The 117,046-nt window shown below is 53.2% G+C and overlaps 3 protein-coding genes across 9 annotated transcripts; 2 read left to right on the top strand and 1 right to left on the bottom strand.

The window, feature by feature from the left end:
• The first annotated feature begins 22,327 nt into the window (after positions 1-22,327).
• On the top strand, positions 22,328-50,649 carry MTCL2 (microtubule crosslinking factor 2). Of its 5 annotated transcripts, none has more exons than XR_011338723.1 (16): positions 22,328-23,017; positions 31,924-32,148; positions 34,034-34,192; positions 37,175-37,237; positions 40,524-41,756; positions 42,722-42,841; positions 43,137-43,262; positions 43,633-43,863; positions 44,032-44,139; positions 44,427-44,597; positions 46,319-46,570; positions 46,709-46,780; positions 47,164-47,234; positions 47,468-48,911; positions 49,000-49,596; positions 49,669-50,647. XR_011338723.1 is itself a non-coding variant. In XM_069872020.1 (16 exons), exons 1-16 carry the CDS (start codon positions 22,385-22,387, stop codon positions 50,248-50,250), a joined length of 5,076 nt encoding a protein of 1,691 aa, XP_069728121.1. In that variant the 5' UTR covers positions 22,328-22,384; the 3' UTR covers positions 50,251-50,649. The 5 variants fall into 5 exon arrangements, 3 of the variants coding, with proteins under 3 accessions (XP_069728121.1, XP_069728119.1, XP_069728120.1); XR_011338724.1 differs by having other exon boundaries at positions 44,430-44,597; positions 49,669-50,646; XM_069872020.1 differs by having other exon boundaries at positions 42,725-42,841; positions 49,000-49,141; positions 50,222-50,649.
• Positions 50,650-62,713: 12,064 nt separating this feature from the next.
• ACSS2 (acyl-CoA synthetase short chain family member 2) lies at positions 62,714-98,045 on the top strand. 2 transcript variants are annotated; one of them, XM_069871749.1, is made up of 19 exons: positions 62,714-62,868; positions 63,945-64,140; positions 82,799-82,890; positions 83,373-83,476; positions 83,771-83,843; positions 84,652-84,727; positions 86,051-86,165; positions 87,671-87,709; positions 89,989-90,126; positions 90,366-90,536; positions 91,433-91,566; positions 92,084-92,216; positions 92,670-92,726; positions 93,025-93,105; positions 93,594-93,702; positions 93,847-93,915; positions 95,111-95,287; positions 96,029-96,103; positions 96,289-98,045. In XM_069871749.1, the coding sequence occupies exons 1-19, from the start codon at positions 62,745-62,747 to the stop codon at positions 96,414-96,416; spliced, it is 2,091 nt and encodes a 696-aa protein (XP_069727850.1). In that variant the 5' UTR covers positions 62,714-62,744; the 3' UTR covers positions 96,417-98,045. The 2 variants fall into 2 exon arrangements, with proteins under 2 accessions (XP_069727850.1, XP_069727851.1); XM_069871750.1 differs by lacking the exon at positions 87,671-87,709.
• A 713-nt stretch (positions 98,046-98,758) lies between these two features.
• On the bottom strand, positions 98,759-112,305 carry GSS (glutathione synthetase). Of its 2 annotated transcripts, none has more exons than XM_069871765.1 (13): positions 112,281-112,305; positions 110,390-110,540; positions 108,636-108,781; positions 106,748-106,823; positions 106,054-106,193; positions 105,784-105,900; positions 105,271-105,351; positions 104,028-104,105; positions 102,646-102,712; positions 101,788-101,982; positions 101,530-101,611; positions 101,061-101,250; positions 98,759-100,366 (listed from the first exon to the last, which is right to left on the bottom strand). In XM_069871765.1, the coding sequence occupies exons 2-13, from the start codon at positions 110,516-110,518 to the stop codon at positions 100,243-100,245; spliced, it is 1,425 nt and encodes a 474-aa protein (XP_069727866.1). In that variant the 5' UTR covers positions 110,519-110,540; positions 112,281-112,305; the 3' UTR covers positions 98,759-100,242. The 2 variants fall into 2 exon arrangements, with proteins under 2 accessions (XP_069727866.1, XP_069727868.1); XM_069871767.1 differs by having other exon boundaries at positions 110,390-110,526; positions 112,281-112,298.
• Positions 112,306-117,046: the final 4,741 nt, after the last annotated feature.

Raw genomic sequence — 117,046 nt, forward strand, 5'->3', positions numbered from 1 at the left:
AGACAGAGCCTATCTTCTTGCAGGGGAACACTGCAGAGACAGCGATGAAACCTCTGATACTGCTTCTAATTGTAGCCTTTGCCCCTGGGAGCCACAGTCTTTATTAATGCAATTATGATGTAGCCAAAGGCAGCGAATGCTTCTGCTGACCTTGGTAGGGGAACAGAAGCCTTTAGTCACCACAGGAAATTACTTCCTCCCCTGGCAAATGGCACATAACCCAGTATGTTCTTGTTCCTGCAGATGCACCATCTTGTAATTCGACTAGCAAATATGTAAATTTCTGTTTGATGCCACCTCCCTCACCCTCACAGATCAGAAATAAAATCCCAAGGTTTTCAAGTTAGTCTTTAGGTAAACAAAAATCAACAAATAAACCTCCTTATACTAAAAGTACACTCTCATATCTTGATTTGCAAACCCTTAAAGAGTTCTATTTACGACCATTATTGAGCTCAGAGTTAATTATAATGTGATGCTTCAGTTCAATCAGCCTAAAGGCATTCAACTAGAGGCCTGGTCTCAAAAAAACTGTTTCCATAAACTGAAATTTTGTATCATTTCAAGAAGCTGCCATCAACAATAACAATACAGTGTTTGAGGGAATGTCTTAATCATCCAATAATGAGATATCTGACCACATGCTACAGCCTTATAACCAAAGCAGATTCCAACCTCAGAGCATCATCTACTCTTATGCAAAATAGCATTTTGTAAGGTTACCATGTATGCTTTGTATATACAAATCTGGAAGAGGATTACCAGTTGTGCTTGGATTTTAAAGGACTAAAAGACATCTTCACCAGGCATTAGTCCCAACACTTTATTCCCAGTAGCTCTAAAATTGACTGACTACTGCGAAGTTCTGAGTTTCCCCATGTAATAGATCCATCAAAGAAAGAAGAACATCCTGGGATTGAACATCTTGATTTGACTTCTCAAGGCAGAGGGCTGAAGAACTGAGAACTGTAACTATACATAAAAAGGTATTGAAACCTGGAGGAGTTGGATCATTTGGCCAAGGTCGTTGAGGATATCAATAACACAATTATTGAACAACCTGTTGGCACTGGACCTACATTTTCTGGTGCTGACTGTGGAATTCTGGAGGTGGTTCCAGGACAGCCTGTGCACCAACCACATACTATTTGGGTGGGCTTTACTACAGAAGAAAATAAAGCCTCCACCTTCAACATTTTTCATCCCCGAAGACTTTGTTGGGGGAAGCGGGCAGGTTTGAAATGTCGTAGAATCTTAGAATGATTTGGGTCAGAAGGGACTTTAAAGATCCACTTCCAAAACCCCTGCCATGGGCAGGACACCTTCCACTAGATCAGGTTGCTCAAAGCCTCATCCAACCCGGCCTTGTACACCTCTCCTTGTCTTATAAGTCAAGGAGACTTGCAAGATCTTTTTTCAAAGTACCTGTGAAAAGTACAAAAATACCTTTTACAAAAGAGAGGATTGAGAATTAAGAAAAACAACTGAAAGCATGCAGAGGCATGGTAGGCAAGCTGGGCAAGCTGCTCACCTTCCCTGAGGACATTTTCCTTGACAGGTCCTGTGACAAGGCTCTGGGGAATCATGTGTCACCAGCTAAAGACCCAGAGTGTGAGGGAGTAAGACATGTATGGATGCTTTTAGTAAGATGACTCATCTTCAAGAAGCCTAAACACCAGAGTTTTAAAAGACATTATAATGCATTAGTCAACCTTAACGTAAAGGCTTCTGTGGACCTCAGTATCTTAAAATAAGTTTGCCTTTGAGATTTGCCCAAGGTTGCACAGAAACTCTGTCAGTGCAGGGAAACAACGGTGTTCTTACAACTCCAGAGCACCAAGCTGCTCTTACTTGGTGCAATCACAAATGCCCATTAACGAGCAAAAGAGGATTTGCATGAATTTTACTGTGCTGCTCTCAGCTCATGATAGCTTTCCATTTTGCATGATGCTAGAGTTTAGACTCCTACTGTTAAGCGTGAAAAATTGCCATAAAGCAACAGCTGGTGCAAGCAATATCTGCTCAGTCCCTAACACCACCCAGCATGTACTAGTACTGAATATTGATGAAACTCAAATCTTATTACAGTGTAGCACAATATGTTCCTTGTCTTTCCTTTTCCTTTCATTCCCTTTACATAAAATTTTCTCCATACAAAAAATCTGAGATGCAAAATGAGGATTCAGCTCAGGTCCAGGTTCAAAAAAAAACACTCAATCCAAGGTTTTTGGAAAGTCCCATAGGTCTTTCTTGGCTCTAGGAGGGAATGCTTCCTACTGCCAAAGTGTAACCCAGCTGCTGACTGAACCCAAAGCCAGGTCTTGATCCATCTCTGCTTAAGAACACACTTTGTTGCACCTGGGGACATGTTTTAGTCGGCGTGGTGGGTTTGGACTGACAGCTGGAATGAATGAGCTTAGAGTTCTTTTCCAACCCCAATGATTCTATGAATCTGATGTCATATGTCCTGAAGACAACGGCAAATTAACCACTACAGACCAGCAGGAGTTTCCATGCACAGCAGATTTTATTCTCTCTGTAGAATCCAAAATTTAAATCCCTGTTTACCAAATTCAGGTTTACGTTTTGATGCCTTTTCCAAGTCCAAAGCTGGAAAAAAAAAAAATGTTACGAGCTCTATCAGTTCAGAGATAGAATCACAATTGTAAATTGTAAGACAATGCTATGCCAGATATAGAGAAATTTTGGAGGAGTTTTACTTTTGGGAATTTAGTGAACTTAGAGGATCTACGCATTATTGATTCATTCTTTGCTAGTAGTCCAAATTACATAAGATCCATATTATTAACTTCTGTAGCTGATACAACACGTTATGAATTCCCATATTCACCCCCTCAACCAAAGAAATTAGGAGAAACAGCAAAAGCAGTGTTTTGAACACTCTGGTGGTCTGCAAGTCAGTAGAATATGCTCTATAAAACAAGAAAAGATATGAAAGTCAGTGGCAGGGGAACATGCACATTATTGCCTTCCTGCACCCATGCACAGGGCTGGTTCCTAACTGCTTATAGTGATCACAGACAGCAACCAAATAACATTCTCCTGCCTTGCAGACCAGAAGAGGGAAGGGAAGAGACCTTGACAGACCAGCCCTCTATCCCAGGGAAGCATCACCTTTACATAAACCATACCTTATTTTCCTTTCTTACATCATGTTTGTGCTGAAGCTTTCATATTACTCTGCGGGAAGCGATGCCAGTACTTGATTATCCTTCCTGGTGGGAAGTTGCACTCAATGATCTAAACAGATGAAATATATAACCATGACTTCTTCTCCCATGAATGGAGGGCATGGAAAGCATTTTATTCCTCATCTCTTTGTCTGAAACAGTTTTAAATCCCAACACTTCACTGACCTATTTGCAGCTGAAACTTTCTGTTTCACCTCATTTGCAAATTTGATAAGATCCTCAAGATCATTAATGAAAATACTGATTGACAGTAAACCCAGGACAAATTTTGCAGAACCTTACTTTGCAAAGTCTTCTGTTTTGATACAAATAACTTTCTGGCATGGCTTTCCAACCAGTTTAGCAACCACCAAATGAAAACTTTCTTCTAATGAGGTTTCTCTACCTTGATTATGAAAATATAATTGGAGAAAATAAAAAGCTTTATTAACATCGTGTTATACAATAACCACTGCTTTTCTTTTGACTGCAAAACTGGATTACACTGTCACTGGAGAAAAATCCAAATGTTTTGAAAGCCATTTGTTCGAGACAAAGCCCACGGGATGCTGCTGGCCTCCTCATTATGTACTAACAGCTTCAGTACTTGTTCCAGTATTTTCCTGGCAGATAAAGTCTAAGTGCTGGGCTGTACATGGAGCTTCCTTAACCCCATCTGAAAGAGAATTAGTTTATCTTTTCCAGGAGACATCACCCATCCTTCCTAAGGTCTCAAAAATAATGGTGAACAGTTCTGGGTGCATTTTGCTGATTTGAGAGCAACAAGCCACATTCTTTTTCTTACATTCTCTCTGTTGGCTGCCTAGTGGCAGACTGCACATTGTCGTTGAAGCAATTCAACACAAAACACCCTAACGTGTTGGATATTGCACATTCACAACCATCCCTCTCCACTGAGGGCCAGACCAACTCTTCCCCATCTTCCTCTTACACTGAATATACTCATGCAGTGGCTTTTCTCATCCTCTGTATCCTTTCTAGTTCCCTCATCATTCTGAGCCTTTGGCCAGTTGGTTCTGCCCTCCTGAGCCCACACACTAGCCTTTTGTGTTCCTCTTCAGTAATTTGACCCAGTTTCCATAGTCTGAACTGTTCTGCTTTGCATTTGTGGTGACCAAAGGCATTGTGACTTAGCACTAATAAACAAAGCCTATTAGATGCACAGACAAAGCCCACCAGAGAGATCTGGGCCACCACCGCCCCTGTCCAGAACACCCAATTTCTCTCTGCATACTGATCTGAGAGACTTTTGCCTGCAGAAATATAGGAGACAGCCACTTTTCTCTAGGATGCAATTAACAATTATTTGCACTGATGTCTGGAAAACCTGACCTATGACTCAGTTGTTCCAGACACTCGCTGTACAGAGCAAAGAAGCCTCTTGCTTAGATGACTGTTGTATCACATGCAAAGCTGATGGTATGGCAAAGGGAACTGCAAGCAGACCTCCAGGCCCAGGGCAGGGAACAACAAAAAGCAAAGGTCGTGGAGCTAATCTGACCTCCCGCAGATCATTCATGATCTACGATCTACTGCTGCCTTCAGTAAGGTGAGAGAAGAAATATGGAATCAGGGAGACTATGCAGAGCAGCCCCATGGATGGAAATCCCATGTCAGTGGTCTGCCTGGTATCAGGATTCGAAAGTGCAAAGCAGATGTTGAAGGAAGAAAGTAAAGGACCATCCTGAGTAATCTAGCAACTCTTTACAGGCAGTTTGTCCAGCTGTGGGAGACTGGTTGGGAGAAGCCACAAAGCTCTTTGTCAAGAGGGTAGATTGGCCTCGGGGTAGGAATGGACTTGAAAAGCCTTGAAGAGAGAAGACAGCAGCTTAGGTGGCACAACGGTGCTGCGACAGGGAAGGGGAGCACCAGGGGCACAGGCAGAGGAGGGACAGTCACAACAAATCGGTAAAAACAAGATTCCCAGGGAAAGGTTTTAAGTAAGCAGAGTGGGTCAGCACTGCATTTGCTGAGGCAAGATTAGGGCAGTGATGGAGAAGTCACATTCACAAGATTCTAGCAAGTCTGTGTTTACCTAGTTGTGGGGTTTTTTCCCACTGTAATGAAAAAAAATGTTGGTGAGTGCGAGGAAAACCAATTCATGGCACTTTTCCAGGTTTTCTGTTACTTCAGAAGCACAGAAAAGGTAATTGGTATTGGCTTAAGGGTATCCACAAACCTGCCTTTGCACAAAATAAATCTCCAGCAAACCTGCAACAAGCTAGTCGAGCCACAGACCCACTGCAGCTATGAAAGTCTTTAACACCTACCCCTGCACCGTGTGCACCTGGTAGTTCCAGAAGGAACATCTGAGCCCTAGGAAAGCTAATAGGCACAGACATTCTACCACATAGATGGATCAGAAAGGTTGAATTGTAGAAAAGTTAGGCAGAAAGTCTGCAAAATTTAAAAGTAGCTTCTGCACCAAGACCTAGAGGGAAATGTGAGTCAAAGACAAGCAACAGGGAGCTGACCTGAATGATAATCATGGCATTGGCAGCAGATCAGGGAGGAGGATGGAAGGAATCACATACAGAAGAGACCGAGGTCTCTCTCAGCTACGTAGAGATTGAGCTGGTGACTGCATCTCCAAAGGACATCGAAGAGACAGGCTGAGGGTTTTGTGTGGACAGGAGGAGACAGGACTGGATTGATCAGGCAGAGATGTGAGTCATCAACCCAAAATCAGGAGCTGCCTATTTCTTTGCAGAAGAGGTTATTCCCAGGTAAGGCCTGAGGAGAAGAATGTGAGTCAGAGGCAGGTGTCATCACCGCAGAAAACCAGAGCAGGCAACACCACATTGCAGCCTTGGCCCTGGGTCTTGCTGTTGCCAAATAACTCCAAGCCAAGAAAGAGCCCACCGTGACCACTTCACTCCACCAAAAGTGAGTGACAAGTCGCTGCAGTCTTGGAGCACACATGCATAATCAACAACACAGCTGATTAAAGATCTGAGGGAAGATCATACCTGAGTAACCAGGCTGGATACATTAATAAGAGGAAACAGTACTTTGCTGAAATATACAACTGATCATCTTTCTTGCTATTGCAGAAACAAAGCTTAAAATCATTTTTTGGACAGTAATGAAGGGTTCTGCTGACCAATAGGTAGCATGAGAAAAACCCCAAACCAGGGTTATTTTGGTTTTGGCACCATATAAAAAGAGATTGTAACTTGTGTTATGTGTGTCACCCAGCTGACCTATTCCTCAGAATGAAAATAAATAGAAAATAACAAAGTCATCTGACTGAATTAACTAATTGCACCATTGCAACCAGTGAAACCACTTTGTCCTAGCAGTCCTCAAGAGTTCTCCTGGGTTACAGACTCAAGCACCACACCGAGTGATAGCAGAGCGCACACGCTTCTCTTCATCTCCTATCTGCACCCAGGTGGGACAAAACCCACACCATCTCCATCATGTCAATGTGGACAAAAGCCAGCAGCTGCCACAAACAAAGGTTTTAAGGACCCAAGCAAACTGGCTCAGGTGCTGCTGGACCCAAACTACGTACTGGAATTTGAGGGGATCTCTATCTATGGACATCTCGGTGCACCCTTTGGCTTACAGCATGTTTGGATAGCAAACACACAGCAGGGGATATTTAACTGAATTATTTAGCTTCCCTCAATCCCATATCAACTGTTACTGAAGCGCTTTGAGGAAAAATCTTCCTTTAACTTCACAGGACTCCAGATCAAACCCCAGTAATACTTTTATTTCTAGATGGAGAGGCTCTGAAATTAAAACTAAAAACAGAGTTAGACATGTGATTCTTGGATCTTTTTGTATTTTCTATAATAACTTTTTTTAATGGAATAACCCAGGTATTTGCTTGAAAAGAAAGGACTATCCCTGTGGCAAATATTTGTTCATTTATTCAGTTTCTTTGTAAAATACCAAATCTTCTAAGAACTGCCCACATTTTCCATGACACTGATCAAAGCTATCATTATTAATGAAGAACATAACACGACAGAAGTTGTTCAAAAAAACATTTTTGCCTATCAAGACTCTCGGAGATCAGGAGCTCAGTATCAAAAATGCCCCAAATAGCCCTCATGCACAAAGCATCATAACTGGAGGGGGAAGATGCCAAAAGGTCTGTGGGACAGAAGTCCTAAGCCTGCTCTCCAGTGCTCACACGGCCAGGGTGACCATGTACACTGTAATAAAGGACAGACATCCCTAGCAGCAGGCTGTAAGCTTTGTGCCAAGCTTACAAAACCTTAGGACTGAAACAGGCACGTGGGATGCAGCACAGAGGCACGTAGGTGTGGAGTGATAAGAGCTGGGGCACAGGCTGGCACTGGGGACCCCACAGCTACAAAAGACTCATTGATGATCAGGTAAAGAACTGGGTAAAATGAGTTTTAGGTGTGACAAAGAACACAGAAACAGAGTATATGAAAAGGACCTAGCACAGGATAGATTTGGACATAAAACAGCTGCAGATCATAAAGAAAGAAGCAATGGTGTAAAGGCTGCTTTACTCAATGAAGTAAGAGCAAAGTGTAAAGGCATGTAGGCAAAAATAAAGAAATCAGAGAATAATAGAATGGTTTGGGTGAAGGGATCTTAAGAGTCATCCAGTTCCAGCCCCTTGCCATGGGCAGGGACACCTCCCACTGTATCAGGTTGCTCAAGAGGATCCTAGAGCAACCAAACCAAAATAACCACCAAGAACATGTTCTTACCAAAGGACTCAGATATTGACAATGTGCTGTAACATCCCTCATGGCTACAAGAATGAAACCACCAACCTTAAGAGCCAGGGAAGCAAGGCAAGGGTGAGGATAACCCGCCCGAAACCAGGGTAGAAACTGAGTGCATGTATAAGCATTTTAATTGCATTATTTCTTTAGGATGCTATTCTGTCTAACAATGACTGAACTATTAAGATACTGAACATACTAGCAATGTGTTCCTGCCTTTAGTTACAGATAAGGTGTGCTTCCTTTTTGTACATAAGGGTTTGGAGCATAATGGTAGCAGCACTAATCTGAGCGAACAAGTTGTTGGGTTTGTATTGTTTAATGGGATTTAATGACTACTTTCCCTTTGATTGGCTTTTCCCATGGACGGGACTGTCCCAGCTGCAGCCGATGTTGGTCACTCCCCATCTGTGTCCCCTGACGAGACCTTTGCAAAGACACTACAATAAATTCCCATTTCCCCTACTGAAGCCACAAACTCATTTTCTGTTCTACCTGGTGTCCCTTATCCCACAGCACCATCTCGTGGGAGATTGCAGTCTCAAAAAACCCACCAGCAAATCCACCGACTTGGCTCAAATCCACTTCCAACAGTCCCATTGCACTTCCCATGGCTTAAAAACCTTGCTAGAAGCTGCTGTGGCACAGCAGGAGCAACGCCGAAGGGCTTGCACTGCCTCCTGGGTGCAACTAAACCTGCAAGGAGTGACAGGGAGCCCCTCAGCACCACACTGGCTCGCAGTGAGGCTGCATCCTGAATCGCTTTGCAAAAACCACACACTGCAACATGCTGGGAAGGGTCAAGGCTCAAAGCAGGAGCAGAAGTGCAGCAACTATTTAGCCTGTCTATAAAGTGTCCTATTGTAATTCTCTCTCCTTTGCAAAAGCCCTTCAAGTGCTGCCTGCTCAGCTCTCTGGACACAATCAAAAGGAGGAAGGGCTCGTGCAAGCTCCCATCTCATGTGGTCACATCCAACAGATGGCAAAGCCTCCAACTACCTTCCTCAAGCTCCAACCAAGCATCCCTGAAAAGTCTCCCCAGAAGAAGCTGTTTCATAAAACCTCTTTTTGGGCAGCCTGGGAGATCATAGAATCATTGAGGTTGGAAAAGACTCTAGGTCATCCAGTCCAACCTCACTGTGCCTACTAAACCCAGTGCCAAGTACCAACGCCACATATGGTTTTTGAACACCTCCAGGGATGGAGACTCCACCACTGCCCTGGGCTGTCGGTTCCAATCTTACTGTGGACCCAAAAGCAGACATCTCAAGGTTATAAAAGAAGTCCGGACCAGATAAATTTTTCACCATCTCCAAAAATGTTTGTATTTGTGGTTCTGCTGCTTGGAGGCTGTGACTGAAGTGGATCAGCTGCTTCTTGAATGATTCCCCCATATTTAAGATTTCGAGTGACAGGCCAGCTGAATGCCAAGGAAGAGGGGAACCGGACTCAGTGGATGCATGCAAGGCTCCTGCCTGCAAGTTGTGCCAGGCTCAGAACCCTTCCTTCCTCCTGAGGTTTCCTGGAGAGCATGTTGGAGGGTGAAATTACTGTCTCTCAGAGAAACAAAAAAATGTGAAAACCAGTTTTTAATTAATTTTGACTTATTTTCTGCTTAAGTTTATGGAAAAATCATGACTTCTCCTGTCATGATTTCTCCTGTCACAGGCCCCTGCCAACAGCTGCAGACTGTTCACTGGGATACAGGAAAGCCAGAGGAAACATCACTCCTGGGCTCAGGTGCTGCAAGTCACCAGCTGGATCCCACCACAGGGCATGAAGACACCAGATGCTTTCCACCTTCCAGAAAAGCATCACCTGAGGCCATTTCAATGGCACCACTTTCCTGATGGGCACCCACACCAACTCTCTTGGTGAGCTTTTCTGCTGCCTTTTTAATAAAAAGAACACCCTCTGTAGCCAGCCCCACAGCAAGACAAGAGTAGGAGTAGCAAACAGCTGCTGTCTGCTACAAACATTTGGCACAAAGCACATCAGATTATCTCCACAACTCAGTAACTAATACCTCATACCTACACAACTCAGCAGCACATAGCCCTTGGCCACGCGCTGGGAACCCCATTTGGAAAGCAGCAGTCTGCACACAAAGGCAGGAGCCCCAGATGTTTGGCTCCATCTCCCACATGTGTACCCCAAACTAGAATATAGCCTCTGGCTTGCAACTGTAGGAGCTCAGTGCTTCTAATTCCTTTAGATACCATCCCAAAGCATTATTAATGTGCTCAATTCATACCAGCGCATTGGAAATGTGGTGTGTCAGGCATCCATTAAGCTTCCAGGTACCCTGCAGAGCTAACATCCAAGCTGATTTATTTTTCCAAGCAGAGTGAGATCTTAGTGATGGGGAAAGCACTCTGCATGCTGGTCCCACAGCCAGTATCAGACACAGGCAGCAGAGCAAACACCTCTGTCTGCCCATTAAGACTTCTTTGAGGAGGGAGCCAGCAGACAGAGGAGTTTGCAGTGGTGTTCCATCCATCGTCACCTTTTTATTAGATGCTTTTTGCACTGCAGCGACTCATGATTACGGAGTCCAGCCCTGTGGAGCTCAGCAGGGGAGAAACTGAGGTTCACCCTGACGCTCTATCCATCCCCGTATGGAAACCGCCCTTGCAGTAAAGTTCTATTATTTCACACCCTGGAGCCTGTTTTGCACAGATATTCTTCTCAGCCATGAGCACTTTGTGGTCTTTCCCAGCCAGGAAAGGCTGACCTGCCTTTACAGGGAGTCAGCCACAAGGTTAAACCTCCCAAAACATCCAGAGAGTCCACTCTGATAGGCTTTCCCCAACATTTCTTAACCTGTTTACATACTATTGGCCCATCAGCTCCCCAGTGCTTTCACACCTCCAACTCATTGTTTAATCAAGCCTCACACATACTTTATTTTGTGGGAAAAGTGGCTAGGGGTCAAAGATGGAAAGGTTTTGCTATCAGCATCCAGACCTTTGGGAATTCAAGCCCAGCCTGGAAAAGCTTCAATCCCATTTCAAAGTCTGCTGTGATTGAGCAGGAGACTGAAATTTCTACCTTGCCTGCAGGACTTGCTTAGAGCAAGAGGTGAGATCAGACCCTCTATTCCAGAACCACAAATTCTCAGCAATTAAAGTGAAATAGGGTTTCTATTAACGAGCAGTAATTAGGGCTGTTGCACAGAGCCAAGATTTCCAATTCCATCTGAAGATGGTAGCTATGCTCTTGTGCACTGGCCAGCTCACTACAGGGGCTTTATTAACCATCTTCAGTGCAGAGAGCATCAAAGGCACCCTACCTCGTCCCTCCTCTGTCACTAGTGTCACAACATCTTCATAACTTTATGTTTCCCAACCCACACAGAGCAGGTGCCAGGTGGGCAGGAAAGGGTAACGTAGCCCAGACAGGCAGTTTAGAGTTTACTATCGGGGAACTGGGAATCTACCTTACATTAACCATTTGTTATTCAAGATGATTCTCTTTCACAGCACTCACTGCTGAAAGATTGGTCCTAACTCTCCTGCTTAGTGCTGCCCTGACACCACGTTGCTGAGCTTGGAAGAGAGAAGCTGAGAGCAGGGACCAAAGAGGCGCAGCTGCAAGGACAGCAGCATTTGTAGCACTGCTCCTCCAGGGCTGCAGCACCCTTTTATTACAGAGGAGAGGGATAAGGGCCACAACTCAAATAACTAAAGATGGAGCCTTCCTTATGCTCTGTCTAGACACAGTCTGCTCAAAACTTGACTTCAAGGGGATCTTGTAAGCGGGTCATTCTCTTTTGGCTGAACTAAACCCCGCTGAACCCTGAGGACCCGGTGTCTGCGCTGGCTCTTGTCTGGATTTTGCAGCCCGAGCTCTACTCTGCTAATTAGAAGGGGTCTTTAAACAGCACATTAAACAGGAAAGATGAGATAGAAATGGTAAATCTGAGCCATAAGGGATGTAGGGATGCGAGGCTCCCTCCCATGATCAAAGAGGCCTTCTTGTTGTATTTAAAATTTAAAACTCATTTCAAATTGTGGAGTTGCCTCTCACATACAGCTGGGCTTCTTCCTTAAATGTGGACACTCACTCCTCTCCCTTGCAGGGGGGCTCCTACCCCCATCTTCTTTCCCAGGCTTCATCTCTTCCCCCAGGAGAACAGAAGGTTTCTTTCTGTGAGCAACAGGTTGAGGGAGACGATTCTGCCCCTCTACTCTGCTCTCATGAGCCACCCCCACCTGGAGTCCTGCATTCAGCTCTGGAGTCTTCAGCACAGGAAGGACACGGATCTGTTGGAGCAAGTCCAGAGGAGGCCATGGAGATGATCCAGGGGCTGGAGCACCTCCCATACAAGGACAGGCTGAGAGAGTTGGGGCTGCACAGCCTGGAGAAAAGAAGACTTTGGAGAGATCTTAAAGCAGCTTCCAGCACTGAAAGGGGCTCCAGGAAAGCTGGGGAGGGGGTCTGAGTCGGGGAGTGCAGGGATAGGGTAAGGGGGAACAGTTTTAAACTGGAAGAGGGGAGATTGAGATTGTATGGCGGAATCAAACTCTATAACTCAATTAAGGGTTATAAAGTCAGTATGTGTTCAATCAACAGCGGGTGCGAGGGGGTAATCCTCCTAACTCGCACCCCTATGGTCTAACAAGCAGATAGTTCTAGTGTAAAGTCATGCCTATTCATAAACGCCTACTACATATTCATGACCTTCCCAGTTTTGTATTATAATTAGTTCTAGAAGGATCGTTCCAGTCCTGCGCTTGCACAATGCTTTCTGGTGGTCGTGGCCAAGGAACTCAGGGATGAAGGAGCCTTCATCTTCCTCATGAATTGCCCCTGAACTCAATCTGTGCGCAGGCGCAGTCTCATCCTGGTCGAGCTCCAGAACCACAGAGCAGGATGCAGCCGGCTTTCTGCTGTTGCTTACAATCCAGCTTTCCCTTATCAGTAAATGTCTGTGAATGAGCTCCTTCCTTATCAACACCCAGGGGCTTCAAGGCCTTTACTAGCAAACAGTGTGAATTCTAGTCAGCTAAGCCCTCCTCTAAGTTCTTTAAAACTTCTCCCCTATATCGTATGCTGGTTTATAACTTAGAAGGCCCTAAAGGGGTCCCAAGGGGGTCTAGAGGGTTCCTCGGGGTCCTAGAAGGGTCTGATGAGGCTCTAACAGGGTCCCAGGGGGGTCCAGAAGGTTCCTTGGGGTTCTAGAAGGGTCTGAGGACACCCTAAAGGGGTCTCAGGGGGGTCTACAGGGTTCCTGGGGGTCCTAGATGGGTCCTAGAAGGCCCTAAAGGGGTCCCAGGGAGCTCTAGATGGTTCCTGGGGACTTGAAGGCCCTAACGGGATCCCAGGGGGCTCTGCAGGGTTCCTGGGGGTCCTAAAAGGGTCTTAGAAGAACCTAAAGGGGTCCCAGAGAGTTCTATATGGTTCCTGCGGGATCTGAAGGCCCTAAAGGGGTCCCAGGGGGCTCTAAATGATTCCTGGGGGTCCTAGAAAGGTCCGAGGAGACCCTAAAGGGGTCCAAGACGGGTTCTCATGGGCTCTAGATGGCTCCCAGAGTTCCCTAAAGGGGTCCTCAGAGTCCTATGCGTCCTTGAAGTAGCCCTGAGGGCCCTAGATAGCTACTGGGGGGCTCTAGAGGGGTCCTGGGGGTCCATAAATGGGTCTGGGAGGCCCTGGGGTCAAGCCCCCTCCCAGCCATTACCAGTCCCTCCCAGTCCCCATATTCACCCTCCCAGTGCCCCAAGGCCTCTCCCAGCCCTTCCCAGTCCCATGCAGACTGAGACCCAGGTGGACAGGGCCAGGTGCATTCATTTGCGTTTATTGCTGTCTGCTGACATCACTGATGATGTCATTGGTGTGGAGGCAGGGCTAGGGGACTGGGAGGGACTGGGAGGGGGAATGGGGGCACTGGGAGGGACCGGGCGGGGGAATGGGAGGGGGATGAGTGTGCTGGGAGGGGGAATGGGCGGGACTGGGAGGGACTGGGAGGGGAATGGGAGGGACTGGGAGGGACTGGGAGGGGAATGGGAGGGACTGGGAGGGACTGGGAGGGGAATGGGAGGGACTGGGAGGGGCAATGGGAGGGGCAATGGGGGCAATGAGAGGAACTGGGAAGGACTGGGAGGGGGAATGGGCGGGACTGGGAAGGACTGGGAGGGGGAATGGGAGGGACTGACAGGGGGAATGGGAGGGGGAATGGGAGGGGGAATGGGAGGAACTGGGAAGGACTGAGAGGGGGAATGGGAGGGACTGAGAGGGGAAATGGGAGGGGGAATGGGAGGGGGAATGGGAGGGACTGGGAAGGACTGAGAGGGGGAATGGGAGGGACTAGGAGGGGGACTGGGGGGCAGAATAGGGGTGCTTGGAGGGGTATTGGGGCACTGGGAGCGGGAATGGGAGGGGAATTAGAGCCCCCTGCCCTGGAACCCCCTAAACGCTTCTTACCGCCCTCACAGAGCCCAGACCCGCATCCTTTTGCCTCAAAATATGTGCCCCCCAACCCCTCTTAGCCCCCAAAAACACACTCTTTCACCTCAAATTCTGTGTCCTTCCACACTGGGACCCCCCAAACCCCTCATACTCCCCTCACAGAGCCCAAAACCCCACTCTTTCACTTCAAAATACGTGCCCACACCCCACCCGGGGACACCCCTCAACACCTCCTTCTCCCTCAAAACCCACTTTTTTACCCCAAAACCTATGCCTTCTCCAAGACACCCCAAATTCCCCATTACCCACTTGCAGTTCCCCAAAACCAGTGACCCCCACCCTGAAACCACCCCGTTGTGGGGCTGGGGAGTCATTCTATGGGGCCGAGAACCCCGCTGTGGGGTAGAGAAACCCACTATGGGGCCGAGGTCGAAACCTCCAGTTTCTCCAGTGATGTCATGCACGGTGTGTCCAGCACTAAGGCCTCAAAGAGGTCCCAAGGGCCTCTAGTGGTGTAATGGTGGTCTAGGATGGGTCCTATAAGGCCCTAAAGGGGTCCCAGGGGTCCTACAAGGCTCCAAAGGGGATCTGGGGTTCCTAGAAGGGTCCTGGAAGGCCTTTAAGGGATCCTAGGGGGCTCTAGATAGGCCTTGGGCGTATAAGAGGGATCCTAGAAGACCTTAAAGGGGTCCCTGGCGGTCCTAAAAGGGACCTGGAGGACTCTAGAACAGTGCTAGTGGTACATACAGAGGTCCTGATGGCCCTAGATTGGTATTTGGAGACTCTAAATAAGCCTGGGTGCCATAAGAAGGGCCCTAGCAGTCTCTAGAGTCATTTTGAGACTCTTTAGAGGGGTCTTGGGGGTCCTAGAAGGGTCCTGGAAGGCCTTAAAGGGGTCCCAGGGGCCTCAAGAGGGGTTCTGGGTGTCTAAGAAGGGCCTCAGAAGGTTTTAAAGGGATTCCAGGGGGCTCTAGAGGGGACCAGAGGGACCCATGGGGTCCTGGGGGTCTCTAAATGGGTCCTGGGGATCCAAGACTGGTCCTAGAATGCCCTAAAGGGGTCCAAGGGGGCTCTAGAGGGGTCCTGGGGGCCCTAGAAAGGTCCTGGAAGGCATTTAGGGTGTCCCAGTGGGCCTCAAGAGGGCTTCTGGATGTCTAAGAGGGATCTTATAAGGCCTTAAAGGGTTCCCCATGGGGTCTAGAAGGGTCCAGAGGGTCCCACAGGAGTCCTGGGGGTCTCCAGAGAGGTCCTGGGGATCCAAGAGGGGTCCGAGAATGCCATGAAGGGGTCTCAGGGGGCTCTAGAGGATTCAAGAAGGATCCTGGGAGTCTCTAAAGGGGTCTTGGGGATCTAAGAAGGGTCCTAGAACACCCTAAAGGGGTCCCAGGGGGCTCTAGAGGGATCCTGAGGGTCCTAGAAGGGTCCCAGAAGGCCTTAAAGGGGTCCCAGTAAGCTCCAGATGGGTTCTGGGTGACTATGAGGGGTCACAGAATGCCCTAAAGGGGTACCAGGGGCTCTAGAGGGCCCCATAGGGGTCTTCGGGATCTCTAAAGGGGTCCTGGGGATCCAAGAGGGGTCCTAGAATGCCCTAAAGGGGTTCCAAAGGATTCTTGAGTGTCCCAGAAGGATCCTGGTGGCCTTTTAAGGGGTCCTGCATATTCAAGAGGGTTTTCATTGCACATCTCTGAGCTTCCTAAAGAGAAATGGGGCAGGGAACAGGAATTTGGGTGTTTATTGCACATCTTGGAGCTTCCTAAGGAGAAATGGGACAGGGAATAGGCATTTAGGTGCTCCATGTGTGGGAGAAGATAGCTGTGAAAGGGGAGTGTAGCATGGACCTGAGTGCAGTGTGTTGGTACTCCAAGAGCAAGAGCTCCTCCAAAAAACAACTCCCAGGAGCACTGAGCAGAAGCAAAACATCCCAGAGCCCCACTGGACCGTAGTTTAAGGGGAGGGCAGGTTGACGGGGGGCTCCACAGCTCTGGGACCTGCAGCAAGGACAGGGTGAGGAACCACAGGCATCACCAGTGATTCTAGGAGAGCATGAGATGCAAAGTCCACAATGCTGGAAGGTGGGATTGACTCGGGAAGAGGCTGTGGGTCTTGTGGCCATGTTCAGCTGGCACTGAACCCTGGTCAGCACAGGACTGGGTGCAGCTTGGGGCCAGGCGAGGGGAGCCCAGGATGTGTCTTGTCTTGTTCATCTTTGCATTTTTAAATACCTTTCTGCAGGTCAGTGAGATGCTGGTGGAGCGCCATGGAAACCGAGCACTGCTCTGATCCCAGAGTGCCCTCAGCATCTGGCAAAGTGGGGGGTGGGGGGTGGGAGCACTCCAACACCCTAAATCACCGTGACCATTCCTGGACCCAGGGATCTCCAAACCCCAGTCAGTAGCCGTGTTGATGTACAGCACCGCCATGCTCTGTTGTGCAGTGCTGTGCTGGCACTGCTGTCTGCTTACAGGTTGCCACCCATCGCATGTTTGGATGCCTGGCTCTTACTTTTCCTCCTCCCTCTTGTGATATCCAAGCTGTTGGTGCAGGCAGGCAGTGCTCCCCACCCTGCTGACGCTGGGTGGGATGTGGCTCTGGGCTCTGCAGAGGCTCAGGCTGGCAGAGGTGAGAAAGCCTGGAGCCTGTGGAGCTGCCCTCCAGGCTCCACACCAGACCTCACCTGACAGGGACACAACAGTCCCAGCCTGGGTACCTTCCCCAGGGGCAGATCAGCCCCTTCCTCCTGCCTGGGCTGAGATTTTTGCTGGCATCACTCAGGCAGCAGTAAATTTGGGAGAAATCGGTATCGTTTCTTCTGGGGAAAATGGAAAAGCAAGACAGCCCCGTTGCTATGGTTGCCGCACACCATCCTTGATGCAACATCTTGTCAAGCAGCTCTGCAAGCAGATGTGCTGCAGCTGGAAAGCAAAGCATTTCCCCCAGATGTAAGCATGGCATGGCTGGCTACACACACTGTCCCCTCTGGTCCTATGGTCCCCCTGGGATGCTGGCTGTGCCCTTGGATGTGTGTCCCCATCTTTGTCCCTATCCAGGACCCTCCCTGGCTGCAAGAAAACCCCCAAGAGTGAAAGCAGTGCTGGGAAGGGGGGAAGCATGATGCTTACACTCAGCAATGCATGCATGTGTTTAAAAATAACACGTTCAGAGTACTTGTCAAACAGTGTGCATATATATATGTGTGTGTGTGTATATATATATATATAAAGTGCTTACTATCAGATACAAATCTTGTTTCAGTAAGGGGGATGCTAAATCTTGGCCAAGCATTACAATAATTTCTAAACCTATTTTCCACAGTAATTATAGGATCATCAATTTATGGAGGCTTCTTGTCTTTGGTCAATATGGTAAGAATTCAAGTTTGGCCCAACACAGAGGTTACCTGTGTCCTGCTGCACCCTCAGAGGCTGAGAGCTCCGGCTTTGCCTCCTGCCACTCTCCAGGGCTCACTGCTATTTGCTTTGTAGCATCTTAACACAAAATGGACCTGACAGCCTCATCAGCGCGCTGGAGCGAAGCCAGTGCTACCACAGAGACAGAAGAGAAAGAGTAGACAGTGAGCAGAGCCCAGGGTCTCATCCACAAAGGTGCTCAGGTGTGAAGACCTGCTGCCACTCCCTGCTGCTCAGCTGGGCTCTGCCCTTTGTATTCTGGGGACATATTTTGAGATGTGTCCCTCTGAGCCCCTCTGGTGCTTCTGCCCTTGTCCACACCAAGCATGGTGAGAGCAACTCCAGGGCAGCTCCTGGGTGGTGGAGGTGGCAGCTCTGGAGGTGATGGCTGGGATGTGTGGGGTTGGTGTCCCTGTGCTGGGAGCCAGTACCCTCCAGGGACCCTGTGTGGTGCAGCAGGTCTCCCTCTGGCCACCTTGCCGTGTCCCCTCTCCCAGGTCCTGGTGGCCCCACGGGGTGGGGTGGGTGGCCAGAGGGACTCCTGCCTTGTCCGAACCCTGTCTCCAGTAGTGCAGAGGCTGCTGAGCAGACCTTTCTCTCTGCACTGCTCAGGGATGCGCTAAGTCCTGGCTCTGTCTGGCTGCCAGCCAGCCTTCCCAAAGGCCCAGGGGGCTGGTTAAGCTCATTGCTTTTCTTTCAGAGGTTTCAGAAAGCCGCCCGCCCGCATTTAATTCAAATTTATTGAATAATTCTCCTGGGAGCAGCTAGTTCAAGACCAGCAGCTACAGCAGATCATCAACAAGATTGGTTGGCACAGCCCTGGCTGTGGAGGGCTCTGTGTCCTCCAGGGCATCTCCATCCCTGTGCCAAGGGGATGATGAGTGCAGGACCAGGCACCTGGCCCAGGGAAACATTGGCTCAGCTCAAACCTGGCTGTCTGCATTACCTCCAGCCCCAAGGGATAATTTGAGGCCTGTTTATATCACTCCCACTTCCACCCCAAACCTGTTTCTGCCTTTGTGCAGTTGTCCCCCAGGCAGCAGTCCCAGAACAGGGTTGGCTCAGCCCTCTCCTGCCTCCAAAGCCTGTTGCCAGCTCACTGTGCTGCAGAGGTGGTGAGATGCAATGTGGCTGTCACAGGATGCACCTGCACCACTGGAGACACATCCTGCTGCAATGAGATTCATGTCCACCTTTGGGTGCATCAACCTGAGGCCACCTGGACAGGAGTGAGTGCAGGGATATGTCCCCAGATCCAGCAAGCAAGTGGTAGGTGACAAAACCAGCCTGGCTTCCCTGAAGGAGGCTGCTTTCCAGAAAAGCCATTTCACTCTCTGCTCAGCCCTGAGCAGTTCTGGGGGCACATCACCTGCCTCATCCTTATGGTGTCCTGGGGGATCTCCCCAAGGACAAGGTTGGGGACACACTTCATCTCTTTCTCCCCTGCTGCTGTGCAGCTCTGCGGGCGCAGCCCGTGGCACGCCTTGCATTACACAATTAACCACTGCTTGGAGGGAAAATAATGATCTTCATTAATGAGCGCAGCACTCGTCACAGGGGCATGTGCAGTCATGCAGCAGGGCTGAATCATAACTCCACTAACGATGCTGCGAGTCCTGTGGGAAGAGCAGCCTTCCCGTTAGATCTGGGCCCGTGTTGCTCCGAGTACACAGGGAAAGGCAGCTCCACATCACCCTCCATCCACCCCTCCTGTCCTGAGCTGCACGATGGGCCTTGCGATGGGCCTTGTGACAGCTCAGTCTGCTTTGAACAAGGGGTAGGATGGGGTGATGTGCCAGAGCCTGGAAAACAGAGCCTGTTGCTACCGTTCAGCTTAGGAGGGGCAGGAATGCCCAGGAACCTTGCCCCAGGGCAGTGGATGTGCCACAGCACAGGGTAGGGACACCGAGTCCCCCTCACCTTCTTGGGGTCCCTTGTTCCATTCACATCCCCCTCATCACGGTCCTCAGCTGCTGATGGGCTGGAGCCACCACACAGGGTTCTGCAGAGCTGCAGGAGGGGTTCAACAAGCTGTGACCCAAGGCATCAAACTGGTTTACAGCACTTGCTCAGGCCACAAACAGCATGGAGCTGCAATAAAAAGCCTAGGTTCGATGTACAATCCTAGTTTCCTATGCCGGATGCACGGCTGGATCAGGGCAGAGTGGGGGTGCAAACCCACCCCATGTCCCTGAGGGTGCCCAGTGCTTGGGGAGCTGGGTGTTAGGAAGGGAGGGGTGTCAAGCAACACCCTAATAAACCCCATGTGTGTTTATCTGAGGAAGAAGCCACCCGTGGCAGGCTCTGGGCTCAGCCACGCTCTGTTTTGCCCCCGGAGGAAAGCAGATGTTGCCTTGGGGTTTTGCTGCCCAGCATTAAAATCCAAATCCGAGCAGTGTTGGGGTACAAGGGCTTGGGACGAGGCAGCAGAGCATCGCCTCCCGCTGCGAGGCCGCAGCCAGCCGCGCTGGCGCTGGAGCAGGCAAGCAGGAGCATTTTTCAAACGCAGCTTTCGGATGCTGGCAGTGGGTTTGGGGCTGGATTAACGGATGAGAGACGCGGGCGGATTGGGGGGGAGCAGACTCGCACAGCTGCTCGCTGCTGACAGCTTCCACCCAGAGAGGCACCGTGCAGAGCGTGCGCCCCAACAGCTTGGCAGGCAGCTGGAGCCGGCCCTGGGAAGCATGGAGGGAGCCTCAGGGGACCCCCACCCATGGGGTGCTTGGGGGATCCTCAACAAGAGACCCCAGGGACCTCCCACCCATGGGGTGTCTTAGGGGATCCTCATCAAGAGGGACCCTGGGGACCTCCCACCTGTGTGGCACATCCTCTGCCTCTGAGGGTGCCCAGCACTTAGAGGGCTGCCCTGAAGGACTCTCGCCCTCGGGGGTGCCCCAGGGACCCTCACCCACAGGGTGCCCTGGGGACACTCCTCTCTGAGGCTCCCAGGAGTGGGGACACCCAGGGGACTTGCACTGCTGAGGATGCCCCGGGGACTCCTTTGCCCAGACCTGCCCTGGGGAACATTTATCCTCAGAGGGACGCCAGGACTCCCACCCTGCCCAACAGGGATGCCCCTAGGGACCACGACCCACCCGGATACCCTAGTGAGATCCTTACCCTCAGGGGAACCCTCAGTGACTCCCACTCCCTGGGATGCCCCAGCATGACCCTGCCCCACAGGGGTTCCTGTGCTGCTGGGGACACATGAGAGGACTCCACTGTGGGGGACCCAGAGTATCGATGACACCCCCTGGACCCATGCTGTGGAAGATGCCCCAGGATGCCTCTCAATCCCAGGGGTGCCCCCCTGGGGGTTGCCTCTCACTCCTGGAGATGGCCCTCAAGCTCAGGATTGCCCCTCCAGGGATGACCCTCATGGGTGGTGATGCCCCTCACTTCCAGGGGTGCCCCTAGGGATGCCCCTCACTCCCAAGAATGCACCCCCCAGGGATGCCCCTCATGGGCAGGGATGCCCACCACTCCCAGGGATGCCCCTCAGTCCCAGGGATGCCCCCATGGACATGCCCCCACCGAAGATACCCCTCATAGGCAGTGATGCCCCTCAATCTCAGCGATGCCCCCCACTCTCAGCGATGCCCCCACTGGAGGATGCCCCTCACTCCTGGGCATGTCCCCCTGAAGACACCCTTTCCTCCTGAGAGATCCCACTCGAAGATGCCCCTCAATCCCAGGGTTGCCCCCAGGGATGCCCCTCACTCCTGGGGATACCCCCACGGAGAAGCCCCCCCCGAGATACCCCTAATGAGCAATGATGCCCCTCCCTCCCATCGCTGCCCCTCCTGAAGATACCCCTTATAGGCAGTGATGACCCCCCCCCCCCGATGATGCCCCTCACTCCCAGGGTTACCCCCAAGGATACCCCTCATAAGCAGTGATGCCTCTCCCTCCCAGTGATGTCCCCCCTGAAGATGCCCCTCACCCCCGGGGTGCCCCCCCTCCTCGAAGATACCCCTCCCTCCCATTGATGCTCCCCCCGAAGATGCCCCTCACTCCCAGAAACGCCCCCATCCCCCCCTCGAAGATGCCCCTTACTCCCAGGGTTGCCCCCAGGGATGCCCTTCAATCCTGGGGATGCCTCGACGGAGATGTCCCCCCCGAAGATATCCCTTATAGGCAGTGATGACCCTCTCTCTTAGTGATGCCCCCTCCGAAGATGCCCCTCACCCCCGAGGTGCCCCCCCTCCTCGAAGACGCCCCTCCCTCCCATCGATGCCCCCCTCGACGATGCCCCTCACTCCCAGGGTTGCCCCGAGGGATGCCCCTCACTCCTGGGGATGTCCCCATGGAGATGCCCCTCCCGAAGATGCCCCTCATGAGCAGTGATGTCCCTCCCTTCCATCGATGCCCCCCCCCCGCGGATACCCCTCCCTCCCGGGATGCCCCCTCGGGCAGGGATGCTCCGGGATGCAGGGATGCGATGATGGGCGGGGGGGGGTGGGCGCTGCGGCTCCGGGCGGGCAGAGGGGTCGCTGTTGCCACCGGCACTGCTGCCCCCCCCTCCCTGTTCCCCCTCCCTCCTCCTCCTCCTCCTCCTCCTCCTCCTCCGCCCTTTGTTCGCCGCCCGGTGGCGGCGCGGGGCGGGCGGAGCCGCGTTGGGGACCGAGCGCAGCGGGACATGGAGGCCGAGCAGGGTCGGGAGGAGCGGGGGGCACCGCCGCCGCCACCGCCACCACCGCCACCACCTCCTCCGGAGAAGAAAAAGAAGGCTCAGCGCGCCCCGTCCCCCGCGCGCCCCAGGGAGGCTCCGGGCTGGCCCCGGCCCCGGCCCCGAGCCCCGGGCGCGGCCCCGCGGCTGGCGGCGAGCGGCTCGCACCCGCGGCGGGGGGCTAAGGACGGGCGGCCCGAGAAGCGGGGTTCGGCGGCGGGGGGGGCCGGGAAGGGGCCGCCGGGGCGCGGGGCGGCGCGGGCCAAGGCTCGGAGCCGCGGCGGGGAGGCGGCGGGGCGGGCGCGGGGCAGCGCGACCGACAGCAGCTCCGAGGTGTCGGACTGCAGCGCCTCCGAGGAGGCGAAGCTGCTCTCGCTGGAGCTGGCGCTGAGCGGCAGCGACGGGGAGGCGGCCGCCCCGCCGCCCCCCGCCTCGGCCGGGGACTGCTCGCCGCTGCCCGACGAGCCCTCGGTGGCGAGCAGCCGCCTGCCGCTCAGCACCTCGCTCGCCTTCTCCGACCTCACCGAGGACATGCTGGATGCCGGCACCGACGGGCTCCTGCGAGAGCTGGAGGACCTGCGCTCCGAGAACGACTATCTCAAGGTGGGCACGGGGGTCCTCGGGCGGAGCGTGGGGCGGTAACCCCGGGGCATGGCACAGAATCCCAGGGCACGGCATCCCAGGGCATCCCAGGGCATGGCACGGCATCCCAGGGCACGGCACGGCATCCCTGGGCATGGCATGGAACAGCATCCCTGGGCATGGCATGGACCAGCATCCCTGGGCATGGCACAGCATCCCTGGGCATGGCATGGCATAGCAAAGCATCCCAGGGCATGGCACAGCATCCCAGGGCATGACATGGAATGGCACAGCATCCCTGGGCATGGCATGACATGGAACAGCATCCCTGGGCATGGCATGGCATGGAACAGCATCTCTAGGCATGGCACGGCATCCCTGGGCATGGCATGGCATGGCAAAGCATCCCAGGGCATGGCACAGCATCCCAGGGCATGACATGGCATGGCACAGCATCCCTGGGCATGGCATGGAACAGCATCTCTAGGCATGGCACGGCATCCCTGGGCATGGCATGGCATGGAACAGCATCTCTAGGCATGGCACAGCATCCCTGGGCATGGCATGGAACAGCATCCCTGGGCATGGCATGGCATGGAACAGCATCTCTAGGCATGGCACAGCATCCCTGGGCATGGCATGGCATGGAACAGCATCCCTGGGCATGGCATGGCATAGCAAAGCATCCCAGGGCATGGCACAGCATCCCAGGGCATGACATGCAGTGGCACAGAGTCCCTAGGCATGGCAGGGAACAGTAACGCATGGCACGGCACAGCACAGCATCCCAGGGCATGGCTTAACATCCCAGGGCGTGGCATGGCATGGCGTGGAACAGCATCCCAGGGCATGGCATGGCACAGTGCAGCATCCCAGGGCATGTCTTAGCATCCCTGACCATGGTATGACATGGCACAGCATCCCAGGGCATTGCTTAGCAACGCTGCACGTGGCGTGGCATGGCATGGCGTGGCATAGCATCCCAGGGCATGGCTCAACATCCCTGGGCATGGCATGGCACAGAGCAGCATCCCAAGGCATGGCTCAGCATGGCGCAGCATCCCTGGCCACAAGCATGATATCGTGGAGCATGGCTTAGTGTGGCACGGCATCTCCAATCTTAGCGTGGCTCAGCATCCCCAGGCATGCATGTGCACGGCAAAGCATCACTGGCCATAGTGTGGTTTAGCATTCCTGGGCGTGCCACACCATGGCATGGCACAACACGGTACGGCATCCCAGGATCAGCTTCACACAGCACAGCATCCCTGGCCATAGGGTGGCACAGCGTGGCATCCCAGGATGTGGCACAGCATCCCTGGGCATAGTGTGGCTCAGCATCCCTGGGCATAGGGTGGCATCCCAGAGCATGGCTGAGCATGGCACACTGTCTCTATCCTACCATGTCTCAACATCCTTGGGCAGGGCATGGTGCAGCATCGCAAAGCATGGGTCAACAGCCCTTGGCATAGCGTGGCTTAACATCCCGGGGCACGGCAGGGCATGGCTTGGCTCAGCATAGCATGGTGCACTTTGGCACAGGGCACTTGTCGGCACCCCACTGTCAGATTTAGCCTGGTATGGTCCAGCTGGGAATGCATCACCCTGGCGTGGCATGGCTGGGCACAGCTCCGCTCACCATCCCTGGAGGTGTTTAAAAGGCAGGTAGATAAGGTGCTTGGGGCCATGATTTAGTAGTAGACAGGTATGGTTGGAGTTGATGGTCTCTAAGGTCTTTTCCAACCGAATGATTCTACAATTCAGCACAGCAGGGTTTAGAACGGCCAAGCGGCCCCTACTTGGCTTGGCATAGCCTGGGCTGGCACAGTTTAGCCAGGCACAGCTCAGCTTGGCACGGCTGAGCACGGCAGAGTTTAGCTCAGCCTGGTTTGGCACGCTGGCACGCAGCGTGGCACAGCCTGTCCCCGTGCAGCCAGGCACAGCTCGGCCTGGCACGAGGTAGGATGCTCCCTGCTGCCCTCCCTGCCTGTGGATGCTGCCAGGCCCCGGGGAGATTTTCCAGCTCGCTTCTTTCCGCTGGTTCTCATGCTCCCCAGGGCCTTTTTCCAACTGTGCAGCGTGGCTGCCCTGTTCATGGGCGCGTGGTGAAGCCGGGGCAGACTTGCTGTGTGGGGACAGGGGCGCAGAGCTGTTCTGCCTCGGGTCACACACTGACCTGGTGCCCCCTGGCACACGCTGCCTGCTGCAGGGTGGACACAAACACCCACCACGCGCTGTATTCTGGTGGGCTGCAGGCATTTTCCACCCTCTGCTCTTCATCAGGGTGGAGCCGTGAATGAGATGCTTGTGCAGTCACCAGCTGGGGGGCTCAGAGGTAGGTACCGCATCTTGCTGGCTGCTCTTCAGATGTCGCAGGTTGGAAATCAGGCCAGCTCGCAGCCACTGGTGCCAAAGTTTGTAAATGCGTCACGATTATAGCTATGAGGTGGGAGCTGGGCTTTGGGCGACGGGCTTGAAGATGCTCAATCAGGCCCTTTGTCCATTAGCAAAGCCCCGGTTCACAGCTGGTGTCCCAACTCCTGCCAGAATTAGCAGTAAGAGCTTAAGGGCTTTGATTTACTGAGAACGGGAAAAATACAGATGAGGCCCCTCCGGTTTCCAAGAACGCACGTGCAGAAGCTGCTCTTCTTGTGGACAGTGCGATTGCTTCCTCTGTGATTTTCTTCCTGGCAAGATGCAAGCATGCAGGGTGCAAGTATTTTACCTGCCTTGAGGGTTGGCAACTGAAATCTCCTGTCCAGAAGCAGTGGGGAGAGCTGAGAGCTGCTGGAGGTGTGTACCAAGAAGCACCATGGGGATGCTGGTGGCATCTTCTCTTCTTTACATGTCCTGTGTGTGTTCACGCCAGCACATGGGTCCCTCTGCTCACACCTCCCTGATATGCACCCCACCTGTAACTGTGTTTTGGTGTTGTAGCTCACATGTACTACCTGAGCAGGTGACCCCTGGGCTGGTACCTGGCACCAGCTGGGTAGAAGCTGCAGGTGAATGCACACAACCCTTGTGCTCCAGAACAATGTGGAGTTTTGCTCAGTTTCTCCAGCAAGGAGCAGAAAACAGGGCTGGGCTGCAGCAAGGTGCTGACTTGTCTTGCCTTTGCTAAAAGTTTGGGGATTTGGGGCCCTACAGCAAAAGTAACGCCCTAACCCAAGCAATCAGCATCACCCACCCTGCTGTGCAGCCCAGGTTGAGGAGCAGAGTGCAGGGACCCTGCAGAGGTGGCTCTTGGCCTCAGCAGCTCCCTTCTCTTCCGATATGAGTGAATCAGACTTACCAGAGGTGACTTATATCCTGGGACTCACCCAAATAGCTGCAGATGATTGGGGTTTTTTATTTATTCATCAGAGCCGGATAAAACCTGGTGCGTTTTTAAAGAGGAATGAGGATTTTCAGGAGTGGGAGGGTTTTGGTGACGTTTTGGCATAGGCCAGACGTGCGTGGTGCTGCTACGCGCGTGTGATGCACGCTGGGTTTTGGAGCTTCCCAGCAGAGCTGTTGCGAGCACATCACAGCCCTCTGTAGCTGTGCCAGCTCACGTTGCATCTTTTCCTCGGCTGCCATCATAAAATGTACATATTTAAGCACACTTCACCCATTTCTCTTTGCAACCCAGACATGTGCAAGGCTCTACCTTCCTTCTCCTCCTCTGTGCACAGCAGGCTGGTGTCTTCTCTTGCTGCCACTTTTGAGTGCGTGCACCTGCTGTGACCCTCGGTAAATGGGTAATTTCAAGCGTTTGTCCCAGAAAAAGGCTGTTTTTTATGCTCAGGTTGGCAGCCCAGCAAGGGAGGAGGTGTCTGGGGTGTCCTTGCCCCATCGTTGCACTGTTGCTGAGCCGTGCAGTGGAAAGCAACTCCCAGCCCTGCTCAGTGAGCTGGAAAATGTGAGATGCGATACGGCAGCAGCTGCGGAGGGACAGGCAGACAAAGAGTGGGCATGGGAGAGGGTTTGAAGCGAGGGGAGGGTGTGCCTGCAAACCCTCTCCTCTCCACGGAAGGGGCTTAAGGCAAGTGCTGTGTAACACCCTGCCCTGCATCACCCTGCATCCCTCAGGATTTGCGTGCATTTCCCAGGTCCATGGAGAAACACATAGGGTGGGTGGGTGACCGGTGCATGCCACCAACAGGGCTCATTGCGAGCATCCCACAGGGGCACCAGGGTCTGCAGGGGGGCTGGAGGATGTATTTGGGCCACCCTGTTGGTGCTGCGTCCCGGATCCTGCCCAGGGTTCCCGGTAAGCACAGGCAGAGGCAGGGCACAGGGCTCTGCTGGGTATCACCCCACCAGCAGCCACCCTTTGCAGCCTCTTGCCTGTTCAGATGCTGCACGCCACAGTTTGCGCTGCAGAGAGCCCCCAACTGTTTGCCTGTTAATTTATGGGGGCAGGTGTAAAGCTGAGAAATGTTGATTTTACACTAGCCGACGGGCTGTGCTCTGCCAAGCGGGAGCTGGCATGCTGGCCAGGGGCAGGGCGCAGCGCGCAGGCTGCCGTACTGAGCTCCAACATGACATGGAGGGAAGGATGGCTGATGTTTACTGTCGGATCTGGGCTAGAGCTGCTGTTAATGCTTCTAAAGAAATCCGTGTGTGTGACACATGGGTGTGCCTTACACATCCTTCGACCCATTGCACTGCAGCGCGGGCTCGGGGTGAGCTGTGTTTGCTGGGATCTTGTTGCTGGCAGGGGACACACCGGGACACCCGTGGCAATTTCCTTTAGAAATCCCCTCTGACTTTATTTTTTTCTCTAGCAATTTCTAGCATAATTCCCTCTTGTGTCTGGCGGGACTCAGAGTTAATTGAAAGCTGCTGCTTTTGTCCTGTAATCTCAGAGGAAGCGGTGCTTGTTGCTCCTGGACAGTAATCCCCATCTTTGCGCAGGCAATCGCAGGCTCTCCTGCGGGTGCACCCGCTGCCAGCGCGGCCCTGAGCTCCACACAAAGGCACTGATGCAAAACACACAGGCAGCTTCCACCCTTTCTCCTCTTTTGCATCTCGCGCTGAGGTTTGAGGGTGCGAATGCAGGCAGGGAGTGCTCCCCGAAGGGCTGCCTGTCCCCGATGGGCAGAGGGTGGCTGTTTGATGTGCCCCAGAGCCTGGGGCTGCCAAAGCTGTGGGCGTGTGCGCTCTCTGCAGCGTGACCGCCAGCCATGTCGGTTTTTGCATGATCCTGTTTCGTATCCGTTGCTGCTTTCTGCTTCTAAAAGATAGTGCTGAGGAGCTGTGAGCGTCACACAGCACGAGTCCCCTGGTCTGGTCTCAGCTTGCTGCATTCTTGCAGATGCCTAAGCCAGTGTGTAACTCCCCTTGGGCAGGAGATTTGAGGATTTAACTCTTGTGCTGCAACTTGTGATGGGTCTGAGCTGCGTTTTGAGGCATGTTCTGCCATCTCCACTGGTCCCCCTCCTGCCATGCCACTGTTCAGGGCCATCACCCTAAAGCTCAGCCCCTTCCAGGTCTTGCCCTTCCTGGAGGAGCCGATGTTCTGCAAGTGGGCGTGTGGACACAGCTGTAGCCATTACCTTCTCCTGCTCTGAAAATGCTTGGGTGTTTTCTGAGTGGGAACCAGGCAGTTTGCATCCCACCTTGCCATTTCTTAGTTTCCTTAATAATCTCACCAGGGAGAGATGTTGTCTCCAAGGTTTGCTCAGAGCAGGTTGAGGGTTTATGTTGTTGCTCTTCTTCAGGCACAGCCTCGTTCCTGCAAACGCAAGGTGGGTGGTGGCTTCTGCAAACCATCCTCTCTTGGGTATTGAAACAAGTCTCCCTGGCCTGCAGGTCCCCAGTGTTTTTTACAAGGCAGGTGACTTCTGATGTGAGAAACCCATTGAATCTTTGCTGCTGCAGAGCTGGAGCGAGCAGGGATGCAGTGGTGAAGAATTCTGAAGTATGGAGGGGATGAGGAACCCACAGGTGCTGGGAGGCTGTGACTCCACATAGGGGTGAGCGCCTTTTTATTTACAGGACAAGTGGCTGAGCCTGGCAGCCCGTCCAGGCAGTCGTGTTGGGAAGAAGTCATTTATCTCATCTTCAGTGTTGCCAACCTCATCTCTTGTTTCACATTTCATTTAGCATCGCTTACCCCTGAATTTAGGATGTTTGTAGGGGGCTTGTCCCCACTCCTGACTCCACACTCATCTTCATCCAAATGGATTTTTTGCTTTAATTTTGCTAAGTTGGGCATCAACCCCAGAAAATGTACAGGTGCAGAGGGTGAAGCTCAGTGGCTGTCGTGGACCCCCAACGCTGTTTGGGAACCTCTGTACCCTCCAGGTGCCCCTTCCAGGCGCCACAGGGCTCTTCTCTCAGCCAAGGGGGGAGTCAGCTTTGCCATCCTAAGCTCTCTTCCAGTTTGCTGGCACTTTCCTGTTCTCCGGTCCTAATCCAGTTACTGTGGCTTAGCAGCATGACTTGCCTCCGAGGGGCAAGCTCAGGGCGGGCTGTGCGGCTGCTGGGCTGCGGCTGCTGCCCGGGTTTATTGGCGTTGCAGGGCGTGGGTGAATTCCTGCTACTGGAGTGAAGGAAGGCACTGCTTTCTCAGCCCGTCCCCGCAGTGCTGGCCCTGCTGCAAACCCCCCAGCCCTGCAGCAGCTCAGGTCTGTGCCACCAGGCTTTGCCCAGGCAGCAGCTCATGCTGGCCACAGCCTCTCCCTGAAATAACGGTTGCTACAACCCAAGGCATAAACAAGCAGGAGAGCTTAGCACGGCAAGCCCAGGCTTCCTTCCAGCAAATGCAAGGTTTGCTTGGTTTTTTTCCAAGGTCTCTGCTCCCTGCCCTGCTCGGCTGCTGCCTGGGGAAGCCACACAGCAAACGGGAGCCAGTATGGTCAGCGCTGGAGCAGGATGCAGGCAGCCCTGCATGTCTCTGCAGTTGTATTCAAGCCACGATTCACATGACTTTGGTGATGAAAGGCTGTTTTCCACCATGCCATTGCACGTGCTCACCTACATAATGCCTTTTCCCCCATGAAAGCTTGTAAGACGTAGATCCCATAAACCAGCTGTCTGGGCTGGTTTGGCTTATGTGGGTTTTGCTGTTGCCTCCAGGGCTGGCACTGCTGTGTGGGTGGGCAGTGCTGGTGGTGGGTTTCTATTCTCACACCTGAACTAGCCAAAGAGGTGTTTCTGAAAAGTGTCTGCAGTGATGTCCCTTCACGGGACAGTGTCTGGCTGTGCCAGGAGCAGGCCAGCCAGGTGTCCTCAGGGTGCAGGTGCCTCAGGGCTCTTTCTGCTCTGTGCTTAGAAACAGAGGCTCATAGAATGGTTTGGGTGGGAAGGGACCTTAAAGGCAATCCAGTTCCAACCCTCTGCCATGGGCAGGGACACCCCTAAATGGATCCAGTTGCTCCAAGCCCCATCCAGCCTGGCTGGAACACCTCCAGGGATGAGGCATCTGCGTGTTCCCTGGGCAACCTGGGCCGGTGCCTCCCCACCCTTACAGGAAAACATTTCTTCCTAAGGTCTTGTCTAAATCTCGCCTCTTCCAGCTTAAAACTATTACCCCTCGTCGTATCTTGTGCTCAAGACCCCCTGGAAAGAGGCAGCGGAGGGCGGCAGGATGCTGGTGGCCACAGTGCCACTGGTGTCTAGCAGCCTGGGCTGGGACATAATCCGGGATTGTCTAATTGATGTTCCTTATTTGTCTAGTAGTGTTTAAAGCCAACAGTGAGTGACTGTGACTTTTCCCTGCAGCTGCTGCCCCCCCTCCTCAGGCTCAGCTTTGCTTTTCGGGGGATTTCTTGCAGCTGGGGCTTTGTCTGGCCTGGGCGAGCACAGCAGCGAGGATGCCAGCGCCTGGCAGAGCCGGCACAGGGCTGCTGTCTCAGGCTGTGGGTCACTGTTAAGGGCGGTGTTGGGAGCAGGGGGGTCTTATCTCTCTCTGCCTGGGGTGAACTGGGGATGTGCAACCCCACTGCCTGTGCTGGGTGCACATCTTGCCCCTTCTCAGGCTGCGCCACGGTGCAAGGCGGCAGCGTGAGCCCCTAACCTCTCAAGTGGCACTTGCATTTGGCAGCAATGGGAGGTTTTTACTGGCAGGGAATTTTGGGCAGGAAAGCAGATGCTTGGTCCTCTCCCAGGAGCGTGCCGTCTCCACCAGATTGTTGAGGAGAACAGCCAGCGCAATGGTTGCAGCATTTGCTTGGAAGATTTGGTTTGAGACCGTGCTCATGGGGATGTGAAAAGAGCTTTGGGCCAGTGCAGTCTGTATGTGTCCCCAAGCACCAGAGGCAACAGACCTTGAGCATCCCTGGTGGCCATAGCTCTGTGTTAGACAGGGAGGTGGCACTGGGGCTGCGGCTGTTGCAAGGGGTCCCACAGTGGTTATGTGCTTCAGGCCTGGAGAAGGCTTTGGGTCAGAGCTGGTGCCAGCTTGATGTGGCTCTGCTGGGCTCATTAGAACTGCTGAGATCAGGATGGGGTGGAAGGGAGACCCAGTCCAGCGATTGCTGCTTGATGACAAAACGAGAAGCAGCCTCTGGTCCCCAGCACTGGTGGCATCTTGCTCGTGTCCCCAAGCCTCCTCTATCCTCGCTTGCCGTCTCCTCCTTCCCCTGCCTGCCTCCCTGACACATCTTTTCCAAAGACGACCTACATTTTCCTTGCTGTGGCTGCCGCCTGTGCTGCTCCTGCAACTCCTCTCCCTCCCCCACCTTCCTCTTTCTTTTACCGCAAATATTTATAGGCACTCGTGTTGGCTGTCCCCACCGGGACTGCTGGCTCGCCGGTGGGTGATGGTGCCCAGCTGGCTCTGAGCCCTTTTCCTGCAAGGATGGGGTTTGACCCGAGGGGTTGAATGTCTGTGAAAACAGCTTATGGGGTGGAGGAGGGCAGGGGAGGTGTCCCGGGGGAAAACAGTGGAGACCACGCTATGGGGTCCATCCCCTCCAACATCCATCTCTCCCCAGGATGAGATTGAGGAGCTGCGTGCTGAGATGCTGGAGATGAGAGACGTCTACATGGAGGAGGATGTCTACCAGCTGCAGGAGCTCCGACAGCAGCTGGACCAGGCCAGCAAGACCTGCCGCATCCTGCAGTACCGGCTGCGCAAGGCCGAGCGCCGCAGCCTGCGTGTGGCACAGACGGGCCAGGTGGACAGCGAGCTCATCCACAGCCTCGAGCAGGATGTCAAGGTGAGGCTCGGGGGGCAATGTCTCTACCCGGGCGGTCCCCAGGCCCACTAAAGTAAGAGGTGGACGTGGTGGCTGGTGAAGCACAAGGGGGTGGCAGGGGACATTGGGGTGCAGGCAGCTCCGTGGGGATGCGCTGTTAAGGGGTGCAGCCCCTTAATGGAAGCATCACAATTCCCCACTTAGAATCATAGAATCACCAGGTTGGAAAAGACCCACTGGATCATTGAGTCCAACCATTCCAATCAAACACTAAACCATGTCCCTCGTCCACCCGTCCCTTAAACCCCTCCAAGGAAAGTGACTCAACCCCCTCCCTGGGCAGCCTGTTCCAGTGCTCAGTGACCCTTTCAGTGAAAAATTTTTTCCTAATGTCCAGCCTAAACCTCCCCTGGCGGAGCTCGAGGCCATTCCCTCTCATCCTGTCCCCTGTCACTTGGGAGAAGAGGCCAGCTCCCTCCTCTCCACAACCTCCTTTCAGGTAGTTGTAGAGAGCAATGAGGTGTCACCTCAGCCTCCTCTTCTCCAGGCTGAACAACCCCAGCTCTCTCAGCTCTCTTCAGCAGCGATACAAGAAATGGGAAAAAGTGCTTTCAGCTCATGGGTGGTCTGAGCATGGGGGTATTTGGGGAGACAGAGAGGGTGAAGAGGGCTGATGTTGCCAAGGATGAAGGTCTCAAAGTGCCATCTGCCTGCCCCAGGGGCAAAGCTATCCTGCACCGATGGGGACAGGATGGGGCCTCCACTGCAGCACAAGTGCTTCGGGGACCTGGGAGCTGCTCCTCTAAGTTGTGGAAGAAATTTTGCAGAGCCCCAGGCATGGACTAGGGCAGGGAGAAGAGGATTTCTGCAGAATGCCATTGCCTCACCCTCTCCAGCTGCTGGCTCTCAGGGAGCCGCTGGTGCCAGTGAGTGTTTGCTGAGGGCTCTTGCCGACGCAGCCGCTGCCAGGAGGGAGGAGCGGTGGCAGCCAGAGACAGCTCAGGGTGGGCAACAGCCTCCTTGAGGAAGAACTTGGTTTTTCAAACAGAGAGCAGGCAGCCCTGGAACTGAGATGGGGAACAAGTGCAGGGCTGCAAACCTGCCCATCCCTGCTGGGGACCCTCTCAAAACTGCCTGGCAACTCCCTGCTTGGGGTGCTGCTGCCAAAACCACTCCCTTTCTGGAAAAAAAAGGCACAGCTCATCCTTGGGGGTAGCAGGAGCCCAACCCCACGGCCTGTGCCCCCCCAGCCCTGCAATGGGGCTCGCTGATTCCTCCGCAACGCTGGTGCCCTGGACTGGGCAGGGGACCAAGGGGTTGGGGACAATTTTTCCTTTCCTGCAGGTGCAGGAGCAGATGATTCATGCTGTTAAGCTCCCTTTATGCTGAGGGGATTCCAAGCGAGAGCGCTGGGGCCATGCCCGGGATGGATGGAGGCACCCATCGCCCCAGGGGCAGCTGACACTTTTTTCCATAACGTGATGCAGCAGCTCGCCTTTCTCCCAACTAGCACAGCTGCTGCCTGCTCTGATGCTGCCCACCAGCTTTCCCAGTCTCACAGAGGCTTTTCCAGCCTTATGGAGGCTTTTCCAGACTCACAGTGCAGGAAGAAAGTAGGAAAAGGCAACAAGCATCCCCACAGCATCATGTTAGGGCTGAGGAAGGCAGGGTTTGGCTGTGGGCTGGGGACACAAGGCAGCTTTGCAGCTAGAGAAGGGGGAGCAGTGATCACAGCACACGATTGAGGGGACACACAGAGGGCCCAGGGTGTCACCCAGCGCAATGTTTGCTCCAAAGGGTCTCAGTAACTGCCTGATGATCTCTGCATGAGGATTGTAGGTGCCCAGGCACTATGGTCCCAGCCCACCTTGTGGCCATCCTGATGACAACATCATTGTGTCCCCAGGTGGCCAAGGACGTCTCTGTTCGGCTGCACAATGAGCTGGAAGTAGTGGAGAAGAAGAGGATCAGGCTGGAGGAGGAGAACGAGGACCTGCGCCAGCGGCTCATCGAGACAGAACTGGCCAAGCAGGTGGTGCAGAACGAGATGGACAAGCTCCGAGAGGTGAGTGGAACATGGGAGGGGGGACAGGGAGGCATCCCCAAGGCTCTGCTCGTAGCAGGTGTCCTGGCCCTGCACTGTGGGATCCCCCCATCCCTGCTCACATTGCTGAAACCCAAACCGTGCTGCAGATGCTCGTGAAACCCGAGCAGAGCCTGTCATCGGTGAGGCGTGCTTCAATCCACACTGCGGGCATGGGCTGAATTGAAGGGGGTGAGGCTGCAGGACTCTCCCCCCTCTTGCCCTAGAGACACTTGATGTGTCCTTGGCCACTTGCTCAGCCCAGCCACCTAGGCCGTGCTCAACTCCCACTGGCCAAAGCTCTGCACGATGTGTGGAGTCCACAGTGTCCCTGGCACAGTGCCTGGTGCTGGCCACGTCCTGATCTCAGCAGCAATCACGAGCCCTCATCAGGCTGAGCCACGGAGGCTGCGTGGCAGCAATGTCCTGGCAGTGTCCCAGCGGTGCTGCAGAGCCAGCACCTGCAGAGGGTGCACGGTCCTGTCAGTGTCCTGGGAAGCCGTGTGCCGTGCATGTCCCCATATCATAGAATCATAGAATCACCAGGTTGGAAAAGACCCACTGGATCATCGAGTCCAACCGTTCCTATCAAACACTAAATCATGTCCCTCAGCACCTTGTCCACCCGTCCCTTAAACACCTCCAGGGGAGGTGACTCAACCCCGTCCCTGGGCAGCCTCTGCCAGTGCCTAGTGACCCTTTCTGTGAAAAATTTTTTCCTAATGTTCACCCTAAACGTCCCCTGGCGGAGCTTGAGGCCATTCCCTCTCGTCCTGTCCCCTGTCACTTGGGAGAAGAGCCCAGCTGCCTCCTCTCCACAACCTCATTTCAGGGAGTTGTAGAAAGCAATGAGGTCTCCCCTCAGCCTCCTCTTCTCTAGGCTTCGTGTGGGGCCAGGTCTCTCCGTGCCGTGCTGGGTTTGGGACCAGCTCCCAGCCAGGAGCAGTGTTATCCTCGGTGGCAAGAAAGGCATCCTAGCGACAGCATGCTCTTGTTATCCACCACAGCACTTGTAACCCACTTCCCTACTGCCCGGGATGCCTTCCGTTCCCGAGGAGCCTCAGGAAGCATCGCTAACTGAGCCATCAGGGCAGTGCGTGGGAGGAGATGTGCTGTGACAGAGCTCTGGCCCTGCTCCCACAGAGGACAAGACAGGGACATGAGGCAGGGAGGGTGCTCTCTGCCCCAAGCTGAGCTCCTGAGCACAGCAGGGCAGGGAAGCAGTGCACAGTTCAGGATCTCTGGGGCCAGCTCTGCTTAGTTCAGGGACCATAGTTAAGCCACAGGACCTGGCCGGCGTTGCATCCATCCCCTCTGCAGCCACCTTCTCCCGGGATGGCACGGAGCGGCATCACCCCAGCCGAGATGTCTTCTCTCTCCACTGCGCAGCCTCTGCTAACAGGCGTGAAATGGGTTTCCCTGCAGCCTGCGAGCGTGGGCTGAATAACAAATGGCAGCAGCGGGAGCTGGGCTGCAGGACTTCTGCGCTTGGAAAACAAGCTGAGAAAATGGTTGCGTGGTCACTGTGCAGGGAGAACTGAGCACCAGCTACTACCTTGCCCTGGCAAAAGAGCGTGGGACAGGATACGGCCCTGCTCTGCAGCTGCATGAGCCCAAAGGGGACACTAATGCCTGGCAGGAGGCTGAGTGCAGCTTCCCCCGAGCTCGGGATGGCGTGTCCCCAGGCTAACAAGGGCATTGGGGTTACTCACTGATTGCAGAGCGCTAATTAGACAAACAGCTAACGGCTCTCTCCCACCTCCTCCCTGCTGCTGGAGGGCGAAGAGCATGGCAGAGCTTGTTAGCAGCCAAGCCGAGGAGGTGGAGGTGGAACGGAGGAGGCTGCACAGGGCTGGGCTTACCCCCAGGGCTGATTATTTCTCCCTTCCAAGAGGTTTCTTCTGTAATTGGATAATTGTTGGGATAGGCAGATCATCCCTAAAGGTGCACGCAATTGTACCTACAGCTCTACACCTCCATGGCACCTCCTGGGGGGCAGGAGAAAAGCGAGACAGGTCCAGCTACCCCATGCCAATGTTGAGACCCTTAGGCATGGCCAACCCCAGGGATGTGCCCAAGACGGAGCAGTGACAGCCACCATCTGACCCAGGGTGCTCTGCGTGGGGGTGAGGGATGCCGACGTGGCACAGCCAGCCCCTGCGAGAGGCTCTGCAGCAGCAGCAGCAGCTCCAGCGATGGTCGTGGCCTTAATAGGAAAGCCTGGAGCCCAGCACCTTGGCACAGGCAGCAAGCTTACATTTCACAGCTGCTTTCTTTGGCTGCTGGGCCTCAACACCAGCTTGGAAATACAGACAGGGCAGCTGTTCTTGGGGTGCTGCGTGGATGATCTTGAGGGTTTCCCCCAGCTCGCTAGGTAACTGGCCCTGCTCTGGGCTCCCACTTTTTTCCCCCTATTCTGATCTCCCTTATTAATCCATCTGGCCTCCCCATCTCCCAGCTGTCCTCACAAGCCTGGAGATTGTCCCTTGTGTCCCCAGAGACTCTGAGGGCAGGGTCAGCATCATCCTGCTGAGGAGCCCTCCCCATAGCTGAGCGATGAGGATATATCCCGTGTTTGGGGAAGAGGCAATGGGGAATGTCAGCATCTGCTGCACTCACACTGGGATGCCCCCGGGAGCCCGTCCTTTGGCCTGGAGGTTGGATTCTCCACTCCATCCAGCCCTGACAGGACCATGACTCAGCCTCTCCACAGCTCATTTCCTGCTCACGCCTGCTCTCTCGCTACTCGCTACTCGTTTGCCTGGAGGGGGAATTTCTTGCCAATCCTCATGATATGATGCTTGGCCGTCCAGCTTCCCCAAAGGCCCACTGGGGCTCTGGTGTATTCCTGGTGGGGTTCACAAGCTGCTGGAGGACTCAATGTCCATGTCCATCCATGCTGGGTGGGTCTGTCCGTGCTGGGCTGCTCTCACTGTAGGTAACAGCTCTCTCTTCTCTCTGCAGAATTCCCTGAAGAAGCGGGGGTCTCGCTCCTTGGGGAAGACCGAGAAGAAGCCGTCAGTGCAGGTATCAGCACCAGCATGTCCAGGACGGGCCACAATTGCCCGCAATACCGCAAATTGTGGTGCCAGCCAGAGATACGCCTGGCCTAGAAGTAAATCTGAGCATGGCAGTGCCATCCCCTCCCTTGCAGGGCTTTCGTGCCTCTCAGACACCCTGCATAAGGGAGGGATTGATGTGCTGGGCCATCCTCATTGTCCTCAGCCACTGGTCTCATTTATCAATGGAGCATCAGTGGCTGGCTGGTGGCTTTAACCCTTTCTGTGTATCAGTAAGGAGCTGTAGGACTTTGACATTCCTCTTACGATGCTGCTTCTACTCTTGGCTTGCGGCTGTTGCAACCCGGGTCTCTCCTGCCTGTGCCAGCAGCTCTGTTTCAGGATGAGCCGGGAGCCCTGTGGGGTTTGGGGGAGCTGTGGGTCGCTGGGTGGAATGGCTGGAGGCTGAGCTGTCTCTGCCTCGTGCCAGGCTGCTGGGGCAGTGCAGGCAAGGGGGGATTTGCCGGCGGCAGCGGGATTTCAGCTGTCACTTGCTGTTGGGTTGAGCTGCTGTGACTCGCTAATGCTGTTACCAGGGGCTTGAGGGGCAGAGCTGCTGCTGCGGGAATAGAAATGCAAGTGTTTTAATACTGGAAAAATCCTCTTTCAAAACCAGAAGACCTGAAAGGTTTATTTTGGGGAGTAGATCTGTTCCCCTAAATCTGGGACAGGGAGGGAGACCCTGTAAAGCCACTCCTGCTGAGAGCATCTCATGGCAGGGACCCTGAGATCTCTGAGGGTTTCTGGGTGACCTGTGTCACTTCTGGCACATCCAGCTCTGTGCTGCTGCGGGACAGGGATCTCTAGGCCCTCAAAGATTTTCCATTTTGGTCTTTTATTTATCATCTTTCTTAAACCTTATCCTTGAGAGCCCTTTCAGGGCAGCCTATGGTCCCAGAATCCTGCCCCCCTTTTCCCCAAAGAGCAGGTTGTGGCTTCGGCCCTACAGGTGGCTGTGCCCCAAGCCGAGGGGGTTGTCCGGGAGCCCCTCCATCACCCTCCCATGAAACAAACCCCTGCCCTGGGCTGCAGTGAAACCTCCCTCTGCTCCCCGCAGCCCCACAGAGCCAAGACCTCTCAGCCTGGGGCCATGGAGCTGGATCTAACCCCAGGTCTACAGCAGGACTGATGCTCTAGGATGGAGTTGATGCTGGAAAGCAAATCCCGAGCTTCCTTGGGTGCAGATGCCCCTGGATATGGCCTTCCTGGCGCTCTCTCTCCCACACAGCCATGTCCCAGTGGCCCCGCGGGCACAGATGCTTGTGACTCATCCGTGGCTTCCTGGGCCCCTTTCCTGCCCTGGGCGAGCATTGTGGGACCTGGGGAGAGGACAAACTCAACGCTGAGGTCTGCTCCGCACCCCAGATGCACTTAGGGTGGTCTTGGGGACGTATGTGTCCCTCCAACGATGCCACAGGGCGGACGCACACGCTGAGCTGCTGCTTTTTTTTTTTTTCTCCTGGAAAAACAGGAACTGAGGTCATGTCTGCCCCAGCCCAGAGAGCTGGCCCTCCCCTAATCTCCACAGCTAATTAGGGAGGCACAGCTTTAATGCGTCTTAGCGAGGCTGTGTCTCCATGTGCAGGCACGGAAGAGCAGCAGGCTCGTCCCTGTGGTCACGGTAGGGCATTTGGGGAGTCAAATGGCACCCCAAAGTCACAGGACACCCCCATCCTCAACATAAGCAGCCTAGGAAGTTTGCAGAGTAAATGTTTGCTGTGGGGTTTTTGGGGGGTGAGCATGGGCATGGCTAGAGTGTCCCAAAGAGGAGGGACAGCTTGTTTTTACCATCCAAGGAACAGGAAAGGGGATGAGCTCAGTCAAGGAGGTGGCTTCCAGGGCTAGCAGCCACTTGGCCACCTCTAGCACCCACCTGGAGCTCCAGTGGGTGCCACGGGATGAGGGTCACAGCCTGACAGGTCTCCTCCTGGCAGTCACCGTGCCGGAGCTTGGAGCACTCAAGTGACCCCACAGCACAGGAAGCCACAAGCTGGATGTCAGGAAATCCTGATTCTCCGTCCAAAAAGCTTTCCAAAGCAGAGAAACGGTCGGCCTGGGCAGGTAGCCGAGATCCTTGCTGCTAAATATAAACAGCACACGGAGAAACGGTCCCAAGAAGTAAAAGGGGCTTAGGAAGGCTGATGCAAGCGGTTTGCCTGGGTGAGGTGGTGGCAGCAAGAACAAGTGCTGGGTGAGGACTTCAGGAGGTTTCAGGCGGATGCTGAAACTGAAACTGTTGTTTTTTGCCCTTGATGGAGCATTTGAGGCTGAGCAGGGAGAGCAGAGCCCTGGTGGGGCGGTGGCAGCAGCAGCAGCAGCAGTCTTTTCATAGAATCATAGAATCATAGAATAACCAGGTTGAAAGAGACCCATCAGATCATCAAGTCCAACCATTCCTATCAATCACTAAACCATGCCTCTCAGCACCTCGTCCACCCGTGCCTTAAAAACCTCCAGGGAATGTGACTCAACCCCCTCCCTGGGCAGCCTCTGCCAGTGCCCAATGACCCTTTCTGTGAAAAATTTTTTCCTAGTGTTCAGCCTAAACCTCCCCTGGCGGAGCTTGAGGCCATTCCCTCTCGTCCTGTCCCCTGTCACTTGGGAGAAGAGGCCATCACCCTCCTCTCCACAACCTCCTTTCAGGTACTTGGAGAGAGCAATGAGGTGTCACCTCAGCCTCCTCTTCTCCAGGCTAAACACCCCCAGCTCTCTCAGCCGTTCCTCATAAGGCCTGTTCTCCAGCACCCTCACCAGCTTCGTTGCTCTTCTCTGGACTCGCTCCAGAGCCTCAACATCCTCCTTGTGGTGAGGGGCCCAGAACTGACCCCAGGATTCGAGGAGCGGTCTCACCAGTGCTGAGTCCAGAGGGAGAATAACCTCCCTGGACCTGCTGGTCACGCCGTTTCTGATACAATGCTTGCCAGCTTTCGGGAGGGAACCTTGTTGGTGGTTTTTATTTTGCTCTGCAGTCTGACAGCTTTCCCTCCCCCTCCTCCCCACGGCCAATCAGGCTCAATCCATCCACGCTCAGTGTCCTTCCTGGAGCTGGAGCCAGAGGTCTCCTTGCCTGGGCGTCCTGCCCTGTTTCCAGAGTCTCCCTGAAAGCCTCCAGGGTGGATCTCAAATTTTTCCCTCCTCTCTGTGACTGGAGGCTACAGCTCCCTGGGGATCACCGGGATGTCCCCTCTGCATGCTCAGAGCCACTGTGGTGGCTGGGAACATGTTTCTAACACCTACACTCTCTTGGTCCCCAGGAGGACAGCGCAGATCTGAAGTGCCAGCTGCATTTTGCCAAGGAGGAGTCGGCCCTGATGTGCAAGAAGCTGACCAAGCTGGCCAAGGAGAACGATGGCATGAAGGAGGAACTGCTCAAGTACAGGTCCCTGTATGGGGACCTTGACAGCTCCCTCTCCGTGGAGGAGCTGGCTGACTCTCCCCATTCCCGGGAGGCTGAGCTGAAGGTCCACCTCAAGCTGGTGGAGGAGGAAGCCAACATCCTCAGCCGGAGGATAGTGGAGCTGGAGGTGGAAAACCGTGGGCTGCGGGCAGAGATGGACGACATGAAGGGCCAGGGGGACAGAGAGCTGCCGGGGCAGGACATGCGGTTCCTGGCAGGCATCTCGGGCTGTGGGGACACAGGGGACACAGTGGCAGAGCTGCGCAGGCACCTGCAGTTCGTGGAGGAGGAGGCCGAGCTGCTGAGGCGCTCGCTGCTGGAGCTGGAGGACCAGAATAAGCTCCTCCTGAACGAGCTGAGCAAGTACAAGTCAGACCACGAGCTGGACGTGACGCTGTCGGAGGACAGCTGCTCAGTGGTCAGCGAGCCGTCGCAGGAGGAGCTGGCCACGGCCAAGGTGCAGATCAGCGAGCTGAGCGGCAAGGTGAAGAAGCTGCAATACGAGAACCGCGTGCTGCTCTCCAACCTCCAGCGCTGCGACCTGGCCTCTTGCCAGACCACCCGGCCCATGCTGGAGACCGACGCTGAGGCCGGCGACTCCGCACAGTGCATCCCCACCCCCGGCTGGAGGGACACGCTGGGCAACGCTGAAGCTGACAGGCAGGACAGAGCGCCTGGCAGTGGGAAGGTGCCTGATGGTCCCACCAAGCTGCTCAAGCCCAAGGACTTGGAGACCTTGCTGGGTATCCGGGACCAGGCGGCGCTTGTCAACAAAGCGATTGATGTCTTGATTTCGGATGCCAACGGCTTCACCTCCGGGCTGAAGGCTTGCTTGGACAACGAGTGCTTAGTGGGCCTTCTGGGTGAGACAGTGGGTGGTGGCAGCGAGAGTCCCAGCGATGCCAAGCTGATGAACGTGCTCCTCATGCGGCTGGGTGTGCTCCAGCAGGACTTGGGCTGCTTCGTGAGGAAGGTGGACCACCTCACCAGGGGCCTCAAGGAACACACAGACTCTTTCCCCTTCTCTGGCCCTGGCAGCCACGATGCCACCAAAGAGGGACTGCAGAAGGAGCATGCCTCCGACTTCCAGGTATGGGCTTCTTCCCATCTCCCCTGCAGCAGTCACCGCTTTATTTGCTGCCTATTTCCTGCTTTAATGGAGCAAACCCCAATCTCCAATGTAACCTCCCTTCTGCCTCTCCAGAGCAAACCCAAACTAACACCTCACTGCATGCCAGTGGCACTGGGGACAAGGTAGGACTCTGCTCCAACAGAGTGTGCCCAGGGCAGGAGATGGTGGGTGTCCTGGTGCATCCTGGCACCAGCTGGTTGTGCCGAGGCTGCCCTGCCTGTGGCCAGGGGCTCGTGGGTGTGATCCCAGCTTAGCAGGGGCTGACGTTTCACCTGCTGTCTCCCAGCTCAGCCCAGCATCCCTGCCTCTTTGTTTATTGGGGATGAGCTGGGGGGGGAGAAGAGCTGCCTGCGGCCTCCTGAAAGCAGCTCAAATTGCAGGGACCCTGGTTTCAAGAAGCCCCAGCCCCGAGTGGTACACAGGCAGGGAAATTTGGAGAAGGCTCCAGGTGCATCCAATGGGGAGCACCTTTGGAGCAGCAGAGAGCAGCTCGTGCCCTGCTGTCCCCCTCCTCGTTGAGCCCAGCTTGATGTCAGTGGTGGTTGGGGCTGCGAGCACAAGCCCCTTTCTGGAGCACACTCACTTGTTCAGAGTCCTATTTTTCTGCACGTGGCCCCCCCAGCCCCAGGTCCTAGTCTGCCCCAGTCACTGCATGGCACCATAACTGGTGTTTGCACATTTTTTCCCTCTTTCTCTCTTTTTTCCCCTTTTCCCCAAACAATCCAGGCCACGTGTCTCCTCATCCTGTGTTTCCTTTTGGTTTCTGCATTGTCTCCCGCCATGGTGATGAAGCTCCTTCTCCTCCTCATCCTTTTTGTTGTCTTGTAGTTCTTTACTGTTTCGGAGACCCATTGTTTTGTTTTCTGGCTTTTTTTTCTTCCCAATCTTTTGGTTTGTTCTCATTAACTTGCCCACGCATGCAGCAGCCTGATTTTAGGGACGTCGACCCTTACCGCATCCCCCACGCCAAGGACGCAGACCCCACGCATTCCCGGAGCTACAAAACCTGCCGGCCCGAGGAGAACGACTCCTACGCCACCGAGGTACGATGCAGGCGGGGTGCCGTGTCCCCTCAGCTAATGGAGCTGGGGACAGGGCTGCAGGGATGGGTTTGTCCCTCTGGATACCTGGGGACAAGGGAAGCTGCAGAAGCCCATCAGAGATGGACACAGGGAGCTGCATCCTCTCAGCCAGTGGGGGTAGGGACAGGGCTGTAGGGATGAGGTTGTCCTTGAGAGCTGGGGTCAAGGGAAGCCACCGAACCTCATCAGGGAGGGACACTGGAAGCTGTGGCCAGGCACAGCCCACCATTCCCTTCCTCTCCTCCTGCTGTTGCAGATGAAGGAGCTGCAGCTGGTACTGTCAGAGGCCAACGAGAGCTTGCGGGGACTGCAGGAGCAGCTCTCGCAGGAAAGGCAGCTGAGAAAGGACGAGGTGGACAACTTCTCGCAGAAGATCTGCCAGGTGAGTGGGCAGAAGCCCCGATCCGTGGGAGGGGGATGTCCCTGTCTGCATGGCCGTGTGATCTCCAGATCCAGGATGATGACCCGTTTGGGGACCCCAGTGTCACCAGGACCACATATAGTGTGTCCCATCTTCCAGGGGCTGTAGGGCTGAGCACAATCCTCCTTGCACACGGGTGTGCAGCCATGCAGGGCTTCCACCCACCGCAGTACCTTGATGACCTTGCTGTCCCCGGCACACAGCCTCAGCGTTGCAGTTTCCCAGAGGTGTTAAACAGGGAGCCAGCACGAGGCTCAGCCCAGACCCTGGGGTAGAGGCACCACATCACTGCTGCCAGCCCCTGTCTTCGAGCCCGTGCCTCTCTCTCCAGCTGAAGGAGGACCACCAGAAAGCACTGCTGCGGCGGGAGTTCGAGCTGCAGAGCCTGAACTTGCAGAGGCGGCTGGAGCAGAAATTCTGGAGCCAGGAGAAGAACTTGCTGGTGCAGGAGTCGCAGCAGTTCAGGCAGAGCTTCCTTCTGCTCTTCATGAAGCTCAAGTGGTTCCTCAAGCGCTGGCGCCAGGGCAAGATGGTGCACAGCGAAGGCGAGGACTTTTTGGAGGTACTGTGTGCTGGGGGGGTTTCACCTTGGCTGCCTTGGAGAGGGTGCCACACATTCAGGCATCCCTGTGACCGTCTGTCATGCCCATTCAGGGTTGTTAAGTTGTCCCCTATCCCTGGCCATGGGCTGTGGGTCACCTCATCACCTTGGCCATGCTGTCTTCTGCAGGTGAACAGCATGAAGGAGCTGTACCTGCTGCTGGAGGAGGAGGAGCTCGCCCCACAGCAGCAGCCAGACAACAAGATGTGTGCCGGGGATGCCTGGACCCCCAACACGGTGAGGAGGGTCCCTACAAGGCCAGGGGGTGGGCAGGATCAGTCCCCACTGCACCTGTGTGGTACAGGGGGGATGCTCCTCTCAGGGTGCGTGGCTGGGAGGGGATGCTCCCTGCTGATATGTCACCCCCAGGGTGGTCTCTAGCCCTGGTGACACTGCTTGTCACCTATGGGGTGGACAAGCTGCAGGGATAGGGTGCAGAGAGAGCAGCTCCCATGTGGTCCCACCCCACTGAGTTCCCTTTAACGTGGAGTCTTGTCCCCCTTTGCTCACTCCCGATGCCCCAGCAGCCCAACGAGTGCATGAAGACCCTGGCGGACATGAAGGTGACCCTGAAGGAGCTGTGCACGGAGCTGCGGGAGGAGCGGCACGGTGCCAGCGAGCTGCAGCAGCAGTTCACCAAGGCCAAGGCTGCCTGGGAGATGGAGCGCGCCGAGCTCAAGTGCCACATCGCCCAGGTGGGAGCCCCAGACTCCTCCACGGGCTGGTGGGGATGTGGGGCTGGGGGCTTGTCTGCGCCATGTGCCGATCGCTGGCTGTTGAGCAGGGCTGGGAGGCAGGGTGGCACTGTGGGAATCTCACTTAGCAGCCACTCCAGCAGGCGAGTTTCTATAGCAACGGTGCTGGCATGAAAATCTGATTGTGGAGTAGCAGAGGATGCTCTTTATTCCTCCTCCGTGGTTTGTCTGGGGTGGGCAGGAGGGTGCTGGGGCTCGGCATCCTTCCCCGGGACAGGCAGCTGGGAATGGCATCAGAGCCCTCTTCTTCCTAGGAAGAGCGTGGGAGGGTCTGCACCCCTATGGATGCTGTAAGAGGGATGCATGCCTGCAGCGAGGGCAGGAGGTGAGGGAGGACAGACTTGACACAGGGGAAGCTCCTTTGCACAGAAGCAATCCCATCAATCCACCGGCCTTGCCCTCACAGCGACAAGGTTTTTCTGCTCCCTCGTGCCGTGCTGTGGCTGGACATCAGCTCCAGTCCTTGGAACAGGTGCACATCTTGTTTTCCATCTGCTGCTGTGAAGCGAACTCCTCCTACTCCAGCAGCAGGTGCGGCTCCTTCATGCTGTTCACCTGCAGGAGACAGCATGGCCAGGGTGATCACAGAATCATAGAATGGTTTGAGTTGGAAGGGATCTTGAAGATCATCTCATTCCAACCCCCCTGTCATGGGCAGGGACATGTCCCCCTGGGTCAGGCTGCTCCTAGGGGTGTTGGTTGGCAGCGACTGAACATGAGCCAGCAGTGGCCCAGGTGGCCAAGAAGGCCAATGGCATCTTGGCTTGGATCAGAAGTGGCGTGACCAGCAGGTCCAGGGAGGTTATTCTCCCTCTGTACTCCGCACTGGGGAGACCGCTCCTTGAATCCTGTGTTCAGTTCTGGGCCCCTCACCACAAGAAGGATGTTGAGGCTCTGGAGCGAGTCCAGAGAAGAGCAACAAAGCTGGTGAGGGGGCTGGAGAACAGGCCTTATGAGGAACGGCTGAGAGAGCTGGGGGTGTTTAGCCTGGAGAAGAGGAGGCTGAGGGGAGACCTCATTGCTCTCTACAACTACCTGAAAGGAGGTTGTGGAGAGGAGGGAGCTGGGCTCTTCTTCCAAGTGACAGGGGACAGGACGAGAGGGAATGGCATTAAGCTCTGCCGGGGAAGTTCAGGCTGAACACTAGGAAAAAATTCTTCACAGAAAGGGTCATTGGGAACTGGCAGAGGCTGCCCAGGGAGGTGGTTGAGTCACCATCCCTGGAGGTGTTTAAGGCACGGGTGGACAACGTGCTGAGGGACTTGGTTTAGTGTTTGATAGGAGTGTTTGGACTCGATGATCCGGTGGGTCTCTTCCAACCTGGTTATTCTATGATTCTATGATTTCTCCAGACAAAGCTCAGTGGTTGTCTCCATTTCTCTTCTCTATCCTACAAAAGAAAGCAGAGCTGCCAGTGTCAGCACCCTGGCTTCAGGGGCTGTTTTGGCTGCCAGTGGCAGCAGTATCCTCAGGCATGGCCATGCCAACCTTGCGGTCGATGGTGCCCCTCTCTGGGAGTTGGCTGGGGCAGGCAGGGTTGCAGGCAGAGCACAGCCAAGCAGGCAGGACTTTCAGCCTGCATCCCACTGGGTGACCGTCTGGCCGGCCGTCTGGCACGACACGGCTGCAAACACAGTCACCAATGTGTGTCCCCCCTCCAGCTGGAGTCAAAGGCAGGCAAAGGGATCACAGAGCGAGCGCTGCCGGACTGGAAGGTGGCATTGAAGAGGGAGCGTGAGGAGCACCAGCATCTCCTAGCTGAATCCTACAGCGCTGTCATGGACCTCACCAAGCAGCTGCAGATCAGCGAGAAGAACTGGAACCAGGAGAAGGTGGAGCTGCTGGCCCGCTTCAAGGAGGAGCAGCAGCAGGCAGAGCAGCAAGCGAAGGACCTGCAGAACAAAATCAACCAGGTATGATGTCCCCCATCATGAACATGTCCTCCAGCCTCTGCCACTTGCCCCCATGCACACCAAGGGCAACTGGCAAATGGGTTTGCTTGCCCAGAGGGGCATATATTGCACACGTTATGTGACCAACGCATCCTCCAGTTGCAGAAAGGAGCCAACACGTGGGCATTGAAGCACTCTGAAATGGAGAAGCACGGTAGCAACTGGAAAGAGGTGAGCAAGAGAAGACAGAGGTTTCTTGGGGTGCTCGTTGGGCTCAGGTCTTTGCTAAGGGTTAGATGGGAGCTTGTGAGAACCCTAGATAAAACCCCCTTGCATAGTAAATGAGATGGCAAGGAGCACGAGGGACTGGGGAGAAGGAGAGCATAGAGACCATCACTGAAACACAAGGGCTTCAGTAGGGTTATAAAAAGTTGATTTAAAATAGATGTGAGCACAGTGAGCCCCATGAAGCTCTGGGAATGGGATGCTGGACCTGGGTGCATGGGGGAAGGTGGCAGTGCTGGAGAGCAGCAGAGTGAATCCTCTGCTCCAGCCTGTCCGTGTACTTGGTCCTGTGCTTGCTGACACCAGAGCTTTCTTCTGTGTCCTCCTAGGCTCTCAATGAAAAGATCACAGACAAAGAGACAATCTCTGAAGCAGAAGCCAAGGGAACCAACCTTAAAAGGTGCGTATACTGGTTCCTGCGTGGTCCCCAAGGCATGGAGAAGGCTGCGCAGGGCTGTCCCTGGACTTGGCTACCCTGGCAGCCTGAGGGAGATGCAGCCATGGTTCAGGGTTGTCCTGGAGGCCAAGGGTTCCCATGAGGAGCATGACTGGGTTCTGAGGAGGGTCTTACTGGGGTGCCTCCCAAACTGCTGCCCTGTCTCATTGTGAGCCCTGTCCTCTCATCTCCCACAGGACCAAGTCTGTTTCCTCCATGTCAGAGTTTGAAAGCTTGCTCGATTGTTCTCCCTACCTCCCTGGAAAGACGGCACCGGGCCTAGGTGACCATTCCCGAGGCAAAAAGGCATCTGCAGCCACCCAGCTGCTGCCCAATGGGATCCGGGACAGCATTCCTCCCTCAAACTGTACATATGTGAATATTGAGCAACCTGCCCCTGACAGCCTGGCCAAGGAGAAGCTGGGCATCTCCTCCTGGGACTACTCACGGGCAAGCAGCCTCTCTGGGCATGATCCATCCCAGAAACAAATGCAGAGGAGCTACACAGCACCTGACAAGACGGGGATCCGCATCTACTATAGCCCCCCCGTGGTGCGGCGGCTGGAGGCACCTCTGGTGCACAACAAGGAGGGGAAGATCATGATTGAACCCGGGTTCTTGTTCACTATGGCCAAGCCGAAGGAACCAGAGGAGTCGGCCACCACTGAGAGCACCTACAGCCAGTGGCTGTGCAACTTCTCCAAGCAGCAGCGAGAACTGCTAGACGGTGGGACGGTGGAGAGCACGGTGCCACCAGTGCCTCACTTCCCCTCGTCGCTGCATGACCTGGAGATCTCCGGCAACATGAGTGATGACATGAAGGAGATCACCAACTGCGTGCGGCAGGCCATCCGCTCCAGCTCGCTGGAGAGGAAGGTGAAAAGCACCTCTAGCCAGACGGTGGGGCTGGCCCATGTGGGGACGCAGACCATCCAGACGGTGAGCATCGGCCTGCAGACTGACCTGCCGCGGAGCAGCGGCGTGCACGGCAAGAGCTGGTCCCCACGCAGCTCCTCCCTTGTGTCCGTGCGCAGCAAGCAGATCTCCTCCTCCCTGGATAAGGTCCACGCCAGGATTGAGCGGCCCTGCTGCTCCCCAAAATACGGCTCTCCAAAGCTCCAGAGGAGGTCTTCCTCCAAGCTGGATGCTTCCAAGGACAGGAGCATCTGGAACCTGCACCAGAGCAAGCAGAACGGCTCTGCCTGGGCCCGTTCCACCACCACCCGCGACAGCCCTGTCCTCAGCAACATCAACGACGGCTTGTCCAGCTTGTTCAGCGTGGTGGAGCACACAGGCAGCACTGAGTCCATCTGGAAGCCGGGCTGCCCTGATAGCGGCCGGGCCAAGCCCGAAGCACCCAAGTACGGCCTCGTGCAGGAGTTCTTCAGGAACGTCTGTGGGAGGGCACAGAGCCCCACCGCCCCTCCAGAGAAGAAGGAGGCCACTGGGGATGAGGGCAGCAAGAGAGCCGAGCACCCCAGCCTGGCCACCCACCATCCACCTGAAAACATCTCCCGTGTCTTGAACAAGAAAGTCCTCAAGCAGAGCAGCTGCGAGGACCCCAAGGCCTCGTCTCCCGGCCAGGGGAGTAAGGACGCAGCCCTGCGGGACCCTGACCTCATCTCAGCCATAGCCAGCGAGGTAATGAGGCTGGGTGCGCCCGCAGGGTGTCCCGCTGTGGTGGGGGATGAGGTGCCCGACCCCTATAACACCCTGTCTGTCTTTGCAGGACACGGCGTGTGACTGCAGCTCCCAGTCCCTCACCTCCTGCTTCGCCCGACCATCCCGCTCTGCTGTCCGCCACTCCCCTTCCAAGTGCAAACTGCACCCCGCGGACCCCCCCAGGGCGGAGGAGAAGCTGGGGGCCACGAGTGAGTGAGGACGGGGGTCTGGGGGACGCAGCGTGCCTGCTTTCCACTCTCCTGCTGGAAGAGCGCCCGTGCTCACGCCCGTGGGGGCCCCTCTCGGAGGCGGCACGGGTGCATCTGTCTCCTAACCATCCCCTTGCCCCCGGGGACGCTTAGGAAGGAGATGTGGAGCTGGCGTTGGAGGCTGCCGACAGCCCTGGGTGCACGGGGAGATCCCACCAGGGTGGCTGCTTCACCACCCGCTCCCTCAGAGCCAGCACTGGGGGGTTCCTCGCCGGTGCCCACCCCCCTGGGATGTCAGCTGAGACCCCACCATGCCGAGGGCTGGCAGGGGCCCCGAGAAGGGGAGAGAAGCCTGGGAAGGCAGCTCGTGTAGATAACACAGGGGTGGGTTGAAGCGCAGCCGGGATGCCGTGTGGATGCGATGGATGGAGGCCGTGTGGTTGCGATGGATGGAGGCTGTGTGGATGCGATGGATGGAGGCCATGTGGATGCGATAGATGCAGGCTGTGTGGATGCGATGGATGGAGGCTGTGTTGGCCCCTGTAGGGCAGAGGGTGCTGGCTCCGGCTCCTGTGGCCGCTGCCAGCGCTGCCCGCCCTGCCTGAGCTCCAGCGCATCCCTGCCAGCTCCGATTGCGACGCGATTGCATCAGCCACGGGGCCGCACGTGCTTCCCCGGGCAGGAAGGAGGCGGGGAGGGTCCCTGCGGTCACCCAGGCTGGGCGTGGGGGCCCTCCCTGGCCACTCTTCTGTTCTGGGGGGGCTGCTGAGGCTCCTCACTGTTGGCAAGGATCTGGGTGGACTCCGTGGCTCCTCCAGCTGCGGAGACAGGGTCGCTGGGCCCGCAGCACGGGGAGAGACGGCGCGTGCCTCCATGTGTGTGTGCACACACGGGTGTGCAAATCTCCTGCTTCCATCCCAAGGGGCCACGGCTGTGGTGCCCCTCTCTACATTTCACCCACCTCCCTCTCTGGGGCCACTTGTAGTTATTTGCTCCTCCAAGTGCTGAATATACATATTTCTCTTCTTTTTTCTTTTTTATTTTTTTTTTTTCCTCTTGGCTCTGCCCAACTCCGGACAGCCTGCAATGTAAAACCAAGTGCATTTTAAAAATACCGAAACAAGCTACATTGGAGATGCACCAATTGGATTAAGAGATTGTGGGTTGGGAGGCTGCAGCGTGGCCTGTGGTCTGCGCCGCCTCGGTCACCACCAGAAAAAGCCTTATCTGGAGGGGGAGAGGGCTGTAGCCACAGCCCCTGCAGCTGCGCAGAGCTCCTGGGGCTGGGGACCTGCATCCCAGCCCCATGCAGAGCAGCGTTGGTGCTCCTGTGCAGCCCCAGGAAAGAGCAGCAGTTGTAGAGGCGGCTGGCTGACCTATTTTTGAGCTGCCTGCCAGGGGCCAGGCCAAGAATTCACCCAGATGGAGCTGCCTGCAGGTGCCCTCTCCTCCTGGGGCTCTGTGCATTGCTCTAGGACCACGTACTTTGCCCTGGGGGCTCTAGTCACTGCTCCAGGGGCTCTGTGGGTTGTTCTGAGATCTCTGCATTGCTTTGGGGCTGTGTACACTGCTCCAGGGGCTGTGTGCATTGCTCTGGGGCTGTGTACACCGCTCCAGTACCTCTGTGCATTGCTCTGGGGCTGTGTACACTGCTCCAGTACCTCTGTGCATTGCTCTGGGGCTGCATACTGCTCTAGGACCACTATGCATTGCTCTGGGGCTGTGTACACTGCTCCAGTACCTCTGTGCATTGCTCTGGGGCTGCATACTGCTCTAGGACCACTATGCATTGCTCTGGGGCTGTGTACACTGCTCCAGGACCTCTGTGCATTGCCCTGGGGCTGTGTACACTGTTCCAGGACCTCTGTGCATTGCTCCAGGACCTCTGTGCATTGCTCCAGGACCTCTGTGCGTTGCTCTGGGGCTGTGTACACCACTCCAGTACCTCTGTGCATTGCTCTGGGGCTGCATGCTGCTCTAAGACCACTATGCATTGCTCTGGGGCTCTGTACACTGCTCCAGGACCTCTGTGCATTGCACTGAGTCCATGTACACTGCTCTGGGGCTCCATACCCTGCTCCAGGAGCTCTGCGCGTTGCTCTGGGGCTCCGTACACTGCTCTGGGGGCTCTGCGCCTTGCTGTCATCTTGCAGCTTCACTTAAAAAATGCTCCTGCTGCCGAAGCTGCTGCCCCCTCCTGTCCAGCCGCCCGCTGCCTGCAGCAGGCAGGCTGCATCACTGCCACGTCGCAACCTCCGTCAGCATCTCCACGACGGCCACTCACTGCCTGTGTCTCCGGACACTCCAGCATCAGCCAGGGCCCAGCAGGCCCAACACCGATGGCCTTTTGCCCCACGGGGACCCTTGTCACCCAGGTGTGGGGCACGCAGGGCAGGTGCTGCCCACCTTCACCAGCAGCCGGGGCCAGGCAGCATCCCTGCCTGCCACCGAGAAGCCGGGTCCCTGCATCCCAGCAGGCACAAGCGCTGCCGTGGGTGATCTTCTGCTGTACATAGATCCTTTCGGGGTGGTTTTTAGCATTTTCATTGATAACTGGGGGTGGGGGTTCTGGTTTTGTTCACTTGTTTGTTTTTTTTTAAAAGACTCTACTTTTTGAATGTGGTTTCTCATTTTTACAACTGCCTTTTAATTATTTGTAATATTGGTCTGTTCTGTCGTACTCTGTAAATAGTGGTGCTGGGCATTTCCCGCGGGGCTGGGGGCTGAGCCAAGGCTGGCAAAGTTTTGCAAAGGCAATGAGAAGATTTCCTTGAGGCGTGGAGGCGGCATATTCAGCCCTGGCCCCCGTGCAGCCTCTCACCCATCCTCCCCACACGCCAGTGCCCAGCCCAGGGCAAAGCTCGAGGTGCTCTGAGCACAGCCACTCTTGCCCCTGCCCTGTCCTCCTGCTCCCTCTCACCAGCCCATGCCAAGGTTGCATGAAGGGCATCTTCTGCCCTGATGACAGGCCCTCTGCCCGCCCCATCCTGCACTCCTGTCCCATGCCTGCTTCTCGTGATGAATAAAAGCCCTGCAACCCCTCACCACACCCTCGGTGCTGCCTTCCCGTGCTGTGATAATGGGGTGGACTGTGATGCCTGTCCTGTCTGGGGAACCAGTGCTGCTGTGGAGGGGAGTGTGGAGTGGAGGAGGCACCCATGGGTGGGAAGATGCACCTAGAACCTGTCCCTCTGTCTCCACCACCCTGCTGCCCAGTCCACACACAGTGTCCCATCCTCTCATCATCTGCCTGTTTCTCCCCAACACCCTCCCCATGTGCTGACCCCGACTGTGCCATCTGTGTCATCACACCAGGCACCTCTCGGCTCTGCGTTGTTCTTGCAATGCTGGTGTTTCTTATGCCTCCCCTGTTCCATGCCCAGCAGCTCATCCCAGCCTGCACACAGACCCCCCACATCCTCTTTCCCGTCACTGCCTCTGGCTTCTTGCCCTTGCACTCCTCATCACCCGCAGCTCCCAGCCTCCTCCAGGATCACTGCATTAAACTGTCTCCCTGAGGTCCTTCGTTGTCCACAATGACCCACGCCTCCTTCTTTTGCTCCTCCATCATCCTTCATGTCCCATCCCTTTCATCCCTGTTCTTTCATCCCCTTGTCCTATCCTTCCTTTTTATTATCCTCCATCCTCAGTCACATTCATTTCTTCATTCATGTGCTCTTCTATTGCCCATCATGTCCCATCCTCCTTTATTCTGATTTTTCATCACTCACTTACCCAACCCAGCTCTCCTTCCTGTGCTCTGTCATCCACTCATCCCATTCCTTCTTTCCATGCTCCATCATCCACTATATCCCATCCCTTTCCCTGTGTGCTTTCATCTTTCATGTCCCATCCCTCCTGCTGCTCCTCCGTTGTCCACCCATCCCATACCTCCTTCCTGTGCTCCTGCTCCTGTGATCCACTGTGTCCCATCCCTCCATGCTACCCTTTTCCATCACCAACCAGGTTCCATCCTTCCTTACTGTGCTTCTCTATCGGCTATGACATCCTGTCCCTCTTTCCTGTGCTCCTGCATCTTTCCCTCATGTCCTGTCACTTCTTGTGCCCCACATGTCACCCACCACCTCCTATCCCTCCCTGTTCACCTCCACCCACTTCACATCCCATCTTTCCTTCTTCCAGAGTGTGCTGTTATCCACTGTGTCCCAGCCATCCCTGCCATGCCATGCTCCTCCATTTCCCAGCATGTCCCCACCTGTCCTCTTCTGCTCCTGCATCCTACATTACATCCTTATTGTTCTCCTCCATCACTCACACACACCATCCTTTCTTCCTGTGCTCTTCATCACCCACCACCTCCCATTCCTCCTTTATGTGCTCCTCCATTGCCCTTCATATCCCACCTTCCTGTCACACTTGCATCCTGTCCCTCTCAGCTGCTCCACCTTCATCCACTACCTCTCATTCCTTGTTATCCTCATCTTCCTCCCACCATCTCATGTCTTTTCTTCCTTCTCCAGCTTCACCCTATCCCACCCAGATTCATCCTGCTTTGCCTCCAGTTTCTCTTTTCCTTTCATATTCCTTCTGTCAATGTTTCAGCATCCCTTCTTATCCTCTATCAGCTCCCACTATCACTGTCTTCTCCTACATTTTATCCCTGCTTATCCTCTATTAGCTCCCACCACCACCCCAAACCATTTGAACTTCCTCCACTTTTCTCACCCCATCTTTCTTCATCCTTTTATACCTCCTATCTCCTCTTCCCCTTCATCCTCCTTTGCTTCCCCACCCCCAAATCCACCCTCTTTCGTTGCCCTCCAATCTTTGTCTTTATCCCCATCCTTCCTGTCATCCTCATCCATCTTGCACTGTCACTTCATCCCTCCTTTCTTCATCTCCATCTCCCCATCCCCCCTTGTCCTCTACCACCTGCCATCTCATTTCTCCTTGTTTTCCTCTTCCATTTTGTCCACCTTCTTCATCCTCCAACTCCCAGTGTCCCCCATTCTTCTCTGTGCCCCAATACAGCTGTTGCATGTGCTTCCTCATCTTTCACTTCCTACGGTCTGCCCAGACTTCCTCATCCTTCTCCAACCTCTGTTTTCCTCTTCATTATCTTTCACTTTTCAACACTGCCCATACCTCATTGTCCTCCACTTTCCACCATCTCGCATACTTTCTCCCTCACGCTCCCATCTCATACATCATCTACTCTCTCTATTCTTCCCTTGAACCTCTATCTCCCATTGTTCCCCATCATTCTTCATGCTCGTTCACCTCTCGTCCTGTCCCTCACCTCTCGTCCTGTCCCGCCTCATACTCAGCCTCTGGCTATCTCACCGTCCTTTGTTATTCACCTCCCAGTCTTCCTGCTTCTTCTCATACTCCTCCACCTCTCCCCATCTCCCCATCCCTCTTTATCCTCCAAGTGTCCCAGATTTCACCTCTACCCCTCCCTTACCTCCAATCATCCTCCCTTACCTCACACCTCCTTCTCTCACTATCCTTTCATTCTTCTTCAACTGACCTCCCAGCTGGACCTCTCCCATTTGTCCTCTCCTCCAACCTTCCTGCACTCTCTTACTCCCAGCACATCTGACTCCTTCTGTTACTTCCTTCTTGGCTTCTTCCTTTCCCTGCCTTGTATCCCATCCCTTACCAACCCAGGAAAGCCACCACCAGCACAGTCATCCTTGAAGCAAGCAGGAAGGGTCCTTACTGTCAGTGGTGGGGTGTGAGGCTAGGTTAGATGGAGAACCAGCCTCCCATCCCATCCCTGCTACTCAAGGTGCCTTCATAGTAGAGGTAATGACTACAGCTTGCAGGTTGGGAGATTCACGCTAGCCACTGGGAAACACTTCCTGGGGCTGGTGCAGTTGGAGCTGGTCACTGAGGAAATGGGAGGATCCCTCCCCTTGGAAGGTTTCACAAGTTAGCTAGATAAAGTCACCAATGTCCTGATGTAGCATTAGCAATAACTATTTTGGAACACAAGGCTCAACCAAAGCCCCCTAGGATCCCTTCAAACATCTTTTGGAGACTTCTCCAAGCAGTGGGTTTCCAAGGCAAGCCAGGCATGGCTTTGAATGCAGCACTTGGGATGCTGCAGGATATGAGGAACTACCCCTGCCGCTTGCACCTGCTCCATGGTGCTCAAGTAAGACCATCCCATGCTGCCTGAGCAGACCATCCACACTGTGCAAGCATGCAACCCTACCTGTCTTCAGCAGGATCACATCAGGCTGCTTGAGCAGGACCACTCCATGCTGCTTTAGCACAACCATTCCATGCTACTCAAGCAGAACCACTCCAATGCTGCTTGAGCAGGACCATCCTAATGCTGCTCCAGCAGAACCATCCCATGCTGCTTGAGCAGCAACACCCCATGCCCCTCAAGCAGGACCTCTCCAGGCTGCTTGAGAAGGATCATCCAATGTAGCTTGAGCAGAACCCTCCCACATTGCTCAAGCAGGACCACCCCATGTAGCTTGAGCAGGACCACTCCAGGCTGTTTGAGCAGGACCATCCTGGCTATTTGAGTACCGTGGGTCAAGCCAAAGTGGTTTCCTGAAAGACTGCAAGATCCCAGACCAGTGAGCTATCCCTGAGATGACCCCTCAGACCCTAGAGCCTGGGATCCTTGCATCATCTTTGTTTTCCTTCCCTCAGGATGGCCATCCCCTTCTGATAACCTTGTGGCTGCACTGTTGCACCAGGCTGCTGGCAATGCTGTGGAGGGGAGGGCAGGTCTCATCTCCATCCCAAGGGATCCCCATACCCTGAAGGACCTGCATGCAGGGTCTGTTCAGAGCATTCCACATCACCCATGCACAAGGGCCAGCCAGCTTCATGGCTTCATGGCAGACTTTGCCTTGCAATGTTGGAGGCTCCCAGCCACCCCACGGAGGGGACCATGCCCTTTCCAAGATGATATGTCTGAGGGACCATCCCACTGTAATATAGGCAGGGACAGGGCAGGGTGGGTGTGACATTTGTAAACTATTCCTGTCCACATGCCTTCCTGGCTGGTAAATCTGGGGGAGGGTTGGAGGGAATTTACTACCTGTGTTAGAAACTAGCTGAACTTATGTGTATCCCCAAGCTGGATTTCTTATTCCAAATGTTCAAACTGTTGTATATTGTACTGGGATTTTTACATTGAATTATTGTAGAAAACACAAATTTAAATCAAGTCTGTTACAAAATAAGCATTAAAAATCTCTATGAAAAAAATAAATAAAAGCAGTTTTCAAGTCCTCTTCTTACAAACATGTCAGAATCATAGAATCTCTAGGTTGGAAAAGACCTCTGAGGTCATCAAGTCCAACCATATCTGTCTACTACTAAATCATATCCCTAAGCACTTAATCTACCTGTCTTTTAAACACCTCCAGGGATGGGGATTCAACCACCTCCCTGGGCAGCCTCTGCCAGTACTTGATGACCCTCTCAGTGAAGAAATTTTCCCTAATGTCTAATCTGAATCTGCTGTGGTGCAGCTTGAGGCCATTCATCTCGTCCTATCACCTATGACTTGGGAGAAGAGACCAACACCCACCTCCCCACAACCTCCTTTCAGGTAGTTGTAGACAGTGATAAGGTCTCCCCTCAGCCTCCTCTTCTCCAGGCTAAACAACCCCAGTTCTCTCAGCAGCTCCTCGTAAGAGTTGAGCTCCAACCCCTTCACCAGCTTTGTTGCCCTTCTCTGGACACAGTCCAGGATCTCAACGTCTTTCTTGTAGAGCAGTGATGTATCTCCAATGGTGGCTTTCCTGTTTCCAGCCCTGTCTGTCCCCTGCATGTCACAGCCCCTGGGGACACCAGCTATGGTGAAGAGGCAGCTCCTATGGTTTGTAATGTCCTGGGTGAGGAAGGAAACAGCCCCCATCTCACAGCATCTACCTGACTGTGGAAAGCCTGAGCCCCCGTGCAAGGCAGCATGGAGTGTTTTTCAGTGGCCTCCTCAGGTCCCCAAAGTTGTGTCCCTACCACAGGGCAGGGCATCGCTGATGCCACGGATGAGCAATGAGCCCAATTTTGGGGTCCTGGATACTGAAGACATGGCTGGAGTGGGACTGGCTGCTGCTTGTCCCACTGAATCTGGAGGCAGCCACCAGACACATCACCCACTGCCTTCCACCCTGGCCCATGGTGCTACAGGGTCCAACAGTTTTTCGCAGCAAATGGCCAGTCCCTGGGCTTGATCACAGCCCCCAGGCCTCCGTGGCTCAGAGGGTTTGGTGCATGAGACCACACCACCCTCTGGTGTCAGCACCAACCTCGGCTCCATGCTGGCCCTGCTCCAGCCATGTCCCTTTGCTCCCAGGTCTGCCTGGCTACCTTGGGAGCTACCTGGTGTCCTTGTACCACCTCAAATCCTGCTCACACAAAGCAGACCCTGTCCTGTTCCCAGCATACAGGCATCCACGCACGGTGTAGGGCAGGACCAAGCATGAAGGAAGCCAAAAAGGAGCAAAGCAAACCCACTTTGTTGGGTGTTGTCATCAGTCTTCATAGTCCCCCCAAGCACCGGTGAGCACTGGGTCAGTCCTGATATCCCCCCAGGTTGCACTGTCTGTGCTCCTGTGACCACAAAAAAGCCCTCACCCTTGGCTGGGCTTCATGTCCAAGCAAGGTAGCCAGATGTGGGGCTGGGGAACAGCTTCAGCCCTGCCCTGTGCAGGTAGTTAATGGTTTTCTTGCAGTTGAGTACTGGAGAAGCACTCTGATGCAGCTCAGCTCCTGGCGGCTCCAGGCTCCGGGCAGAAGCAGATGGTGCCAGGGGATAGTGTGTGGGTGCGTGTGCCCAAACCCCATGGCTGGGATGAGATCCGGCATGACCAGCTCATGTGCTGCACCACGAGACGTGGCTGCACTGAATTCATGCCTGGATCCTGCATCACTGGCACTTTGCAGCCTGCATCACGGGCACCCCAGAAACTGCACCGCTGCCACCACAGCCCCTGCATTGCTGCCACCTCATATCACTGCACCATGAGCTCTGCGTTGCTGGCGTTGTGGGCCCCACATTGCCAGCATCCCAGACCCCACATCACTGCTGCTGCAGGTCCTGCAACGCTGGCACCGATAACTCTGTGCTGCTGGTGCTGAGCACCCTGCACGGCTGGTGCTGTGGGCCCTGGCACAGCAGATCTGCTTGGCTGGCAGCTCATCAGCAGAGGGCACGCTGCTGCCGCCCGCCCAGGCTGCCTGGGCTGCGGGACCCAAGATGCAGGCAGCAGCCTGCAGGACACGGTCACTGAGCACCCCAGAGCTCCAGCCATCTCCTCCTGCTCAATAAAACAGGGACAAAAGAAGTCAGCTACATTTAGGCATTTAGGAATGTGGAAAGATACTCTAAAGCTTGGGGACAGCTATGAAGCCACATGGGGAAGCCAGTCATTAAACCCCAACCTCCTGTAGAGTGCAGCTAATAAAGGCACCACCTCTCCTGAGCCCAGCTTGCCCTCCAGCCCAGGCCTCCACGAATCTCTTACCAACCTGGCCTCCTCTTCCAGAATGAAAACGGCAGCAACCAGCAGAGCTCATGTAAACAAATGAGTCGCTATGAGAGGAGAGTGCATCTTTAGAAGGTTAATTGGCCCCATCTAGAGTCAGACAGACATTTTCTTGTGGCTATATCGCTCAAAAAGCTCGGGCAAACAGCACTAACTTGTCTCCTGGGTTTGATTTATAACCCTGATTGTGCTACTAGCTCATCTACATGTAAAATGATTATGATTATATTGTCTGTGCTCTGCAGAGGGCCAGATTACCAGGCTCTGATCAGCTACTCTTTGAAGCTGAGGACAGCCTGACAGCAGAGGAAGAAAGGAAACAGCTCAGGCTTGATCCTTGTGTTCAGCACTATCTGGCCTATTTTAACACCTCCTGATACCTGGCTGGAGGGAAGGGAGGCTGCTTGAGCCAAAGGGCTGTGGAGCCTGCATATGCTGCAACCTAAAGCCACAATGGTATTGACCAGTTACATTTAAAAACAAAGGAGATGATAACTCCCAGGAGGATATGGCTGTTATCATGGTGTGGGTTAAAATCTCCTCTGCAGCCAGCACAGAGAAGTGCCATCAATGGGGAGACCTGTGCAATCTGATGTTTAACCTTGTTGCCGCCCTGTGCTTACGCACAGGAGAAGGGGTGCCCAGCCTGGCCATGTGCTGAAAATTAGCGTAGAAAAACCCAGCAGGAAGATCCACAGCCCAGTCACATCCTCCCACACCATCTCTTTGCTGTTCCCAGGACACAGCTCTGGCGATCCACACGGCTTGAATCCAAACAATACCATCACACATGGGGGGAAGAGAGTTGCAAACCCAGCTGGAGCCCCCAGATCATCCAGACCTCCGCTGGAGCAGCACTTTGCCCAAATTAACATGTTTCCTCCATCACACACCAGATCCCAAGAGAGGAGCCCAGCTGTTTGCAAGCCACTCTGGGGTGGAGAGAGCTGGAGTAGCAAAGCATGGTCACAGGGTAGAAGCCCTTTCCCTAGAGCCTATACAATCACCAAAGGGAGGCCTGGACGTGTCCATATTTCAGCTGTGGCCACTAAAATGAAAGTTTGAGAAGGGCTGTGTTTGTGGCATGAGGGATCTGACTGATGGCACCAACTACGCAATTCACAGCCCTGGAGTGTTATTGGGCTCTTACAAGAGGAAAGAGCATAGGAAAAGGCATCCAGGAGGCTACTGTGAGTTTTCCTCTTTGCAGATGTGTTGCAAATGCTCCCCATCAGGCAGCTTCTCTGGACAGCTGAAGCACAACACAATCCCTCACCCACAGCAGCACTTACTGGCCAAGGCTGGATGGAGCACAGCTGATGGCTGCTGGGAGATGGTGTTGCCCCAGCCTCGTAGGTCGGTGTGTCCTGCTCACAGCATGCAACAGTTGTTGGAGAGAAATCATGCTGTCACTGAGCCTGGTGGAGAATTTCAGCTAGACAAATCACTGAAAGCAAAAGGCTAATGAGAAGAAAACAAGAAGGTGCCTCCCAGATCTACAAACCACCTCTTTGTTGGGGCTGGGGCACCTGTCCCGTGACAGGGAGAGTGATGAAGCTCTTTCCCAGCAGAGAGGTGAACTATGGGCTTCTGTTCTGGTGTGAACTATGGGCTGCTGAGACTCGGGGAAACTCCTAATAGAAAATATTCAGGGTGAGGTGGCTTCAGAAGGACTTTAGAATCATAGAATCATAGAATCACCAGGTTGGAAAAGACCCACCAGATCATCGAGTCCAACCATTCCCATCAAATATGCTGAAGTGCTGAGTTTGTCCCCCTTTGAAGAAAAGAATCAGTGTGCTTTCCAGTTGGGGTTGTTAAATGATATGCCATGTGTACACCAAAATCCTTGGGGCTGTGCTTGGACCATGACCCTGAGGGGAGTGCTGGAGGAGTACAGCTCCTGGGGAGCTTCGAAAATATCCATGCCAGAGAGCGCAGGCTGCACAATAACATTGGGTTTCTTCAAAAAACTCTTCTGGCAATAGGAAACTTGGACGTAACAATAGTGCTGGCTGGTAGAGGGAAATACCTTGCAGGGTTTGGCTGTTTGTACCATGTCTGCCCACAGAGCAAGCCTGGGCTCAGAGACTGGTGGTCTCAGCCTGCAACTCCAACAAGGAATGTGCTAAAATTGAGCATCTGGATGGATGTGGACTTCTGCTGGAGCATTCACCTTCATCCATGTATACTAGTAGAGTTGGAGTTTCTGCATCTTAAGATTTAAATAGTCCTTTCTGTTACTAACAATGAAATGAACAACATAAGGCTGTGCTGTAGCTCTCCAGCACAGTGATTTTATACCATATGGCCAAGGAGGCTTTGTGGTTTTGTGCTACAGTGAAGTGTGAGGGTGGCTGACTGACTTGGGATGTAAAGCTTACTGAGATTTAAGGCACGGGTGGACGAGGTGCTAAGGGGCATGGTTTAGTGTTTGATAGGAATGGTTGGACTCGATGATCCGGTGGGTCTCTTCCAGCCTGGTTATTCTATGATTCTATGATTCTATGAGATCATGTCAGAGAGGTGTAGAGAGCATCTCTGGAGTGATGCCGCCTGCAGGATACAGCCCATGGATGTAGGTATTATCTGAACTACTCATGGATTTCACGTTGGAGGAAACCAGCTATGTCTTCCCAAACAGAATCACAGAAGAAACTTTGCCCTCAAGCAATATGGGCAGCCAGCAGACTAATACCAGAGCAAAGAGCTGAAGCACAGATGTGCTCTTCAGAACTCAGGAGCATCCTTAATAGACAATATACACCAGTAGCAGCCACTTTTATCTGTAGATGAACAGTTTCTGTCCCCTTTGCTGATGAGAATGTTGCATGCACTGGCAGATGTTGCTCGCCAGACATGGAGAACTAGGGGAGCCCAGTGAAAGAGGGGACAGGGCTGGCAGGGGGACATGGAGAACACAGGACCCCATTGACAAGAGGGGACAGGGCTGGCAGGGGACACGGCTGATGGGGAGACACAGGTTACAGGGGGACCCCAACTAGAAGAGGGGACCTCAGTGACAAGGGCACGTGGCTGACAGGGTGACATGGCTGGCAGGGGACATGGAGAACTAGGGGACCCCAGTGAAAGAAGGGACAGGGCTGGCAGGGGACACGGCTGATAGGGGGACATGGGTGACAGGGTGACTTGGAGGACAAGGGGACCCCACTGACAGAGGGGACAGGGCTGGCAGGGGACACGGCATATGGAGGGACATGGGTGCCAGGAGGACCCCATTGGAAGAGAGACCCCACTGACAGGGCCGCATGGTTGACAAGGGGACATGGAGAGCTAGGGGACCCCAGTGAAAGAGGGGACAGGGCTGGCAGGAGACATGGCAGATAGGGGGACATGGGTGACAGGGTGACTTGGAGGACAAGGGGACCCAGTGACAGAGGGGATGTGGCTGGCAGGGTGACATGGAGAACACAGGATCCCACTGCCAGAGGGGACAGGGCTGGCAGGGGACATGGCTGATGGGGGGTCATGGGTGACAAGGGGACCCCAGTGAAAGAAGGGACCCCGCTGACAGGGGGACATGGCTGACAGGGTGATGTGGAGGACAAGGGGACCCCACTGACAGAGGATACAGAGTTGGCAGGGGCATGTGGCTGACAGGGGGACCCCAGTGAAAGAGGGGACCCCACTGACAGGTGCCACGGCTGATTTGGGGACATGGGGGACCGGGGGACCTCAGTGAAAGAGGAGACACGGCTCGTGAGGGGTGGCAGGAGGACATGGCTGACAAGGGTCCCCGTTGACGAGGCTCGCCACTGCAGACAGGGCAGGGCTGACAGGGCACACGGCTGATGGGGTGGGACACGGCTCACAGGGGCAGGGACAGGGCTGGCGAGGGGGCACGGGTGTCAGGGGGACCCCTCTGCCGGGGGGCAGGCCCGGCGGGCCCCGCGCTCTGTGACACGGGTGGCGGGGCCGGCGCCGCCCCGCGCCCAGCTCGCCCCGCCCCGCGCGCCCAGCGGGCTCCGAGCTGCGGGGCGGGGGACGCGGAGCTCCGAGCGCGGGTTCCGGCGGCTCCGCTGCTTCTACCCGCTCCCCCCGCCCCCCGGCCCCAGCTCCGTCCTCCCGCGGAGCCCCGGGCCGTGCGGCCGCGCCGAGCCATGGTGCTGCCCGAGGAGCAGGCCCGGCTGTACCGGCCGCCGCCGGAGCTGCTGCGGGCCGCGCACTGCCCCTCGCTGCCCCGCTACGAGCGCCTCTACCAGCGCTCCGTGCAGGAGCCGCACGGTGAGCGGGGCGGGGGGGGGGAACCTGGCCCTCAGAGCCCTCGGTGCCCCGGGAGGGGACACCCCGGTCCCTCAAAGTCCCGGAGAGGGGACACCCCGGTCCCTCGGAGCCCTCGGTGCCCCGGGAGGGGACACCCCGGTCCCTCAAAGTCCCGGAGAGGGGACACCCCGGTCCCTCGGAGCCCTCGGTGCCCCGGGAGGGGACACCCTGATCCCTCGGTGCCCCGGAGAGGGGACACCCCGGTCCCTCAGAGCCCTCGGTGCCCGGGGGAGGGGACACCCCGGTCCCTCAGAGCCCTCGGTGCCCCGGAGAGGGGACACCCCGGTCCCTCAAAGTCCCGGAGAGGGGACACCCCGGTCCCTCAAAGTCCCCGAGAGGGGACACCCCGGTCCCTCGGAGCCCTCGGTGCCCCGGAGAGGGGACACCCCGGTCCCTCAGAGCCCCCGGAGAGGGGACACCCCGGTCCCTCAGAGCCCTCGGTGCCCCGGGAGGGGACACCCCGGTCCCTCAAAGTCCCGGAGAGGGGACACCCCGGTCCCTCAGAGCCCTCGGTGCCCCGGAGAGGGGACACCCCGGTCCCTCAGAGCCCCCGGAGAGGGGACACCCCGGTCCCTCAGAGCCCCCGGAGAGGGGACACCCCGGTCCCTCAGAGCCCTCGGTGCCCGGGGGAGGGGACACCCCGGTCCCTCGGAGCCCTCGGTGCCCCGGGGAGGGGACACCCCGGTCCCTCGGAGCCCTCGGTGCCCCGGGGAGGGGACACCCCGGTCCCTCAGAGCCCTCGGTTCCCCGGAGAGGGGACACCCCGGTCCCTCGAAGCCCTCGGTGCCCCGGGAGGGGACACCCTGATCCCTCGGTGCTCCGGAGAGGGGACACCCCTGTCCCTCAGAGCCCTCGGTGCCCGGGGGAGGGGGACACCCCAGTCCCTCAAAGTCCCGGAGAGGGGACATCGCGGTCCCTTGGAGCCCTCGGTGCCCTGGGGAGGGGACACCCCGGTCCCTCGGTGCCCGGGGGAGGGGGCACCCCCATCCCTTAGAGCCTTCTCTTGGTGGGTGACAAGCCACGCGTTGCCTCTGCAGAGTTCTGGGGTGACATCGCTAAGGAGTTCTACTGGAAGAGCCAACACACGGGGCCCTTTCTGAAGTACAACTTCGACGTGACAAAGGGAAAGATCTTCATCGAGTGGATGAAAGGGGCCACCACCAACATCTGCTACAACCTCCTGGACAGAAATGTCAGCCAGAAGAAACTCGGGGATAAAGTTGCTTTTTACTGGTAAATTTCTGGTTTTATTGTGGTGTCAAAGGTGCGCGGCAAAGCCTACAAATAGCGTTGATGGTTGCTGAGGTGAATTAAGCCTCTCAGATTTTACTGTGCTTCTAGTCTTTACTTCGGTGTTTGCTCTCTGTGGTTTGAGAGCTGAGCAGTGGAGCTCCCTGCCCATCCTGGAATGCACTGAGGTGGCCCAACAGCTCTGGGAGCTCCTCGCTTCCAGCTCTGCCTTTGTGGCTTGACTTGCTAAAGGCTCAGAGCAGTCAGACGGTATTGAAGCAGATGCTGCATTTCCCTGGTGAAATAGGGAGATGCGGGTAAAGATGCTAACACTCAACAGCAAATAGCTAATAAACCCCAGATCTCTTATCTTCGTGTCTTGTGGGTCTGACATGTTTGCATTCCTGTGGTGGAGAGATTCTCCCAGATTCTGAGATTATATATTGATTCGTTGCACTCAAACGTGTGTAATGCCAGGATGGTTTTGGAAAGGCTGGCTTCTCTATGTTAAGCTTGGGAAGAAAAGTTAACTTCCAGCCTTTCTGAAGTATGTTTCTATTTTTTCACTAGAGTGTTAGAAGTTCTGTGAAACCTGACATTTTCATATTGATGCAAAATAGGTTTCTCTTGTGGTGTCTGAGGCCCAGAACTAATGCTTCCCTGCTGAATGAGCTCAGCTGGCAGCACAGCTGTGTCCCCAGACTGGGAGTAGTGCCTTCCCCACCTGTGCGTTTTGCTGTTTCCCTTGAACTAGCGGGTGTTTATGCTGTGTGAGGATGTCTGTATGTGGCAGTGCAGAGGCACAATTAAATGTACCGCTTGTTAGGGACACAGTAACTTGTTGGTGAGTCCCCTCAGCAGTCTTACTGGCATTGCAATGAAGATACCACATGCCCTCCTGATGAATAACTGTGCTGCTTTGATTGTGTGCAGTTGAAGGATCCCACCAGTCACCTTGCACAAAGGTGAGCAGGGAATGTCCTGCTGCAGACAGGAATGTGTTTACACCAATGTCGTTCTGGTTGTGTCTAAAATAGGGTTCGTACTGGAGTTTCTATCCATAGCGCTACTGCTTCAGTAAAAGAATTACGCAGGCTACTTAGCAAATAATTGTATTGATAAGGCACTAGTGAAACGGTGGAAAGTATTTGCTTCTCTGCTAGTTAAGTAGATTCTGTAACTCACTTGGCTGTAAAATGACTGCAGCTGCTGAATGGAAACTCCGTTGTAAACCCATTCAGGTAAAGGTGTGCCAGCAAACAAAGCCGTTTGGCAGGCCACCACTGGTGGCTCTGCCAGGTTTTATGGAGGGAGAGGGTGCATCATTCTTGCACGTAAATCTTGGGGTGACAGCGAGGCAGCAGCCTGCAGCTTTAATTTGTTCTTGAGGCTCTTTCTTATTAGTTATTCTGGCAGCCTTTGTGCGGGTATTTGTGATGCTGAGCAAGGCTTGGAGTGAGTTAAAATGGTGAGAATGTCAATCGTGCTGAAAAATAAGTTCTTCTCTTCTTCCTTAGCAGGCAGTGTTCCCTGACTATTTTGGGATAAAGAGAGAAACATAGTCTGAATTTACACTCTCCTAGCGTGGTTCTGTCACAAGTGACCTGGCACTGGAGATGGCTGGAGCAGCCAGCTGGGAATGTTGGTGGGAGGGTGAGAAGAGGCACCCTGACCATGACTTGTGTGGCACTGACCTCCACTCTTGTGACACTGAGGTCTTGAGGCAGTGGGGCTAAGGGTTGTGACTTACAAAATTCAGCTTCTAGGAGCATGCACATGCCTCTCTGGACACAGTCTCTTCTTCAGTAACAAAGTCGCTGTTGTCTTGTCCTGTCAGGCTTTGCATTTGACACTGTTGAACAAGCCAAAACCGCTTGAGACTTGTCATGCTGTGCAGAAGGTCAAAAACGAAACAAGAGCCTCCAAAAGCCAAAGAGGGTTCCTGGGAAAAACTTGGATTTTTGAGACTACTTTGGCTGTTTGCTTGCTTCCAAGAATCTACAGCTTTCTGGATGGGGAAAAGGTGCTGAGTGTATACCAACGTATTGGTGATTGCCCAGCTCTGTGAGGGCTTTGAAAAGATAAAAGATCATGCTCCCTACTTTCCAAGAGGAGAAACTGGGGATAAAGGGAATAATGTTTTGAGGCACTACAGACTGTCTTTGAGCAGAGATGTGTCCTGACGAAACTCTGAGCTGCCACATGCTGCTTATTGTGGCTCTTTCCAGTTTTGTATGGGCTGGAAGGAGTGAGCAGTTCATCCAGACCCCTTATGGCCAAGCTGCTTAGAAGGTTCCTGCGCCACCAGCAGTCCCGGGCTGCCCAAACTGGCTCTGCTCAGAGGGTCTAATCCCCAGCCACACAGAATTGCTCTTTCAGCACAAAGGGCAGTACATGGGATTGCTTCGTGCTGCAGAACTTGTACATAGGTGACATTTACTGTCATGGTATTGTCCTCTTGGTGCTGCTAGGACTGTGCAGTTCAAAATGACCACCCTGGGTCGGTTGGAAATGCTTCTGTTTTCCCTGTTGCCTGTTTCACTAGGGTATTTCTTGCTGTTTGTGAACGTTACAAGTATTTCTGTCCCTGCTGCTTTTGATTCCTCTTTCTCTGGTATTGCTGATATGGCCTAAAAAGGAACAGAAGCTCCAGGAAACGTTTCTGAGAAAGTGCTGCTGTCAAAAGTGAACTTTCTTTCATCACTACGTGGTAAGACTGAAGTCAGTAATGCTGTGGTCACTGTGTAGGTAACACCTGAGCTGGCTTTTGCAGGTCTTGCAGGTGGAATGCACAGGACAGGTGAGCTGAAATGAGCTGCAGGTGCTTGCAGGGGACTTGAAGCAGTGCTGAGGACATCATCTGTGGAGGGAAGCGTTAATTAGAGCAGGAACACTGTACGCTTTCACTGTGCTGCCAGCGTACCTGTGTCACATGCACAAACCCTTCATTCTGTCACACAGTGCTGGTTAATCTCATATAAACATTAGCCTGGGTAGCTTGTGGAGGTGAAATATAACCAGATGGGGATTCAAGATGAACAACACCCATTACAAAACTCCTGTAATTAGATCCCAAGGTGTGAAAGTACCTGGATGAAGCCTATTCTCTGTGTAACCTGTGCAGAGCTGAAGCACTTAGCTCTGACCTTAGTTTCTCAAACCAGTCAGCCCAGCTGCAGTACTGGTGGTGCATGGTGGGGGCAGAGGGAAGGGGCAGGAGGTGAATGGAGCTTGGCGCAAGATTTTTGGCCTCCCTATAGCCTGGGTGCTTGGGCTTAGCAGGATGCTGCTGCCTTCTACCACCTCTGGGAGAGCCTGAATTTTCTGCTTTCTTGTGCTTGCATATGAAATAACGCACCTAGAAAGAAGAAACAAAGATGATAAAGGCTGCCAGAGCTTGCTGGAGCCTTGTTTAAACAAAATAACTGCCTATCATTCCCATTCTGGGCCTAGAACAAACATGACCTGCAAAGATAAAATGGTGAAGGTTTGGTATGTTTTCCTTTTTTTTTTAAAAAAAAAAGAAAACAACACTAATAAAGAATTTTGGAGCTTGTAGCTGTGAGATTTCTTCCAATAAATCTTTCTGTAAGGAGAAAAAAAAAAAGACAACAGCTGTGGAGCATGTTTAAAATAAAAGGGGGAAAAAAAGGAACAAAGAAAAAGTAGAGCGCTACTGTGGAGCATTTCTGGAGGTTTTTATTAGGACACTGGAAATAGTTTTTAGGCAGGAGCCTTCCAGAAAGAATACAGACTGTCAAATGCTGGCTTAATTGTAACATGCTGCTGGGGTCAACCGCGAGAAGATCACACATGCTGGCTCCTGGGCTGCTTGGGCTGCCAGGGCACTGCGATCCTAAACCATGAGGCTCTTCATTCTAGGATGTGCCATCCCGGAGCTGAAAAATGAGTCCAGATGAAGCTGTGTTTCAGTTGCATTTCTACTGTAAAGGTCTGGACTTGTGTTTGCAGAAATAACGTTGCCTTAAACTGCTGAGGACAAAGTGCTTGGTCTCCATAATGCAGACCAGTGCTGTGTTTTGTTTTTCTCTTTAGACGCCTTCACGGGTATTGGTCTCCCATTACTGTCATAAGCACGGATGCCTAACTGACGGTGTTGGCTGTTAACATCAAGACTTTCACAAGTGCTTAATTGTAGCCAGCTTCTACCCGATGGCCTGACCTCTGCTATTCCCTATGGCTGCAGGATTTTGGACTGTCCCTAACTGATTCTTCATTTTGTTGGTGACTTCCTGGATGATTTGTCATACTTTCAGTGATGCAGGATCTTTCAACGCTGTTCTGGCGGTGAAAGCACATCCCTAGCTAACACAGTTTGTTTAAAGAACAAGTTTGCCACTGGGAAGGCTGCATTTACTGACAGACTTTTACATGCTGCTGAGAGCAGTCAAAGCTGTGCTACAAACCACCCTACCCAGTGCTGCCGTTCCCCTGTTAGTGCTGTGGAAGGATTATCCCCATAAGGGAATCGGAGTAAGCTCTACAGCAGTGAGATGTGTTATGGAAAAGTTACCGTGTGTTTGGTTTATGCTCCTAGCACCACACAGGCTCAGCACAGCTGCTTTCCCTGATGGGATTCTCCATGGGAAAAGGGGTGGCCCCACTAAGAAAATCAGAGAAGCTTTCTGGGGTGCTTCCTCAGCAATCCATACGATCTCCCCATCGCGTCTGCTGAGAGAGGAGTGATAGATTGGTGATCTTGGTAGATGTGAATTGCTTTGGAAGCATTGCTAGACAGTACAGTGCTCTGTTTCTGGAAATCAAGCAGATGAATTGCACCTAATGTAAGAATAAAATATATTGAATGTGTTTGCATTTTGTTAAGATGTAGATCCTGTTCCCTCCTTCAAGGGCAGTGATAGTTGTAGCTTTCCTTCACAGAAAGTGTAGCTGTCTTCTGGTGGGCTTTTTTTAATCTTCCAGTCTGGGAGGGGCTTTACAATACTGGCTGCATCTGCCTGAATGCTTTAGAGCAGTGTTTCCCGTCCCTCCAAATGAGAACATCTCTGCTCTGTGGGGCCTGCTCTGGCTCTGAGCTGCATGGATAGTGCAGGAGTGGCAACGGGAGGAGCATTAATAGAAACCTAATATTGAAACAAGGAGTGAAAGGAGTAGCTGTTGGAGCTCAGACTCATCCAGGTCGCCTGGTATCCTGATTTCTTTGGAGAATTCTTCCTCTCCCAGTTCTGGGACAGTCACCAACCAGTATGGTCAGTGCTGTGGCAGCAGTGCAAACAGCTGCTGTGTTCAGATGCAAACTGGGACAGGAGGAACCCGTCACTTGTCCTTGAATGTAGCTCCATGACTTCTCTCCATTAGTGGATGGAGTCTTCATGCTGGTCTTAAAATTAACTGATTTCATATTATCATCCTTATTTTGCTACTGTGGGTTTGGTTGCAAATAGAGATGCTTAAAGGTTTGGAGATTCTTGGTTTGGCCTGAGAGGCTGGAAAATCCAAGGATCATAATCTGAAGCATGCTTCCAAAGGCTGTATGTAGTGAGACCTGGCATCCACCAGTTTTCCTCTGTCATACCTCAAGGTTCTATTGTCCCAAGTGTTTCTGTTGATGTCTTGCACATATGTGCTGCATCCTGCACCCTCTTTACCCCTAGTGGGCTCTCTGGGATAGTTACTAGGTGAGCGGTTGTGCCAGAGGGATGAACCAAAGAGGTGAGAGCAGCAGAATACCTTCTTCAGGCAGATACTGTCCTCTGGGCTTGCGGCATGTCAGTTGTGCTTTCCGGGATGCTGTGACTCAGGGCTTTGAGAGTCAACATTACTCAGATAGCTGGCAGGCACCAAATCACTTGGAATTGTTTTTCCCTTCTGAAGGCTGACTCGGAAGCAGAGTTTGACTCATCCCTGTCAGGTACGCATGGCTGTTTTGAGGGAGATGCTGGGAAGTGTAGCTGGTTAGATGTTTTGGAGATCTCAAGTGTCGTTCTCACTTTGCAGAGCCTTTTCCATCTTAGGATGCAGGGCAGAAGCAGGGACCCAGCAAGCACTCCCAGCTTCCTGCTGCTCTTCAGTGTAATGAAGGAAGGGAACAGATATTGAAGGTTGGTGACCACTCGACTACACAGCGCCTGTGGTCTCACGTGATTTTGCCCATTCAGAAATACCTCTGGACTTGTGCCTGGTCTCACCAAGCTTAGCCGACCTATAAACCTGCTCCCATGACCTCAGTGGGGCTTTTCTCCCCTTTGAATGGTTCCTAAGTCAAGTTTGTAAAGAATACGGGTACTTGGGCAGCATTTGTGTGGTTGCTCCGCAGCTGAGATGTGGAGAGAGGGTTTGTATGAGGAAGCTGTCCTGCTTGGGAACACCCACTGGCAACACCCAGGAGGGGAGTAACTTTCATTTGGGTTGTGCTGGAGCTATTTGCTCTCAGCCTTTTGCTCTGAAAGCCTTGGTAGTTGCTACTGGCAGGGATACAGCATCCGTCTATATAACTACAAGGGAATATCCAGGAAGTATTTGACCAGATAAAAAACTTGGATATCAATAAATGCCCAGGATTAGATGGCATGTGCACCAGGACTGCAAGGACTTGAATGTGAAATTGCAGAGCTGCTGGCCAGAGTATGCCGTGTGTTATTGCAGAGAGCGGCTGTGCCAAGGGCTGGGAGGTTGCCAGTCCCACTGTCTGGAGGGGGCAATAGAAGGGGTCCTGGGAACCAGTAAATCCGGCTCACGTCCCTAGTGGAACAGTGGAATTGGGTCACTGTGTGCGTGCACAGACCTGCTGGCGTGAAAGGCAATGGCATTGAGCGCAGGGATGTAGCAGTTTTCAGACCACCTTCCTGAGGTTTCCCACTAAAGGTTGTTCAAGGAAGTAGGAGCTGCAAATAGAAGAAGGGTCTTTCTATGGGGCTGGTTTAGCCTCATCCTTTGCTTCCTTGCTTTTAGTGGTTGCTTTTCAGGACCAGCAGCAGGTGCCCCAGGGCTCAGCGTTGAAACTGAATTGCTTATGGTGGCCAGGCTCACGTGCCGTCCATGAAGAGCATCTCCTGCTGTTGCTCCTGGAGACAAAACACTGGACCCTGGTTCTGAACAGACCCATGGTGTTTTGTTTTAGTCTAAGAGGCGCTTGGCTGAGCTGCTGTGAACATTCCAGTGCCAAAGCGCAATGCTGCCATGTAAATGAGACCTGTGGCAGCTTTTATGTTCTTTCTTATTATTCTTTCCTCATGCTGCAGGTCTGGCTCCCTCAGCACAAGGGATCTAATACCATTAAAGGCCAACAGGGCCTTAAATGTGAGGCCAGCAGGAGCAGGAAGGGATCATCCCCCTGTGCTTGGTGCTGGTGAGGCTGTACTTTGAATCCTGCATTCAGTTTTGGGCCTCTCGGTACAAGAAAAACGTTGAGCTACTGGAGCGTATCTGGGGAAGGGTCTGGAGTGCGTGGGTTCTAGGAGCGGTTGAGGGGCCTGGGGGTGTTTACTCTGGAGAAGAGGAGGCTGAAGGGAGATCTCATTGCTTTCTACAACTCCCTGAAAGGAAGTTGTAGTGAGGTGGGTGCTGATCTCTTCTCCCCAGTAAGAAGTGATAGGATGAGAGGAAATGTCTTGAAGTTGTGCCAGGGGAGGTTTAGACTGGATATTGGGAAAAATTTCTTTACTGAAAGAATGATGAAGCACTGGAAGAGGCTGCCCTGGGCAGAGGTGGAATCTCTGTCCCTGGAGGGGTTCAAAAAACAAGTGGCCATGGCATTTCAGGACATGGTTTAGTAGGCACAGCAGGGTTTGGCTGATAGTTGGACTGCTTGAGCTTAGAAGTATTTTCCAACCTTAATGATTCTATAATTGTTCACAAATTGCTTCGTACACCTCTGTCTTAAGGTGTTGGCTTATGTCCCATCCAAAGCTGCCTTTCTGCATGGTTCTGGGTCGGTGGTTGCGCAATAACTACCTAAGGGAGCAGTGAGGGGTGTGTGTGCACAGACAGTAGCTCTTGGATTTTCTCATGTCTGTGAAACCTTTATCTTGTAACGCTGGTGATGTTACAGGCACCTGGATGTGTTTTAAGAACAGTTTGCCTACTGTTGGGAGGGGCACTGCAGTTGTGCAATGATGCTGTATTGTGAGTATTGGCAGGAGAGTTGAAACTTGGGGCGGATAAATGGAGTTAATGGACAGAGAGGATGGTAAACTCTTGTACAGATTCAGGATGTGGAAGATCAGAGCCTTCAGTTTGCTCATCAGACTAGAAAACCTCATTATTTTATCTTAGCTGTGCGAATGGCTTGTGTATTCTCCCCAGAACCATGGTGTGAAAGGAGCAGAGCTGGACAAGGACTTGAGTTCTGTGTGGATGAGACTGGCTCCAGCAGTGGCATTTACAGGGACAAAGTGATCAGACTTTGCCAACAGAGGTGTGAGTGGATACTTGTTCCAAGCACAGTGGGCTTTCTGTGTCTGGAGCTGTTAGTCTGTAGTATTGATTGCCAATGCTTTGCCAAGACCTCTTGGCCTCCACCAGCACAATGAGCTGCTGTTTCCTCCTCTGCCCAGCTCCGACTCAGAGCCATTGTGCACGGCTGGAGCAGAGTTTCAGTTCTTTGTTTGCGTTGCTGCACATCGCTTGTTGTAAATGTTGAAATGTGGTGCGATGTGAAATTGTGAGCCTTGGCAGTTCTCTGTAAATTCAAAGCCCATCACTTTGCATGTGTCAACTCTCTTCTTTAGGGGAATCCCTCAAGGAAATCAATGGCCTTCCTGGTTACGTTTTCATACGTGGGTACCTGTTAGTGAAGCATGTTTTGCATTCCTGTTGCTGCTGACCATCTTCTAAGAGATGTTCCTTGTACAGAATAAGACAGCAGCCCGGGAGGTGACATCCGGCCGTCACCTGTAGAGAGTTCTGAGGCCTGAAGTTGAAATCTCCACCAAAAATCTGATTAAAAGTTTCATTTCCTATCATAGAATCATTTAGGTTGGAAAATACCTTTATCATAGCCTTGATGGATATCATTTGGCCTTCACTGAAATCAGCTTGCCTAGCTTTCACTGGTTTTAGGTGGTCTTTAAAATTTGGCAGTATGCTCCATCCAGAGAAGCAATGTTTCCCAAAACGGGGCGTTTCACAGCTGCAGGCAGCTTGACTATTTTTCTTACAGAAGCTGCATCCGGGATACGTTTTGTGGCCTGACTGCAAGTTGTTCAACCAAGGAATCAGCTGTGTTGTGCTGGAAATAAGCGCTCCTCCTGTTGGACTGGTAAAAATAGTCTGCGCTCCCTGAAAATATTACTCATGGTAAACAACTAAAATGTTTCTTCTGGTGTCCAACTCTCACGTTCTTCTACAGCGTTCTGTGGATTTGGCTTGCAAGGCTAGAAGTGCTGGCTGAGGTCAGCCAAACATATGAGCTCTGCTGCAATGCAACATAACAATTTTATTTAAAAACCTTAAACTTTCCTCTTCATAAAACAGGTTAAAAGCTCTCACTTTTCTTCCCCAGCTGTTCTCCTGTGTTGTAAAATACTTAGGAAAGTAAGAACCTAGTTAATTGCATATCCTCTTGACTTGATGGTTACTCAGTATCAAGCAAGTAGGAATAATGGGAAGCCAGGGGGACCAGAGCCTTTAAAATGCAGGGGGGAAGATTTAGATTACACGTTAGGAAGAAATTCTTCACGGTGAAGGTGATGAGGCACTGGCAAAGGTTGCCCAGAGACGTAGTGGATGCCCTTCCCTGGAAGCGTTCAGCACCAGGTAGGATGGGGCTTGGAGCAGCCTGGTCTAGTGGAAAGTGCCCCCATGGCAGTGGGGTAGGAACTGGATGAGCTTTGAGGTCCCTTCCAATCCAAGCCATTCTATGATTTTGGAGCAGCGTCCACCTCCAGCGAGGCTCTGTGCTGTAGGCGTCGCTCAGGGCATGAAGTGAACAGTGTTTGGACTGCATGAGATAAATAATTATTTCATTAGATGCCTCTGGTACTTGTTTAGGTTCTGAAAGGCTGCAAACAGAAAGAGTAGCTGAAAAGATATTTAATGAGAAGGAAGAACAGAGAGATTGAAGCGTTTTTTCCTATGGGACACAACCACGCAAGGTGTCGGGTGTTTACATTGTAGGCTGTGTTTCCATACGGCTATTTTTAAAGGTGATGAGAAGACTGATTCCCTGATCACAGAGCAGATGGTGGCCCAGTGTCCCTTTAGAAATATGCTCCCTTTTAGCTGTTTTGTGAAATACAGTGTGGGAATGCTGGCGAGGATGGGTGCTGAGGGCTGGACACAGCACATTGTGCTTGGCAGGGTACAGGGCTCTGGCTTTGGTGCAGCACAGTGCTGTTTGCCAGCCTCGTATGGATTTCTTTACAGCAACAGGAACCCATTCATCCTAGGTACGTGATCAACTTTTAGTTGAGGAGGTTTGGCTTGGAGATGGATTTCACAATGGAGCTTTGTCCTATGTGTGTATGAGCACTGGGGCAGGAGATCACAGGTCTCTGACTTAACTGTGTGGTTTTAGAAAGTGATGCTGTTAAACTGATATGATTTTTCTCTTCAGAATTTCTGTTGCCATGTTTACTCAACAGCCTTCTCTTGAAGCGCTGCCAAATATTTCTGAATTTACTGGGAAAACCTTTTCATCAGCCCCTCCCAGGCCACGTTCCATCATTACACAACTTCTTTCCTGATCCTTGTCGTGATGCAACAGGTCTCAAGCATGACTGCAGGGACCATAGAGGCTGAGCTTTCTGAAAAACCTTTGACTTGAAAAGCCCCTCAGCCTTCCCAAAATTCGCTTGGGTGTTTGCTGCCATGCATTTCTGTGGTGGGAGAAAGGTGACAGTAACCCCATCGCGTTATTATGAAATGATCTTATGAAAGTTTTCTGCAAACCCATTTCAACCCCAGCTCCCTCTTGGAGTCAGGGTTGCAAACCCTGCTGGAGACCCTTCTGCTTTGGACAGTGTCTCTGAGAGCGTTTCCATATTGAACAATCCATGCAAATACAAGCATTTTTTCCCAGTGAAATGGTGCCCTTTTCTGATTATCTTGCCCAGCTGATCTCTCCAAACTTCACATTTCAATGTAATCTGTTTTCTCAAAGACAGATTTTAAAGGACCATCTCTACTCAAGTGCTGTTCCAGTGTCAGGTGGAATAAGCAAGGCTGGAGTATAGGGAGAAAACGAATTTTTTTCAGTCTTGGCAGCTGTTGCTTCCAGACCACTGAGACAGACCTTTCTTCAGGCTGCAGGTTTCCCGAGTCTCCTGAGAACAGCCAAGGCCAAATGGCAGCAGGAGGTTTGGGAGCAGCTGATAGCCGTGGTGGCTGAGCACGCAGCCCGCGTGTGCTAGCACAGGCGTCAGAAAAGCCTGGGGCTCTCGCTGCCCATGCGGCGTGCACGTGAGCCTGCTCCCCAGATGGCAGGAGCTCGTCCCTGCCAAGCTCTGCCTGGCATTTCGGCTGCTCTAATTCTGGATGTGGGGTGGATTGGGAAGCCGTGAGCCCGGCTGGCTGCCCCCAGTGACCTTGCACGTGAGGACGTGCCACCAGACAGGGTCCTGCAGTAGAGAAAGCTCCTTCCTTCTTCTACCATGTTCTGGCCACAGGCTGCTGGTGGAACAGGAGCTGGAGAGCTTGCTATCTCCACCCTGTGCCTCTCTGGGTCAGTGCTTTTATTTGAGGTTGGTGTGGTCAAAAGAGCTTGGAGGAGAAACTCGAATGATCTTCAGTCTCTTTGGTCCTTGGTGGGATCAAAGGGATCAGACAGGCTCTGGCTTTGTGCCATAGTTGGCTTTGTTTTGCGATTTTTCTATCTGGCTGCGGATCTGCAGGTGGTTTGGCAGATCTTGAAAACCCTCCACTTGCTTGGCTTCATTTCATCCTTTTCTCCTGTACGCCAGCTTCTCTTTGTGGTGTTATAACCCTTGCAAACCACAATTATTGTAGGCAATTACCTTGAAAACCGTAATTCCCACTGATGCAACCTGTGCTTCCTGCTGTTCCATGTGAGTGCTGGGGCAGTGCTGCACAGGGAAGCTGTGTGCATCGTTACCTGAACAGTTCATGCAAATAATTGTTACTTAGAAATCTGGCGGAAGAGAGAAACCAAATGGCATTGCTGATTCATTTTTGAGTCAGCTCCACTCAGTCTGGGTGCCCTGGGAAGCACTCATCCTCTTGGCCACTGAGCTGTAGGAGGTTAAGAAGATATCACCCCTCTGTGCTGCTTGTCCTACAGCTAAAGTGGGCTCAGCTTGCTTGGATGGGCAATGTGATGCTCACTTCGTTCTTTGATGAGTGGTTGAAGCACACCAGTGCTTTGGAAAGTCCTGTAGTCATCCCTGACTTTTGGCAGAGCACAGCAGCTTCTTAACCTGCTTTGGTGCAAATATCCATAGGCGCATCTGGCCACAGCTTCCCTCTCCTGCACTTCTCTTCTGCATCCTGGACTGCTCCACAGGGTCAATGCTGAGTTAATGTGGCTCTCAAGAAATCTTTGCCTGCTCCTACAAACCATTTTCCCTACTGCACAGTTTTATGTGCAATACTAAATCTTCTGCTTCGCCAATACAGAGCAGCTTAGCCTTGATTGAGCTGCATGGTCACCAGGTCAAATAGGTCTGGAGCTCTCCATGTCGGAGGATAAATTCCCGGTCAAACTCCCAGCCAAGCAGGCGCTCCTTGAGCCTCCTGTAGTGTGGCTTTGCCACAGAGGTGGTAAGTGTTCAGGTCAGCTTTCTTGCTGAGATGCTCGTAGGGCCACCAGAGGTGTGTGCTGTGAGGCTCGCATGCATCACGGTGCCTAATTGGAAGTCGAGAGCCCTTTATGGTAGCTGCTGGCAGAAGGAAGCAGCTTTGAGTGCTCTGAAGAGCATGAATGGCCGGAGGCAGCTAGAAAGCCATCATCTTTGCTTGAAACCTGACCTTTTCAACAGAACACTGTTGTAGGAGAAAGCCTGCCTTGGAAGGGCCCCTGTTGCGCATCTGTGAGACCCTGCCTGAACTAATGTGTTCAGTTCTGGAGTCCCCAGCATAGGAAGGCTATGGAACTCTTGGAATGGGTCTATAGGAGGCCACGGAGATGATCTGAGGGCTGGAGCACCTCTGCTATGAGAACAGGCTGAGAGAGTTGAGTTTGTTCAGCCTGGAGAAGAGAAGGCTCTGAGGAAACCTTACAGCAGCCTTCCAGTACCTGAAGGCGCTACAGGAAAGCCGGTGGTGTGGGGATGTACAAGGGCATGTAGTGATAAGATGAAAGGAAATGGCTTTAAATTGGAAGGGGGGAGATTTAAATTAGACATTAGGAAGAAATTCATAATAATGAGGGTGGGGAAGCCCTGGCCCAGGTTGCCCAGGGAAGTTGTGGCTCCCCCATCCCTGGAGGTGTTCAAGGTTACGTTGGATGGGGCTTGGAGCAACTGGATCTAGAAGGTTGAAACTGGATGGGCTTTAAGATCCCTTCCAACCTGAACCGTTCTGTGATTCTATGACTTGTGTTTACTCACTTGATGGGTGTTTGAGCTGAGATCATATGGCCAAAAAACTCAATACAGTCCTGCTGTGACCCAGCTGATCCTGTTAAAATTTTGTAGTACTGGTTGCTAAATGCAGGGCTTGGTTTGAGGGAGACAAGAAGAATATCGGGCTCAAACAGTGTTTTGCTGTGCGTTTCACCTAACGATGTGCCTGGGAAGTTTGGAGAGCTGTAAATTGTTTTTTTCTTTTCAGAAGATGACTTGCTGTGAGATCAAAGATCACATGCCAGCAATTGCAGGAGTGCTGCTGCCAACTATTTTTATCACCTGTTATTAGAAATAAAGATATATTTGGGGTGTCACAGTTTAACTCCAACCTGGCCAATTTTGGCAGCTAAAACTGAGAAGTTGGGCGCCCAGTTCCCTTTCCCCATCTCCAGGGAAAGGGAAATGAGAGGAAAAAGATTTGTGGGTTGGAAACTAAAACTACAGATCTAATGAAATAATAGTAGTAGCAATAATAATAAGGAAATATATACAAATATATGAAATTGTGCCCCCACCTCTACCCTTGACTACGTCGCCACAGATGCTGCAAAGCAGGCACAGGGCAGTGAATGGCAGGATGGAACTGGGCTCAGGAACTGGATTTGGGAACGCAGGGGTCTGGGGTTGGGGCAGACAGACATGAGGTCCTCGCTGGACATTGGCTGTTGAAGAAGAGAGTGAGACCCTTGTGATCGCTGTAATTTTTCCTGAGTATGACCTGCATGGGATGGAATCCTCTGCTGGTCAGTTTGGGGTCACCTGTCCTGTCGCCCCTCCCTGCAGTGCAGCCTTTTTCATCCTTCCTGTATGGCTCCACCAGCTCCAGGCTGGCCTTGGTTTCTATAGGAATAAGTGTAAGCAATGGCTGTTCTACATCCCAGTGTCCGTGGGATCCCTGCTGGAGAGAAACCCGGCCTGAAGACATGCACTTAACTTTCAGAAAATGAAGTTACTCAGACAAAACTGAGCTGAAGTCAGAAACGGATTCTCCTTTATCTCAAACCACAACAGGGAATGTTGGATTCTGCAGGGCTTGGGCTGCACACTGGAGGTATGGGGGATTTTTTTAAATGTCATTTTTATTTCTTTTTTCAATTTAATTCAGACAAGCCAGTCCATGTGAGAGGTTCAGGACTGAGAGTTCCTGCTTTTATCCACTGGGTGCCCAAGGGAAGATGCCACTCACAGAACTTTGCTGCTAGGAAGGCTTGCTTTTGATGTGCAGAGTGCTTGGTAGCACGCGAGTGGGCATTCCTTTAAATGTTTCTTCTAAAATATATAATTCTCTTGGCTTTTGTGCTGGAGAAGAGGACAGAGCAATCTCTGAGCGCTGCTGTAGTCTGGTGATTGTAGCTGTGGGCACTCCAAACTATTCTCAGATGCAGGGAGCAATTTACGTGCTTTTGAGAGACTGCTCAGAGGCCTTTGCCGGGGATGCGGTGAAAGGAGGCATCTTGTCCTCTAGAAATGTGGAAGTGACTCATTTTCCATTAAGCACAAGTTCATCTTAAAATCTGAAGCCTGAGGTTTCCCTTACTGATGCTCTTTCGCAGTCAAGTGAATGAATAGAAAGGACTTTGAAAGCCCTCTGAAAAGCCTTGAACAAGTTTTAACTTCTCTTTCACTTTGCTCTGTGTTTGTCCCATGGTGCCCCGTGTGTGTTGATGTTGGGGACAAGCCTGGGTGCATTCCCTGGGCTGGATTTCCCTCCTGAAGCCCAGTAAGGAGGAGGACCTGTGTATTTGCAATGCAATTTTTGTGTGGGGGGACAGGAGGGGTGTCCAGGCAGTTCCTTGCACCCAGAGGGCTCAGGACAGGGCAAGTTCTTCGAGGTGCCCCATGTGGGAAGCAGTGCAACCCTGCCTGGAGTGGGTACACAAGGCTGCTCATCCCAGAAGCTGTGGTTCAGTGGGGCTTGGCTGCTGTCTCCCCTCGGCTGCTGGGCAAGCATAGGGTGCTCAGTGCAGCCTTTTCTATTGGCTCTGTCTCCATCCCACCATCAGCCCATCGTGTGGTGGCAGTGACTGCCCCAGCCTGCAGCAAATCAGCGCCCACAGAGACCTGTTTGCAGAGCGGGGCCTGGCTGGGGCTCTGTCGCAATCTGATGAGGAGACACATTAGACATGCAGCCAGTGGAGGCTCAAGGCAGGGAGCCCAGCCTTCCCCGAGGGTGGGATTGCAGGGCTTGCGTGGGAGAACTCCCAAGTTCTGCATGCAAAGCAGAACCTTCCTCTCCCTTCTTAGGAAAGTATTACACCACCGAGTTGCTGGCACCACTGGGAATCAACGTGGTTTCTTCTGTGTCCTTGGCTGAGTCTGCTGCCAGCCACAGCACTTCACCCACACCCTCAGATGGCACACACGGCTGCCAGCCTGACTATCTGCCTTCAGAGGAGTCTTCCAGAGGGGACAGCCAGCGCTTGTCTTTCCTCCTAACTTGTTTCTCCCAGTAAAGGTTGTAATCAGATCCCACCCTGCAGCAGAGCAGGGGCAAAGCGGGGGAGTCCCTCCTGTTCTGCAGGCTTAGGCTGGGCTGGGGATTGGGTTGCATAGGGCTTACATGGAGCGCCTGGCAGAGCCCAGTGTGGACATCTACAGGTGAGGGGTTAGTGGGCTCCAGCTTGCATTTAGAAGCATTATAATTATCTTTAAGAGATCATAGAATCACTTGGTTGGAAAAGACCTTTGAGATGAGGTCCAACCGTACCTCTACACTACTAAACTATATTCCTAAGCACCTCATCTACCTGTCTTTTAAGCACTTCCAGGGATGGGGACTCCACCACCTCCCTAGGCAGCCTCTGCCAGTGCCTGAGAACCCTTTCAGTGAAGAAATTTTCTCTAATATCCAATCTGAACCTCCCCTGGTGCAGCTTGAGGCCATATCTTCTTGTCCTGTCACCTGTCACTTGGGAGAAGAGCCCAACAACCACCTTGCTACAATCTCCTTTCACAGAGTTGTAAACAATGATAAGGTCTCCCTTCAGCCTCCTCTTCTCCTGGCTAAACAACCCCAGTTCCCTCAGCTGCTTCTCATAAGACTTGTGCTCCAGCCCTTTCTAAATATTTCATAGCAAGGCTCATGGCTGAGGGGTGGAACTGCACTCACAGTATTACCGTGTGGACCCAAGCAGGTTTGCGCAGTGCTAGCAGTGTAAATGCAGCAAGGAAATTCTCTGTGCTGTGAGGGAAGGCTCGCAGCTTGCAGCCAGATGCAACAGCAGCAGATGCTCTTTCCCTGAGCCAGATCAGTTACAGCTGCTCAGTCCAGCACTGAAATCACCTCTTGGATCTTTGACTCTCAAGAGAGAAAATCAGAAAGCAAACACACTGATTTCCTGGTTTGTCTTCATGAGCCAAGAGCCCTGCTGTAAGGGACCTCATCTAATGGTTTCACATGTCGTTTAGCTCAAAGTGATGCTCTCGGTTATGATGAGGAAAGGAGAGGAAACTGCTTGGATGCGAGAGCTAAGCCGCCTGCCCTGGGCGCTGGTTCTTATTCTCGCACGTTGCTTTTTCTGTGTATTCTTGTTTCTCCCCTTTTTGCAGTTAAAAGGGGGCAAATTTGCATATAGGATCAAGCAGGAAATCTGCTTTCAGGAGCTGCTGGTGGGAAGATACACTGCCTTGTGCATGTTAGTACTAGGATCAATGGACCTGATTGCTGCAGAGCGCCACAGAAGCCAGAAGTATCATTAGGAACCAAGAGGGATAAATCAAGTTTGTAAGCAGCAGATCCATGGGTATCTTTTGAGTGGGATGATCTGAGTGTGACCACCAGTTCTGAAGCCCCTGTGCTACACAGGGCAGGAGGTACAGAGGTCGTATCACTGGGGCTTTCCCAACTCTTAGCTGTTTCCACCAGGACTGTGCCACTGGAGCACACGGTCACTGTTGTGCTGACACAGAAAGGCACAGAACAACATGAGAAATGAAGGTGTTTCTTTATACCTTTCTGCATCCCAGGAGCCCTCCTCTTGTTTGCATTGCTGAGGGAAGGGGTTAGTTTCAGCTAGAATTAGGTATTTGGTTTTTTTCTGTGCTCTGGACTGTTGGAGAGGTTAAAGAATTGAGGTTTCTGTTCCCGAGTTACATGGAGCCTGGCTGCAGTCCTGAGGGAGGACACAGTGTGGAGGTGCTTTCTGGCTTCTCCCCAGCGCTGGTATTGGTTTTCATTTGGCTGTACATACTCGAGGGAACACTTTTCCAGCAGCAATATCAACTAAGAGTGACAGCTCTATTCTTTCATGGGTCACTAACATTTCTGTGCTGGCTGTCTGCCTTGAGGAGAGACGCAGAAAAGTGTCGTCCTCCTTCCCAGCTGTGGCAAATGACTGCTCTGCCGAGTGGGAAGTCATTTCAAATTATTGGTTAATCTCCTGATCTGTTGGGAGTGCAGCCTCATTTGCATGGCTCAAGTGTTGTGTCACATTAAAGTCGGGTAGCAAACCATTTCCCTGAGGATGTGACATTCCTGTTCTATCTCTGAGTGCAGCCCTTGGCTTCTCTTCCCATTAGTGTGTCTAATGGCAAGCTCCTACGGAGCTAGCACCTGAGCTGCAGAAGCCCAGGGCGGCTTCATAGAGGACCAGAGCGAGAAAGATGGAGAGCAGGCAAGGCACTGAACAAATATACACCAGTATATTTATATATGACCTTGGAAAACAAGACAGCCCTTGGCATCCCATCCCAGTCCATTGGATGGTAGGTATTTCAGGGCTGGGTGTTGCTGTGTGACAGCATTGACCAACGTTTCATGCAGCCGTGTCTGCAGGCATATGGATAAGTGAGCAAGGATGCCATGCCATAAATCCTGGCTTGCTCTTAGATGTGTGCACTCTGAACTTTGGTTCCATTGGACCCTTCTTGCGTCTCTGAAAGTACCATGTATTTCCACTGCGTGCATTCAGCTGTTTTCGGTGTAGTGATCTACACAGGGATGGGGACTTTGGACTAAATTTTCCTACTATTGGATTTCTTTAGTCTGGGATTGGATTTCTTTAGTCTGGGATTGGATTTCTGGGGTTTGGTCACTCTGTGTTCAGAAGGTCAGGTGAGGACACGCATTGTCCACAGTGGTAAATACCTCTGAATTTGCAGTGTCACTGTTACCTTGCAATGCTTGTACTGTAACAAATATTACCTTACTTTTCCAGGGAAGGGAATGAACCTGAGGATACTGCGAAAATCACTTACAGCGAGTTGCTACACCAAGTCTGTCAGTTTGCCAATGTTCTCCGCAGTCAAGGTACACAGCTGAAGCAGTGGGAATCATAGACTGGGTTCAGTTTTTGCATAGTTGCCAGTCTGTTAATTTCTGTTCAAAATGCTTCACTTCTTTGCTTCTGTAGTTGTGAAGCAGAGTCGATGCAGTTTTGCTCCACAGGAAACTTTTGGAGCTTCATCTCCGGCTTTTGTCTGTGAAAGCTGCTCAGTGCTGGTCATGTCAGCTGTACAGGGAAGAAATCTGTGCTCAAAACTGCCTGCTCGGGCATTTTCCAGTAGGGTCAATGGTTAAATTTCTGCCTCAAGGTCTGTGTTGGATGAGCACATGGAGTGTTCATTGCAGTCATCTTCCAGGAGTCGTAGGGCTTGAAAGGCAAAACCTAAGGCTGGTTCAGTTCTAACTCCAGACAAAGTTTTATTGTGTGCGTATAACTGTTGATTTTAAAACCACCGATTTCTTTCTTTATCCTGTTTTTCTGACATGTGATGTGTTCATCTCTGCAGGCGTGAGAAAAGGGGACCGAATTTCCATCTACATGCCAATGATCGTGGAGCTGGTTGTAGCCATGCTCGCCTGTGCCAGGATTGGAGCTGTGCACTCTGTTGTGGTAAGAAGCAGCCCTTTGCATTGCTTTTGGTTCTGAACTATTAGGGGAGAGCAGCTCTTGCTTTCTGGAGAGTGAGGAAGAAGGGCTGGAAGATGACTGTAAGGTGGATGGAAACTAAATTAAGGCGCTGTTTCATTGCCCTCTTCTGTATGAACTGTAAAATGAGCTCCTTTAGCTCTCTCCATCAGAGCCCGGTGGCATCGTTTATCATAGGTGAACTGTACAGTTGCTGCTCAGGATTTCGGGGCTGGGGTTTGTTTGTCTTTGCTGACTTGGTTGCGTGATCTCTGTCAGTTTGCAGGTTTCTCAGCAGACTCCCTCTGTGAGCGGGTTCTTGACTGCGGTTGTTCTCTCCTCATCACAGCAGGTAAAACGCGCTTCTGTGTCCCTGAGCTGTTACTGTTGCCCATCTGGAAAGTCCTTATTTTAAAAGCTGAACACGCTTGGAATCGCAAGAGGAAGGGGCAGTGTTTCAGCTGAGCTGCTGCCAGGCGGATGTGCTGTTTGTAGCTGTGTGGGAGTGCTGTTTTGCACTTTGAACGTACAGTGAAGCATCTAAGCAGCCTGCCCACTTTGTCCTGTAAAGCGTGATGTTACCAGCTGCTAATATTATGTTTCCAAATGTTCCTCATCCATGTTTATCTTCAGAATCAGCCAGATGTGTGCCATATGTATCATTTATGAGGCAGTCCTAATAGGAGAATTCCCTCCTTTCCCAATTTCAAGGAAATTTCTGTTGCAACTATTGTCTTGTAAAGCAAGGAATCAAGAGGGGTAGAGTTTGCATGTAAGTCCATTGCATTTCCCCAACTGTTTTTTCTGGTAGTGCAGAAAATAGTGCTTTTATTAATACATGCACAGTATGGAAAGGACCCATTAAACTTTCCAATTTGTGTTCTGGCCACATTGGATTATTCCCCACAGAATATTCCCAAAAGACTTGTCAGTTCAAATTGGAACCTCTCCCAAGAAAGGAATTTCACCATTTCTCTTGGCATCTATTTTTCCAGGCTAAAAGGGCATATTAGGAAACCTTTCCCATCAGCTGCCGGTCTGCTTTCCCTCATTCCAGTGCCTGAACTCTGCTCTGCCCTCCTGAAACTGCTGGTTGCTTCCAGCTGTCCCAGACTCCTTGGCTGTGAAGCCCCTCTAATATTTTCCCTACCATTTTACAGATGCCTTTTATCGAGGGGACAAGCTGGTCAACTTGAAGCAGATCGCAGATGAAGCCCTCCAGAAATGTAAAGACAAGTAAGTTCGGATTCCCTCGCAAGAGGAGCACTGGTGCAGAAGCAGATTCTGGCAGCAATGGAAATGGACTTTCATAAGTGGGCAGACTGCAGCATGTCAAACACAAGCTGCACTGCATTCATGATCCTTTCAGAAGTAATATCTGCTTTGATTCCCTCGTCTTAAAATGGTTTCTTTTAAATTTCCTCCTGTCTGTTCTGACCTGAAAGCACCCATGTTGGGTGAGGGAATGTGCTGGAGACACTGGTACCAATTCTGGAGCAGCAGCTCTTGGAGTGGCAGGGAATAATGTGCCACCAGAGCAGTTGTGAACAGTTGGACACGCTGGGACACATCAGATTGAGGCTTAAGTCTTGCTCCAAAGCCACTAATTCAACAATAATGAAATAGCATTTGGGAAATGGCTGTGTAAACAGGGACAGTCTGCGTGCACCAACATGTGCACAGGGCCCAATTGTGCACAAGTATATGGGTTTTTTAAGCATCTTCGCTGAGATACTGTAAACCATAAAGACAGAGACGGCTCTGTCATCGGATTTTACAGAAGGGAAATAATCATGATGAAATGACTTTGTCAAACTGACAGAGTCATTGTCTTCGTAGCTTGTATGAGGCTGAATGTGGTTTTATAAGTTAGATCAAACATGAAAATCTAGGGTGGATAGCCTGCATGTTAGAAGTTCAAACTCTTTAAAAGCATTTAAAACACTAAAACTTGAAAGCTTAAGTTTCTATGCATTTAGAAGTAGGTAGCTGGGAGGATAGAAGTGATCCTGAAGCTGGGGATTAACTGATAGAGACAGAATATTGCTGAAGGGAGAGAAGATCATTTTGTTTGAATTATAGGTAGGCTTGTGAGGGGACGAATGCCCATTCTTTTCCTTGGTGTATATAATTTGGCTTCGAAAGCTTTTCTTCTTCCTGAATCAGACAATTGGTCACACCTAGGGATGGGAGCAACCACCTAATACATCCTGGGTGCTGTGGGAGGTCTTGTTGATGGTCACAGGTGAGCAAATTTGGGATTTGTAAGGAATCTCTCCAGCAGTGGCCTGTGACAGGTGCTTGTGGAATTCTCACTTCCTCCTTAGGAATCACACCCGCTAAATTCCCGGTAGCTGCACACAGATCTTTCCTGTTCTCCAAGCTCCTGAGGCTGCTGTCTCTTGGCAGTTCATGGTGTGCTTGGAGTCTGCGCTGCAGCACATGCTCTGGCTCCACAAAAGGAGCCCAGGGCCTCTGCCCTGCCCCGAGTGTTGCCTGTAAAGCCCATGAAGGGCAAGCTTAGCCCCAGCCTGATGTGATGGCTCCTGCCTTTTCCAGGGGTTCCCCTTTGAGGAAGTGCATCGTGGTGAAGCACCTGGGGAGGGAAGAGATAGCAGTGGATGGGACATGCAGCAAGTCTCCCCCTCTCAAGAGGCTGTGCCAGGACGTACAGGTATGCTCCTGGGGGGACGAGGGAAGATTTTATTGCTGTGGGCCTGAGCCTAGCAAATCAATTGTCGCAAAACCACTGCTGTGCTTCCCTGGGTGCTCCTATTCTCTGACGTTTGTTCCTGTTTTGTACCTTCCTTGTTTTGTGTTGTGAGTTGTCTGAAGAATGGTTCCTTTGCCTTACCAAGATACTTTCCGTGCTGCTTCCTGTAACACCATCACCAGCTGCCAGGCCCACAGGACCCCTGAGAGCACAGCGGGTACATCTTCCAATGCCACTAGGACAAAATCCCTGTTTTCTTCCACCTGCTGAAGGACTTTTCCTTCTTAACTGTGTGTTTGTCTCCCCTTTTGCACAAAGACCAATACCACCCTGCACTGTAGCTGTGACAGTGGAAGCAGGAAAGGAAAAACAGATTTGTGCTTGTGCTGTGGGTTCAACACAGCCCCCCGACACGGCAGAAATCACACGCTGGGAGCAGCGTGGTCTGTGCAGCTGGCACAGGGGCTGTGTCAGCTGTTGGGGCTGGGGCTTTCCCTTGCAACTGAAACCAGATGAAAGGATGGGGTGGGCCAGAAGCATGTGGTGAGATGGGGGTGGAAGGAGGAGGCGTTGCTGAGCTGTGGCTGCCTACTGAGCTCCTGAGGCTGGTGTGCAGTCCTGCTGCGCCCTACTTGAAAGGCAGGTTGCTTTCAGCTATTGAACAGCTCTGCGTCTTCAGTGGTGCCTTCAGCCCCTGTGTGTTTGGTAATTATTTGTGTTGGGTTATTCCTAGGCTGCTGCTTCATCAGAAATAAGTTGTGTTTGGAGAGAGCATTTGAGCTTTGGGCTCTGCTTTCAGAAGGGATGGTCTATTCGCATCCCTGGAGCAAAAAGCCCACCAGATTCTGTATCTTGGAGTTAATTTTCCTCATTCATCTCTGTTAATTGTATTGGGATGTTGCTTCCTGTTTGCCAGCCTGGCTGTGTTACATTGGCATCCTCTGCCCCTTCTCTTTCGAGGGCAGGGTAGCTGTGAGGGGGTGGAAAGACGAGCAGATCAGCTGGTCACTGTTGGTGAGGTGAGGTGGCTGTTCAGGATGTCCCAGGAGGAGGGAAAAGGCTGGAGGGGGTCTCTTGCTCTGCGGCTCTTGCTGCTCTACTTGTTCAGACACTTTATTAAGAGAGTGCTTTTCTTTGTGAGTGCAATTTTACTGTGCCATTGGCTTGTGTAACGCTAATGGATGTTCCGTGGGCTGTGCACCGGCTCTGTGCTCCTGTACCCAGCTGGCAACGTGTGGGATTAGCCTGTGACCTACTGTGGAGGCAGCAGGTACCTAGGGAAGGTGATGGAAACAGGCAGGCTTTTGCTCAGAGGACATCTGTACTGGTGCCCAGATCCAACTCCTTTCCAGCCTGCTGAGATGGTTTCCCAGCATCTCTGCCAGTGGGCTCCCATGTCTCTGCCTGCAAAGTCTAGTGTGAATCCTCCACTTGACTTTCACACCCTCTTTGTGGATTTTTAACAGGAAAAAAAGACTGAGAGCTCACAGAGACTCCATCCCAAGGTATTTACACACAGCACTGCCTTCCTCCTTGTGGCACTCCCCTCTGCTTCCCCCTGCAGTGCTCCACCTTCCTAACTGCTCCAGCTCTGCACGGCCACACGTGCCTTCCTAACCGGGTCACCAGCAGCTGCATGTTAGCGCTAGATGCCACTCGCTGCTTGGCCAGAGCGCCCCATGGTTTTGGGGTCAACGCAGTGTCACCAACTTTGCTTCCGGAAACAAGTCTGCATCCATTAAAACTCCTGAATGCACGTCAGCGTGCTGGCGGGGGGAATGCGGAACCACTGGGATGTGCTGCCAGCATTCAGATGACTGTTTATCTCTCTGCCTTTTCAAAGCCGCTCTTGGAATTCACTTCCCCTTGCGGTGAGGCTGGCAGGGAGCGCCCACAGCTTCCCGGCTGCAGCGGCCTGCAGCAAATGTGGAGCTTCAGACCCAATATGCGGATTCTGCCCGCTCCAGCCCCAGGAGCCCGTGAGCAGGCAGGCACAGGCAGCCGGGCCTCGGGCCGTGGGTCTGACCTCTTCCATGGGGCAGTGGAGCTGGGTGCTGAAATGGAAGAACCTTTGAGGGAGGACTGTTGGATGGGAAGTGTTACTACCCTGGGCTTGTTTGATCTGGTGCCTTGCTGGTGGGACAGACTTGTGGAAACTGCTTCCCCAAGTAAAGCCGGGAGCGCTGGGGATCCATGAGAACTTTCCAAATGGGCTTGGTTATCATAGAATCACCAGGTTGGAAAAGACCCACTGGATCATCGAGTCCAACCATTCCTATCAATCACTAAACCATGTCCTTCAGCACCTCGTCCACCCGTCCCTTAAACCCCTCCAGGGAAGGTGACTCAACCCCCTCTCTGGGCAGCCTCTGCCAGTGCCCAATGACCCTTTCTGTGAAAATTATTTTCCTAATGTCCAGCCTGAACCTCCCCTGGCGGAGCTTGAGGCCATTCCCTCTTGTCCTGTCCCCTGTCACTTGGGAGAAGAGCCCAGCTCCCTCCTCTCCACAACCTCCTTTCAGGTAGTTTTAGAGAGCAATGAGGTCTCCCCTCAGCCTCCTCTTCTCCAGGCTAAACACCCCCAGCTCTCTCAGCCATTCCTCATAAGGCCTGTTCTCCAGCCCCTTCACCAGCTTTGTTGCTCTTCTCTGGACTCGCTCCAGAGCCTCAACATCCTTCTTGTGGTGAGGGGCCCAGAACTGAACAAAGGATTCAAGGAGCCGTCTCACCAGTGCCGAGTCCAGAGGGAGAATAACCTCCCTGGACCTGCTGACCATGCCAGGTTATGTCAGGCTGTCAAGCAGCTGCTGTCCCCCTCACCACATGTGCAGGACCTGCGTGCTGCGCCATGGGGTCCCAGTGCCCCCAAATGGGACACAGACATCTTCAGTGCTACAGAGTCAATGTGTGACCCTGTGTCTGCTCCCCATGCATTCCAGCTGAGGATGCTGTGGGGACTGCAGGCCGTGCCTGCTGTGGACTCCAGCTCTTCAAGGAGGTATGTCCGCAGGGCTCTGGGTCAGTGTGCACACACTCACTGACATGTGAGAAGTGGAGGACTGTGCTGAGGCTGGCGGGTGCCGCCCACTCAACTGTCCCCAGGCTCCTCTGGAGAAGGTGAGAAGGTTCCAGTGGAGTTGGGTCTTGCACTGAACTGTGCCACCTCAGAGGGGCAGCTGGCCAGCACAGCTCTTGGTGGTCCTTGCCCATCAGCTGCATGCACTGGTGGCTCTGCTGCAGCTCTGGCGTCCTCAAGCAGCTCTTTGGGGCAGCCACTGCTGGGTGGTTCTGCATTGGAGCAATCACTTCTTCTCAGGGCAATTACCTTAAAATCCAGATAACTGATTTTTTGGGGTGTGCAGGGCCAAGCAGTGTGAGCCCAATGTGTTCCTGTTTGTCTTGGGCCGTGGTGCTGTGGTGTCCCTGGGAGGCTTGCGGCTCCACCGTTCAGCTGCAACTTGGGGCAGCTTGGGAGGGCAGGTGGAGGCTCTTTGCTGTGAGAGGGATTTATCAGTGTTACCAGTGATTCGGACAGTCTGCTTCAGGTCTTGTGGGCAGTCTCTGTTTAAAGGTTTTCCTTGTGGCTGCAGGCTGAGAAAATGAGCTTCTGGAACAGGAGCTGCTGCTCCAGTGCATGATTTGCACCTAACAGCTCTGGGGCCAAATCCATGCTGTGAATATTTGCCTCGATGGTCCATGAAGGGGGCAAGGTTGGGGCTGCATCCGTCATCCTCCCCTCTCTTGCTCTTGGGCAGGCCTCTTCCTAATCTTCTGCTTTTCTCAGACTCCCTGGAACCCAGCCATGGACGTGTGGTGGCATGAGCTGATGAGCAGTGCCAGCACGGAGTGTGAGCCTGAGTGGTGCGACTCAGAGGACGAACTCTTCATCCTCTACACAAGTGGCTCAACTGGGAAACCCAAGGTATGCTTCCAGCTCACCCCCATAGGGCCGGGCTGAACGCCTCAGCAACACTGGTGAGGGTTGCATTGGGAGGCCCCACTAAGAAGAGGAGCTGTGGAAAACTTGGGAATTGGGCTGTGCTGGTCATGCCTGCTCTGCTGCTGGTGGAGCCCAGTGGAATGGTGATCCTTAGCTTGGCCTGGGAGGGTGAGAACCCTGCTGGGAGCTTGCCCCAACAGTTTTGTGCCTTCTTCTTGCAGGGTGTGCTGCATACGGTGGGTGGATACATGATTTATGCTGCCACCACATTTAAATACGTATTTGATTACCAGCCTGAGGATGTCTACTGGTGCACAGCCGACATTGGATGGATCACGGGCCATTCCTACCTCACTTATGGACCCTTGGCAAATGGGGCAACTAGTGTGTTAGTAAGTGCTGAGTGGCAGTTGGATGGTTTTACTCCAAGAAAGCAGAAATCATGGTGCTGAGCTGCATCCCCGTGTTGCTCTGTGATGAGCCTGCTTCTCCTTTGCGTGCAGTGCCCTGGGCTCTGTGAGGAAGGGTGGCAGTCCCCAAGGAGGACTCAATTTTTCTGAGACCCTTGGGGTGGACTGAGGCCAAATACATCCCAAGGAAACAGTAAGAAGCCCTGGACTAGCCAGATTTCGCTGTGTGGTGCTCTTGGCATTCTTATAAGGACATGAGTGGGATGGTTCTGCCCCTCTGCTCTCTTGAGGCCTCACCTGGAGCCCAGTATTGAGTTCTGGAGTCCTCAGCACATGGAGGGCATGAATCTCTTAGAGCGAGTTCAGAGGAGGCCACGCTGGAGCACCTGCCATATGAGGACAGGCTGAGGGAGTTAGGGTTGTTCAGCCTGGAGAAGAGAAGGCTCTGAGGAGACCTTAGAGCAGCTTCTAGTACTGAAAGGGGCTCTTTCTTGGGGAGTGCAGGGACAGGACGAGGGGAGATGGTTTTAAGCTGAAAGAGAGGAGATTGAGATCCTAGGAAGAAATATTTTCTGTGAGTGTGGGGAGGCCCTGGCCTGAGTTGCCCAGAGCAGTGGTGGCTGCCCCATCCCTATTCCAGGCCAGGTTGGATGGGGTTTGGAGCAACCAGATCCAGTGGGAGGTGTCCCTGCCCTTGGCAGGGGGGTTGGAAGTGGGTGGGCTTTGAGGTCCCTTCAACCCTAACCATTCCATGATTCTATGACACGCTGGGGTCCAACTGCTGTTCCCTGTTGCTCTCAGCGCCTCCAGCTTGGGAAGGCATTTGCAGGTCGGTAGCAGTAAGGAGCAGCTGTGTCACTGCCCTCTCTCCTGCACAGTTTGAAGGTGTCCCCACCTATCCAGATGTCGGGCGAATGTGGAGCATCGTTGACAAGTACAAGGTGACCAAGTTCTACACAGCACCCACGGCCATCCGGCTACTGATGAAGCACGGGGAGGAGCCTGTCAAAAAGTGAGTGGTGGTTCCCAGTGGAATGGAGGCTTCCAGCCCAAGGCTCTTGCTAGGGGCCCAGGTGTCCCAGGTTCCTCTCTGAGGAGCAGCTTCCCCATGTGTTTTGTGAACAAACCGGCATTTTCTGCCTTCTACCCAGCGATATGCAGACCATCTTTTGCACCCACAGCACTAGCTTCATTATGGCACTTCTGAGCATGTTCTTCTGTTTCACTGTAAGCTCCAAGACTGCAGGTTTTCCCCTGCTCCTGACCCAAAGCTTACAGAGGTCTGAATAGTCCATGTGCTGCTCCTTGGCCCAAAGAAGAGAAAGAGCAGAGTCAAGCAAGACACCAAAGCCACAGAGGTCTCCTTTCTTCCCCTGTGGAGATGGGCTGAGGAGGGACTGACCCATGCCTGGATGCCCCACATACACTTTGGGTAGCCCAGGGGTTCCTGCAGGCTCTGCTGTGCAGCAGGCTCACAGCTGCTGCTCTCCAGAGCCTGCTGAGCCCCTGCCACCCCCTCCTCTCTGCAGACACAGCAGGAAGTCTCTGAAGGTGCTGGGGAGCGTCGGTGAGCCCATCAACCCTGAGGCCTGGCTGTGGTTCTACCGCGTGGTGGGAGAAGAGAGGTGTCCCATTGTGGACACGTTCTGGCAGACGGAAACGGTGAGTCCTTGCCTGGCTGTCCCTGGGACCTCTTCTTCCCCTGTGCACCCAGTAGATAGCAGGTGTCTTTGCAGGTTCACTGTAGTGTTTCTTTGGTTCTGTGAGGACCAGTTGTCTTGCTTGCCCAGAAGACTCCAGCGTTGGTTCCCCTTCTCTTTCCTATTTCCTGGGCCTCAGACAGGTTCCAAGGGGAGATATCTTCCTCTCCAACTGATCCATGCCATGGTCTGCTCTGAACCCTGTTCTCCTCCCTGTCTTCTCTGCTACAGTAGCTCCAAAGCTGTGCCCGAACACAGCCCCCTCTCCCCTGCTGTCTCCTTCCCAAGGCCCTGAATCCACAGCTGCCCAGGGAAGCCTGTGTCTGATTGGATGTGATGTGACCAGAGCCGGTGCAGGCAGCTGTGGGACAGGCTAGCATGGCCCAAACTCACTCAGTTTTGCCTCCCTTCGCAGGGTGGCCACATGCTAACGCCTCTCCCTGCTGCCACCCCCATGAAGCCAGGCTCTGCTGTGAGTACTGATGTTCCCTGCCGCAGGGGTCGGGAGGGTTCCTGGGGGCCGTGGCAAAGCTCTGTAGCAGCAGCTGGCACTGCCTGCGCCATAGCCTGGTGGCTACCAGCCTGCCAGTGTGGTTGTGGGATGGTGGTGCATGTGGGGAGGTGGCCACCACCCTGAATCCCTGGCCTGGCCCCGTGCACCATGGCCTTCCAATAGTTGCCCTTGTCCTGTCTCCCACTCCCTCTGGTTCACAAGGTTTTAATGTGAGGGATCATCTCCTTGTCTTCTTGCTTTCTGATTCCCATGGCAGACGTTTCCCTTCTTCGGCGTGGTCCCTGCCATCCTGAACGAGTCGGGGGAAGAGCTGGAAGGAGAAGCAGAAGGCTACCTGGTAAAAAAGGGCTCATCATCCCCACCTTCCCCTTGTCCATCCCCCGTGAGCTCCAGGACCTTCCTGGTAGCATATACACATCTCTGCTTATTCTGGGTCCACACAAGGAACCCTCTTGGGTGGCAGGAACTCCCTTCACTGCCGTGACTCTGGGAGCTTACACTGTAAACAAACTCTTCCACTCATCACACACATGGGCAAGGCAGGAGGACAGGAACAACCCTTCAGCCAAGCTCCTTCCCCGATCGCAAGCCTGGTGAGGCTTTTTATCACGCCCCGGACCCACGAGCCACACACTCACTTCCAGGCCTGACTTTACACTTTCCCAGTAGACCAGCACTGGGCAGCAAGTGTCAGTGAGGCGTGACTTGTGGCCTTCTCTCTAACATCTCTGTCACAAAGACTGCACGTGTCTGTGTCTCCGTGGTGCAAAGCTTCAGTTAGCAGGTTTGCTCTCCCTGACTCAGGTCTGCATTTTTCACCACCAGGTATTTAAGCAGCCCTGGCCAGGAATAATGCGCACGTTGTATGGAAACCACCAACAGTTTGAAACCACATACTTCAAGAAGTTCCCTGGGTACTATGTGACAGGCGATGGTAAGGTTGTGCTGAGGACTGTGTGGCTGCAGAGGCCTGGGGACAGCAATTTAATTCTTGCCATGTCCTGGCCTTAGAATGCCTTATCAGTTGTTCCAAGGGCTGGCACTGCTTCCTCACGCTGTCATTTCTGTCTATTTTTAGGTTGCAGGAGAGATAAAGATGGTTATTACTGGATCACAGGGAGAATTGATGACATGTTGAATGTTTCTGGTAAGAACGAATTCTGTCTTCAATGGCATCAATGTGCTTTCTGACACTGGTTAAAAAGCCGCTTTGGTTTACGGGGGATGGTTCTGCATCGTGACTCTGCCCAGCAACCTGTCCTCAAAGTGGATCTGACTGCTGGGTCAGGGTTATTTCTGAGACAGACAAGCCTGTGCCTTGCTGACTTTCCGCCCCATTTCCTCTGGAGACACCGCACTGGAGGGAGGGAACCTTCTGTAACCTGTCAGAGGAGGTCACTAGCAGCCAAGGTGCTTCTGTGCTGAAGGATTCAGGGCCAGGGAATCACAGAGGTTAGGCAGCACCATGTGATCCCTAATCCAACCCACTGCTCCATGTAGGGCTAATCTCGAAGTTGGGTCAGGCTGCTGGAGCTGTCTGCAGAGCTGGAGATCCTCCCACCTCTCTTGACTGAGTCTTTGAGATTCAACTGCTCCTCAGCCCATCATTTTCCATAGATCCCATGGTTTAATAGCTCCCTCCCTCCTTTCTTGGAGGCTGTAGCCTACAGGCACTTGATGCTGGCTGTGAGCTGCCACTGTTCTTGTCCCTGGATCAAACTAGATCCTTTCATCTGACCAGCAGTGCTCAGTCCTCCACCAACTGATCCTTCTGGGAGCTGACCACCTTCCTGTGGTTTTCTGTGACAGCAGTCCCAGGGTGGAATGTCAGGGTGCAGGTACAGGAGCAGGAGTACAGCAGTGAGTGTGCCCCTGCCCCGAGATGCAGAGTGTTGTTTCATCTCCCCACGGTGATGAACTGGAGCCAGTGCAAGATCCAGGCTCTTCCTCCTCTGCATCTTCCAGCTGACCATGTGGACAGGTCTCTACTTAGCAAATCCAGCTCCTCCTCAGCCTGCACTTGGTTTAATCCCATGGCTGTGTACAGTTTGTGATCTGTTAAGGCAAGAAGCCTAAATGTGAGAGGGAGAAGAGGCAGGAGACATGGCTTGGCTCTGCAGGCGAGTGGTACCTGGTGGCCTTCAGGGCAGCCCAGCCCCTGTGCTGCTGAAATGAGTTTCTCTCTCCAACCTTTGTCTTTACACAAGCAAATGAAATTGATGCTTTCAAACGTGTAGTTCAGGGCCTCTTCCTCATGCAGACCTCTTCCTTCCAGCTGCTGTGAGGCTGTGGGACCCCAGCCTGGTGCAGGTCCATAGAGCACTGCCTCTTCTTGCTTCCAGGTCACTTGCTGAGCACCGCGGAGGTGGAGTCAGCTTTGCTTGAGCACGCTGCTGTCTCAGAGGCTGCAGTGGTCAGCCACCCACACCCCCTGAAAGGCGAGTGCCTCTACTGCTTTGTGACCTTGAGAGATGGCTACGAGTTCACCAAGAACCTGACGGATGAGCTGAAAAAACAAGGTAGCAACAGCCAAATATTTGAGAGGTTACATGGCAGAGAGAGGGATCGTGGTGCTGGGCAGAGGATGGAGGGGTTAAGGGCTTGGGTGCTTGTAGTCTGGGGAATGCAGCCTGGCCAACTGCAACAAGGTGCCCCTTCTGATTAGAGAGCACGGCTGGCAAAGACTAAAATTAATTCTCCCAGCCTTTGGCTGCTCATGTGATGTCATTTCTACCTCTCGGGAGCTGGCAGCCGTGTGGTACCTACCCAGCAGGGCTTTGTTTGCAGCAGTGCTCTCCTGTGCGGGCACAGCTCTCCCTGGCAGATCCTGTGTGCTGTGAGGATCGCTTGGTTGCTCTGGGTGTTTGTGCTCTGCTCGCAAGGAGCTCTTTCATTGCCACAACAACAGCAGCATTTAATATATGAAATGGGCCTGTGGCTCTTTCTTCTCTGAAAGAACTCAGCTGCGACCAGTTCTTGCTCTACCAAAATGTAACAGTGCTTGGTGCAGCCGTTACAGAGGTCTCTGGAAGATGGAGAGAACAAAGAAATAAGCACTCTTGCCTTTAGGAAGATGTACACTGCAGGTCTTGCTGCCCCTGCCAGCCCCAAGGCCCAGATGCAGCAGCCCTAAGCTCTGCCCTACCCGGTGCCCCAGGAGCAGGGCTCTGTGTGTCCTAAGCCTGGTCCTCCTGCCTGAAAAGGACATGTGGCATCTCGTATCTATAGTAAAAATCTCTTTGTTTTTTTTTTTTTTGCAGTCAGAGAAAAAATCGGACCGATAGCAACACCCGATTACATCCAGTATGCCCCCAGCCTGCCCAAAACTCGCTCAGGTAAGGGGCTCGGCAGCAGCGCTGGGGAGGACGGAGTCACTCTGCCCTCAATTGTGTGTCCGGGGCCACTCAGTCAGGGGTGGGGGGCAGCCTCAGAGGATGCTGCAGGTCTAGACACTCCCTGTGCCCACTAAGGATACTGAAGAGATCCTGACTCCTGCTTTATTTCCTGGTTGTCATTACAGGAAAGATTACCAGACGGATATTAAGGAAGATTGCCAAAAATGACCAAGACCTGGGGGATATCTCCACCTTGGCAAACCCGGGCATCATAAAACATCTTTTCAACAGCAGATGTGACACTAAACAGTAGCAGCAAGGCCTGTCCCTGCTGAGCAGAACTGTAGCAGCAGGGGTGTCCTGAGAGCGGGGCCCCTGAATACCCCTGCTCTGCCCTGGGAAGGAAACCTTCACCTCTTGAATTGAATGTACAGACATTAGGGATGAGGAAGAGGCTGGCTCTGGACTGGCTGCCCCTCACGAGCGTGTCCATGCCCTGGAGGAACGTGTGTATCGTGTTCCAGATGGGTGTTGCACAGCTGAAGTTCAGCCTCACGCACACGACAAGGGACTCTTCCTCCTCCCGTTTCAGCACCTCGTTCTTGATTTTTAATTTTTGGGGGGATGGGGTGGTTAATTAAGTTGATAGGATGGAGGGGGCCTGGCACCTTGCGCACAGGGGGAAGGAACTTTGCGGGGTGGAGGGGAAGTGCTGCTGGAGTTACCCAACGCAGGCAGGCAAGAGAGGTTCTTCTGCCACAGCCCACACGCCAGCTAGGCTTCCTTTTCAACTTGGAGTGTGCAGAACTTAAAACCACCCTCCCATCACAACTGTGTAGCTGGGCTCTAGTCTTGTGTCCACCGTCCTAGCCCGCAGAGGTCCCCTGGCCTGAAAGGGAGCAGCACAAGGCTCACAGGAGCTCTGTGCTTTAAACAGGTTTTATTGAGCTGTGTGGTGCCAGCTGGTGCATTTTTCCTTTTCCAGTGTCCTTCATGGACATGGCGGGGAGCAGTGTCTCTGAGGAAATGTCTCTGACGTGCTCCGTGCAGCGCTGCTTCCACCCACTCGTGGCAGAACCCCCAGGCTGCACAGCTCGGTGCTCCTGTCAAGGCCTGGGGTGGGAGTGAGTGCTGTTCATCCAAAGGATGGAGGGAAAATAAAGCCCTGCAGGGGCCCTTTCCCCTGGCAGGCAAATCCGGCACAGGGTTATAGTGCAGCACCACCACCATGGCAACAAAGCAACCCCGGCAGGGAGCGCCGCTGTGGTCCTGGATGAGATTTTCTCATCAGGAAAACCACAGTGGAAGCTGTTTAAAGTTAGCTTTTGCTTAAATCTGACATGGCTTTGTGATGATGAGAGGGGAAAAAAACAATCCCAAAACCTCCAGTCCTGCACATCATGAGGGTGCTGCCAAAGCCATCCTGCTCCAAATGAACTACCTTTACCTCCAGCCCGCCATTGGGCTGGGAGATACCTCCTTTGTGATCTCTATGAAAACTGCATGTGAGCTGTTTGATTTTGCACTTAAACCAAAGGAGAAACGGGCTTTAAAACTTGCTCCAGCTGCTGTTTTGGTGAGCGCCAGCATTCAGGATTTACCTGCAAGCTGAGCTGAAGAGGATGAGGCAGCTGCCTCAGGCTGGTTGCTCAGGGTGAGCACGGCAGGTGCTCTGCTTGGGTTGTTGTCCCAAGTCCCAAGCCTCATTTCTTACCTGCTGCTCTCACTGGTGTGGCAGTTGCCTGTGATCTAGAACCTCAGCGCGTGCCAGTGTCCCACGCACACCCCGCAGCTCCATACCACTGGATTGTGCCCCTTGCCTTGACCAGGGCTCCTACATCATCCCTCCTCCTCTCTTACCTTTATCTGCTCTGTATTTTTGGCTGGGAACAGCTAGAATTTTATGCAAAATGGAATATAAATCATGGAAACAAAATGGAAACGGGCTCAGAGTGTGTGTGGGGGTTGTAGGTGCTGGTCTGGGGGAGATGGGGTTAGAAAAGACCCACTGGATCATAGAGTCCAACCATTCTCATCAATCACTAAACCATGTCCCTCAGCACCTCATCCACTTGTCTCTTAAACCCCTCCAGGGAAGGTGACTCAACCCCCTCCTTGGGCAGGCTGTTCCAGTGCCCAGTGACCCTTTCCGTGAAATATTTTTTCCTAATGTCCAGCCTAAACCTCCCCTGGTGGAGCTTGAGGCCATTCCCTCTCGTCCTGTCCCCTGTCACTTGGGAGAAGAGCCCAGCTCCCTCCTCTCCACAACCTCCTTTCAGGTAGTTGTAGAGAGCAATGAGGTCTCCCCTCAGCCTCCTCTTCTCCAGGCTAAACACCCCCAGCTCTCTCAGCCGTTCCTCATAAGGCCTGTTCTCCAGCCCCCTCACCAGCTCCGTTGCTCTTCTCTGGACTCACTCCAGAGCCTCAACATCCTTCTTGTGGTGAGGGGCCCAGAACTGAACACAGGATTCCAGGAGCAGTCTCACCAGTGCCGAGTACAGAGGGAGAATAACCTCCCTGGACCTGCTGGCCACGCCGTTTCTGATCCAAGCCAAGATGCCATTGGCCTTCTTGGCCCCCTTGGCCACTGCTGGCTCAATGGGCCAGGGAGGAGGCAAATCCCTCCCCTTCGCACTGCATCTCAGACAGAACCGGCACAAGAACAGTTCGGATTGCACGTACACTTTAATCTCAGGCTGGGGCAATCAACCCCCAGTGAAACACCCAGGGATCAGGGACTCGGTCACGCTTACAGCTTGGAGCTCTCTCCGATGTGAATGATGGATGATTGCAGCACGCAGTGTTGGCGTCACCACACAGCAACAGCGGCAACGCGCCTGGCAGGGTGCGGGTCTGGCAGTCAGCACGTTCAGCCTTCAGGAACACTGGCTTTACGCTGCTTCTTTCCAGCGTCACTAAAAGGGCAGAGCTGAGGCTCCCAGAAAGGTGCATCTTTCATGGTTCCCCTTGAACAGCTTGGCTGAGGAGGAAGAGGGGCTGAAGGAAGAGGCACAAGCCCTTGGGAAGGAGAACCCACGCTCCCCCCCGGCCTCCATCGGTGCTGGTCCCAAGTGAAGCCCCTGGCAGCCAGGACTACGGCTGCTCAGCTTCTCCTACAATTCCTTTGCTCCCTCACCACAAAGCTCCCCGTCTCAGCCCACCCCCCATCCCAGCAGGACCATTACAGAGGTTGGGGCACCCTGACCTGGTCTTGGGCTGTATGTGCCACAGCAGAGCAGGCAGAAGGTGCTCAGTGCATGGTGTGCAGTGGGAGGCACTGGCACAAGCCCTCGGGGATGGAGTTGGGGTTTATTGGCACGCTGGCTGTGACACAAGGCTCCACTCCACCCTCACGCTGGGATCTTCCACCATCGCTGAGGGATTCTTACACCAACCCACGGGGATCTGTGGCCAAGGCTGCAGGAGGCCACAGGAGGAGGTGCGGCCCTTCTACAGGGAGAGCAGGGCACACCTGATGCATTTTTGCATACCTGCCTGCCTCCTGTAGCAGAGAGGCACTATTGGGGATCAGCATCCAGTCAGAGCAAAGAGGAAGCAGGCAAAGCAAGAGGCCTTTGGGCAAATTACAGCGGGGCTGCTGTCCCTTGCGCAGGACCTGAAGATCCTCAGGCACAGTGAAATGTAGAAATTGAGGCAGCAGCACCTGAGCGAGGGCTGGAGAGGCCCTGGGCAGATGGAGCAGACTCCCCTCTAACCTGGAAAGCACTGAGGCACCAGGCCACAGCTCCCACAGCTGAAGGCAGTCGCACAACCATCTCTCTCCTGCCGTTCTCCAGGCTTTGGGTTTGTGTGTCTCCAGAAATAATGCAGCATCAAGGAGCGTGAAACTGGGAAGAGCAGGAGCGCCTGGCGTGGCACCCCTCAAGGAACAACCAGACACATCTGGGATGCACACAGGGCAAGCAGAGCCAGAAGTCCCTTCTTCCTGCAGGAGGAAGCAATTGTAGTGGAGGAGCTGAGGCTGGCACGCAGGCCGTGTGAGCAGTTGTGTCCTCACAGTCCCTCCTCCTGGTCCCCAGCAATCAGACTTTGGTAAGCGCAGCCTCCGGAGAACGTCCCTGTGGCAGATCAGCTCTCAGGGCAGCAGAGGCAGGCGGGCGGGACGGGGCATCGCCTGCTCACACCAAGTAAGGTGTGTCCAGCACGGCCACGCCAGCTGCCACTCCACCATCCGTGTGCTCGATCGCCTTCGTCCGCAGGAGGTGACCGGCAGCTTTGTTCATCACCATCTCCTTGCCCTGCCTGCAAAGAAAACGGCACGTGAGCACCTGCAGACCAGAAAGCTTACAGCACTTCAACCATCTCAGATAATTTAACTCCTGTTGCTTGTCACAGCCCCGGCGCAGGGCAGGTAATGGGTATGTAGAAGCCCCCAGGCGAATGCAGAGGTCTCAGCTCTCTGTGGACAGCGGAGCTGTGCCCATTTTGTCCCTGCCAGCAACACTGCCCTTTCTCAGCAGGGCCATTTCGGTCATTTGTTTCTAAAATTGTACCAGGACTTCAATTTATAAGCTCTGGAAACATTTCTATGGGCCTAAAAGCTACTAGACAAAAGCAGCAGTTATTTAGGGTTGAACACAGCCACATTTCAGATATTTCAGAGATCACTAGGGCTTTGGAGAAGTATGTGGCTGTGTCCACATCCCAAGAAGTGCCTCCAGAAATCAGGGATGAGACACACCAGTTCCATGTGGCTGTTACACCAGTAACCACCAGCGCTAGCTCTGCAGTTTTTCAACACCTCAGCTGGCAGCAGGTACAGAGCAGCAGTTCAGCGCCTGCTCCAAGAGCTGCAAACAGGAGCAGAGACTCAACAGGCACCTCTGTCCCCTGGACCTTCTCCCCAGAGATATCTGCCCTGCAGAGGGGAAAAAACTCCCAGCCCAAGTGCCCACTGGCACAGGTAACCACCCCATAACACAAGCACATTTCTCACCTGACGTAGACACCAAAAATACCGAGCTCCGAGATACACTCAGATGCTTGCAGGGGGCTGTGAGCCCTCAGCAAGTAATTAATTGCTGGCCGTGGTTTGATCTTATCCATCAAGATGTAGGCGGTTCGCTCAGGGCTGTCTCTGATCTTCTCCAGAACCTGCCTGAGCTCTTCACCATACAGGTTGTTCCCTGGCAAAAAAAACAACCCAGCAGGTCAAGCAGAGCAGAATTTGTTGGCTCCAGCAGCCCAAAGAGACCCAGCCTTGGCCTCTTCACACCCCAGTGCTGGGCCTAGGGAGCTCCTCTAGGAGCAGCACAACCTTACTGCCATGACTAGCGCCCACGGCTACAAGTGGCTACCAAGCACGGCACCTCCTCTCCCTCAGCACAGAACCAAGAACCATCCAGAGCTCCTGGATACAGTATGACCTGCAATAAAAACCCACACAGAGCCACTCCAGCTCATACCTCCACCTTCTCGCTGCGGCTTCAGCACAAACCGGTCGGGGTCAGCGATAGCTGCAGCAACCATCCTGTCACCCTCTTCACCCTGGCAGCAAGGGATGGCAGGAGCAAAGCATGAGAGAGGAGCAGGGGCTCTTAGCAGGATCAACTGCTCCCCCAAGGCCACAACAAAGCCCTTATTTTCTCAACCAAAGAGAAACATCATGCAGGCCAAGCACCGGGCTGCACATTTGTTTCCACTCCAGCCCCGTTCACACTCACCACGTCCAGGGAATAGAGTCCAGCAAACGTTGCTCTTATCCGAGCAATAGCCTCGGCACGGCCCGGCAGCAATCGCTCCAGCGTCCCTGGCTGGCTCAGCTCCTGCTGGACCTTCTTGGTGCCTGCGAGTTGGGTAGCAATGTCAGGGCACTTCACTGCCCTTGATCTCTCCAGCAACAACCGTGCTTCCCAGTTCTGAGATGGAAAGAGAGCAACCATCCAGTGAGAAAGGGAAAAAAAAAAGAAAGGAAAAAAGATGTTTTTCTCCACTCTGTTCATTTATTGACATGTGATTCGCCTCCTCTCTGCCTGCCTGGCAGGGATGGCAGGTGGGACTAGCACTGCAGAGGCAAGCAGACACGTGTACATGGATTCCCCACCTCTAGAAACAGCACAGCCAGGTTAGCCCACAGCCTTTACAATCGCTCCCTCCCTCCCTGGCTTGTCCAGTGCTGCCACCTCCCGACAACAGCAAGACTGGTCTGTGCTATCGTTACCTGCAGCCACGCAGTCCTAGCAGAGGACAGAAATTTATCTATAGATCAAGTCTAAACCCTTTAAGGAGGTGCTAAAACCGGGTTAACCCGTACAGCATGGAAGCAATGTGGTGCTGCGGTAAGAGGCCACCACCTGAGTGGTTACTGGAGAAGAAAGCCACTCATTTTTCTTGTGCAAGCACCAGGGACACCCACATGCCCTGCAGTCACAGCTTCCCAACACCATCAGCCGCGCTGGACAGGACTAACCCCATCCAGGACAGGAGAGATGCCCCTGGGATCACAGGGCATTTCAAACCTGGTGGGAAAGGCCACATTCGAGAAGTGGGTGGCTTCTTGGAGCAGAGCCCTGGGTACTGACCTGCTGGTCGTAGTTGGTTGGCATGTAGCCCTCTCGGTAGTACACCACCGCTACCTCCTGGCCGTCACTGCAACAGAGACAGGAGCATTCACACAACAGCTCAGCTCCTGCCCACCTCTGCCCAAACCACTCCAGCACCGAGGGGTCTGGCGAGCAACACATTACAGCATCTGCCCCTTCTCCTTGGTCTGTTCAGCTCCTGGCTGGCTCTGCTGGAGAAATCCGAGGACTGCAAGCCCTGGCTCCTCTCCACTGAGCCCCAGCAGGCTTGTCCTGCCTGTCCTGAGACACAGGGAACTGACACCTGGCCTCTTCCATAACCAAAGTCTCAATAATTCACGCACCCAGCCCAGCAGGGAGGTGAGAACCTATTTTTTCAGTAGCTTTTGCCACTGAGAGCCAGGCCTAGGGGATTCTGGAAGCTGGGAGGAAATGGGTCTTCCCTCGATGGCCACACAAGGCAGAACACCAAACTCAACATGCCCAGGCACCAAACCACCCTGCCAGGGCCGTCGGTGTGTACACAGCACCACACACCCAAGCTTTGACCACACAAATTGTGCCATGGCCAGCAAAAGCAGCATAGAAAGTGCTTGCAGCCAGGCAGCCAAATGGCCAAGGCATTCGTCAGTAAGAGGAGAGGATGCTCTGGAGGAAGTACAGTGGATATGCTTTTCCCTCAACTGTCTGGCGATGACAAATGTATTTGTTAATTAAATGCAGCAGAGGCACCAAAGGTCAAACCATGGAAAAGTCAGCCTAGCTACAGAATAAACATTGGCGTGAAACCGTATAGTTTTTTAGGTCTGTGCAGCTCCAAGCACATTACCCGGGAAAGAGGACAAACATCACACTTGGGACCAACTGACAGGACTCGGAGTCTGTGACCCGCGAGTCCCAGCCTCTACGGGGAGCAAGCAAGATGATGAGAGCATTCAAACCCAGCAGAAACCACACAGACATGTAACGCTTCCTCCTCTAGGACTGATAACCCAGCCCAACTCCCGCTAGCAGAGCCTCATGTGAACATTAGACAGGAAATGTCATTGTGGAAGCCTCTGAAATAGCCAGGACTTCTCAGAGCAGATGTATGGGGAGGAAATAAAAATCCCACAGAGCTCTGAAGGCTGTGGCTTGAAGGAAGGAAATTATCTTTTCAGCTGTAAGGGAGTCGATGTGCGTATGCCAAATCTCACCAGAGTGAAAACAAGATTGTTTCAGCTCCAAGGGGAAGCAGCAGCCTGAAGCATGGAAGAGAGCTGCTTTCTCAGCAAGTCACTGTTTACACTCAAAGCATACCACCAGCTCTGGTTGAAAATTCCCATTTACAGCCCTGTGTGCCCAACACCCAGCCAGGAACGCGCACCTTGGCTCATACTCACATATACAGCCTCTTAGCATCATCCAGAGACCCCTTTTCAAACACATCTCTGAAGCGCTTCCGGATGACACGAATATTCCTGTGAAGAGAGGAGCAGGAGAGTCACCAGGCTGGGGACAGTCACTCGATCACAGGTGGAACTGGTGCCTCCTTCACCTTGCAGGCTCCTCCACCTCAGGCTTTGTCCTACGGAGCCAGACGAATCCTACAGGCTGAAATAGCTCCTGGTTTTAGCACCCATCCTATGTTTCCAGCCTGCATACTGTAGGAAGCAGAACATGTGTCTGAACACCCTGCATTTCTCAAAACGCACCTTTCACCTCTGAAAGTATTTCTAAGAGAAGTCACTGTTTTGGGTGTTTTATCCCTACACAATAGATTTACTTGCTGTTGGCTTCAAAGCCAAGAGCTGCAGACAGATGAGTGATTTCCTGCATGTTTTACCTCCTCCAGGCTTTACAACCTCTCCTCCACACAGCGGCAGTGTGGGCTACGTGATCATCACACACCTCCCATTGCTCCAACCAGTCTCAGGGCTAAACCCCACCCTAATACCTCCTTCTCCCCAGTCCTTCGCTCCGCTGCCGCCTTGCTTACTCTGCCCAGATCACACAACGGGTTTGAAATTTCATTAATTAAGCTTTTATGGAATACCCTGGGCTCAATTCCAAGTCAGAGAGAAAGCACGACCCCCATTAACCCTGCTCTGCTCCTTATTGTCTCATCTAAGAGACCTGGCCCACAGCAAAGTTACTGCTGGCGCAGCTCTGAGGAGGCACAAAATCAGCAAGGAATCAGCCCTGGAGACCAGAGGCTTTGACGGCTGCTGGTATTTCCAGTGAGGAGCTGCTTTGGGAGGTTGGTGTGAAGACAAAGGTGGGCGCTGAGGCTAGGAGGGAGGCCACCGAAGGAATGCTGAAGGCAGCTGCCTAACAAACTACAGAGATAAGCCCAAGATAAAGGCTGCCCTGTACATACCAAGCTATGCCCTCTCCAGTCCTCCAAAATAAGAAACGTTTCGACTTTACTAGGTGACAAAGTAAAAAGAAAACAAATTCTGCACACCCCCATCTTTCCCTTACCTGCTCCTATGCTCTCCAACCACTCCATGCCCACTGGAGACCCTGGAGACACCCCACAAGCTGCCGCGAGGGCAACATCACAACCCAGCTGCAATTCCTTCTGCTTCCCTTTTCCAAAATTGCACCACTTCCTTTCCCATCCCAAGAAAATTCAACTTTTACCTGTTCCAAAGCTCATTTTCTACGCATCGCTGATCAAAAATGTTCCTTTGGATTTCCTCCACCAGAAACATCACCACAGCACTGGAAGAGATGCCAAGGACATCCTTAAACTCAGAAACACTCCACACGCACACCAGATCACCAACTTTTGATGTCTGTGATTCAGGCTTCCTGCACTGCTCCTGCTTGTTTTCTCCAGCGTTTCTGAGGGTCAGCATGCAGAGAGCAGCACTGATGCTGCGTCACTGCCAAACTGGTGCAGGGCATAAGTGCAAAGGGAAAAGTCAGGAGGAAAGCAAGGTCTGTGCAAAGTTGTTGAAACACACAACTCCTCTGCACATCCCTGCTTTGTGTCACAGCAGCCTTGTGCGCCAAGACAACCACACTGCTCTTCCCTGGGTGCCACAGGCTTTCTAACATCAGCTTGTCTAGCAAACAGGCATCTTTCAGAATGCACAACTCCAAATGCTACAGAGAGATAAGACCAGCCTGTAGCACCTCCTTTCTCCTTACCTTGGCGAGCCGTAGAGCTCCCAGGCTTTCGCAATCCCCAAGGCAAGCCCTTTGGATGGGTTGTTGGGCAGCAGGCGTGATGCCTCCTGAAACTTTCCCAGCACTTTCAACACTCGCCTGGGCAATAAAAAAACAAATATAAGTCACAACAGCCCCCAAATGGACCTAGGGAGCAGGAGCCTGGAGAGCACGCAAGAACAAGGAGCACAGCAGGCCATGCGGTACAGCTGCTGCAGTGCCTGGCAGCACAGCCCAGAGATGCTCTCTTACCCGTGGACAGCCACAGTGCGGGAGGTGAGGCCTCCAAAGCTGGCAGCAATGGTGTTTATCTCTATCTGCTTCAGAGCCGGTGTGCTATCCACCCCACAGTCAAACATGTAATCAGAGCGGTTTATGCCTAAAAACACAGACTGAAACAGAGGGGAGGTGAAGTGGGTTCCTTTGTTGCCTTTAAGTGCAAATCCCTCTGACAACCTCACTTCAAAGTCCACCTGGAGCAGAGCCAATCACCTTCATTTTGATAAACCCCCCTGCAAGATGTGCCCATGGGTGTCTTGGCCCTTGCTCAGACCCCACAGCTCTCCTCAGGACTCCGGGGGAGTCAGCAACACGCGTGAGAAGAGGAGCTTCTGCAGGGACAGCCTGTCTGGCACAGGTCCCAACACAGCACACATCCTTGTGTGCTCCCAGGGGTCCCAGAGGACAAAGATAAACCATATTAAATCCTCCCAGTCAAGGCCTGACCGCTTCCAGCAGCACTAACCAGCGGGCATGACCGTCAAACAGGGCAAGGTCTGGAGCTCACAGGCTGTAACCGAGACATCAGAGCGTAGGCAGTGACTGGCCTGACTACAGACAGTTCAAAGCTCACAGTAGCAAGCAAGCCTGCAGGCAGAGACCAGGCAATCCCACCACGATGCAAAGGGGCACAGCTGCCAGCCCCTGGGGTCTCCTGCCAAGGTACCTGAGCCAGGCCTTCCTCCAACACTTGCATGTGGATTCTGAAGAGCTGAGCTGTGAAGTCATCTACCTTGATGGTGCTAGAGAGAAAGAAAGACCAGATCAGCCCCTTACACTGTCACAGAGGAAGAAGAAAATTAATTGCTCCCCAGAAAAAAAAAAACTTTCCCAGGGATGTTCTCCAGCACAAACAGCAGGGCTGTGGCTGGACCAAGTCCTACAGGATGGGTAAGCATCTCACCATGAATGCACCCTTCATCAATGGCCACAGTGCATAACTGGAGGTGCTGGAGCACCTCCCACACAAGTGCAGGCTGAGGGAGTTGGGGTTGTTCAGCCTGGAGAAGAAAAAGCTCTGGAGAGATCTTAGAACAGCTTCCAGTACTGAAAGGGGCTCCAGGAAAGCTAGGGAGAGGCTCTTGATGAGGGAGTACAGGGACAGGATGAGGGGGGATGGTTTTAAGCTAAAAGAGGGGAGATTGAGATGAGATCTCAGGAAAAAATGTTTTGCTGTGAGGGTGGGGAGTCCCTGGCCCAGGTTGCCCAGAGCAGTGGTGGCTGCCCCATCCCTGGAGGTGTTCCAGGCCAGGCTGGATGGGGCTTGGAGCAAGTGGATCCAGTGGAAGGTGTCCCTGCCCATGGCAGCAGGGGGGGAACTAGATGAGTTTTAAGGTCCCTTCCAACCCAAACCATTCTAGGATTCTATGAGATCCAGTTTGCTCAGCACAGCCACTCCACAAAAAGCAGCTGACTTTCATTTCCAGGACAAAGAGACAGGACAAGCAAAAGCAAAGCAGTGCTGCAGAATTCTGCAGACAGAGGAAAGGAATCAGATTCCCCTCTGTGCCTGCACAAACAGCTCGTAGCAGAAGCCTGACAAGCTTCCCCAAATTCCCCCTGCCCTGTTAGGCTCCAAAACCCAAACACTGTGGTGCCAACTGCTTCAGTGGCCCTGCAGGTCTGGCTTTTCTTCCACGGTCCACATTCCTGAGGCAACTGCGAGCAGCACCTCTAAGGAGCTGCCTGGACCCTGCACAGTAGGCAGCACAGGGCAGGTACACAAGCCCCAGGTGCTGTGCTCCTTAACCACAGGTATAAACACGCCTCCACAAGCCCTGGTTGCAGTCAGCTTTGGAACAGGCGCAAGCATAAAAAGAGCTCTGAGGGGTCAGGATTCAGCCAAACAAGAACGATGCTGGAAAATAGTCTCCTTTGCTCTGTCCCGGTGACAGAGAGCAGCACCTGAGCAGACTGACAGCACAGAATGAGCAGCAGGAAGGGGAATGGGTTTTGTGGAGGCCACAGTCAGGGACAGTCACCCCAGCACAGGGCAATAGCTCTAGATAAATCCAGTACTGCTCATGAGCCAGAGCTAACCAGGCCTCCAGCACCCCGGGTCCACAGGTCGCCATCCTGGCATGGCTGGGAAAGCAGGGCACACAGGGTGACTGATCATGTTCTACAGAGAGAAACAACATCTTCATAACTGCAGGCAGACAGCAGAGCTGGTGATTATCAGACAGCCACAGGCAGATGCAAAACCAGACGAAAACCGACTGCTCAATCTAGGACTCGGTGAAGCCTCTAACAATTTGAACAAGCTCATAAGTAAGAATTCACAAGCTTGAAACAGCGGCAAAATTGAAGTCATTGCAGGGAGTCAACTCTTGGCCACTTGTCCCATCTTCTGAGGTCCAAGGAGGCCTCAAAACACAGAGACTTGATGGAATTTAGTCTGAGGGCAAGCAGTACAGCAGAGAGATCCTGCAGAGGACAGGAATGCCTGCCTCAGCTTGAAGGACATGAATGGTTGGAAGGTAGGAATGCCTGAAGGGTGATAAATAGTTCACATTTAAAATATTTCATTAAAATGCAACATGAAAGAAAGTTACCTGGCCAGAGTCTGCTCCAGGAATTCTTTGCTTTGGCTAATGGCATCCACCAGCAGGTTAAAATCTTGCTGAACAGCATATGCTTGTTCAAACAGGGCACTTGGTACCACAGAGGGGAGCAGCGTGAAGGGAGCATAATTCACCACCTGCAAAGAAGAATGTGGAGCAGGGAAGTCAGGTCTCAACACAAGAGGGCTGGAAACCCACGCTGGACCATGGAGCCTGAGTGGGGCTGAAGAGGCACTTCCTGTGCTTGGCTGAAGGCTGAAGCCAACCCCAGACCCTTTCGGTACACCACAGGGCCTCAGCCCTGCTGACCCCTGACTTCTGAGAGCTTTGCTTTACAAGCTCTCTGCAGGACACTGTGGAGGCAGGAGTAGCTGCTCCAGAGCTCCAGCTGGGCTGAGTGGTTCACTCTGAAGATGCTTTGTTTCTACCTTAACTGGAGATTATTGTCTCCAAAATGCTTTGGCTTCAGAAGAAAGGTGAATTTGCCAGTATTGGGTTTTGGTCATCAAGAGTCACTTCCTTTGATCCTTTCTTACCAAGTCACAGAGATGACTCTGGACCCCGGCTCATCCCCCAGCTCAGGCTCAGAGCCACCTTCAAAGTCAAAGCATTGCAACAGAGAGGAGTTCCCAATTCACTTTGATTTTTATAGGAACCAAGGGACTGGAGCATCTCTGTTACAAGAAAGGGCTGAGAGACCTGGGTATGTTTAGCCTGCAGAAGGCTGAGAGGGGATCTCATCAATGCTGATCAATATCTAAAGGGCAGGGGTCGGGAGCATGGGGCCAGACTCTTCTTGACATTACCCAGCAACAGGACAAGGAGTACTGCGCACAAACTGGAGCATGCGAAGTTCCACCTGAACATGAGGAAAAACTTCCTTCCTGTGAGGGTGCCACAGCACTGGAACGGGCCGCCCAGGGAGGGTGTGGAGTCTCCTTCTCTGGAGAGATTCAAACCCTGCCAGGATGCGCTACTGTGCAACCTGGTGGAGGTGACCCTGATTTAGAGAGGGCTGGATTGGATGAGCTCCAGAGGGACCTTCCAACCCCAACCATCCTGTGATTCTGTGACACCAGCAGTCTGCTTGACCTTTCCTCCTAGGCTCCCTCTTCCTCTCACCCTCTGAGATTCCCTCAGAGCCCTGGCCTGACCATGCGCCTGTCATCAAGAAGTACCCCCCATGGTGGAGGCCTCCCTTCTTGCAGCTCTGCCAGCTCCAAGCACAGCATGCTGCTTGCCCTCAAGCTCCTCAGGGACCCTGTTGTGTCCCACCCCTCTTGCACAGAGCTACATCCTCCTCCGAGACCCCTTGCGGCCTCCCACTCCAACAGCCTGAGTGCCCATCAGTGCCTCCACCCAATCCAACTGCCAGAGCTTCACAGGCAGTAATTCCACTGATTGGCCACCCTTGCCTCCAGCATGGAGCAAAGGCTGAGTTGTAGCTGGGAGCACACGAAAAAAGATGCTCCGCTGGTTCAAAGGATCATACAAGTGATGCGAGGCTGGGAGAGGAACAAACTCCCACCAGCACACACAGAGGACTGCTGGGAGTTCCCCAAACCTTTCCAGACCTATTTCCTCCCTTCCTAAAAGGGGAATTGCTCCAAAGCTGTCCCCTGGGGAGATGCACTCCGCAGCAGGGTGAAGGGTAGGTCACAGCCCTCATGCTGGCTCTGCCCCAGCCAAGCGCTGGCTGCAGGCACGGCTCGGTGCGGGGTCCCCTTGCCACGCTGGGCACTCACGTCCGAGGCGTTGGGGCAGCCCTCAGTGCGCATCAGGACACCCTCCAGCAGTGCTGCATCCACCGCCACCACCGCCGCCTCCCGCAGCGCTTCCTCATCACGCAGGACGGCATCCCAGGACACGGCCATGCCCAGCACTGCAGAGGCAAAGCTGATACAAGTAGTTACTATTATAAAAATTGGAATATTTTTTATTTAAGCTAAAGTAGAGCTAAGTTTCATCTAACTAACTGTATTTTTTAAAAGTTAGACACGATGTCCAGGAAAAAATTCTTCACCAAAAGGGTTATTGGGAACTGGAACGGCTGCCCAGGGAGGTGGTGGAGTCACCATCACTGGAAGTCTTTAAAACATGGGTAAACACGGTGCTCAGGCATTTGGTTTAGTAGTGGACAGGTATGGTTGGGAAAGGTCTTTTCGATCCTAGCAAATCTATGATTCTATGATCTGTGCTGAACAGATGCATCTTATTCCATAATCACCTCTGTCTGCAGTCTTTCCCTATCTGAAACACAAGATCATACAGAGCGGGAGCCAGCTGCAAATTAGCAAGAGATTTGACTGTGATGAAGTTCATAATAACATCAAAATGAGTTCTTGGAAAGAAACAGAATATGCATAAGATTTCTGGGAAAATTTATACATAAGTGGGAAATATACTCTGTAACCAGGTCTTGTCTCACTGCAAATGATTGATGGAGATCACTCCCTCGTGTCACTCAGCCCTGATTACAGCTCTTGCTTTCTAAAACTCCAAAATAAGATTTAGATTAGACATTAGAAATTCTTCATGATGAGGGTGTGGAAATACTGGCAAAAAAGTCATGGCTGCCCCATCCCTGGAGGTGTTCAAGACCAGGTTGGATGGGGCTTTTATTACCCTGATCAGTGGCGGAGCAGGGTGGGCTTTAAGGTGCCTTGTGATTCAAACCATTCCAACCCAAACCATTCCCTAATTCTATGACAACTTCACAAAACAGGGACTCCTGTGGGAGCCAGCATAGAATCACCAGGTTGGAAAAGCCCTCTTAGATCATCGAGTCCAACCGTTCCTATCTGCCACTAAACCATGCCCTTGAGTACCTCATTTACCTATCTTTTAAACACCTCCAAGGAAGGTGACTCCACCACCTCCCTGGGCAGCCTCTGCCAGTGCCCAATAACCCTTTGGGTGAAAAATATTTTCCTGATGTCCAGTCTGAACACTGTCATGTGGGAGAAGAGCCCAGCTCCCTCCTCTCCACAACCTCCTTTCAGGTAGTTGGAGAGAGCAGTGAGGTCTCCCCTCAGCCTCCTCTTCTCCAGGCTAAAAAACCCCAGCTCCCTCAGCTGCTCCTTGTAACACTTGTTCTCCGACCCCTTCACCAGCTTCATTTTTCTTCCCACCATGGGGATGCTCAGTGGTGTCCATGATGGCTAAAAATGAGCCCAGGAACGCGGGAGAAGCAGCAGTGACAGGATCCCCCTGGCACCCCTTGCCCTTATTCCCATTGTTCATCAGTATAAATGGAACCACCACCCCCTCGCCCCATCCCTGGAGAAAAGGAGCTCTGGCCCAGGTTCCCAGAGCAGTGGTGGCTGCCCCATCCCTGGGGGTGTTCCAGGCCAGGTTGGATGGGGCTTGGAGCGACCGGATCCAGTGGGAGGTGTCGCTGGCGCTGGCAGGGGATGGAACTGGATGGGCTTTGAGGTCCCTTCCGACCCAAACCATTCCGTGATTCTATCATTTTCGGTGTCAGAGCACCGCTCGGAGCCCGGTCCCGAGTCCTCCCGGCCCCGCTGCCCCCTCTGAGCCCACCCCGAGCCCCTCTGGCCACGCTGCCACCCCTGCTCCTCCCCCGAGCCCCCGGCTCCCCCTCACCCCTCCGACCCCGACACCCCGCGCCCCAACCTGCTCCGCGCCGCTCGCGCCCCGCCCCGCGATTGGCCAGCGCGCCCGCCCCCGTCTCCCATTGGACAGCGCTCCCGCCTCGCGATTGGACAGAACTCCAGGCCCCGCTCCCCGATTGGGCGGCGCCTACGCCCTCGCCCCGCGATTGGACAGCTCCCCTCCCAAGCAGCCCTGTCCCCGCCCACTTCTCGTTGATTGGCAGCGCTGTCCGCCTGTCACGATGTGAGGGGGCGGGGCCAAGGCCTCTGGTTGGAGGCGGCGGCGGGAGGTCGGGGAGCGCTGTCATGGCGGAGGGGGGCGTGGGGGCGCTAAAGCAGCCTTGCAGAGAGGAGAATCCAGTCTTTCCCAGTGATCATTGAATTATGGAGTAGTTTGCGTTGAAAGAGACCTCAAAGCCCATCCAGGGACCTCAAAGCCCATCCAGTTCCAACCCCCCTGCCATGGGCAGGGACACCTCCCACTGGATCTGGTTGCTGCCAGGCGCATCCAGCCTGGCCTGGAACAGGGATGGGGCAGCCACAGCTTCCCTGGGCAGCCTGGGCCAGGGCCTCCCCACCCTCATAGTGAACAACGTCTTCCTGATGTCTAGTCTAAAGAAAAAAGGCGATGTAAGACAATGCAAATGCTGGAGCACCTCCCATATGAGGACAGGCTGAGAGAGTTGGGGTTGTTCAACCTGGAGAAGAGAAGGCTCTGAGGAGATCTTAGAGCAGCTTCCAGGACTGAAAGGGGCTCCAGGAAAGCTGGGGAGGGGCTTTTTATCAGGGAGTGCAGGGATAGGATGAGGGGGAATGGTTTTCAGCTAGAAGAGGGGAGTTTGAAATGAGATCTTGGGAAGAAATGTTTTGCCCTGCATTCAGTTCTGGAGTCCTCAGCACAGGAAGGACATGGAGCTGTTAGAGCAAGTTCAGAGGAGGCCATGGAGGTGATTCGATGGCTGGAGAAACTCCCATACAATGGCAGGCTGAGAGAGCTGGGGTTGTTCAGCCTGGAGGAGGCTCCAAGGAGACCTTAGAGCAGCTTCGAGTACTGAAAGGGGCTCCAGGAAAGCTGGGAAAAGGCTCTTGATCAGGCAGTGCAGGGAAAGGATGAGGGGAATGGTTTTCAGCTGAAAGAAGGGAGATTGAGATGAAATCTTTCGGAGAAATGTTTTCCTTTGAAGGCACACATTGCCCAGATCATCCAGATCCACCCTCCCTGCCATGTGCAGGAACATCTCACGCTGGATCCAGTTCCTCCAAGCTCCATCCAGCTTGGCCTGGAACACCTCCAGGGATGGAACAGCCACCACTTCTCTGGGCAGCCTGGGCCAGGGCCTCACCGCGCTCACAGTACTGGACCGTTTTGTACCTCCTGGAGTAATATAATTGTGTAAGCATTTTCACAGCGCATTTATGATAGAACTGTGAGGCTCCAACAAAAGCAGCATGGCTGGATTTGGTTTGCAACTACATTGTGGATGTTTGAAATTGCTGATTGGTGTCAAAGAGAGGGTTATGTGATGCTTGTGTGTAGCCAGCAGAACAACGGCTGAACACTAGCCTCAGATCTGTGTCTTTGTTTGGTCTTAATTTTTTGTTAATGCAGCTTTGGGAGCAGAACACGTAAATCTACACATGATGCTCGGATCCTGCAATCACAAAACTGGAAAACTGTGAATTATTTCATTGCCTCCAGTGTGCTGCCCACAGATACTCATTATTTTTCTGACTGGTCTACCACCTGCAATGGGTTCAGATGTTTCCTCATATCAGGGAATGAAAGAGGGAAGGGGGTGCTCTCTGACCCAGCCTCCTGCTCACAGTGGCACCGTCCCTAGCACAAGATCACAGTGGCTGCGGCTTTACATAACCTTGAAACTCTTTCAGGGTGGAGACCTGCCCATATCCTTGGTGACCTGTCCCAGGGCTGTTAGATGTGCTGGAAGAGGAGATCCTTACCTCGCTTCACAAGTGATTTGCTGATGACTTTGGGCAAGTGACTTTATCCTTTGCCTTGGTTTCCCATCTGTTGTAAGTTGTGCCAGGGCAGGTTCAAATTGCACATTAGGAAAAATTTCTTCACTGAAAGGGTTCTCAGACACTGGAACAGGCTGCCCAGAGAGGTGGCTGAGTCACCATCCCTGGAGGTATTAAAAGGCGGATAGATGAAGTGCTTAGGGATATGGCTTAGTAGTGGGCAGGTATGGTTGGGTTTGATGATCTCAAAGGTCTTCTCCAACCTAGTGATTCTGTGATTCTGTTATTCCATGATTCAAAGGCATCAAGCCTGGAACTGCCCCACATGCCAAGCCCTGCAACGAGCCCTTCGCCCCAGAGCCTGTTTGTACAGGAGAGCACCCAACCCATCTAACCTGCAGAGGCCGTGGGTGGATTAAGACCATATATATACATATCTACAAATATTTTAACCCAGAGCATGACAGCTGAGAAGGGTCCAGGCTCATGAATGCACGCAGTGCTCTTTTCTGTTCTGGGAATCCTACTGTTTCCTCACTGCTATCCCTTTGATCGGTAACTGTGGGGTCACACCTTAATTACTATAGATCCAGGCTGTGACTTTGGAAGTGGACTAGTAGATCCAGTCCTTGTCTTTCTCAAAAACCACCCTCCACCAGGAGCCTGGTCAGACTCACCACAGGGCAAGGGCTGTTCACCCATGTGTTGGGTGAGGAAAGGAAATGAGGATCAAAGTCCAAGAGTTTTTAATGACGTTGCGGAAGGGCAGAGTTTACTCTAACAGAAGCATTTCCCCTCTCAATCCTGAGACTCCTCTCCATTTGCTCTGAGAGTCTAGAAAGGGCATAAAAAGCTTGAATTTCTAAGCCAAACATTGCAAAAAATGGTCCAGTTTCTTTGCAAATAAGGTGGAATAAGGTGCTGACCTGTTCTCAGGAGCTGCCAGAACAAATGCATCCTCCTCTGACTGGGAAAACTCTTCTTGTAGAGAGCTTTGACTTGTCTTTTCTTTCTCACTTCCAAATTCAGTCTGGAGAATGAGATCTTTTCATAGTAATCCAATAGCCCAGGAAGGATTTGTACATGCAAATCGTCCATAATCCCTGCTACAGCGTAAGAGCCACAATGCGGCTCAGAGAAGGTTAAATGATAAAAAAATATGGCAGACACGGTAAGTATTTGGCAGGTTACATGCAACAAAAGATGAACAACAGCAACTGGGACATTATCTTTATTTGCTAAAAATAGAGTCTCTCAAAGTTTAAAGAAAAGCGCATTAAAATTGTAAAGCTCTGCTCTGGCAGTTAAAGAGCCTTCAAAGATGGGCTTTGTGGCTTCGGGATGTCGCGTCCCCTTTCAAAGGCTGCTCGGGGTTCAGACAATTGAAACACAATACAACATCAGCCACAACGCAGGGGAATAAATAGTTCCGACAAGACCCTGCTTTTCTCACTTGGGAGAGAGCGGTGCGTGAATGGGAGCACTGTGGCAGGTACATCTGGGATGGCCACGCACCGCCCAGGTTCCCCAGCAGTGCAGGGTAGAGGCAGGTGGGCACTGAGGGCACTGTCAGAGCCATCAGAGTGAGCAGATCGGTTGCCCACGACACTGCCGAGTTATGCACGGGCATTTGATACACTGCAGCTGACGGGCGGGTTGCGGAGCTGGGTGCCCCTCCACGCCTTCAAAGAATTGCTCATCAACCGCATGCAGATACGCTCAATTCCCTGGTACCTTGTAACAGGGCAAAAAAATTCCCCAATTCTCCTTTGCTCCAAACTCACATAACCAAGTGTGAAGTTGGCCAACCCTGTTGTAGCTCAGGGTACTTGTGCATTAATGCAGAAACTCTTTTTTGCAGTAGAATAGTACAAAAGCTGTTAACTTGACCCTGCTAGAGGAGGGGATGATGTGATGTTCGGCAGCAGCCAAAGAGAGAACAATAGGGCTATTTTTGTGTAAGAGAGTTCAGAGGGCTCCCCAGGGAGCTGAACCTCTTGCTGGCCCATCATGCACAAGGAAAATAAGATGGAGCTCTTACACCCTGGCTTCTCTGTCATATGAATACCAGCTTCAGCCAGGGCATGAAAGAAATCTATTGTCTCTAAGGCCACATTTCGATGCAAAATGCTCTGGGAAGGCCAGCAATCTCAAACCCCCACACGTGTGCCTATTGTTTGAAGTGCAGAACAATTGAAGGGTGCTCTCATGGGCTAAAGATAGAAAGGCAGCTGGTGCTGTCCTTTTCCCTGTAACTGAGAATAAAACAATGCCCAAGTATTGTCTGCATTGCTGGAGCGATGACATTGGACTCTCTGCCAAGGCAGCATCTAAAAGATCAATGAAACCCAAGTTATTTATAAACGGGTAGTGTCATTTCTTCCCCAAAGTAATTTCACTTCCTTAGCTTTTCCACCAGGCCTTTCTGCACCGTGAAGTGGCCGTGGAGCAAGGTATAAATAGCACTGAGCTGGGGAGCGAGAGAGGCAGCAGGACCGGCTGGTGGAAAACAAAGCTGCTGTGCTCAACCTGCATCTGGCTGCACTTTCATTTCCCCAGACTGTGTCCAAGCTGCTGCAACACCAAGGTGGGCACCAGCCGTGGATGCTGATCCCCTTCTGCTGGGAGAAGGCAGGGCTCTGGGTGTGTGTCCAGCTCAGCTGCTGCACTGGGATGCTCAAGGTAATCCTTGAGGCCAAGTGCTGTGGAGAAGAGTCTTGCATGGGGTCAGTGGATGTGGTTGCTGTCTGCAAGATGGTATCCTACCAGGACATATCCAGACTAAAGACTGGAAACCTGGAATCAGAC

This window comes from Phaenicophaeus curvirostris, chromosome 18 (genome assembly GCF_032191515.1).
Source record: "Phaenicophaeus curvirostris isolate KB17595 chromosome 18, BPBGC_Pcur_1.0, whole genome shotgun sequence".
NCBI classification, from domain to species: domain Eukaryota; kingdom Metazoa; phylum Chordata; class Aves; order Cuculiformes; family Cuculidae; genus Phaenicophaeus; species Phaenicophaeus curvirostris.

Excerpts from the sequence above, each read along its gene's own strand:
- GSS (XM_069871765.1), bottom strand. The coding sequence starts at position 110,518 with ATGGCCGTGTCCTGGGATGCCGTCCTGCGTGATGAGGAAGCGCTGCGG. Across the intron at positions 106,824-108,635 it reads CTGGAGCAGACTCTGGCCAG|CACCATCAAGGTAGATGACT; the intron begins GTAACTTTCTTT and ends CTTTCTCTCTAG. Across the intron at positions 106,194-106,747 it reads TGGAGGAAGGCCTGGCTCAG|TCTGTGTTTTTAGGCATAAA; the intron begins GTACCTTGGCAG and ends CCTCTGTTTCAG.
- ACSS2 (XM_069871749.1), top strand. The coding sequence starts at position 62,745 with ATGGTGCTGCCCGAGGAGCAGGCCCGGCTGTACCGGCCGCCGCCGGAG. Across the intron at positions 62,869-63,944 it reads CTCCGTGCAGGAGCCGCACG|AGTTCTGGGGTGACATCGCT; the intron begins GTGAGCGGGGCG and ends TTGCCTCTGCAG. Across the intron at positions 90,127-90,365 it reads GCTCAACTGGGAAACCCAAG|GGTGTGCTGCATACGGTGGG; the intron begins GTATGCTTCCAG and ends TTCTTCTTGCAG.
- MTCL2 (XM_069872018.1), top strand. The coding sequence starts at position 22,385 with ATGGAGGCCGAGCAGGGTCGGGAGGAGCGGGGGGCACCGCCGCCGCCA. Across the intron at positions 43,263-43,632 it reads TCTCGCAGAAGATCTGCCAG|CTGAAGGAGGACCACCAGAA; the intron begins GTGAGTGGGCAG and ends CTCTCTCTCCAG. Across the intron at positions 46,781-47,163 it reads ACGGTAGCAACTGGAAAGAG|GCTCTCAATGAAAAGATCAC; the intron begins GTGAGCAAGAGA and ends GTGTCCTCCTAG.